We start from the raw sequence: 144,179 nt of genomic DNA, 5'->3' as shown, positions 1-144,179 counted from the left end.
TTGCTGCGATGACCGATGACAATTCTTTCGGAATGTAGCAGGTGTTTCTTGCATAAGTACTGTGACTTTTGTGGCCAGGTTTGACACTCGTTCTAAATGTGGCATTTTATATATTATTAAATATCGGTGCAATTCAGTCTCTTATGAGCTTTGGCTTATGGTAGATATATCAGGTGTTTTTTTTGGGATCTTGCTTTTATTTGCCTGATGTTACTTTGCTAAATTTTGGCACATCATATGAAATTTCTTAGAATTGTTTTGTAATTATTGCATAATTACCGCGAAAATTCAAATTCTTTTATTAGCTTGGGTTTTGGTTATATCACATATGTGCCTTTTATTTTGGTCTGATTCCATGTCTCATTTACGATAGTGATGTATGCTAATTCTTTTAAATTATTATGTCAAAATTTTCTAAATAGCTTGAACCGGAGAATCTATGTTTTCAAGCTCACGAGATCTCTTCATTTTAAAAAGTAGTCCTCATTCCAAGTAAAAAATTTCTGCAAATTCGTATGCTATCTATTCAATTTGTTACTTGTAGTTTACTTCAGCTTGATGAGATGGAACTCTCAAAGATTTTTTATTGTAGTTGTTTGTCTTGGCTTTATGAGTTCAAACATGGTTGAATTGTTTGGCATACTTGAAGTTCTGGGTTTCTCATACTAGAAGTACTAAATTTATTTTCTTTGTCTGGACTTGAATTATTTGCTGAGGAGGAAAATTAGACACTGAGGATTGGCATACAAGTGGACATTGGCATACATAGGATTGGTGTTCGTGGCAGAATGTCATCCTTTCTTTATAGTTGAATACGCACTCTGTCCCAAGACCCTACTCAGCACCGATGTTTTGAAACTGAAAGATACTATTTGTTTTGGTTTGATACGGTAATTTTTGAATTTTCATTCCAACTTATTTGCATTGATTCATGTTGCGATACACATTTTCTCTTTCATGACTATTCGAAAACATTCAATCTTCTGCTTGAGAAAAACAACAACCTTAATTGAGCAAACATGTTATGTCCCAACTCCCAAGACTGTTTGTAGCACCAATATTTTGAAAGATAGTTTTTTTTTCCCTTTGCTATAAAGATGGAGTTTCGTATTGATTTATATCAAAATAACTTTTATTTTAATCTATAACAAATAGACTTGAGTGTCTTGATGACCCAAAGTTTTTGGATGATGCCTGATGTGAAATCTAGTTGTTGCATTAAAGACTTAAAAGGAATGAATGGTTCCTAAATTGTGCTTTGATAACCTTAGTCCCTAAATGTTATTTTGCAACTAAAAGATGAAGTAATTTTGCAGATGCAAAGTGGAGTGTGCTTGTGTTGGATTAGCTTACTTGTTATGTTTCTGGTAGGTACTTTATATGTCCTTGTAGGCCAAATTGGTATTTGGAGAAGATCCTGAAAGGCACTATTAGCAAAGTTATAAAAGTAGAATGAGATGAGACCTAGTGAAGAAAAGGAAGGATAAATCTAACCTCCTATCTTGTAACAAATTAGCTCGTTTCCTTTCCCTTGATCGGCATAATGAGGTTTGTGAGTGACTTGATTCTCTATTTGAAAGGACGAAGTTCAATTATCATGGTCAACAGGGGAATTCATGTGTAGAAGGTTTGTCTTAGTGGTGAACATGATTGAGATTACATGCTTTGGTTTTGTGTATCAAATATTTTTTTGTTGCTGTATGACGAGACTAGTTTATAATATGCTTTGAATGCTACTTGTTTGTTAATTGACTAATTTACATGATAATTAGACATATGGCAAGTGGTACTTATTGGCATCATTGGCATGTAAGGTTGATTTTGGATTTTGGAAGGGGGTTGTAAGGATTAGCACCTCATACTTTAATTGCTTTATGCTCTGATAAGACTAAATATGAATCATTTCAAGAATGACAAGTGTTGTAGATCATCATAGTAGTATATGGATAGCTGGTTAACAAAACCTTTTGATTTTGAGTCCTTAATAGTATACAAATTTTTTTTGAATAATTATGTAGAAATCATATTTGCATGCTTTGATTTTGAGTCCTTGAGATAGATTATATAGCCCACTCATCTTCTCTCTTTCTATGTTACGTGGCTTAGAGTTTACGCAATACTTGTTTCATTGTTCTGTCAGGTTCTTTTTCTTCAAGAAAAGAATGAAACACGCATTGTCGTTTCTTGATCGAACTTTTACGAATCAACGTTGGATCCTTCAATCATCTGCAACATCTAAGTTTTGATCAAGAAAATGAAACATATTCCTTTTACGTTTGCTACGGTAATTTTTTAATTTTCATTCCACATATTTTCTCATTCTTGAATATTCAAGAACATTCTGCTTGAGAAAAATAAACCTTAATTGAGTAAACATGTGCTAGTAATTTTGGGATTTTCATTCTAAATATTGTGTACGGTTGATACATGTTGTGATACTGATTTTTTTATTCTTGATAATTCATGTTAGAAAAAAAAACTTAATTGAGTAAACATGTTGTCTCCCAAAACCCTATTTGGTGCACAAATATTTTGAAAGACAATATTTTGATAGTTACGAGTTTTGCACATTTTTGGAATTTTCATTCTAACATATTTGTCCCGTATTGTTTATAATCAATATTTATTAGGAACGATGATGGGATGCCAATTCTCTCATTCTTGATCATTCAATTTCAAGTTTTTTCAATCTTCTGCTTGAAATAAATTGAACTTTCAATTTTCTAAATCAAAATTTAACAGGGAATACAAAACCCTGATCACTTTGAGATGGAATCTTTTTTCATTAATTGAAAAGGGGTGGAGTATATGGCCCTAGTAACCCCCCAAATCTGTCGTCGGAATCGATGGATATACTTTGTTTTTTAAATTTTCTAAGGGATGGATGTCTCAATGGCCTTCGAGTAAAATGCATTTTGAACTCTTTATTCATAATGCAAAAGTTGGATGATGGCCCTCAATGCAATTTTCATATGAAATTGTAATCATATGATTTAAGGGGTGGTATCTATTGTCCTTTTATGACCCTAATTGTGAAACTGTCGCCGAGTTGAAATACTTTTTTCATTATCTATGAAGGGTGGTGTGGTATACTGGAGCCCACTATGGCCCAAAAAAGTTGGATGATGCCTTAATGCCAAAACTAGTTTTTGCCCAAAATGCAATTTTAATATGAAATTTTATTCATAATTAAAGGTTTGGATGGTATCTATTGTGCTTTGATGACCGTAGTCCCTAAATGCAACTTTGCAACAACAATATGAAGTGATTTTGCAAATGCAAAATGCAGTGTGACTTGAGTGTCTTGTTGACCCAAAGTTTTTGGATGACGCCTGATGTGAAATCTAGTTGTTGCCTTAAAGACAAAAAGGAATGAATGGTATCTATTGTGCTTTGATAACCTTATTCCCTAAATGTAATCTTGCAACTAAAAGATGAAGTAATTTTGCAAATGCAAAGTGCAGTGTGCTTGTGTTGGATTAACTTACTTATTATGTTTCTGGTAGGTACTTTATATGTCCTTGTAGGCCCAATTGGTATTTGGAGAAGATCCTGAAAGGCAAAGTAGAATGAGATGAGACATAGTGAAGAAAGGAAAGGATAACTCTAACCTCCTATCTTCTAACAACTTAGCTTGTTTCCTTTCCCTTAATCTGCATAATCAGGTTTGTGTTTGCAGCTTTTAGAAGGGGGTTATAAGAATTAACACCTCATACTTTAATTGCTTTATGCTCTGATAATACTAGAAACGAATCATTCCAAGAATGACAAGTTGTTTAGATCATTATAAAAGTATATGGATAGTTAGTTAACAAAATCAGAGGTGATGATGCAAGATGGCTTAGAATTTCAAGACCTAAACCTTCAGATTTTGTGTCCTTTAGTATACAAACATTTTCTGCATAATTATGTAGAAATCATATTTAAATGAGTGTTAGCAATCTTGGTATCCAACAGATCAATTGGAGATGAAATAAGGTCGTAGTGGTACATACTTTACCTTAAAATAAACTGATAATACTAACTAAAACTAGTATATGCGTATTTGAGGCTTCATTAAAAAAGGAATGAATGGTATCTATTGTGCTTTGATGACCCCAAAATTCAATTTTGCAACTAAAATATGAAATGATTTTGCAAATGCAAAGTGGAGTGTGCTTGTGTTTGATTAGCTTACTGATAAGGTTTCCAGTAGTTACCTTTTGTATGTCCTTGTAGTCCCAATGGTCCAAGGTCCACTTAGAGTCATTCGAAGAGGAAAATTTGAGAAGCGGGTGAGTTAGTTACGAGGAGAGGGAGTTGAATTTGTTATATAGGTCGGATAATAGAATTATGGGGTATATTTGAAAACTTGGTGCTAACTTTTCCAATTGGGGATGGACATGAGGAATTACCCTATTTGTTATATATTGTTGGAGGGTCATGGGCAGCATCAAATTCTCAGTGGGATCACAAAGGGAGGTTATTTCCAGAAAGCATTATATGGTGGACAATGTATAAGTCATTTCAAAAATTACAAGTGGTTTAGATAGTTGGGTTATGCTCTTGGACCAATTAGGACTTAGAATTTCAAGACCTAAACCCTCCAATTTGATCTCATTTAGTATGCAATATCTTCTGCATAATTATGCAGAAATCATACTTAAATATCAAACTTGTGTGAGTAGGTAGTTGTCTTCAGTTTGTTGTTATAACATATTTAAATACCAAAAAAAAGTTGTACAACAAATCTCATTGGCAACAAGAGGGTTGAGTCTAATGAAATGAGTTAGAGTTTAACAACATAACGAATCAAAATTCAAATATTAACTAAGAGAGATATCAACATTCCACATTCAATATCTGACAGCTCGACTATAATTAGCTACTGAGAAATGAACCTATGGAAACAAAACAAAAAAACTTGAAGAAAAGTTGGGCCTTCTATGAAAAACTTCGTAGAAAAATTGCTAAAGGACCAAACTTTAGTGGAAGTTATGTTAAGTGGATAATTAAATTGTGTGGTAATTTAGTAGTTAGATTTACACAATTTAGTAGATTAAGTATTAGGATAATTTACAAGCTAATTTACTATGAAATTGATGAGAATTAGGTTCCCTTTAACTTTCTCTCAATTGCTTAAATTGATGCATCTTGAACTCATATTTAGTGATCAATTATTTTCCCCTTTGTGCTGTTATGTATGGCCTAAATATGATCCTTAATGCATGTAAATTGATTGGAACTGGATAGGTTAGCTAGGATTAATTTTGTCCTGTTTACGATAAAATTTTAGTAAGTAGCTAGATACAAGTTAGTCAAAGATTAATCCCCTAAATGTTAATGCATGTGTTAAGATATGTTTATGGTTTTAATCTACCGTTTATAAATGACATTTTCTCTGCCCTGGAACTGTTAAAATGAGTCTTAGTGAGTAAGGAGTAAGGACTAATTTTGAGAAATTCTGTTTTTTCTGCAAACTGAGTTGTGTCCTGTCAAATTCGCTACGCGAGATTGAACTCGCTAAACGAATCTGCCCTGTTTTGAAAATTTCTATCTATTACCCAAGACACATATTTTAAGGTTCCAGTGCAATCCTTTACTAAAAATGTAGATTAAATTCATGTGCAATCTGACATATAAGAATTAAGTATTAACGTAGGAATGGAATTTGGAAGTTTAGCCTAAGATATACCAATTAGGATTGGGTAGAGCAATAACATAGACCTCCCTCTTAGATTAATTAAATACTTAGTTACAACTACAAGTAGGGTAAATAGCCGAATTGCGGTTCATTTTCCTTGGGCATGCTGCAGTGTTAAATTTTTTAGGGAGAGTGTCGCCCATTTGGCGCAGAGAATATCCGGTTTACGCAAAAAAAAAAAAAAAAATTAGCGAGTGTCCCATTTATTTTATTATTATCTTTTAACTTTTATTGAGTCATTAACTTTTATTGAAATGCCTTTAATTCCATATGTAAAAATACGTATTAATATGCGTCTATCTCATAATAATCGTCGTATTTGACTATTTAAAGTCTTTAAAGAGTGCGTAAGGGGATTAGTCTCTGCAATTGGAAATATAGTGACAATTTTTATGGGACAAAATTTGGTCACAAATGTGACAATTAATATGTGACGAAAGGAGTTCACTAACTAAAACTAGTATATGCATATTTGAGGTTTCATTAAAAAAGGCATGAATGGTATCTATTGTGCTTTGATGACCCTATTCCCTAGATGCAATTTTGTAACTAAAATATGAAATGATTTTGCAAATGCAAAGTGGAGTGTGCTTGTGTTTGAAAATCTGACATGGTATCAGAGCCTATCCTAGATCTATTGTTGGGCTTCCCGCATCGTCCACGCTTCAGGCCCATTGGGCCTGAGCGTGAGGGGGTGTGTTGGATATTCTGCCTTCATTGCGGTCCGCCCCCATCTGCCTAATTGCGGCATTTGAGTTGCCTTCATTGCAGCCTCCAACACCTTCATTGTGTTGGGTGTGAAGGGGTGGATTTAGTCCCACATTGCTAAGAGATATGGCCTGTGTAGCGTTTATATAGCTTTGGCAACCCTCACCTTATAAGCCGGTTTTGTAAGGATGAGTTAGGTCCAATACTCATTTCTAAGAGATTAGCTTACTAATAAGGTTTCCGGTAGGTACCTTGTATGTCCTTGTAGTCCCAATTGTCCAAGGTCCACTTAAGAGTCATTCAAATAGGGCGAGGGGATAAGTTATGAGAAGAGAGGGGGTTGAATTTGTTATATAGGGCGGATAATAGAATTATGTGGTATATCTGAGTAATATATCTAGTTGGTTTAAGCAATATGAATTTTACTATAAATATCTACTTGTAAATATGAATGCAGAGACTCAGAATCCAAAATTTAAATGCAAATGTTTGATACACAAACATTAAATGCAGTGCACCTGGATTGAACACAACCATTAATTACTATACACAGCATGGGAATTGAACTGTAAATGTGTTTAGTACTCGGTGTTACCTTCTCCAATTTAGTACTCACTGCTGTATTGGGCAGTATCAAATTCTCAATGGGATCACAAAGGGAGGTTATTTCTAGAAAGCATTATATGGTGGACAGTGTATCTGTCAATATTTTTGACTGCAGACTTATTATGAAAGTCTAATATTCTGATTAATCTTTTTCTTTTTGTTGACTTATTATGAAAATCGGATAAAATGATGGTGCGTATCAATCAGATAGCCTTAGATTTGTGTTGATAATTGTAAATGCAAGTCTTGGATTTAGTAATTGGATTTAGTATTTGTTGTGATGACCTTTCTTTTTGGACAATCTTTAGTATGACATTTTCTTGCAATTGTACTGTGACTTTATGGCTATGCTAGACACTCCTTATTGCATGATTATTGGGAAATTCTACTTTCTTTTATTAGCTTGGGTTTCACCTCTCAAATTTATGATAGAGGTGTATGCTAATTTTTTAAAATCACAATGTTTAAATTGTCTGCATAGATAGGAATGTGATTCTACTGTCTTTTAGTGTAGCTCAATTTTCTCTTTGATTATTTGTGGACACAAGGATAGATTCAAAGTTTACAAAGACCATATTTTGTTCGTAAATTCTTATATAGAGAGAAGCTTTGTTCAACAGCAGTGCACTGTTGTAATATAGATTCAACAGCATTGCACTGCTGTAATATAGAGAAGCTGTGTATTTCCAAGGGCTTTTTTTTGAAGTTGACCTGTTCAACCACATTTGTGTTGTCCATATATTGTTGAATGTATGCTCTAAATTTCAATTTTTCTTGAGATGATTGTTCTTGTCATAACTATCAAATGGTTGAAAAGATTGTTCTTGTCGAGCCTACAAGTGGTAACACCGGATAGGATGGTTCATTCATAAACTTTTTTATATAGTTATAGAGACTATACGATCTTATGCTAGTCTTGAGAGAAAAATGATACTATCAACATTCATAAAAGCATTGTGGTACTATATAGTTATTGTGCTCTATTGTTGTATGCATAATGCATTCAAGACTAGAAGTTAAGCTAGTATTCTGCTCTAGTTTGATTAGAATTGATGTAATGGTTTTAGCACAATTTTTAGTTCCATACATCAGCTTTACCAGATTTGACTTTCTACTCAATCTTGTTGCAGAGAGAAAAATATTAGTGTTATGGAGTAGATTTTGGGCTGACCCAATCCCAATACCACCTCCTTCTATATAAGCCTCACATTGTCACTTATTAAGGTATGTCTCATTCTAAACCTCTCACCCAACTTAATCATATATTGACTTCAGCGTGGAGTATAATGTTACTTTTTAATGGAAGTACACGAGCCTTATTACAAATACTTGCAGATTATACCGGTAAGTAAAAATAGTTACAAATTTCACTTGTAAGTATAAATATCTTTTGGTTTATGCTGTGATAAGTCTAAATATGAGTCATTTCAAAAATTACAAGTGGTTTAGGTAGTTGGGTTATGCTCTTGGAACAATTAGGACTTAGAATTTCAAGACCTAATAAACCCTCCAATTTGATCTCATTTAGTATGCAATATCTTCTGCATAATTATGCAGAAATCATACTTAAATATCAAACTTGTGTGAGTAGGTAGTTGTCTTTAGTTTGTTGTTATAACATATTTAAATACCGAAAAAAAAGTTGTACAACAAATCTCATTGGCAACAAGAGGGTTGAGTCTAACGAAATGAGTTAGACTTTAACAACATAACGAATCAAAATTCAAATATTAACCAAGAGAGATATCCACATTCCACATTCAATGTCTGACACCTCGACTATAATTAGCTACTGAGAAATGAACCTATGGAAACAAAACAAGAAAACTTGGGCCTTCTATGAAAAACTTCGTAGAAAATTGCTAAAGGACCAAACTTTAGTGGAAGTTATGTTAAGGGGATAATTAAATCGTGTGGTAATTTAGTTAGATTCACACATTTTAAGTGTGAATAATTGAAGAATTTGGTGTTCAAATTCTAACTCTTATAATAATATCCATGATAGCTATTAATTGAAGATTTATCATTACTTGAGGTGAGTTCCTTTAGATAGACAACCTACCCATATTTATGTTCCCTTCATTTCTATGTCTAGGTTGGGATTTGGATGGATTAAGTATTAGGATTAGGATAATTTACATGCTAATTTACTATGAACTCATATTTAGTGATCAATTACTTTCCCCTTTGTGCTGTTATGTATGGCCTAAAAATGATCCTTAATGCATGTAAATTGATTGGAAGTTGGAACTGGATAGGTTAGCTAGGATTAATTTTGTCCGGTTTATGATAAAATTTTAGTAAGTAGCTAGATACAAGTTAGTCAAAGATTAATGCCCTAAATGTTAATGCATGTGTTAGATATGTTTATGGTTTTAATCTACTGTTTATAAATGACATTTTCTCTGCCCTGGAACTGTTAAAATGAGTCTTAGTGAGTAAGGACTGATTTTGAGAAATTCTGTTTTTTCTGCAAACTGGGTTTTGTCCTGTCAAATTCGCTAAGCGAGATTGAACTCGCTAAACGAATCTACCCTATTTTGAAAATTTCTATTTATTACTCAAGACACATATTTTAAGGTTCCAGTGCAATCCTTTACTAAAAATGTAGATTAAATTCATGTGCAATCTGGCATATTGGATATAAAAAATTGGAAACAATGAAGGCTAATATTGATCCCAGTTATAGGAATTAATGGTAAGAACTCGAATACTTAAATATTAAAGTATTAATGTAGGAATGGAATTTGGAAGTTTAGCCTAAGATATACCAAGTAGGATTAGGTATAGCAATAACATAGACCTCCCTCTTAGTTACAAGTAGAGTAAATAGCCCAATTTTGCGGTTCATTTTCCTTGGGCATGCTGCAGTATTAAAAATTTTAGTGACTCTAAATGTAGCTACTAAGATCATCCACAATGGAGCACTCCAACTTTGAGTACTTAAATGGGTCCCACATTGACACATCACTAATTTATTATTTTTTAATAATAGTACCTAATAGGTACTCAACCCCTCCAATGGAGCACTTCTTAAAAAGTTCTAAAATGAGTCCCATCAATAATTTCACATTATTACAAATAACTTATTATTTAATTATATATTTTATAATATAAATTGATTGAATGATTACAAAATTAGTATGTACTATTTTTTTTTATAATTCGAAAAATAATTAAAATTCAAAATTTAATTTAAAATAATATTGCCAAATTTTAAGAATTAGATAATTAAAAAAATAATTTAAAATAACATTACATAATTTTAAAAACAATTAATTTTGTTGATCATCATGCCCAAAACGTTGCCAAATATGCTCGACAAGATCATGTTGAAGTTGAAGATGAGTTCGCCTATCTTGAATTTGTGCTCTTCTTGACAAGTGTAGCCCATTATGGATAAATACCATCGGCTAAATAATACCCCATATTATATTAGGTTCTATTTACCGAATATTGCACCAACGTCTATATGGTTGACATTAAATTTTTTTAGAGGCATGCCAATTCAAAAATTATGCTTTTGTGATGTACAAAAATAAAATTGTGTTTTTGTACCATTAATTCAAATTGAATATAGAAAATAAAGTGGGCTCATGAAAATAATATTTTAATGAAAAATAAGGTGGGTCCAAGAGGAGAGAGAGGGTTCTTATTTTAGAAGTAGTACCTAATAGGTACTCAAATGGGTGGTACTCCAATGGTAGTACCTAATAAGTATCATAAGTACCTAATAGGTACTACACCATTGGAGATGGTCTAATATGTGATAGAAGGAGTTCATTTTTTATTTTTTTATATCAAATATTCTAGTGACTCTAAATGTAGCTAGTAATTAATGTCTTTAGTATAGCAACTAATTAGAGAAGTGGAAAATTTACAGAATTGTTTATTTTCTTTACAAAGGAAAGACTATATTAGATTGTCCCGTTTTATTTTATTACTTTCTCTATTTTTTTTAAGTTTCGTTTTAGAAGAATTATTTTGTTCCTATTTAACTGTTGTTTTGATAATTTAAAGTTATAATTTGTCAATTATACTCTTATTCTCTCGATATACTTCACATTTTTCATAAAATTAATCCATTTTTTCTCAATAACTACATTTCTTTTTTCAAAGGAAAATGTTATTTAGTAAGAATTTTTTTATGCAAGAAAGAGAAGAATTTGTATTTAACACTTACAAATTATAATCACTTTCTCTCAAGAATTTTTAGCCAATTTTGTATTGGTCAAATTCCCTAATTTTGTGGATTCTTCTCTTTCTTGTGTAAATATTTCTTACTACATAGCAATATATTTTTTTCAAAATGAGGGTAGAATAGGGAAGAAAAAAAAACTCCAACGACCCAGTATCTTGGTTAAAGAGTTTTATGTTAAAATGACACTTAAAAAGGAACATAGGGAATAATGGGCCTGTTTGTTATAGATTTTCTTAAAATAGATTCTTATAGTGTTAAATAATTTCGTGTAAAAAATATCTGACGGCTATGGTAAAATGGCAGGTCTCGCGACGATTGAGAGTTACCCTTTCAATTATGAGCGAAAATGTGAGAAGAGAGAAAAAGTTGAACATGGACTCTTGTGGACATCTGTTGTACTTGCTATCATTGCCATCTCTTGGACCAAGCGTTGATTGGGCATGATCGCTGCAGTGAAAATCGGTGGTACCATTGCCGACAAAATAATAAAGGTTGTGAATTGTCTGTCATCTAAGTTATCTGTTGTCTAGCTGACGATTTTGTTTGACAAGCATGTTACTCAAGGACGAGCAACAGTTTAAGTGTGGGGTTGTGATGACAGCCAATTATATGATGTTTTGAGTAGTAGATTAGAGTAGTTTTATAGTAATTAAAGATCAAAAGCAAGCAAATATCGGGAACAATGAAGACACAAGGACCAGAAGCAAGAAAAGTGGAAAAAACAGCAAAAAAGGGTAAAAAAATGGAATAAAGCAGCACACCATCGTACCCATGCTGAGTTTGGGCGTGGCGCGATGAGAAACGGATAAAATTGAAGAAAATCTGCTGAAAATCTTTACCATCGTGGCACTATGGCTTGTCATCGTGGCACAATGATGACTTGAAAAATATGCAGAAAATCTTGAAAAATCTTCCATCGCACCACGATAGGATCCATCGTGGCCACGATGAGGCGAAAATACACGCCATCGTGGCCACGATGGGTGCGCAGAAAAAGTTCAAATCCAGCTGTAAAACTATAAATAGAGCCTTCGTCCTTCACAATTATTCATTCCACTTCATTCCAAAATATTCAACACTTTGAATATTCACTATAGAGTAGGATAACTCTAAGGAGGAGGCAAGGAGGCCAAGAAACTTCAAGGCCAATAAAGTTCTTTTCTTTTTGTCTTTATAATTGATGACAATTTTCGCAAGTGTACGAAATCGTGCAAGTAATATATTTAAAACGGTAAGACCGAGTGTCGAACTCAAGGACTGCGTTATACTGTCGAACTGTATTTTTTGAACTTAATTGAACAAAATGTTTCAATTTGATTGGTTGCAATAGCAATAATAATAATAACAATGAAAATTACTTTGTATTTGATAATAATAAAAATGTCAGGGATGAGTATCCTTTGGGTTCTAACTCTATATTATTAATTTGATCCTAATATTGAATTCATTCAAGATGTTGTTACCAATTTCCTAGATTGTTTAATTCTAATCTCTTAGTGATTAAACCTTTATTCTTAAGATAACCCCTAATCTCTTAGTGAATTTAAAATTAAGAATAAGCATATGAATATCAGAAATTATAATGATTTCAAGGGTTTGCATCCATCTCTAGACTACAAAGGCAAGAATATGTAATCTCAAGCATTCACAAATTCCACTCTCGTTTCAAATCGTGAATCGTAAATCAATTTAAAAGTGATCAAGTAATAAAAAGCATTAAGAACGGAGATTACATAAACAACATACTTAAATTCATTCAAATAGATAGTATCAAATCATAACATAGAGTTTTCATCCAAATTCAACTCATCCCTAACAATAGAGGATTTAGTTACTCATGAAGAATTACAAAGAATCAAGAAAAGTGAAAGAATTACACATAAGATTGATGTTGAGAAGCTTCAACTCCAATGATTGTTGTTGAACGGCGGCTCCTCTCAACCCTAGCAAAGTGTTTCTCTCAATTCTATGTAAAAATCTCTGAACCCTAATAAAATATGACTTTTGGGCTTATATAGACTTCAAAAACGCAGGATCTGCGCCTGGGTGTAGCAGAGCTGCGCCTGGGCGTGGCTGACGTGGCAAGTGAAAATCAGAGCTACGCCTGGGCGTGGCAGAGTGGCGCCTGGGCGTGATAAGTCAGTGTTGAACCATGTTGAAGTGAGCAGAACTGCGCCTAGGCGTGGCAGAGTGGCGCCTGGGAGTGACAAGTCAGTGGCTGATTTGATTAATTTTTTCCAAACTTCTTACTTGAATCACTAACTCTCATAGTTGACTTCCCGAAACTCCTTGGACACTATTTCACTTCAAATACTAAGAGTGCACCTGATAACACACAAAAATATAATAATACTCCAAGAATTGTTTGGTTAGGGAAAAATCAACACAAATCAAACTATTTTCTCTAGTTATTGGATGAACTAAATTTCTACACAAAAGTGATTAAAATTGGAATAAACTAAGAAAATTATAATTAAAATAAAGTCTAAAACTGATTGAAAAATTAAATAAAAATGATGAACAATCAATAATTTATTTTTCCTAGGTTAGGTGGAGTCGATAAACTCCCTTACGAATGCTTGGTTGTAATATTTATTTTATTTATATTATATGAATTCAGTTATTTCTACTTGAAACTCTTTTGATTGTTTGGTTTTAGTTATTTTAATATTGATCACGTTAGAATAAAATCTAATGACCTAGTGGATATCGCATAAGAAACTGAAATTCTGGCACACTAGTGTTAAGATGTTGTACTCAAAGCTTCACCACTATAATACACTTTTAATGCGTGAATCTATGATCCAACATCCAACCGCGCATACAAAAGGAATAATAAACTAAACAAACTGAAAGTAAATTAACACAGTAATTTGTTAACCCAGTTCAGCATAAGCCTACTCTGGGGGATACCAATCCAGGAGTGAATCCACTATGATAGTATTAGTTTGAAGCCCTCAATAAACTTCCCGTTTATGACTCCTCACCTAATCACCACCCGTGCTATATTCTACCTAAGACACACCTAGGTATGAGAACCTCCGCTCACCTCCTCTTGACCACAGCCACTGTGATCGTACACTTCTAGATTTAATAGGTGAAGACACACTTCATAAAACACTCACACCACTTCCGTGCTTAAAAGCTTTGGAATGGTATACACACACTATCTCCTTGCTTAGAAGCTCCAGAGATATTACAATGCACAGACACACAGTTCCTAGTCTAGTGGAAAATCAACACAAGACTTAGAACACAATAGACACAATACTAAAACCTAAACTCACGCTTTGTAAGACTCAAATCTAGTTTCAGTGATCTGAACAATAGTGTCAACATCCTTTAAATAACCTACACTAGCACAGGATAGGTCTTCAATTAGGCTTCAATAGCACAGCATGATTAAAGGTTCCTTCATGGAATAATCTTCAATTAAAATGTTTTGTTTCCTTAGCTGGAAGATCTGATTGGTAAACAAAACTGGGTCACGAGATCCATTATTAATTATTCATGATGCCGCTCCTTATCACATACGCATATTTATTATGGATTCCATATTTAGAATTTAGACGCGAGATCTCAACATACACAGGCTCGGCCTACTGGATGTGGTAATGTATCAGATTAGAACTTCAGAGGCATGCAACAACGGAATGACAAGCACAAGTAGCCTCACAGGAATTTGCCAATAGAGAGTATAAGATTCTCATAAAAGAAACACTGGGGAAAAATAAATTCCCTCAAGAATAAGTTCTCAGGAACAGATGATGCTTCAACATGCAGTAGCACATTGTGTGCTTAGCAGAAAAATATTGCTCCCCCTCAATATTAGAAGCGAGCACCAAGTTCATCTTACTCCCCCTTAATACATGCATAGGATTATTCAGATGATCCAGCATCTGATGGCACATCATAGCTCAGCATCTATTATGGCATAATAACTACTCCCCCTTTTTAGCCACAAAATAGACAAAATGGGAACTGCATAAAAAAATATCCAAAAGCAGTGCGGATAGTAGCAAAACAGAAAGTGCAGACAAAATATTACAAATCATGCACACTAGGTGCTAAATTCAGGGCTCAGCCCACAGACATTCAAAACAAAAATCCAGACAAACACTAAAGAAACATCAGAATTACACAGAAGCACTTGGGGAGGAATCACTTTCTTCTCCTTCAGCATCTGAGTCAGCTTCTTCTTCACCACTAGTACCATCATCACCTGCATCAGCTGCTTGAGCTGCAGCCTCTTCAACCCTGAGAGCATGTATCATCCTTTCAAACTGCAACTTCTTTTCATCTAGCTCCTTACAGTTTGCTTCCAGCATAGCAATCATCTCCTTCCTTGTCATAGGAGTGTCAGCAGCAGCATTTGATGGTCCAACAATATCTGGAGCATGCTGTTTACTGTACAGCTTCTGATGAATGGCCAGAGGAGTTGCCCTTTTCTTAGCAGTCTCACCCTCATGCCTTATATTAGGATGTTGGGACAAGATGATGTCACAGATCAGAGTTGGAAATGCAATGGGTTGCTTGGTGACAGAAGTCTTAGCATGCTGCACAACTTGATTGAAGATATATTGACCAGCATTAAATTTAGTACCAGTACCAATCATATAAATGAGCTTACCCAGATTTGTAGCAATATCAGAAGCATGTGTAGTAGGAACCCAGTTGACAGATGTTATACGATTCAAAATGGCATACTTTTGGGTCAGCTTGACTGCAGGTACCTTCTCCTTCTTTGGCCAGGTTTTCACTTTTTCAGCTGTGATAGTCTTGCAGACCACATTGTCAGATACCTCTATGTCAGGATGAGGATCATCAGCATTACCCAGCACCTTATTGATCACACTTGGAGAGAATGTCACACATTTTCCTCGAACATATACCTTCTGAAATTCTTTGTCCAAGGGATTGTCACAACCTATAGGAATGTTGACAACAAACTCCCTAACCAGCTTCTCATAGCAAGAGCCTAAGCCCCACACAGTTTTGATCAATCCAACATCATTGATCAAGCTCACAATCTCTTCACACTCTAGAATATCCTTGCCTAGTTCCCTCTCTAAAGCCAATCTTCTTCTGCATATTATTCCCCATCGTTGAGCATAAGATGGAAGATGAAATGAAACATTGTCACAAGGGAAGTCTTCAGTGTCAGGAGCAGCAGCTTGAGGCATGGCCTTCTTAGCAGACATAGCCTTCTTAGCAGGAGGCTTGATGCTTGAGTCATCCTTTTCAGCTTCAAAATCAGAGTCACTTGATGGTGCACTCTTCCTTTTCAGCACACCCTTTTTCTTCTCAGGAGGAGGTATAGACTTGCTCCAACTTTTCTTAGGACCATACTTGACAGGCTTCAGAGTAGTGTCCTTTGTTTTCTTGGTGACAACAGGGGTAGTGGTAACAGCAGGTGCAGGTGTAGTAGTCCTGCTTCTCAGTCTTCTCCCAATTCCTTTCTGAGTAGGTGGTTGCAGATCTTCTTCAGAGGGGACTTCATCAACATCCACTATGTTCTGTTCTTCATTTGTGGTTTTCTCAGAATCCTCACCAGCTTCATTCTCTGGCTCAGAATCATCCACATGTTCAGGAGTACTTTCTTTGTTTACTTCCTCTTCAGTGGAAGCTTCAGTATTAGATCCACTGTCAAACGACCCAGTGGCAGTGTCAGCATGTGGGCTGTAACACCCTAACCCATACTACCCTTAAAAACGTAATTTTAAAAACTTTTTAACAAGTGTAAAGGCAGAGTGCCACGCAGTAATTAAAACACAACCATACACACAGAGTGTCATGAAATTTAACATGAAAAGCAACAGCGGATTCAAATCAAACCAAGCATGCATATATGTACATATATATATATACATAAGCCATATTCATCCCTAAGGATGTCACTTATACAAGAACTAGCATATCAAAAAAGGTAACACCGATATACGATGAAAGCCAAGCGAAATCCCTGACTCGATGTTACATTACCAGAGCATTTACTATTTACAAACTCTAGTCAAAAGCTAGTACTAAGAGGAGTAATCTATGCTAAGTCTCCTCACCAAAAGGTACTTCAACACCACGCTAGAACAGCAGTCTAAACGTCGGCACAATCCTCAGCCTGAATATCTGAACCCCCAAAGGTCCAGCAAATAACACAAAGCAGAGAGTTAGAAAACATAATCGCATATCATACGAGTATAAGAAAGGTCTTACACTTTCGAACTACATCATACATATTCTAACTCACGTCAAAACATCGCACCAAACAGTTATCAATTAATAAAGTTTAGCACAGTTCAACCAGATAATGTCACATACCATTTATCAAATATATGCGCATTTACCCTAATGTATCTAATGCCAATCATTCTATGTCATGCCATCCCTAGACACGACTAATGCATGTGGTACCAATTGCCTTTTACCCCTCATGGATAAGTTAAACAGTTTTACATCTTGCCGGATTGTTCGGAACTTACCAAACCTTCATATCCCTCATGGATAAGTTAAACAGTTTTATATCCTGCTGGATAGCAGCTCTAGATCTTATGGATTCATCTAATCCGATCCTCGGCTTCCTTATGGACTCAAAAATCCATTTAAATCTATTGGAACCCTAGTTTCCAATTCAACATATATATACATGAATGCATGTATGTTTACACATATCATCAATATGATATTTCTCTAGCTCGAAGCTACTCTTTTATGAATGCGGGAACACAATCCTAACACATTCACTTAACATTGCAAATTAATGCCAAAACATAACATTGCTCACATTAAGCTACAACTTATTGCATACACGTTTATCAATCATATAACGATTAACAATAAGCATTAACAACATCAACATGTATCAACAAACATGTAAGGATACCCTTAAACCATGTTACAAGTGCCTAATTGCACTTAAAACAATTATCAAAAAGTTGCTGTCACAGTGCTATTCGCTGAGCGAATCCGTAGCGAACCCGTAGCGAACACGTAGCGAACACGTAGCGAACACGTAGCGAACACGTTCGCTGTAGCGAACAGGTAGCGAACTACATCAGAGGGTTACAGGTACATGGCGAACAGATAGCGAACCCGTAGCGAACTTATTCGCTAAGCGAATCCGTAGCGAATCCGTAGCGAACTTATTCGCTAAGCGAATCCGTAGCGAATCCGTAGCGAACTACACCAGAAATATCTGTTCTTGAGTTATCTAAGGCGGTTTAACCTCAAATCAACTCAAAAATTCATCCAAACATGTTATAAATTCATATAAACAGCCATTTCAAACATATATGGTATCAAGGAACATTAATCATCCCTTCCAAACATCCAAATACCTCTAACAATCAAAATCAAGCCAATTTCTTGGGTTTTAAGTAACTTTCATAAACTTAACAAAAATGATCCAAACACATACATATTTGTCATGGAATCAAGCTAGTGATTAACACATACAAAGTGATGATGAAGAACATCACACTCACATACATAAGCTTAAATCAAAAGTCTAAAAGAAATTGAGTGGGAGAGTTCGGGAACGGAGACATAGACAATCTCCCCTCTCCTTGCCACTCAAGAATCATGAATTCTAATCTCTTACCTTAAGCAAAGATGATGATCCAAGCCTTCTCTTGCTCAAGCTTTCTCTCTTGATCAAACCCTAGCTTAGCTCTATGGTTTTGCTCTTGCTCTACTCACTCAAAACTCAAAGAAATGAATTGTAATACTATTCATATGTTTGACTTGCTACTTATACTACTTCCCATGGTCATGAACCAAGCCCAATTGGCTTAGGCCCATTACCTCTCACGCCCATAAGCCCAAAACAATGGTTCTCGCGTCTAATAACTTACGTTCGGCTAAATAATTATTCGTCGCCCACTAAAATAATAAAAGCCATTTAATAAATAAAAATACATTTATTAAAATATACGAATACGAAAAATGGGTCGTTACAATCCTACCCCCCTTAAAAGAATTTCGCCCTCGAAATTACCTAGAAACAGATCGGGATAAGAATCTCTCATCTTGCTTTCCAACTCCCACGTCGCATTCTCACCAGCCGGTCCTCCCCACACGACTTTCACGGATGCAATCTCTTTGTTTCTCAACCTCTTCACTTCTCTTCCTTCGATTCTCAAAGGCACAGTCTCGATGGTCAAGTCATCCCTCACTTGAACATCGTCCGATTCAATCACGTGTGTCGGATCAGACACATACTTGCGCAACTGTGATACATGGAAAACATCGTGCAAATTCGCCAACGATGGCGGTAATGCAATCCTATACGCGACTTTCCCAACTCGCTTCAAAATCTCAAACGGTCCAATAAACCTCGATGTCAACTTCCTTGACTTCAACGCACGTCCTACTCCAGTAGTCGATGTAACTCGTAGGAATACATGATCCCCTTCTTGGAATTCAATGTCCTTCCTCCTCTTATCATGGTAACTCTTCTGTCGACTCTGAGACACTTTCATCTTCTCGCGAATCATCCGAATCTTCTCTGTTGTTTCTTGTACAATCTCTGGTCCAAGAATTGCACCTTCTCCAGTTTCATACCAACACAGAGGTGTCCTACACCTTCTCCCATACAAAGCCTCAAACGGTGCCATTCCGATACTAGAATGGTAACTGTTGTTGTATGTAAACTCTACCAATGGCAAACAAGAATCCCAATTCACGTTTTGCTCCAAAACACAAGCCCTCAACAAATCCTCTAAGGATTGTATCGTCCTCTCCGACTGACCATCTGTCTGAGGATGATAAGCTGAACTCAACCTCAACTTCGTTCCTAAAGCTTCTTGCAAGCTTTCCCAAAATCTGGAAGTAAATCTCGGATCTCTATCCGAAATAATACTTGTTGGAATACCATGTAGCTTCACAATCTGCTCCACATAAATCTCGGCCAACTTAGGCACCAAAGTACCTTTCCTGATAGCAATGAAGTGAGCACACTTCGTCAGACGATCTACCACTACCCAAATCACCTCGTTACTTTTCTTGGTCTTCGGTAAACCTCCCACAAAATCCATTGCAATGCTATCCCATTTCCATTCGGGTATAAACATTGGTTGCAACAAACCAAACGGCTTCTGATGTTCAATTTTCGATTTCTGACAAGTTAAGCAGGAATAAACAAATTCAGAAATTTGCCTCTTCATTCCCGGCCACCAAAATAACTTCCTCAAATCCTGATACATCTTGGTTACTCCAGGATGAATACTCAAACCACTTCTGTGACCTTCTTCCATGATCATTCTTTTCAATTCGGGTACATCCGGTACACAAACTCTTCCGTGAAATCTCATGACTCCACCTTCGTCAATCTTGATATTGGTCTCCTTACCTTCATTGATGAGTACCATCTTCTCCATCAATTTCTTATCCGATTTCTGACGTTCTTTAATATCTTCAAGAAAAGGATTCGTCAATCTTAACATCCCAAGCTTCACACTTGAAGAAGTAACCTCACACACAAGACTCAAGTCTCGGAATTCTTCAATCAACTCCAACTCTTTCACCATCAATGATGACATATGCAAAGTTTTCCTACTTAATGCATCGGCCACCACATTGGCTTTTCCGGGGTGATAACTCAATTCAAAATCGTAGTCCTTTAAGAATTCGAGCCATCTTCGTTGCCTCATATTCAACTCCCTCTGGTCGAATAAGTATTTCAGACTCTTGTGATCACTAAACACTTCAAACCTCGATCCATACAAGTAGTGTCTCCACACTTTCAAAGCAAACACCACTGCGGCTAACTCCAAATCATGCGTTGGATAGTTCCTCTCGTGAACCTTCAGTTGCCTTGAAGCATATGCTACCACATTACCCCCTTGCATAAGCACTCCACCAAGTCCTAACTTCGAAGCATCGCAATACACGACGAACGACTCTTTGGCATCAGGTAAAATCAACACGGGTGCAGTAGTCAATCTTCTCTTGAGCTCTTGGAAACTCTTCTCACAAATACCATCCCAAACAAACGCTTGATCTTTCCTCGTCAACTTGGTTAACGGCAAAGCCAACTTCGAAAAACCTTCGATGAATCTTCTATAATAACCGGCCAAACCAAGGAAACTTCTAATCTCTGAAACAGATTCCGGCGTTCCCCACTGTGACACAGCGTCAACCTTCGCAGGATCTACCGCGATTCCTCCACTTGAAATTATATGCCCTAGGAAACTCACCTCTTTCATCCAAAATTCACACTTCGACAACTTGGCATACAACTTCTTCTCCTTCAAGACTTGCAAAGCAATCCTCAAGTGCTCTTCGTGCTCTTCCTCGGATTTTGAGTAAATCAAAATGTCGTCGATGAACACCACCACGAATCTATCCAAAAATGAATGGAAAATTCGGTTCATATACTCCATGAAAACTCCAGGTGCATTGGTCACACCAAACGGCATAACTGAATACTCGTAGTGCCCATACCTCGTCCTAAATGCAGTCTTAGGTATGTCTTCCGTCTTCACTCTAATTTGATGGTATCCAGATCTCAAATCGATCTTACTAAACACACAAGCTCCAACTAGTTGATCCATCAAATCATCTATCCTCGGAAGTGGATATTTATTCTTGATCGTCACTTTGTTCAACTGACGATAGTCTATACATAATCTCATGCTTCCATCTTTCTTCTTCACAAGCAATACCGGCGCTCCCCATGGCGAAACACTCGGTCGAACAAACCTCTTCTCAAGCAGCTCTTCAAGTTGCTTCTTCAACTCATTCAACTCTGACGCTGACATTCGATACGGCGCCATCGATATCGGACTAGTTCCAGGTACTAGGTCGATAGAAAACTCTACCTCTCGCTTTGGAGGCACGTCAGATATGTCATCCGGAAACACATCTGGGAATTCACAAACGATCGGTAACTCTTCTATCTTAACTCCTCCTTCGAGTTTCAATGATGCAAACATCATGAACATCTCGGCATGTTCTTTCAACGCTTCCGATACTTCCTTCCGCTCATCAAATGCAGGTTCTCCTCCGGCTTCGGAAAAACAACGGCCTTCTCACGACAGTTGATATGAATCCGGTTGAAGATTAACCAATTCATACCAAAAATTACATCCATACCACTAAGTGGAATACACACTAAATCCATACCAAAGTGCTTATCAAAAATGGTTACGGGGCAATTACGACATACTTGTCGGGTAATCACTGAACCATTAGCAGGAGTTTCTATTTCCATCCTACCCATCATATCCGTTAAAGGAATACTAAGACGCTTCGCACAATCCAAAGAAATAAAAGAATGCGTCGCTCCCGTATCTATAATCGCAATTAAAGGAGTGTCATAGATGAAACACGTACCTCTAATGAGATTGTCCTCAAGGCTAGCATCCTCTCCACTCAAAGCAAACACCTTGCCCATCACCTTCTTGGGCTTCTTGCAGATTATACTCTTGTGGCCCTCCTCACCACAGTTGAAACAAAACACTCTTGTCCTACACACTTCAGTTTTGTGGCCTAACTTCCCACAATTCAAACACTTGTCCAATTTCTTCTGGCAATCATACGACATATGACCCCGCTCTCCACATTTGTAACAACTTCCATTCACCGGCTTCCTACCACCACTTGTATTACCCCTACCGCGGTTATCATAGGGTTTTCCGCGCTCTTGCCCTTTCCCTTTTCGGTCGTTCACAGCTTTATAGTAGTTCACCTTTGCCCTACCATCTTCATCACAAATCCTACTCTTGTTCACAAGGGTTGCAAAATCCCTTATCTGCGAAAATCCAATCATATGCTTAATGTCTGGACGTAGACCACTTTCAAACTTCACACACTTGTCGTCCTCCGCTTCCAAAGTGTTGTAATGCGGACTAAACGCACACAAAGTCTCAAACTTGACGGCATAGTCAGCTACCGTCATATTCCCCTGTTTCAACTCCATGAATTCCACCACTTTCTTATTCTTCACATCAACAGGAAAATACTTAACCAAAAATTCTCTTTTAAACATTGCCCATGGTATAGCCATACCACCGGGTCCTAGCCTCAACTTGGCATTCTTCCACCACACGTTCGCTTCCTCGCGCAACACATATGTTCCAAGGGTTGTCTTCCCTTCCTCGGAACAATCCATTGCTTCAAAAATTATTTCAAGTTCCTCCAGCCACTTGTGAGCTCCATCCGGGTTGTAACCTCCGGTAAATGTTGGCGGTTTCTGCTTCATGAACCTTTCCAACCTCATCTCTACCTCTCTTCCAGGTTGATGATCTCTAACCACTATGTTGGTGAGTGCGGCCAAAGCCTCCGCAATCTGAGCATTCGTTCTCGCAGCAGCCATGATTCCTGAACGAATCACAACTAGACGTTAGAAAGTACTAACAGTGTTCCCTACACATGCTCATACGGGGAAAAGAAAAGTCCTAATTGGTTCACACGAACCGACCTGCTCTGATACCACTATTGTAACACCCTAACCCATACTACCCTTAAAAACGTAATTTTAAAAACTTTTTAACAAGTGTAAAGGCAGAGTGCCACGCAGTAATTAAAACACAGCCATACACACAGAGTGTCATGAAATTTAACATGAAAAGCAACAGCGGATTCAAATCAAACCAAGCATGCATATATGTACATATATATATATATACATAAGCCATATTCATCCCTAAGGATGTCACTTATACAAGAACTAGCATATCAAAAAAGGTAACACCGATATACGATGAAAGCCAAGCGAAATCCCTGACTCGATGTTACATTACCAGAGCATTTACTATTTACAAACTCTAGTCAAAAGCTAGTACTAAGAGGAGTAATCTATGCTAAGTCTCCTCACCAAAAGGTACTTCAACACCACGCTAGAACAGCAGTCTAAACGTCGGCACAATCCTCAGCCTGAATATCTGAACCCCCAAAGGTCCAGCAAATAACACAAAGCAGAGAGTTAGAAAACATAATCGCATATCATACGAGTATAAGAAAGGTCTTACACTTTCGAACTACATCATACATATTCTAACTCACGTCAAAACATCGCACCAAACAGTTATCAATTAATAAAGTTTAGCACAGTTCAACCAGATAATGTCACATACCATTTATCAAATATATGCGCATTTACCCTAATGTATCTAATGCCAATCATTCTATGTCATGCCATCCCTAGACACGACTAATGCATGTGGTACCAATTGCCTTTTACCCCTCATGGATAAGTTAAACAGTTTTACATCTTGCCGGATTGTTCGGAACTTACCAAACCTTCATATCCCTCATGGATAAGTTAAACAGTTTTATATCCTGCTGGATAGCAGCTCTAGATCTTATGGATTCATCTAATCCGATCCTCGGCTTCCTTATGGACTCAAAAATCCATTTAAATCTATTGGAACCCTAGTTTCCAATTCAACATATATATACATGAATGCATGTATGTTTACACATATCATCAATATGATATTTCTCTAGCTCGAAGCTACTCTTTTATGAATGCGGGAACACAATCCTAACACATTCACTTAACATTGCAAATTAATGCCAAAACATAACATTGCTCACATTAAGCTACAACTTATTGCATACACGTTTATCAATCATATAACGATTAACAATAAGCATTAACAACATCAACATGTATCAACAAACATGTAAGGATACCCTTAAACCATGTTACAAGTGCCTAATTGCACTTAAAACAATTATCAAAAAGTTGCTGTCACAGTGCTATTCGCTGAGCGAATCCGTAGCGAACCCGTAGCGAACACGTAGCGAACACGTAGCGAACACGTAGCGAACACGTTCGCTGTAGCGAACAGGTAGCGAACTACATCAGAGGGTTACAGGTACATGGCGAACAGATAGCGAACCCGTAGCGAACTTATTCGCTAAGCGAATCCGTAGCGAATCCGTAGCGAACTTATTCGCTAAGCGAATCCGTAGCGAATCCGTAGCGAACTACACCAGAAATATCTGTTCTTGAGTTATCTAAGGCGGTTTAACCTCAAATCAACTCAAAAATTCATCCAAACATGTTATAAATTCATATAAACAGCCATTTCAAACATATATGGTATCAAGGAACATTAATCATCCCTTCCAAACATCCAAATACCTCTAACAATCAAAATCAAGCCAATTTCTTGGGTTTTAAGTAACTTTCATAAACTTAACAAAAATGATCCAAACACATACATATTTGTCATGGAATCAAGCTAGTGATTAACACATACAAAGTGATGATGAAGAACATCACACTCACATACATAAGCTTAAATCAAAAGTCTAAAAGAAATTGAGTGGGAGAGTTCGGGAACGGAGACATAGACAATCTCCCCTCTCCTTGCCACTCAAGAATCATGAATTCTAATCTCTTACCTTAAGCAAAGATGATGATCCAAGCCTTCTCTTGCTCAAGCTTTCTCTCTTGATCAAACCCTAGCTTAGCTCTATGGTTTTGCTCTTGCTCTACTCACTCAAAACTCAAAGAAATGAATTGTAATACTATTCATATGTTTGACTTGCTACTTATACTACTTCCCATGGTCATGAACCAAGCCCAATTGGCTTAGGCCCATTACCTCTCACGCCCATAAGCCCAAAACAATGGTTCTCGCGTCTAATAACTTACGTTCGGCTAAATAATTATTCGTCGCCCACTAAAATAATAAAAGCCATTTAATAAATAAAAATACATTTATTAAAATATACGAATACGAAAAATGGGTCGTTACATGGGCTAGAACCTCCTTTGGATGCTTCAACATTCTTCTCAGCATCAGTTGGTATAGAGGGTGGCTCAACACCAGTTGGCGCATCGGTTACAACAGCCTTTTCTTGAGGTTTTTCAGCAACATCAGTTATGACATTCGTGTGAACTGTCATATTCTCAGGACCACTAGGATTATTGGTCACAAAAACATTCTCAGCAACATTTTGGGTTTTTCCTAGGGTTTCAACAGAAATAGGGTTTTCCTTTGCAGAAAGGGTTTCTTGATTCACCTTTTCAGAAGCAGACTTAACACTTTCTTCATTAGCTTTATTAGACGATTCAACATTCGCATTTTTGCCGGAGGCAACATCATGCGATTCCACATTCGCCGTTTCAGAAGGATTCTTACTCAAGTATAGATCAGACATACTCAAACCCCTTTTTACTGGAGATTGGGGTTTCTTCTTCTTAGACTTAACAGTATCAGACTTAATAGAAATTGAAGGAGACGATTCACTTACTTTCTTAGTGGATTTTGCAGATTTCTTCTTCTTAGAACTAGTTGCAGGGATACTTGATATGGGCATCGCATCGACCACAATAGTTGCTTCCTCCTTCTTCGATTTGGATCTTGTTTTCACAGTATCAGTGATTTTGTTTTTGATCTGAGCAGAACCGGAAGATTGAGACATTTTCTCAGAGAATTTGTTGAAGTTTTCGAAGTTTTTGATGATTTGAGATGATGATTTGAGATTGCAGATCGCAGCAAGTAGTTTAGAGGAAGTTGAAGGTTTTGAAAAGGAATAATGATGATATGAGAGTTGATATGTAATTGAGAAGTTATGGAAAGTATTTTTTGTCTTTCGTTGATTTACGTGCGCCAATAGTTGAAATTTGGAGAACAAAACGGTTGCGCGCACATAATGCCTTAACTGCTATAATTCCTCATGTAGGCAAATTCCCAATTTGCCCCTAAGCCTTTCAAATTGATGAGCATCTAATGCTTTAGTAAAGATATCAGCTACCTGTTCTTCAGTTGCAACATGCTCCAACTTCACAATATTTTCCTCTACTAAATCCCTGATGAAGTGATGACGAATGTCAATATGCTTTGTTCTACTGTGTTGTATTGGATTTTTTGAAATATTTATGGCGCTCAAGTTGTCACAGTACAATGTTAGAGCATCCTATTCAACATTGTATTCCTTAAGCATCTGCTTCATCCACAATAGTTGAGAGCAACTGCTCCCAGCTGCAATATACTCAGCCTCTGCAGTGGATAGAGAAACACAGTTTTGTTTCTTGCTAAACCATGAGATAAGATTCTCTCCTAGGTAAAAACATCCACCAGAGGTGCTTTTTCTGTCATCAACACATCCAGCCCAGTCTGCATCACAATATCCCATCAACCTAGCATTGTTGGTGTGGGAATACATTATTCCATAATCAGAAGTTCCATTGACATACTTCAAAATCCTTTTTACTTGTGCAAGATGGCTCATTTTTGGCTCAGCTTGGTACCTTGCACATACACCAACATCAAAGGTGATGTCAGGTCTGCTTGCTGTGAGGTATAGTAGGCTTCCTATCATGCTTCTGTACAGGCTTTGGTCTACATCTACACCTTTCTCATCCTTGGTTAATTTCAGATGTGTGGCAGCAGGTGTTCTTTTGTGAGCAGCATTTTCCATGCAAAATTTCTTTATGATATTTTTAGCATACTTGCTTTGAGACACAAATATTGTGTCTTCCATCTGTTTTACCTGTAATCCAAGAAAATAGGTTAGTTCACCTACCAAGCTCATCTCAAATTCAGACTGCATCTGTCTCACAAAATGTTGGACCATCGGTTCCGCCATCCCTCCAAAAACTATGTCATCAACATATATTTGTGCTATCAACAAGTTTTCATTCATTTCTTTGACAAACAAGGTCTTGTCATTTCCACCTTTCTTGTATCCTTGGTTGATCAAGAATTCAGTCAGTCTCTCATACCAAGCCCTTGGTGCTTGTTTCAAGCCATACAGTGCCTTTTTCAGTTTGTAGACATGATCCGGATGATTTGGATCTGTGAAACCTTTGGGCTGTTCAACAAACACTTCTTCATGAAGATACCCATTTAAAAAAGCGTTCTTGACATCCATTTGGTAGAGTTTGAGTTTGAGGATGCAAGCTACACCAAGAAGTAGCCTTATGGATTCTAGTCTTGCTACAGGGGCAAAGGTCTCATCAAAGTCGATTCCCTCCACCTGAGTGTAGCCTTGAGCTACCAGTCTTGCCTTATTCCTTGTTACTGTGCCCTTCTCATCAGATTTATTCTTGTATATCCATTTAGTACCTATGACATTTACTCCATGTGGTCTTGGAATAAGATCCCAGACTTCATTTCTCTTGAATTGATTCAATTCTTCTTGCATTGCTCCAATCCAGAACTCATCAGTAAGAGCCTCTTTTATGTTCTTAGGCTCAAATTTTGATACAAAGCAAGTGTTTGAGATAGCATCAATTTTTCTTCTGGTAGCAATGCCCTGGTCTGGATCACTTATGATTAGATCTTTAGGGTGATTCTTCTGTGTCCTAATAGATGGTGCTTTTACTGGGGCAGGTACAGAGTTTTGATCAGATTCCTCACCTTTTAATTCAGACTTTTCACTTTGTGTCATCTCATCAGAATTGTCAGGAGATGGTTCAACATCTGTTTCCACATCCTGTGTTTGAGTGGATGGTGCATCATCAATTACAACATTGATCGTTTCCATAATGACTTTGGTTTTTGAGTTATAGACCCTGTAGGCTCTGCTATTCAAAGAGTATCCCAGAAATATACCTTCTTCACTCTTAGGATCAAGCTTTCGTCTTGGTTCTCTGTCAGCAAGAATGTAGCATTTACTCCCAAAAATGTGAAAGTGTTTCACAGTTGGCTTTCTTCCCTTCCATAATTCATATAAGGTTGCAGATGTTCCCTTTTTAAGAGTTACACGGTTGTGTATGTAGCATGCTGTACTCATGGCCTCTGCCCAGAATTGATATGGAAGACCCTTGGCATGAAGCATTACCCTAGCAGACTCTTGAATGGTTCTATTCTTTCTCTCTACTACACCATTTTATTGTGGTGTTATGGGGGCAGAGAATTCATGTTGGATACCTTCTGCTGCACAGAAATCATAGAATTTACTGTTCTCAAATTCCTTTCCATGATCGCTTCTGACCCTTATGATGACAGACTCCTTTTCTCTTTGAAGTTGTACACATAAGTTTCTAAATGTTTCAAAACTATCTGATTTTTCTCTAAGGAAGTCTATCCATGTAAATCTAGAGAAATCATCTACCATAACAAAAGCATACCTTTTTCCTCCAAGACTTTCAGTCTGCATAGGTCCCATCAAATCCATATGTAACAATTCAAGAGTTCTGGTAGTAGTTTGATGTTGAAGCCTTGGGTGTGCCACCTTGGTTTGTTTGCCTATCTGACATTCTCCACATATTGTTCCTTCGTCTATCTTTAGTTTGGGTAATCCTCTGATTGCTTCTTCAGCTATGGCCTTTTTCATTCCTCTCAGATGTAGATGACCCAACTTTTGATGTCAGAGTTTGACTTCATCATTTTTGCTTATGAGACAAGTAGACATATAATTTCCTTCTTCAGATACCCACAAGTAACAATTGGCTTTGGACCTTACTCCCTTCATTATCAATCTTCCTTCTCCATCTGTAACAAGACATTCTGATTGTGTGAAGTTCACCTTCATGCCTTGGTCACACAATTGACTGATGCTAATCAAATTGGCTGTAAGTCCTTTTACTAACAGAACATTGTCTAAGTTTGGTAGCCCATTGTCAATTAGGTTCCCAATTCCTTTTATTTCTCCCTTAGCTCCATCTCCAAATGTTACAAAACTTGTGGCATAGGATCTTAGATTGGCTAGATATCCTTCCACTCTAGTCATGTGTCTAGAGCATCCACTGTCAAAATACCAATCTTGTCTAGATGATGCCCGCAGAGATGTATGAGCTATCAGGCTTACACCATCTTCCTTCTTCTTCCATTCTTTCTTGACATTCACGTTCTCAGATTTGGATTCAAGTGACCGTGAATTCTGTGGATAGCCATACAGCTTGTAGCAGTAAGGTCTGATGTGCCCTTTCCTACCACAGTAATGACACCTCCAATTCCTTCTTTTAGTCCTAGATCTTGACCAGTTGTATCGATGGTGAGGCTGATGTTGAGGCATCGAGTTAGTCTGGACATGCTGCTTGGGTTTCAACCATGTGTCAGTTCCCTGATGTGTGGGAGGATGAGGAGGTAGTAACCCACCACTAACAGGAAAAGTTTTATCAATGGGGGTAGTGATTGTAGCTTTGTTGTAACCCATTTCTTGATCCACTATCTCATAGTCAAATCCAATAGGTTTCTTACCTGCACTTTGTTTTAACAGCATGGCTTGAAACTTTTCTTCTCCTGAAGCAAAGACTCTAACTTGTTTTCTAGCATGCTCCAAGTCTTCATTCAGCTTTTCAATCTCTTTATTGAGAGTCTTAATTATATCCAGACATTCATTCTTCTCAGCCTGTAGTTGGCAATTCGCCTTCTTTTGTTTTTCCAAGGCTTTGCAGAATTCATTGCTCCTGATGAATAGGTCCTTGTAGGTAGCTAGTAGTTCTTCATAGGATGTTTCATCACATGATTCAGCATCAGATTCACAGACACCTGTCAATGCATTGACAAGTTTAGCAGATTCACCTTCATCTTCTTCTTCTGAATCATCCTCATCTGTCCAAGTAACAGCAAGACTCTTCTTCTTCAGGAAAGTAGGGCATTCAGATTTGATATGACCAAATCCTTCGCACTCATGACACTGAACTCCTCTAGATGAAGTACTTTTGTCATCACTTCTGGTCCTCCTTTGACTAGGTAGGTTTGTTGAAATCAGATTTGGTGCTTGGACCATTGAACTTATTGTTGAAGTCAGATTTGGTGCTTGGACCATTGAATTTATTTCTTTTGTCCATCCTCTTCATGATACGGTTGAACTGTCTCCCAAGTAACACCATTGCTTCAGATAAGCTTTCATCACTCTTCATCTCTATCTCTTCATCTTCTGCAGTATTAGAAGTAAAAGCCAAACTTTTGTTTTTCTTCTCTTTTCTTTGGTTTATGCTCATCTCATATGTTTGAAGTGAGCCTATTAGTTCATCCACCTGAATGTTGGCCAGATCCTGAGATTCTTCTATTGTTGTTACTTTCATGTCAAACCTCTTAGGTAGAGATCTGAGGATTTTGCTCACCAGCTTTTCATCTGATATGGGTTCTCCCAAAGCATCAAATGAGTTTGCAAATTCTAAAATATTCATGTGAAAGTCATGAATATTCTCTTCTTCCTTCATACTCAAATTTTCAAAGTTTGTACGAAGCATCTGAAGTTTGGACAGCTTTACCTTGTTGGTTCCTTCATGTGCTTTCCTGAGTATTTCCCACGCCTGTATGGCCACAGTGCATCGTTTAACAAGTCTGAACATGTTGATGTCCACCCCATTGAATATGGCATTTAAGGCTTTTGAGTTTCCCAGAGCTAAGTCATCCTCGTCTTTAGAATAGTCTTTTGTAGGCTTGATTTCACTGGTTACTTTTCCATCCTTATCAATGACCACTAGGGGTTCCCATCCATTTTCTACAGCTTTCCATGTTCTGCTATCAATGGATTTAAGAAAAACCATCATCTTAGCTTTCCAGTAGTCATAGTTCTCAGGCCCAGTTAGCAGTGGTGGTTTAGAAACCGTTCCTCCTTCCTTGTCCATCTCACCAGAAATTTCCGTCCCTGAAGCTCACCCTGAGTTTCGAGCAGGGTGCCTGCTCTGATACCAATTGAAATTCTGGCACACTAGTGTTAAGATGTTGTACTCAAAGCTTCACCACTATAATACACTTTTAATGCGTGAATCTATGATCCAACATCCAACCGCGCATACAAAAGGAATAATAAACTAAACAAACTGAAAGTAAATTAACACAGTAATTTGTTAACTCAGTTCAGCATAAGCCTACTCTGGGGGATACCAATCCAGGAGTGAATCCACTATGATAGTATTAGTTTGAAGCCCTCAATAAACTTCCCGTTTATGACTCCTCACCTAATCACCACCCGTGCTATATTCTACCTAAGACACACCTAGGTATGAGAACCTCCGCTCACCTCCTCTTGACCACAGCCACTGTGATCGTACACTTCTAGATTTAATAGGTGAAGACACACTTCATAAAACACTCACACCACTTCCGTGCTTAAAAGCTTTGGAATGGTATACACACACTATCTCCTTGCTTAGAAGCTCCAGAGATATTACAATGCACAGACACACAGTTCCTAGTCTAGTGGAAAATCAACACAAGACTTAGAACACAATAGACACAATACTAAAACCTAAACTCACGCTTTGTAAGACTCAAATCTAGTTTCAGTGATCTGAACAATGGTGTCAACATCCTTTAAATAACCTACACTAGCACAGGATAGGTCTTCAATTAGGCTTCAATAGCACAGCATGATTAAAGGTTCCTTCATGGAATAATCTTCAATTAAAATGTTTTGTTTCCTTAGCTGGAAGATCTGATTGGTAAACAAAACTGGGTCACGAGATCCATTATTAATTATTCATGATGTCGCTCCTTATCACATACGCATATTTATTATGGATTCCATATTTAGAATTTAGACGCGAGATCTCAACATACACAGACCCGGCCTACTGGATGTGGTATCCAATGTTGAAGCATTGTACCGAACATCTTGCTTATACTGGATGGTGGAAGCGTGTAGTTCCACATCAGACAGGATCACATGTTTTAGCAAAATGATGCCAACCATACAACACCAACAGAAACGAAGTTAGTAATCCCGAACGAATGACAGCTTGCTAAGCTAACATGAGACTATTATGTTCAGTATCTGAGGTCTTAGTATAGGATTAAAACAGAACGATAATTTCTACCTTGCAGAGTATGCCTCTGGGTAGGTGACTAGTTCTAGGTAACGTGACAACTTATAATTTTGGGGTCACCAGGGTGATGAGACCTACGTCTTGACAAAAAAGTGGAGTACTGGATAATGGTGTCTAAATAAAGTAAGGTAACCTTTAGCTAGGCTCTGTAGAGCGTGTAATAGGAATAGGCACAGATGAATACGTCACACCTATTCTCAATATAATCTAAATCCTAGGGGAGGGAAATAATTGAGCAACCAAGCAGGAGTAAGGGAGTGATCCGACTACACTTAACCACCCCGTGTGGTCACACACACACCATTTACTTTTCAGTTATTTATTTTCTGTCATTAAAATTCCTGCATTTTACTAAAGTACCCGCAAAGATACCTTCTAAACAAACAAAACGAAGGCAACTATCCATATTCCTAAGCGAAACTAGTAACCTTGACACAATCTCTGTGGAGAACGATACTCTTATCACTTTATTACTTGGTAGTGATATCTGTGCACTTGCAGAACCACCGTCAAATTATTTATTTAAATATGTTAATGTGAAATAGGCTTTTAAACAGGCTAATAGACCACATAAGCTTTCAAAAGGCCAGACTTAGGTCTAAAAGATAAGCCTATGATAGGCCACAGTCCAGGCTCATGCCTTTAATTTTTTGACAGACCAGACTCAGGCTTGACAAAGCCTAGCTCGGCCTAGCCTATTTCCACCTCTAGTTACAACAATCTCATAAATTTTTAAAATGTACCTATAATATTTACATTTTAATAAAGTCAATAAGTTCTCCTGTGAGCGTAGTTCAATTGACAGAGACATTACATTATATATGCAGGGGGTCGGGGTTCGGGGTTCGAATCACAGTCATCTCACTTATCTATCTTAAGGGTGAAATTTCTAGTCACTAGGCTATTTGATAAAAGGAAAAAAAAATCAACAAGTTAAGAAGATTATAATCTTAAATTGATGTATGAGAGAGGTCTTGAGTTTCTTTTATTGATGTATGAGCTTATTTATAAAAGATGTAGGTTCTTAGTGATGTAGAGAGGTACAAATACTATATTATAAAATAAATATTAAATTGATTTTCAAAAGTACATAACATTTTTATTTTATTTTATTTTCGAACTCTCCCTTGAAATGACCATGCAGTGAATTTGTAGCCCTTAGATTGAAAAATTAAAAATTAAAAAAATTTAGATATGAAGTTTTAAGGGTGAGTATGATGACTGCTCCCTCTTGAGTGAAAAACACACTGGAGGCATTTCTTTTCCGTTTGCATGTGTTGTTTTGAGGTGATTACATTTTTCACTTTTTATTTGTAAGTATATGGCATAAGTAGAATCTTGACTTATTTTTACTTTTGTTTCATGTGATCTTCATTGTCAGTTGAATGATCATATCATATGGTAAAGTTGTTTTTGGGTATAGTGATTTATGATTTTTAGAAATGTTTGTTCATAAAATGTATGGAGTAATTTTTTGTGTATTTATTTATTTTTTTTTTATTACAAGAGAGTCTAGGTATGAGTAAAAAAAAAATACCGCCTAACAACAAGCGGAGTGGAAGAACTCATGAGATTCGCTACAAAAATAGCACTAATATGGGTAGGACATTGCTTATAACTAGGGTTGTCAAAATGGGTCGGGCTACCGGGCCGGCTGATCGGACGCGACAACGTGACTGCAAGTATACAGTCGTGTCGTGTAGTTTTAAAAGATATCGAACCCAAAGGACCAATAATCGACCTACCGTATTCTAGTGTTGCTTTGTAAATCTAAGGCTAATGATTAAAAGGGTTTTGAATAATTGAAATAACTAAAATAAGAGAAATAAATATTTTTTAGATTTTTAATATGTAAATAAAATATTGCTAGGACGTGCTATTAGTTGCTTCAGAGGGTTCAATACTTAATTCGCGCTAGACAAACTGATTAAATTTTCGAAACTATATTGATTTAAAATTACTACCACATCTAATTGTCGTATTTTAATAAAATCGATGCTCCAGGCGAAAGCCGTTCTCACTTCCAGCTCTCACAACTCTCATCATGAAATTAATAAAATACTTTACAAAGTAGTTGCATTACTTCTAGATATTTAGTGGTGTAAACAATTAAGTTTTCGAATTATATTGGTTTAAAAACACTAATCTCAGCTATCGTGAATCTTGACTAATGTTGTAGATTATAAAGGTGGTGCTTAACTCTCGTCCTCACACCCGCTAATAAAATACTCTTTGAAAAACAATATAATTTAATTAACTCTAATCCCAACTCTCGTTGCGAATTAGATTTAATGTTCAGTTTTTACTATCTAGTAGAAATCTCACGCTCTCGCTCTATTGATTTTTACTTTAATTAATTCTCACTCTCGTGACGAATTAAAATCAATGTTTAATTAAAAACTGCTTAAGAAAATAAAACCGTTGTCAGTTTTCAAGAATTATATTTAATTTAAAAACACTAATCTCAGCTCTCGCAAATCTTGACTAGCGTTATACTTAGATAAAATAAATACTCAGCTCTCACGCGCTCACTTACCTATATAAGTACCTTTGAAAATCAATATAAAACTCATTAATCCTAAATAGCTCTCGCGGACTTTAGAACTAACGGTCAGTTTTAACTATCCGACCCTAAACCTCAACTCTCGTCAATGTTGGTTTATTGCCTTTAAAACAATCCTCACTCTCGTGACGAATTATTTGAAAACGAATTTATTTAAAACTGGTGGTTGAAAACTATTAAGCACGAATCAACTACCGAACCCCTATTAGCTACTAACTACACATCCTAGCAACGCTAAATTTAGCTAGACATAACTAAAACTAAAGACATAAAATAAATAAATAAAAATAAAGACATTAAATAAAAACAGAAAAATAAAATAAATAAAATAAGCATAAAAATAAAGAAAAGAAAATAAAATAAAGAACCTGAATTAATAAAGGAAATCTTGAGTACGGACACCGACAGCGCAACAGCAGGAAATAAAAATATTAAACTAAGAGAAGAAATCAAGAATTAAATCTTAGTCTCAATTCTCTTCCTCAACTGTTACCAGTTGGTGTCTCTAGAAAGTGGAGAAAAGGGACCTATTTATACTAAATTACAAGAGACAAAAGAGCAAATCTGTCCGATGTGGGACTTAAGGAAAAGTAGCGCGTTGCCGTTGGATCAACTGGACGTCCATGATGAAAGGGAGTGGCGAGGGCCACTTTGGTGCATGTGGCGGTTGCCACTTTTGGTTGGCTGGCGAGCAGCACTTGTTTCCTTGTGGCAGGCGCCACTTTGGGCTTCTTGGTGACCGTCAAGTGTGTTTGGTGGGCTGCACATGTGTGGCCCAATTGGCTGCACATGTGTGGTCCTTTTTGTCCATTTTTGCTCCTTTTCGGTCTGTTTTCGCTCCTTTCTTCAACTCGTACACTTTTTATCTGTTTATTTAAAATACGAGAAATAAGTAACGATTCATAATATAAAACTTCGAAATCGAAATAAAAATAATTAAAATATAATAGTAAATTAACTAAATAAATAGCATATTTTTAGGCGTATCAAACTCCCCTAAACTTGAACCATTGCTTGTCCTCAAGCAATTTAGCTTGCATATAGAAAACATTTGAAATGCGAAGCAACTCACACACACAGACTTAGAGGAAAATAACATCACAAGTACTCATACGTGGTCAGAAATTCAAATCGGCTAAGATTAATTAGTTAGGTTCTTTACACAATTAAGAAGGGTATTTCAACGACACACAAAGTTCTCCCTCTTATACATATCGAATTCGGATCATGCCGTTGTACTAAAATCTAAATCTTCTCCTTTGTTTCATCCTTTTTCATTCTAGACAGTCACATTAAGACCCTTTATCTATGTCACACACATGGTAAGAAAATCGGTTAGCGTCTTTATTCATCTTTTTCAACTCGCAATTAGCTTGATGATACAAATTTTGTATTAGCAATCATATAAATATTTTCCAAGGTTTAACCGTATTACCACAGTATGACCTTATATATATTTTTTCTTTAAGGTTTAACCGTATTACCACAGTATGACCTTAAAAATCTGCTTAGATGATTCGCTTATATTCATCGACAAACTTACTTAATGTGTGACTTTATAGATGGTGTCCGACTGGATAGATAAACTACTAAAGGATTCCACAAATTTAAATCAGGAGATTTTGGCACAATGGTTATTCAAATTGATATCTATACTAGGGAGACTTCTGGGTGTTGGAAAAATACCGATTTTGTTGTGAAATTCCCTAATTTCCTTAACTTAGCCTCTCGTCTTTTCTTAACCTATATACTTTCTAAGTGAGCTATTAGCCTAAGTCTTTGAAAAAATTTTAATTTGGCTCAAGAAAAGGAAAAATTTAGAAAAACCAAAGAAGATACTATAAATTTAATTAATTTTTTTTATTATGCGAAAGGAAATAAAAATTCAAATAACTAAGAATTAAAAGTAAATAGAGATAGTAGAATACTCCCCTAAACTTAAATCCAACAGTGTCCTCACTGTTGCAACTCAAGAGTAGTTTTGGAGCGTAAAACCTGTGGCAACAGCCCTGCATCTTATGTTGGGTTTGCAGAATTTGGTTTTGCTGGGCTTGCATGGATGTCACTTGTTCCATCATCTCCTCTTGTTGTTGATGCATGGCATAGAATAATCCATCGCACTCTTGATTTAGTGCGTTTTGGGCGTGTATCTCATGGAGTACATCATTGATGGAGCTTCGCCTGGATGAGGAGGAACTACCTGCAAAAGTGTTAGAAAAATGTGTAGTGTGTGCAAGTGGAACAATGCTTGCGCCCCCACCAGCAGCAACATTTGGAGAAATGTGCGTGGGAGCTCTATTAGTCACAGGACCATCAGAGATAGTTATAAAAAAATAAAAATAAATAAAAGAAAGCAAAAATTAAACAAGAATTAAAGAAAACTCATGGGTTGCCTCCCATGCAGCGCTTTGTTTAACGTCGGTTAGCTCGACTTTTTAGAAGCTCTAAAGGTGTTTTGAAATTAAATCTCCGATTAAACTCCTAATTAATTTTGGTTTCCATCGCCACTTTTCAACCCATCTTCCATACCCTTCACTCTTTATTTTCTTTTTCTTGTAGGGAAGTTCAGAGATCTGATCGTGTGGTGGTGGTTCTGGATCAATTTTTATTATTAGTTTTTCGGGACTAGGTTTAATTTCTTCATTAGGCACCTCAAAGTCTACTCTCCCCTTTTTAACACTAATGATTTCCCTATTGTCCTCTAAATTTCTCTTGTTATACGGGATTTCATACAAAGGGGCATTAGTGTTTATGTTTTTCAATTCTTCTACATCCCTTTTAGATTGGGATTCTACATTGGCTTCCACAAGCCTTTGGGTGAAAGGGATCGGTGGATTGTAAGGAGGAGGAAGAATGTAAGTTGCTTCCTTCTCTACCTCTTTGACAACCTCCTCTTTAGGTGGTGTCGGTGGAATTTTCGCAATCTCTACTCTTTTCTCATTAGATTTCTCATTGATTTCATTATCACTCTCCTTAAGATTTTTAATTTGACTTTCATTAGTTGTTATGACGTCTACATGACTCTTAGTGAACGATCCTAGAGATGCTTGTGCAAGCAAGGAGATTTGAGTCTCTATTACCTTGTTGAGGGACTCGACCTCAGTGTTTATCTGCATGAAAGCTTCATTCACTTCTTTATTTATGCGAGTTTGTGCTTCCACAAACTCGTCCATCATAAACTTTAGCCTAGAGAGTGTTTGAGTCTCAATGAAATCCTCCATTAATATTTCGAGATTGGAATTATAGTGATCTTGTGGTTCCTCATAATATTGGGGGTGGTGGTCAGAGGAAATATGAGTAATCCATTTTAAAAGTTTAAAATAAAAGTGCCTTAGTCTCTACGGTGCGACATTAGAGTTACGATATCGACTAAATTGGTCCCCGGCAACGGCGCCAAAAACTTGATCGGACGCGACAACGTGACTGCAAGTATACAGTCGTGTCGTGTAGTTTTAAAAGATATCGAACCCAAAGGACCAATAATCGACCTACCGTATTCTAGTGTTGCTTTGTAAATCTAAGGCTAATGATTAAAAGGGTTTTGAATAATTGAAATAACTAAAATAAGAGAAATAAATATTTTTTAGATTTTTAATATGTAAATAAAATATTGCTAGGACGTGCTATTAGTTGCTTCAGAGGGTTCAATACTTAATTCGCGCTAGACAAACTGATTAAATTTTCGAAACTATATTGATTTAAAATTACTACCACATCTAATTGTCGTATTTTAATAAAATCGATGCTCCAGGCGAAAGCCGTTCTCACTTCCAGCTCTCACAACTCTCATCATGAAATTAATAAAATACTTTACAAAGTAGTTGCATTACTTCTAGATATTTAGTGGTGTAAACAATTAAGTTTTCGAATTATATTGGTTTAAAAACACTAATCTCAGCTATCGCGAATCTTGACTAATGTTGTAGATTATAAAGGTGGTGCTTAACTCTCGTCCTCACACCCGCTAATAAAATACTCTTTGAAAAACAATATAATTTAATTAACTCTAATCCCAACTCTCGTTGCGAATTAGATTTAATGTTCAGTTTTTACTATCTAGTAGAAATCTCACGCTCTCGCTCTATTGATTTTTACTTTAATTAATTCTCACTCTCGTGACGAATTAAAATCAATGTTTAATTAAAAACTGCTTAAGAAAATAAAACCGTTGTCAGTTTTCAAGAATTATATTTAATTTAAAAACACTAATCTCAGCTCTCGCAAATCTTGACTAGCGTTATACTTAGATAAAATAAATGCTCAGCTCTCACGCGCTCACTTACCTATATAAGTACCTTTGAAAATCAATATAAAACTCATTAATCCTAAATAGCTCTCGCGGACTTTAGAACTAACGGTCAGTTTTAACTATCCGACCCTAAACCTCAACTCTCGTCAATGTTGGTTTATTGCCTTTAAAACAATCCTCACTCTCGTGACGAATTATTTGAAAACGAATTTATTTAAAACTGGTGGTTAAAAACTATTAAGCACGAATCAACTACCGAACCCCTATTAGCTACTAACTACACATCCTAGCAACGCTAAATTTAGGTAGACATAACTAAAACTAAAGACATAAAATAAATAAATAAAAATAAAGACATTAAATAAAAACAGAAAAATAAAATAAATAAAATAAGCATAAAAATAAAGAAAAGAAAATAAAATAAAGAACCTGAATTAATAAAGGAAATCTTGAGTACGGACACCGACAGCGCAACAGCAGGAAATAAAAATATTAAACTAAGAGAAGAAATCAAGAATTAAATCTTAGTCTCAATTCTCTTCCTCAACTGTTACCAGTTGGTGTCTCTAGAAAGTGGAGAAAAGGGACCTATTTATACTAAATTACAAGAGACAAAAGAGCAAATCTGTCCGATGTGGGACTTAAGGAAAAGTAGCGCGTTGCCGTTGGATCAACTGGACGTCCATGATGAAAGGGAGTGGCGAGGGCCACTTTGGTGCATGTGGCGGTTGCCACTTTTGGTTGGCTGGCGAGCAGCACTTGTTTCCTTGTGGCAGGCGCCACTTTGGGCTTCTTGGTGACCGTCAAGTGTGTTTGGTGGGCTGCACATGTGTGGCCCAATTGGCTGCACATGTGTGGTCCTTTTTGTCCATTTTTGCTCCTTTTCGGTCTGTTTTCGCTCCTTTCTTCAACTCGTACACTTTTTATCTGTTTATTTAAAATACGAGAAATAAGTAACGATTCATAATATAAAACTTCGAAATCGAAATAAAAATAATTAAAATATAATAGTAAATTAACTAAATAAATAGCATATTTTTAGGCGTATCACCGGCCCATTAGGCCTATATATTTTCACGGGTCGGGCTTCATAAATAGCGGACTGGATCTTATCGGACCAGGCTTTTCATGGGCCGTCATGGGCCGGCCCACGGGCTTTTGGGCCGGCCCCTTAAAGAATTTTAAAAAAAATGTTAAAAAAAAAAACAAACTGATATTTTGATTTTGAAACAAACAGATATTTTTTTTTTAAGAAGAAACAAAAAAAAGATATTTTGACCCCTTAAGTTTGTTATTAGTAGGATAATTATCTTTTAAATTTAAAATAAGTTAGTTTTTATCTTTTTTAAATTTATTTTTTTATTGTAAGCTTATTTAAAGGCAAACATATTTAGAGTCAATTCAAGTTATAGTTTATCATAAAATTTTGACTAAACTCAAATGAATCCTCCATTATTTTTTTGAACTAGTCTAATCCTCCATTGTTACAGCAAGCTCATCTTTAGCTAGTTCATCAAGAAACACTCATTTTTTTTAAAAAATTCTGCTTTTGTCAAAAAAAAAAAAACTGCTATAAAATAAAATAAAATTAATGGGCCGGCCCATCGGGCCATGTAGGTTTTTGTTTATCGGGCCGGACATAACGGGCCGGACCATAATGTTAGCGGGCCAGGCCAGATCCTTTAAATGTTCGGCCCCCCCGGGTCGGGCCGGGCCAGACCAGGCCGGCCCATTTGACAGCTCTACTTTTTTTTTTTTGACTAAATTTGACAGCTCTACTTATAACACAATCAAATTGTAACCTTCTTAACAAGTCAAATTGGCGAGCACATTTGCGCAACAATTTGCTTCTTGGTATGAATGCCTAATTATAACAACCCAATTATAACTCAATAACTCCATGATATTTTGCACTATACTCCAACCAGTTGTTGCACCTCCTCTCTTGGCCACAAGATTAGAGACCACCACTTGTAAGTAGTCTATATGTAACTCTACTCGACAGTATCCACACGCCCAAGCTAACTTCAATCCTTCATAGGCTCTCAATAACTCCGCCACATATGCACTACACATCCACAATCCTTTCGAAAAGCCCCGTAGCCAACATCCACCTTCTCCTCTAATGAGACCGCGACATCCAGCCTCACTTCCATCTTTAATCGCATCGTTTGTGTTAATTTTAACCCACCCATTATTTGGAGGCAACCACTTTATATCCAACGTTACACCATTTTGTTAGCAATCCAGCCTCCACTTTTTTTATGAAGGTTTTTAGTAATCCAATCCTGTAAATCTAAAGCAAAGAACTCCAGCCTATGCTGCACATCAACAAAGATTAGACCATACAACAATAGCTAAGGGACAATCACAATGATGGCAATAATGAGAACTCAAGTGCATAGTGTTAAGCCTCTCTCTAATTAACAAGAGATTTACCTTTAAAAATTTGAAAATATCATGATAGGAGGGCGTTTTTTCTCAAAAATCTCATTTTTATAACGTCTGTTACTTAAGTAGCAAATAGAATCTGCTGTTCGCAACTTAAGTAGTGATGTCCGCTACTTAAGCAGTGCATGTTAATATGTTATAAAAAATGAGAATTTTTCATGTTAGGAGGTGTTTTTTTTGCTCAAATTTCTTATTTTTATAACGTCTGCTACTTAAGTAGAATACAAATAAAAATTTTACATTTCATGTAGGGTGTTTTTCCCTCGAAATTTCTCATTTTTATAATGTCCGCTACTTAAGTAGCGGGTGGGTAATGTAAAATCTGTAGCTTAATAACAACACGAGTCACTCTACTGAGTTGACTCAGTCACGTTAATGAGAGTTAGAGAGAGAGGGAGGAGCGCCGTCCCTAGGGCTCACTTAGGGCGGCCGTTTCGGTCACCGCCTTCACCGAAAGAAAGGCACAAACGGGGGGGTGTTTCCATTGATAGTGGAGAGTGGATCGAGGTGAGTCGGCGACGTAGGAAAGAGTCTCGACAGGTTGAAAGAGTGCAGGACAGGAATAGACAGACCATTGAACACCGTCACAGATCGCTTTCTACACCTGGACATGATCCTTTTTGCGATCGATACTATGTTCCCAGCCGTAACGGTTGCAATCACGTTAGATCAGGAAGAAGCAGGTCACGTTACAGAGGATCACGTACGCTCCATCGATCTGGAAACAGCTATATTGCGCGATCCACGTCCTCTTCTCGACTGCATTATGATTCGGCACTTCGACGTTCGAAACCAGAGGTTATGGAGGATACAGGAGGGTGTCGCGATGTCTGTCATCGCGAGTGCAGGGATGCTGTCTGTGTTCGCTTGGAAAATGGCCATGGAAAGAGGATCCTCTCGCGATCTGCGTCCCGTAAGCGTCACGGTTCAGCGTTCGAACGACGGCGAAAAGCCTCTATTGATCAGAGTTTGAGACCGGCGGTTAGGGAGAAGGGAGGAAGGTCTTGCTCTGGCTGTAATAACAATTGTAGGGAGGTGGTAAAAGATCGACGGGATAGAAGCCTTGGAATGGAGCAAGCAGGTTGTGAAAAAGCAAATCCCAATAGTGTTATGCAGGAGAAGGATGTTTTTGTGAAGAAGCAGGAGATAGTGTGTCATACGTTTGACCATAGAAAGGATTTGGTTAGTAACGTTGCCGCGAGTTCCGAGATTAATCATGGGAATGAAGGTGTTGTACGTTCAGAAAATAAGGATGGTGACGGCGGTGTCTCGGGTTCCGCCCTCAAACGGTACGTATCTTTTTATTTCACTAATTTCCCTGCACAAATGTCGAACTTTTATTTGAGGAAGGGTTTCGAAGTTTGTGGGGTACTGGAGGATGTGTATGTTGCAAAAAAAAGAAATAGATACGGTAAACCTTATGGCTTCGTTAAATTTTCTAATGTTAAAAACGTAACAAAATTGCTAAGTGCTCTCAACAATGTTTGGTTTGGATATTTTCGCGTTAATGCTAGTGTAGCCATGTTTGAACGCAAAGATTCCGGGACGGGAAAGAACCAGGACAGGCATAGGGGTGGTTTGGAAAAAGGAAATGAAGTTCAATCGCTGAAAGCGGGAAAGCAAAACTCGGTGAGGCATGTAGAGCCTACAGGATGTGTTGGAAATAATAAGCCACCGAGGCAAATTAATAATTACGCCGGTGTCATTGATTCTAGCGCGGAGAAGGAACGAAGTGTCCCTTTGGAAGGAGTGCAGGTGGGGGAGGTGGTTATCACACTAGGGGCTCGACATAAGGATTTAGACAAAAATATCGACTCTACGAAGGGGGCAGCGAAGCCCTCTGTTAAGGTTGAGAGGCCAGTTGATTCTGCTAAGGAACGTAGAGTCTTGATGCGAAGCTACAAATCGAAGCCCGGTGATGCGGAGTGGGCTCACAAGGGGGTAGTGGCCACGGTCATTAATGGTGAGTCGATTTCAGTCGTGCAGAACAGAATTTTGGACGCGGGTTTTAATGATCTGGCTCTCATTCCAATGGGTGCCGATAAGGTTTTTGTTCGTAGCACTGAGAATGTAGATGTTAAGTCAACGATTAACAATGCTAAGGAGTTCTTCAAACTAGTTTTCTCGAATTGGAATTGCTGGGAAGCGGAGACTTCACCTTACCGGAGAGGTGCTTGGGTCCGTTTGTATGGTGTCCCTATTCATGCTTGGAATGAGCAATTTTTCCAAATGTGCGTTTTTGATAGTGGACGGTTTCTTCGAACGGATAACTGTTCTGTTGATAAGAACAGATTAGACTTCGCGCGGGTCTTAATAGCCACACCCGAACTTGAAATAATAAAACATAGTGTGACTGTTCTGGTGGATGGAATTCAGGTGGAGATTAAGATAGTGGAGGAATGGGGTTATGCTTTGGGAGAGGATCATTGTCTTTTTGATGAGGAGAGCGAGTCAGAGGCATCTCAAGCTGATTTTGGTGAAGGTCAGGCGGACCCGGAGGTCCATCGCAGTGTGGACATGTTAATTGATAAAATTAAGGAAGGACTTGAGGAGGAGGAGGATCTCAGTGAAGTCCAAGGTATGCGGGATGACGAGTTCTTAGATAAGCCTGATGCTATACCAGATTCTGAGAGAGTTGAGACCCCATCAGTTTTGAGGAAAGGTTCTCGGGAAGTGTCCAGAGGTAAGGATGGTCAGGGAGAGGTGTCTTCCCCCTTGGTGGAGGCTCGGGTTAATTCTCCTTTGCGACCGCTTCTTAACAAGCGCACAAATTCATGCCCTCCAGGGGCGAGACGCTCAGTAATCTCAGGGCCTTGGAGCTTGGACTGGTTGCAGGATCAGAATCATGGGGATGTGGGAGTGATCTTTTCAGCAAACAAGAGAAGTAGAAAGGTGCTTCACCAAGGATCAAAACTTAAATTGGTTGGGGAGCAGGACTCGAAGAGAAAGAAAGCAGGAGGGTTGCTTCGTCATCCACTCCATAGCATTAAAAAAGTCGCTAGGATGCCAAGCAATGATCGCCGTGAGGTGTTAAAAGCCTTAAAGAAGAGTGTTCGCCGGCGTAGGGGCGGGGACAGGATTAATCGTTCTTGTACTTTGAGTTGTCAAGCCTCGTCTGGAGATTCATCATCGTCGGGTTCTGTTAATAACGATTGGAAGAACTGGGTGGCCGTTCAAGGCAATGACCAATTGGCGGTGGATGACGTGTGGGGAATAGGGAAAGCTATCGGGGTGAAGTTTAAGGGAGATAACGTGAACATGTTCAGTATTCTCTCTAGGGCAAGCAAAGGAAAGAAGCAGAATTCAGGGATGATGTCTGGGGTGGGGGAGACTCGGATGGATAACGGGTGCTAGTGCTGTGGTCTTCTGGTTGTGAAGGGGTTAAGTGTTTTTTATGAAGATTATTTCTTGGAATATTAGAGGGCTGGGAGGCCTTGAAAAGAGGAAGGATGTGTGTAAGATGGTGGGGGATTTGAAACCTCTTATTCTTTGTATTCAGGAGACGAAGTTGCAAAATCTCGATGTTTTTCTTTGTAAAACTCTTTGGGGAAGCTCTCCTCACGGGTTCTCTTATCGCCCGTCGATTGGGGCGTCTGGAGGGCTTCTAACCTTGTGGGATTCTGATGAGGTGGAGGTTTGGTCAACTGAAAGTCGAGAACACGTTTTGTGGTGTCATGGTCGGTTTTCTAGGACTGGGGAAGAGTTTCATGTGGCGAATGTCTATGCGCCTTGTGATGATGGGGCTAAGCAAGGTTTGTGGGATTATTTCTCGATGCGGCTCGCTTCGTTGGTAGGGCAGAAGGTGTGTGTGTGTGGGGATTTTAACGCGGTCAAACACATTGATGAACGAAGGTCGGTTAGGGATGGACATCGATCCTCGGATCATATCCATTTTAATAGATTTATTGAAGATAACTCTTTGATTGATCTTCCCTTAATTGGACGTAAGTTTACTTGGTTCAAGGGGGACGGTGTTTCGATGAGCCGTCTTGACAGGTTTCTTTTATCTGAGGAGTGGTGTTTGTCTTGGCCTAACTGCAAACAAGTAGCCAAGTTGCGTGGGTTGTCTGACCATTGCCCGCTGGTCTTGTCTGCGAACGAGGAAGATTGGGGACCTCGACCGTCGAGGATGCTAAAGTGTTGGAAGGATATACCTGGTTATAGAGCGTTTGTCAGAGAAAAGTTGAATTCGTTCGAAGTTGAAGGCTGGGGTGGTTACGTGCTTAAGGAAAAATTCAAGTTGATTAAGGTGGCTTTGAGAGATTGGCACACGGCTCATGCTCAAAATCTTCCTAGCCGCATTGATACTTTGAAGGTTAGGCTGTCCACCCTCGATGAGAAGGGGGAGGAAGATGCTCTCTCTGAGGCGGAGTTAGCCGAGCTTCATGGGGTTTCGTATGATATTCATTCGCTGTCCAAGCTGCATGCCAGCATTAGTTGGCAACAATCTCGGTCGTTGTGGCTCAAGGAAGGGGACGCCAATTCCAAGTACTTTCATGCGATTCTGGCAAGTCGTCGTCGCAGGAATGCTTTGTCTATGATTCAGGTTGGTGGTGTTACGTTGGAGGGGGTGACTCCTATTAGGCAGGCGGTGTTTTCGCATTTTGAGTCTCACTTTAAGGCTCCTAATGTGGAGAGGCCGGGGGTTGACAACCTTCAATTTAAGCGATTGAACCAGGTGGAGATTGGAGGTTTAATTAAACCCTTTACGGAGGATGAGGTGAAACAAGCTGTGTGGGACTGTGATAGTTATAAAAGCCTAGGGATGGCAATGGGCGCCCACGGGTGCGGGTTTGAGTGATACCAAACCCACACCCAAAATCAACACCCAAACCCAAACCCAAACCCAAACCTGTTCGGGTGGCAAAATCACACCCACGCCCACACCCATTGGGTTCGGGTTTTTTACACCCAAACCCAAACCCACAACACATTTTGTACTACTTTGCAAATTTAAGCAAAACAAGGTAAATTTAAGCAAAAACAATGGAATTTAAACATATTGTCAATCACTTAGCAAAAACATAGGTTTAAAATTACAAGGGAATTTAAAATTACAAAATAGTCTTTCAAGAAATTAAATTACAACTAAACCAAAATTAAGTTCTTCCAACTTTCAAGCAAAATTCAAACACAATTTTGGTTTGTGGTTTGTGAAAAACCTAATTTTACTTTTACACTTATATATATATGTGGGGGTATTTAGGTAATTTTAACATGTTTCGGGTGGGTGTATGGGTTTCGGGTGTGGGTTTGAGTGATACCAAACCCACACCCATATTTTCGGGTGTCACCCAAACCCAAACCCAAACCCAGTCAATTCGGGTTTCGCCCGTTGACTTGGGTTTGGGTTCGGGTGGGTCTCACGGGTTTGGGTTTTTCTGCCATCCCTATAAAAGCCCGGGTCCTGACGGAATAAATTTCGGTTTCATCAAAGATTTTTGGGCCGAGTTGCGAGGCGACGTTATGCGTTATCTTTCTGACTTTCATCGGAATGGCAGGTTGACTAAAGGTATCAATGCCACTTTCATCGCTTTGATTCCCAAAACAGATAGCCCTCAAAGGTTAAATGACTTTCGGCCTATTTCACTTGTGGGAAGCCTTTATAAAATTCTGGCGAAGGTCTTAGCTAATAGGTTGCGGCAGGTAATTGGCAGTGTAATCTCCGAGTCCCAGACTGCGTTTGTGAAGAACAGACAAATCCTTGATGGTATTCTAATTGCAAACGAGATAGTGGATGAGGCGCGTAAGTCTTCAAAGGATCTGATGTTGTTCAAGGTTGATTTCGAGAAAGCTTATGACTCGGTGGATTGGGGGTATCTAGATGACGTCATGGGGAGAATGTCGTTTCCAACTTTGTGGAGAAAGTGGATTCGTGAGTGTGTTTGCACGGCTACAGCTTCTGTGTTAGTTAATGGTAGTCCGACAGATGAATTCCCTCTTCGGCGAGGTCTTCGGCAGGGTGATCCGCTTTCTCCTTTCCTTTTTCTTTTAGCGGCTGAGGGTCTTAATGTTCTTATGGAAGCGATGGTAGCTCGGAATTTGTTTACGGGATATAGTGTTGGTGGTCAGGATTCGATAGTGGTGTCGCATCTCCAGTTTGCTGACGATACCCTCTTGATGGGAGTTAAAAGTTGGGCAAATGTTCGGGCTCTTCGAGCTGTTTTAGTGCTTTTTGAGACTATGTCGGGTTTGAAAGTGAATTTTCATAAGAGCATGTTGGTTGGTGTTAATATTCCTGATTCCTGGTTAGACGAAGCTGCGTCTGTCCTGTGCTGTAAAGTGGGAAAGATTCCTTTCCTTTACTTGGGTCTTCAGATTGGGGGTGATCCGCGGCGTTTGGTGTTCTGGGAACCAGTGTTGTCTCGTATAAAGAATCGATTGTCCGGGTGGAAAAGTCGCTTCTTGTCGTTTGGTGGTCGTCTGGTTCTGTTAAAGTCTGTCTTAACCTCTTTACCTGTCTATGCGCTTTCTTTCTTCAAAGCTCCCTCAGGTATCATTTCCTCTATTGAATCTCTTTTCATTAATTTTTTTTGGGGGGGGTGTGAGGATTCTAGGAAAATCTCTTGGGTTAGTTGGAAAGCCATTTGTTTGCGTAAGGAGTTTGGAGGTTTGGGGGTTAGACAGTTGCGTGAGTTTAACCTAGCGTTACTGGGTAAGTGGTGTTGGAGGATGTTGGTGGACAGAGAGGGTTTGTGGTTTAGAGTTTTGGTAGCTCGGTATGGGTTGGAGGGTGGTAGACTTTGTGAGGGAGGTAGGCGAGGTTCAGTATGGTGGAGGGAGATAGTGCGTATTAGGGAAGGTGAGGGTGAGTTAGGTGGGAGTTGGTTTTGGGAGCATGTTTCGAGGAGGGTAGGGGACGGTTCAGATACCCTTTTTTGGACCGATCCTTGGTTGGATGGGATCTCGTTGAAGGAACGATTTGGGCGCCTTTTCGCATTGGCTGAGACTAAATCTCGTTCGGTCGCAGAGATGTTTGCTTTAGGTTGGGGGGCAGATGGAGGGGCGTGGGTGTGGCGGAGGAGTTTGAGGGCGTGGGAGGAGGAGATGTTGGGGGAGTGTCAGTCTTTACTTCTTGACATTTCTTTGCAGGATCAGACTTTGGATAGGTGGCAGTGGCGTCCAGATCCTGATACAGGTTATACTGTCGGGGGAGTTTATCAGATTCTGACTCATCAGACCTCAGTTACGGTGCATGATGCGGAAAACCTTTTATGGCATCCCCAGGTTCCGTTGAAGGTTTCTATCTTTGCGTGGCGCTTATTGCGGGACAGGTTGCCCACGAGAGCAAATCTGGCCATTCGTGGTGTTTTGTCTTCTACTGCTGATACCTGTGTTTTTGGTTGTGGAGTGGCTGAGTCGGCCTACCATTTATTTTCGTCATGTAGCATTGCTGGATCTCTTTGGGACTTAGTTTGTGCATGGGTTGGCATTACTCCGGTGGCTTTTACTACTTTACGTGACCATTTTGTCCAGTTTACAGTTTCCGCAGGTGTATCTCGAGCGTGGCGATCCTTTCTGCAGCTTCTTTGGCTAGTTTGTGTTTGGGTGATATGGACAGAGAGAAATCATCGCCTGTTCAAAGGTTCAACAGACACACCTCATCTTTTGTTGGACAAGATCAAGCTTTTCTCCTTTAGGTGGTTGAAGCCGACGAATATCACGTTAGTTTCAAACTACCATAGCTGGTGGTCTAGTCCTTTGTTATGTTTGGGCCTTGTATGATTTGTCTGTGCTTGTATTTGCATTTCCTTGACTTTAGTGTAAATTTTTGTAGTCTACCTTGGTACGTCTTGTGCTGGGAAGACTGTTTGTGTTAATATATTCCATTTTGGCTTCTTCAAAAAAAAAAAAAAGTAGCGGGTGGGTAAAAATGGAAACTTGTAGGGAGTGCGAGAAATCGATAGGGTGACAAAAATAATCTTGTTTCGGACTAACCAAAGACCCACAAAGTTGATAAGCCCAATAGAAAGCAAATAATGATTTCTTCGTCATCACTGAGGTGCATCGTGTCCATACAACTTCGCTCACATCGTATAAATGACACCCCTCTCAAGAACATCGTATTATTACGGTACAACGTCTATAGCGGATGAATTACTCCCTTCACAAGATATCTGTAACTAATTCTAGGGATGGCAATTTGACCCATACCTAGAGGGTACCCGCAAAAATTACCCCACAACGGGTAGGGTAAAAACCCGCATTTTGGGTACGGGCACGGGTATGGGTAATTACCCGCAAAAATGAACGGGTATGGGTGCGGGTACGGGTACCTTAGTACCCACCCCGCCCCATACCCGCATAATATATATTTATTTATTTTATTTATATTATTATATTATAATATATATAAATCAATTTAAAACAATACAACTCTACTAAACTATTACATATTTTTAATAAAATTGTTTATTTATAACATAATATAAAAATAATGTGAATATTTAACATAAATATGAACTTTAACATAAGGTTAGTAATAATTTTGTTTATAAATTTTATTAGTCAATATTAAAATCTTTGAAATTTTTTTAATTCTATTAAAATTATATGATATTTTATAATTGATCAATTTATTTTTAGTAAAAATGTGGGTAACGAGTACGGGTATGAGTACCTAGGTACCCATAGGGTATGAGGACGGGGGCAAAAGTTGTTATCCACGCGGGTATGAAGATGGGTACGGGTATTTTTTCAATCTGCGGGTATGGGGATGGGTACTATAGTACCCTACCCATACCCTACTCATTGTCATCCCTAACTAATTCTACTCATGTAGTGGGAGCCCAAAACAGTTATCCACATCATTCACTATATATCAATGCACAGACTATTAATGCTTAATTTATTTACTGTATTTTATTTTTTTATTTTATTTGCATCACCAGTTAAATCTGGTTCGGGAGTCAATTTTAGTATCAAATGATTCTAGCTCCCTCTCAATTTATTTACTGTATTTTGGTTAAGTAGAGTATACTCAATTCAATTTAATTGTGGCAACTAGTAACATAATATTTAATGGTAACTAGTAACAGTAACACAATACCGTATTATTAATTGCTATAAAAGACAAACATTGAAAATACCCGTTTTTATGTGGTGTATGAGTACTAATCAGAGTCTTTCCAGTTTCCACCAGTAAAACAAAAAAATGTAAAAATTTATTGCATCTGTAGAATTGGAGAAGAACACGCCGAATGTACTATCAGACAAAAATAATCCACTGTAACCTTACCAGCCATAAAAAACAATCAAACGGTCAAAACATCTCCTCCCACAAAGATAAACCATACAGCAGATAAAATCAGATAACAAATCTGATAAACAATCCAATAACAACAACCTCATGCGAAACACCGAATCATTTATTACCCAAACACGCGAAATTCGCACAGTACTTTTTTCGACAGTGCCGCGAGAATGGGAGATCGAAAAAACGTGAAGCGGGAACGTGAAAAGAAAAAAAACGAAAAAAACAAAATGAAAATAAATAGTACGAAAAATTAATCCCGAAAAATTCGGCAATGGCGCTTCACCCTTCAACAACACCTTGATATTGGAGCTATTAATATTATTTGCATCATCATCATCACTTAAACTTTGTTCTTTTCATTTCTCACTCTCTCTTTCCCTTTCTCTCTCTCTCTCTTGAAACCCTAGAAGCAAACCTTTCAGAATTCCTTTTCCGTTGTAAATCTTCAATCTCAAATCTGAAGCGTTTTTTTCATCTTTGATTTTCGTTTTTCGTTAGCATTTTCTTAATCGGTTTGATTTTTTATTTTCGTAATCGTTATTTGCAGTTTCGAATGGTTGCGTCTTCGGAGATTCGCGATTCTGTTGCTAATGTTGACTGTGGTGGTGGTGGTGGTGTTGTTCCGAAGGTTTCCGGGAAGAATGAGGTTAGCTCAACGGTGAAGATAAAGGTGAAATTTAGTGGAAATAAAACCGATTCGACGGAAACTTTACCAATGCAGAATCGAAGATCGAGCTCGAGAATCCAAGCTCAGCTGAAAGAAGCTGAGGAGAAACAGCGTCGCCGGAGAGCTGAAGGTTTAGCTGATGAAGAAAAACCTGTTGAGGTTGAGACTCCGCCGAGGTCGAAAAAGCGCGTTAAGAAAAGTACCGGCGAGGTGACTGTTACGAAAAGTCCAGGCGAGGTGAGTGTGAGTAAGGAAGGTGTTTCCGAGAACAAGACGACGAAGAAGGATGAGGTTGTTTTGGAGAAAGAGACGAAGAAGAAGGAGAAGAAATCTGCATCGTGTGTGAAACGTGAGCTGATGGAAGTTCGTCATCAGAAGATAACGGCGGAGTCGGAAAATGCGGTTGCTGAAAACGCAGCTGGTGGTGCATTAGGTGAGAAGAGCTTAACTGCTAAGGTGAAGGAGACGATTAGGGTATTTAATAAACACTATCTTCATTTGGTTCAGGTTAGTTACTTATCTGCTTTAGGGTTTTCTATTGTTGATATAGGACCTGTTTGGATAAAAGATAAAGTGATTATGATTTGCTATTCTATTCCTATAACAAAAGATAGAATAAACAACTTATGATATAGTTGTGTGTTATTTATCTTTGGAATGTACAGGAGGAGGAAGAGAGGGTTGCTAAAGCGAAAGCAGAAGCTGAGAAAAAATGTGCTGGGAAGAAATCTGCTAAAAAATCTCCCAAGAAGAAATCTACTAAAAATTCTCCGGAGAAAAAATCTCCTAAAAAATCTCCTGAGAAGAAATCAGCTAAGGTAAAACTCTTTGCAGCTGGAGGGAGTGTAGAAGCTGTTGATTTTGTTATTAGTGTTTTTCAATGTCACGCATTATACACTCTTTGCATGCTGAAGATTAAGCCTGAGAAGATGCTTAGTGATTATTATTTTTTTGTTTAAATTAATTGTTTTGCTGAAGTTTATGTTTTAATCTGTGCAGAACAACACTGAACCTAAAGAAAAAAAACATGCAGCCAAGCGACCTGATCTGAAGGCCTTAACAAAGGCAAGTGAAAACTGGCCGGTTTATTTTGAGTTTGGCAGAATCTTGACTATGAGACTCCTGATATTTTTCTAGCTGATGATCTAATATGTGATTTTGCTTTCTTTATATTGTTAGTAGCTTTTGCTAACAGCTAACTTGCTAAGAGTCTACATTCTTCATATTTTTATCTTTAGTTTTTTTAATTTAGCCTTTCTAATAATAATAATAATAATAATAATAATTGATGTATAAATTTTTGTTAGTTATGAGCCATCTCTTTGAAACAATTTAATGGATTATTTTCAGTTCTAAGATACAATATCTAATAAGAACTATGAGTAATGTTGTTTTATTGATAATGTATGCAATATCAAATTTATTTATTTTAATATGATATTTTGTCTTAATTTTATGCCTGTTGGCTGCTTTGGTTACAATTGATATTGGGTGAATGTATTTGTTAATGCTCAATCAAGAAGTTGGCAAAGAAGTATTATTTTGTCAAAATAAGCTTAGCCAAAATCTACGTTTATTTGGTTGTATCTACCCTTGTTTTCTTTTTAACACTGTCTTAATATTGGAGGTATGACAGATGTTGAAGAATAACGAGATACTGTATCCTGAGAAGAGAATTGGCCATATTCCAGGTTGGTAGGTTCATCTTTGCTGCATTTAATTTAATGTTGACATTTTATAATGTAATAGACAAGATATACTTGTTGTCTCTCAACCGTCAACACTGATACTACATCTCTTATAATTAGATTATGTTTCAACAATAATTATTGTTCCATTTATTCTTATATAATGTTTTTTAATTTTCTCTTAATTGAAGGTATTGAGGTTGGCTATCAGTTTTATTCTCGTGCTGAAATGGTTGCAGTTGGTTTTCATAGCCACTGGTTAAACGGTATTGATTATATGGGCCAAAGTTATACCAAAGTGGTAATACAACTTCTCTTTGTCTTGTTTTTACATATTAGTCTAATTTTGAATATAATTACTAACAGGTTTTAGGTTTTTAACTATAATGTTCCTTATAAACCTCCTACTATTTTCCTCTATTCTCTATGGTTGTTGCAGTACAACGACTACCAATTCCCAATTGCTGTGGCCATTGTTTTGTCAGGCATGTATGAGGATGATCTTGATAATGCCGAGGATGTTGTGTACACTGGTCAAGGTGGGCATAATCTGACTGGTGATAAGCGTCAAATGCGAGATCAAAAATTGGAGCGGGGAAATTTAGCACTCAAGGTTTGCATTTTAATTGTAATAGTAATTTCTTTTTTCTTCTTAGTGTTATAATTGATGCTTAGTTATGCTATTTACAACATCAACACTCAGCTTGGTTTTAGAGGGAAAGAAGTGAGAAGAACTAGCTGTGCTGTCACTGGAAGCAACCACTTTTTGTGTCTTCCCCAATTGATTTTGTTAATAGTAGTTAAACACAACATTGTTTTATTCCCATTAACACCCTGCATGACCCTGTGGTCCTGCTCACCACTTGCCTTCCTATCCTCGCCAGCAGCGACTCTCGTCCACACCCTTATGTCTCCCTCCCTGCCCTAGATACCCACTGGTCTGGCTGCGGTTATGAGCCCAAACCAGCTGTGCTCTCACTGGAAGCAACCACTTCTAATATCACAGTCGTCTTCCAGTGCAATGTCTCCAACACTTCATCCCCTGTAAGTGTAACAGTAACCTGTGTAAGGTTTCATAGTTCCTTGGGGTTGTAGAGAAATGAAGGGTAACAAGTGAAATCAATGAAACCAGAGCCCATTCTCCATAGACTCCTTACAATCAAGCTAAGATTGAAAAACTAGTTCGTCCTGTTAGGTGCTATTTCGCTCTTTCCAGTGTTTCTTTCATAAACCAGACAAGGAAGTTTTCCTTTCTCCTGTTTCTTCAGTCCAAATAAGTGCAACCTAGATATCTTAAAAGATTGAAATTATGGATTATCTTTTGTGGAAGATTCATGCCATTGTGGACAATAATGTCTGCAATGCTTGTGCCATTTGTTTACACTTTTAAAGAAAGTGATTTTGAATGTATATAAAAATTGCAATTGCCTTGAGTTTTTTAAGACAATCATTTTTTGTTTTGTTACAATTTCAAAAAACAATTATTATTTTAGAAGGCAATTAAAAAATTATAACTTTTGTTCAGAAGTTACTTTGTTTCTCAAAATAATGTTAAAGACTGTTTTCTAGATTTTATTTCAAACGATCAAGAAATCATCGTTTTGAAACAAATGCCCTCATCAATCATCATCTGAGAGGGTGTCTGCTGTTTAGTTGACGTGTTAAAACATCATGGAATAGAACACAGTTCCATTCTTTCATTTCTTTGATTCTTATTAGAAGCATAACAAAGCATGAGTTAAAACAAGTGGTGCATTTTGGGTTGTACTTGAAGAGATTGTAACAAGATTTATTCTATCTGTGCCAAATGCTACCAACAATTCATAAATTAGATTCTAGAACAAATTTAATCAATCCTTATTCAGTTTAATACACAAGCAGAAATAAGCAGCCAATGAACCTTACTTTTGTATTCTCATATGTATGTTTTAGTAGTACAACTCCTTTATAAACCATTGTACTCTATTTGGTGCACAAAGGCATGTCTAACATGATTTGTGCTCAAGTGTAGAACTGCTCGGAGCAGAGCGTACCAGTTAGGGTGATTCGAGGTCATGACTCTACTAGCAGTTACACTCGGAAAGTGTATACATATGATGGCCTGTACAAGGTGAGCTCTTTGAAAACTTAAAGTATGTTTCCAAATAGTAATGGTAATTGGATTTATACTTTGGCAATTGTATTTGTGAATAAAGACAGATGAAAATATCAAATTTCAATATTTTAAATATGGTTTCTATTGTTGCAATATTTAACAAAATATATGCGCTCTTCGTCTTACACATTTTTTTTACTGTACTTGTTTTGTGTTTATATTTGTAATTTGACACCTCTGTAAAGTGAGTGGGTATACTTTTTAGTTTTAAAGGGTTTGATGAATTGTTGATTGAAAATTGAAGGCCATACTCATGATAATTACATGCACATGTATTATTATTACTCTGTTTCTATTTGGCTTTTTGCACATAGCAATACAACCAATAAATTCTACTATTTTTATACCATTATTTATCTTTTCCTATAATACTCTTAATTATTTATTATTTCATTTCATCTATTTTTCTCTTTAATTAATAATTAAGGGTATTACTGACAACTCAATAATTAATATTGCATTGAACTTTGAAAATGATAAATAAATAAATAAGAAACACATTTTTCTTACAAATGTGACAATTAAAAAAGAACAATTGGATTAAGTTTTTTAACTTCACTCCTTTAATTATCTAATCAAAAACAATAATTCCACACTTTACTTTAAATGTATTGTGCTGGTTTTGCAGGTTGTCAATTATTGGGCGGAGAAGGGAATATCGGGCTTCACTGTTTATAAGTTTCGGCTTAGGAGGATTGATGGACAGCCTACATTAACAACACAACAGGTATATTATAATTTTTCTAGCCCCATCTATGAATTGTTGTGTATTTCAAATGGTGGTTCCTGCTGTGTTTTGTTGTGAAATTTTTTCAAGGTTATATTAGACTTTGTCTTCCCCTCCATATCCTCATTCATATCCACAACAACAAACTATTGGTGGGGTGGTGTTTGGAAATCTAGTGGTCTTGATGTTTAGATTTTGGTTCTCTAGGTTTTGCTAGAGTGGGTATTGGGTGCTGAGAATGATGATGTGGTGGAGTCTTTCAAAGGGGAGGGAGAAGAATAAAGAGAATGAGGGTGTAGTTTAAGAGGAAGAAACTAGGTGTTGTTTTAGGTTCGTCGGGAGCAAGTTCCAAATTTGATATCCCATTCAGCGGCACTAATACTCATTAGAGAACCATAAAGTCAATTTTGTTTTTTAAACTATTTATTTTACAATATTTTTATTAAAAATAAAATTTACTTATATAATAATACTAAAATGGCAATTCTCAGATTAGTTAGTTAGTTCTCAGATTTGGCATGAGATAGATTAGTTAGTTCTCAGATTTGGCATACACATTGCAAATCTCTTTGTCTTGATTTCCAGCGACGGTCATGTTTCACCTGTATAATTTTGGTTGGTTTTGTTTCTTAAGAAGTGTTCTTTGAAAAAATTTAGCATATTTTCCTTTGGTGACAGGTTTATTTCACATGTGGGCGTGTACCTCAGACTGTAGCAGAAATAAGAGGGTAATTAAAAGTAATTCTGTAAATGGAATATTAAACGTGTTATCCAGAATACATTTTCCTTACATCCTTGTTATACTTTGCTTAGGTTGGTATGTGAGGATATCACTGAAGGTCAGGAAGATGTGCCCATCCCAGTTACAAATTTGGTTGATGACTCCCCTGTTCCACCCATAGGCAAGTTGTGCTAATGGTTTTTGTTTGATTCCTCTTTCTTCTTTTTTTTTAAAAAAAATGGGGAGCCTGTATTTTTATACACGCTGGTTCTTTGCTTCATTTAAAAAACTTCAGAGTTCAGGCGTGAGTTATAACTGTTATGTTTAAGTGGTGGATATATATTTACTGTGTTTGCTCATTAACTGTTAGTTTTGATTCTATTCCAACCACTTAAAACTCGCTTAACCTTTTCCTTATACACCCCTCATGTCTTGTAATATTGTTCTTGGTGCATGAATACTATAGCGGGTGATCTAGTTTTTTTAGGATAGACTCTAATACCATATCATATTTTAGACTTGACAGTCCTAGAAAATTACTCTCTTCTATCTCATATATAAGCAACAATTCACTCTTTTTGTTCATTGAATAACTGATGTATCTAGTCTATAGACTAGATACATCAGTTATTCAATGAATCTATAAAGTGAATTATTGCTTATATCAGACTGGAGGGAGTAGTTTGTAAGGTGACATCCACCTTTTGCTTCATAAACTATCCAATGTGGAACTCTTGAACACCCCCTCATTCCTTGGATTAGACATCTAAAGTGTGATCTAGGTGACCTGATTACTGGTGTCTCAACTTATGTAGACTAGACTTGAATACCATCTTAGAATTTAAGTTGAGCCCAAAATGTAAAAGTAAATCTTTTCAGTGTTTCATTACTACCCATTCCTTATATGTATTATCCTTTTTCAACAAATTCATGTTGCGATCATTAACTAATTATACTTTGGGATGATATTTTAATATTATATAGGTTTCAAATATTTAAAGTCTCTGAAGGTTGCAAAAAATGTTAAGATTCCTGCAAATGCCTCTGGGTGCAATTGCAAAGGCATGTGTATTGATCCAAGAACTTGTGAATGTGCAAAGCGCAATGGCTCTGAATTCCCCTATGTATCCAGGGATGGTGGCAGGTTATAAACTCTGTTGAAATGCTTTTTAAATCATGTCTGCTGCAATGTGAAATGCCGTTTAAATCATGTCTGCTTAAATCTATTGACAGATTAATTGAAGCTAAAGATGTTGTGTTTGAATGTGGTCCCAATTGTGGTTGTGATCCTGGTTGTGTGAACCGAACTTCTCAAAGAGGACTTCGATATCGTCTTGAGGTTGTATAATGTATTGATTTTCTTACATATTTTGAATATTGATAATAAATAGATTCTTGATTTTGAGTATTCAATCAAATTATTGCATAGGTTTTCCGTACTGCAAAGAAAGGATGGGCTGTTAGATCTTGGGATTTTATACCTTCTGGTGCACCAATTTGTGAGTACACAGGAGTACTTGGTAGGGCAGATGATGTAGACAGTGTGTTGGAAAACAACTACATTTTTGAGATAGATTGCTTGCAAACAATCAAGGGACTTGGTGTAAGAGAGGTACTGATTTCTATAAAACCTTAAGTAGTTCGATTTTGTCAGATGTTTCATTTCTGTGTTAAGAATTTGCCTTGTCAATCTGGTTATTTTAATTTTGACAGAGGCGGTCACAAAATGTAGCATATGCTGCAAATCTGTTGGACAACTATGATGGCCAAGATTCTGAAGCACCAGAGTTTTGTATTGATGCGGGATCCACTGGAAATATTGCTAGGTTTATAAACCATTGTTGTGAGCCTAATTTGTTTGTACAATGTGTTTTGAGCACACACCATGATTTGCGATTGGCTCGAGTTATGCTGTTTGCTGCTGACAACATTCCCCCTTTACAGGTAACTCATTTTATATAGTCTAATTTATGATTTTTTATCCTTAATCTTTTTGTCCATTGCTCATTTTCTTCCATTTATCTTCTAAAAGAATAGTTTTAGTCCTTTATATTATATATATAAGTTATGCATGAGTTCTTTAGGTCTTACCCAACATTATGTATGTGCTGTAAGGTATAGAAACAAGTCATGTAGTACAAGATATGTTCTAACCTAAGACCAAAAAAACTCATTTGCGAGTTCCAAGGGCGGAACTTCTCCAGGGCAGGGATGTTCCATGGCACCCCTCAAAATTTTATTTTTTTAGTAGATACTAGTCCCACACCCGTGCTATGCACAGGTATTATGTGTTATTTTATATTATAATGTTGAAAAATTATTCGTATAAATTGTAACAATAAGTGTTGTGAAAATGAAAATAATAATAATAATAATAATAATAATAATAATAATAATAATAATAATAATAATAATAATAATAATAATAAAGTGATGTACTTATCACTTCCTCCAACCAATATATTGTCAACAATCCTTCGTCAACCAATTTTTTTATCTTTGAAACCAAACTATTTCCCAAAGTAGCAAGAATCTTATCACATTGGATGATCAAAGTAAAAAAAAAAAAGAAAAAGTCAATAAAAAAAACATCAATAGAGATTTTGTGAAAATGTGAGAAATATATCAAAATAGTACATCACCTTTTCATCAACAAACAACATATTCATAGACGTAACCTCAGTTTGGTTTGTATTTGTCTGTTACATTCCACACATGAACAATTCGAACTTTCAACTTTAGATTTGCTTTTCCAGCTACTATAGCAGACACGTGAGGGTAGATAGGAGCTATGGTTTGAAAGAGTAATTTGTTTTAACTAAAAACTAATCTCAATAGAAATGTAATTAAGTCAATAATGTATACACTCTTCGTATTTTTTTGTGTGACTAAATTATAAACTCTTTGTTGTTTCTATGAAAACGGTTGACATTTAAATGGGATAAATGTTGAAAGAGAATCCAACTATGTTCATCTTCATTGTCACTAAGGAATGTTATAGTAATATAGAAAAGTGTAACATCTTGTGACATCAATTTTTGGATAATTGGAGAGGTATAATTCAATAATAATGTAGAAAACTGTAACATCTTGTGACATCAATTTTTGGATAATTGGAGAAGCATAATTTTTTATTATTTATTATGAGATTGATATAATATAAAAAAAAATAGAGATGAGAATGATATAATGTAACAAAGTGATGTGGCATTATTGTGTGATTTAATTAGATGTAAGTGGATGATGTGGATTAGGGTTAAGATGGATAGTAGGATAACTATCTAGGAATTATATATATAGATATGCAAATTTGTTACTTTACATTAAATGTTACTCCATCCGTCCCAAATTGAGTGATACAGTTGACTGTAGTGCACTATTCACACATTGCTTTGACCATATTTTTTACTAACAAACAAAAATAAATATTAGCTTATAAGATGTTGTTGGATTCATCTCGATGAGTATTTTCAAAATATCAAATTTTCATAATTTTTACTATTATACAATTAAAAATATTAATTACAAATATGGCCCCATCTAAACTTTCTGTCATGATCTGCCACTGGCGAGTTCAATATAAGATGGAAATGTGTTTTCTGCATATGAAAAGAGGTGGCTAGTACTGGTTGTTTGTATTATTATTTTTTGGCAAATGTCTTAAATCTGTTTTTGCTTGCTTGCAGGAGCTGACATATGACTATGGCTATGCCCTTGACAGTGTCTTGGACTCTGATGGGAAGGTAAAGCAAATGGCATGCTATTGTGGAGCTTCCGGCTGCAGGAAGCGGATGTTCTAAATCTCTCGCCCCTTCTGGAGATATGAGTAGTAGGTATATTCTGTCAAGAAAAAAAGTAGTAGGTCCTTCCTTTAACAATTATTAGAGCATCGTTTTGTGTCAATCAACCCAAGGTCCTCCTAAAACTTCAAGTTAATAGTGCTCTTGTTAATACCAGGTTGACTTGCAGTATTTATTGGGCTATAGAAATGAAATTGTAATTTTTCTATGTAAATTCAACAGCCCTGATTTTGAACTGCTCAAGTTTATTATTTGGGTGCAGCAATTGAACAGTACCCAAGGGAAGCAAATCTCATTAGTTAAGCTAGAATATAAGAATTATTACTCCAGTTTGAGTATTCTATAAATTAATTTACATTTACATATAGGCTCTCAGTGATACCAGAGAAGCTAACGGGTTGTGAAATGAGTGAATACCCAAAATCGTCCATGAAATTTGGCACTTCAATCAATTTAATCTGTGTTGAATCCTATTAAAATAGTGATTGATTTTACCAAACGTTGGTCTGTTTGGCCACTGTTAGTTTTATTTTGTTAACGAAATTAGTTGTGCGCCAATGTGTCTATAAACCTTTATGGCCCGTTTGGTGCGCAGGATAGCGTAGTGACAGGATAGGATATAAAACAGGATAAGGATAGGATAGGATAACAGTAGGATAACAGTTATACTCAGTTATCATATCCTATGTTTGGTGCACACAGGATAACAAACATGATAACTATTATATTTTGTTTTTAATACGTATTTTCTCATAATAATATGATAAGATATATAACATATTTAATTGACAAAATTACTCTTGTAAAACAATTGTTATTTTTTTAAAATTATTTTGTAATACTTTGAATTTTATAAATAAAAATATAAATAAGTAATCAAATAACTTTATATAATTTAAAATAAAAATCACGAGAAAATAATCAAGTTTAATTTTTTATATAAATCATGATCAAATAAATAACTCAATAATATATGCATGTTAGATAAGACAAATAAATATATGATATATCTCATACGTAAATAATAAAACTACTATTACAAAAGAATTATATTTAATTTTTTATAAAATTTAAATTAATATCCCTATTTGTCAATTTTTTAATAATCATTTTACTTTAAAATATTGTAATTTTAGTAAAATTTTGATTTTTTAGAATATATAAATTACAAAATTACCCTTGTGAGAAAATCACATATATATTTAAAAATTATTTTATTATTTATATTTTATTAATTTTATTTTATGTATTTTAAAATATATTTTATAAAATAAATCAGTAATTATTTTTTTCTTCTTATCCTATCCTGCTGGTAACCCAGCTCAAATTCAGGATAAAAATTATAACTAGAGAGACAGGATATGATAAGCTTAAGGATTAACTTATCATATCCTGTTGTATCACCAAACACTGGATTGCGACAGGATATGATACAGTTATCCTATCCTGTCTCTTATCATGTGCACCAAACGGGCCCTTGGTGTCATTGATGTCATGGTACACACTACACGGTGAAATACCGACACTTCTCGAGTCAGTCGCTGATTTTAGCATATATATATATATATATATTTGTACAACTAATGAAAAAAAAAGACCAGTTAGATTTTTTTTCTTAATGTGAATTTAAAAGCTATTCCTTCTGTTTTCGTACAAGTGTCTAGTTAGAATGATAACACAAAATTAAGAAAATAGATTTTTGTATCTCATTTTCCTATATCATTCACCAAAAAAAATTTATTTTTTTCACTCTTTTAAATAAATTTATTGTTATTAAAAAAAATTGTTTCTCTTATAACAATCCATTGTTAGTTTCAATGAATCATTATAGGTAATAAACTCTGTTTAAATCTGAATATAATAAGGAAGCAACAAACTTTCCTATCGTAAAAAAAAGGAACAAACTTTCTTTAAAAAAAAAAAAAAACTTTAGTTTTTCAAATATATATAAAAAAATATATTGAAAAAGATAACAATAATTGACAAATTGTATCCTTAAAACACAAATTGGACAATTTATTAGAAATGCTAAATATGATAGAACTAAACACTTATATGAAAATGGAGGGAGTATAAGTTTAAAGTTTGAAATCGTCAAATATCTTTGTGATTTTTATGACTTATATTTTTATATCCAATATATATTAAAAAAAAATTGTGACCCCCAACCTATTTTTTATGGTTCCACCACTAATTGTTGGGTAATGAGAAAAACTCAAAAGATTATTGACATTGGTTCAAAAGCAATCATGGAAATTTTTTGACACAAGTATTAAATACCTAAAGTAATGTCTTTGAGTCATCTTATTTACATGTTGCTCAATATTCATTTTTTCAAACAACGTAAGATTTTAAGTCACTTGCTACTCTAGTCTAAAAAATAAGAGTTGAAAGATGATGAAGACGACTTTATGTGCAATAACAAAAATGTCAAAGATTTAAAATTTGAAAACATTGAGGGTAACGTAGTTTTTATTTCATGCTTGTGTGGTGTGTTTTGATCTGTGGTGTATGTAACACCAACATTTTTCTTCATTGATTTATTGATGAAAATAATAAAAACAAGAAAAGCAACCAACCAATTACATCTCCACCTAATGATGTCAGAGGCATTTGCCAAATCTTTATCGCGAGGCAGTCCATGCCAGCACCAAATTTTAACAATCAATCACCATGCAAAGGATGAGTGAAAGAGGTTGATCAAGAGAGATTCATACACTTTCGAATGATCCAAAGCAGGGACATAAGTAGACCGTTCATGGTTCAGTTCAGACAGAAAACTGAACCAAGTCATATTATATTATCGATTTAGAAGAATTGAACCGAACTGTTATAGTCTTCCTCCGAAGAACTAAATTAATGGTTCAATTAATTGATTCGTAATTTTGAACTGAGCCGAATCGAACCGTTGTGATAAAAAATTTCTAGAACCATATACTATATTTTTTTGGTGAACGGAACTATTGTACCCTTTCTGAATCAAATTTCTTCCTTTACTATTTCTTATATGCACTACAACATCAACACCTCCACCTTTATTATCTTTGTCTGTCATGTCAAATTTCAAACTGGTTTGAGGATGAGGAACCATAACAAACAAATCTCAAACCACATAGTTCTTTTTTTTTTTTTTTTTTTTTTTTAGGATTGAATTTCTCTAATTTTATCAATTTTCTAGAATCCACGTTTGATAAGGTTTTTTTTTTGTTCTTTTTTTCTCTCAGTTGAAATGGAAAAGAGAATCTCTGAAATTGATTTTTTATCTGTCTTTGTTTTGTTTGTGTTGTTTCTCTTTGATTTTTTTTTTAAAAAAAAATGGGAAATGAGCTTAATAGATTTTTGGAAGAATTTTTTTTGAATTTTTCTTTAACATGTGCAGTTTGGTTACTAACAGTTCGGTTTGGTTAACCAAAGTTCAGTTCTGGTTAGAGAACTGTGCTTGAACAATAGGTTCGGTTCACAAACTGCTATAATGATTCAGTTAATTTCGGTTCGGTTGTTTGATTCAGTTCGGAGTTATTTTTGAACACTCCTAGGCACAAGGATGAAAATTCTGAGGTAATGAGAACCAAGTCTAATTCAAAAGTAATGGTTTTTGTCCCCAGTGCCAAGTCATATATGGTGCCCCCGTTCCCGTCGAAACCAGAGGGTTAATATCCAAGAAAAATAGATGTTGCATATGCGCATGAAGATTCAAAGTGCAGCACCAAAAATAAATGTTGCATATGCATACAAGGTATAAGACATGAAATCGCCAAATTTTAACGCAACAATAATTTACACAGAAAATATGCTTTTAAATCTATTATAAGATAAACCAGATGAAAATGGCCATCAGCACAAAAGTAACTTGTCTACCATGTGTTACTTAAACAAACTTAAACAATATCTAAATTCCAAAATCTTCGCTCAAATGATTATGCTAGATTGGTTAATTTTAAGTTTACACCTACAGCAGTTACAGAAACTACATAACTTTCCCAGTTGAAATCCAGGCACATGATGTCTTTCCACAAAAGTTTGAGGGGGAAAAAACTAGAGAAGTCCAATTATAGCAAATTATGCAAGCCCTTGGAAATGAAGGAAATGAAGGAAACCAGAGTCCCATAAGCAAGTTGGAAACTACACTTTGGCGAGGCGAGAATCTCACGGTGGCAGGTGAGCTATGAGTCTGGAACAATTCCAAACATGCTACAAATCTAGGAACTCAATCAACAGTTACATAGCAGGCTCCTCCAAATCATCCTCGGTTTTCTTCCTGTACTTGCGGATCGACTTCTCAGAGGTTTTTTTAGTATCCTCAATGACTTCCTGTTCATCCTCCTCCATTGCACATACATCACTGTTTTCGGTGTCTTCATCTGCCACTATACTAACAGGGAAGGCTTTTTTATTCGCGCCCTCCTTGCCAACATCAATCTTTAGCTTTGACGCTGTTTTGTTCTCTCCCATAGTGACATCACCAGATTTCTTCTTTGGTATAAAGGTAACTGATGGAAGATCATCCAAAGGTTCATCTGTCTGTGATGATGCTTTTGAAGCTTTTATCTGTGCAAGGAAGCTCATGTATGCCTCTTTATTTGCTTTGTCATCCATGTCGGTTGAAGAATCAAATGTATAATGTGTGTATCTTGAAGGATTTCGAATATAATCAGGAACTGCTGAGACAAATTCCTGCAACTTTGATGGCTGGTTTAAAGCTGCATCCTCTTCCATTGAAGAGGTCTTCATGCGAACATCCCTGGTTCCTTCCTTCTCATCACCATCATCAGCAGCATCATCATCATTACCATCTCTATCATCACATTCAGAATCAAACCGAACACGTTTATTGGGCCTAGACTCTGAAGGATTATCTTTACTCTTCAAAATTGATTTTGGGTTAACAGCATCAGCCCCACTACCAGCAATGTCGAGTGTAGATTTCTCAGAGACATGCAAAGTATCAATTGTTTTAGCTGCTTCATCATCTTGCTTCAGCTTAATCCTAGCAGCCATGTGATTAGCTCGTGGGTCTCTCGAAAAACCTCCAAACACACGAGAACTTATCCCAATTCCATCTTCATTTATTTCCCTCATATACAAACGATCCCCTGTGTTCTCTTTGCCAAGAGCCTGTTTGTCATAATGATCTTCCTCATCCTGCATAAAGTGATTCAGTCAAGTTCTTCCTATTTAAATCTCAATCCAAACATAGAGAATTTTAAACTTGCAACAAACAGTAACAACATAAACCACGAAACACAAATTCAAAGCAATCAAAAACCAAAAAGGAATAGGATATATATCTACTACCCTGATTTAGTTCTTTCAAATTTATCATTTCACTTTATTATAGGGTACCGTAAGGGCCCGTTTAGATTAGCTTATTTTTGAGCTTAACTTACTTAAATAAATAAGTTTTTTTATGTATTATTACAAGCTTGTGAAGGTATTTCATGAAAAAAAAAAAAAAAACTTATGAAGATACAATTTTCGTCAGTTAGAACTTATGAATTAACATAAACGCTTATTTATTTGCATAAGCTATGTTTTATAAACTTAAAAATAAGTCAATCCAAACAGGCTGTAAGTGGTTTAAACCACAAAGTCATCAATTTAAATTACAACTAATCACAGTTTTTTTCAATCATCATCAATTAATTTTCTCATCAGCAAGTAATTAATCAGCTATACTACCCTCTAAATTGAAATCTTCGATTTAGACACCACAAATCCATAGTATAGCAACAGTTAAATTGTTGATACAAACACACTTAAACAATATAAAATAATAATCTTTGATGGCTCTAATGAGTTGAGTGAAACTAGTTCAACACCACCACAACAGATACACTCTTCAATTTATTTGTCACAGTAATGTTCCTCTTCTTACACAATGATCAAATTAATAAACTTCAACATATGAAAAAAATTGAATTTAGGTCATCTAATTGATTAAACAAAATTACCCAAATTAAACTTATAGCATAACAATAACAATACTATTGAGTAAAAAAGAATAATAAAAAGATCAATTTTTTAATAATAATAAAGAGGAATGATGATGAATTGGTACCTCAAAATCAAGAGTAGGATCGAGGCCAATAGAAGACCTAATTTCCCACTGTTCATCATTGTAATCGGACGGTTTAGATGGACCAGCGGCGTTTTCATCTTCGTCGAGATCGTTCTCATTCTCAAGCTCAATTTTGACACCGGAAGAAGTTGGGTAGGGTTTTGGTTCGGATTCGGGTTTGGGTTTGGGTTTAGGTTTAGGTCGGTCGTTGTTGTTGATTTCGTCTTCCGAGAGAGACCAAAGAGAAGCAGAAGAAGGTATTGGAAGAGAACCGAAAGCTTTCTCTACTCTCACTCTGAAACTATCTTCCATGGTGTTTTTGATTTTTTGATTTCAAGAATCAGCGAAAGGAATTTAATTTATATGGTTTCTGCAAATTCAAGAGTTAAGAATGCACGAAGGGTATAAGGGTATTATTGGAAACTTGTCTGATAAGTCCAATTCAACTATTGGGCCACTATTGGGCCAAGGCCCATTTCTAGCTGGGTCACCTGATGTTTTCTCTCCCCACCCCCGTGATTCTTTTATACCCCCTGAATTTCCAATTTTACCCTTGCAAAAAACTTCGGTTTATAGAAACCGAAGTTTTTTTTGCCTTGAAAACCGAAATTTACTTTGAATTTGTACTAGAAAAAATTCGGTTTCTGCGAACCGAAGTTTTTTGCAAGGGCAAAATCGGAATATTGGGGGGTATAAAAGAATCACGGGGGGGTGGGGAGAAAAAACATCGGGTCACCTCTTGTCACTGGCTCGTAGGTGGTGGAACCACCACATGTCCACATGGACTCACCCTAGAAGCGTACAGAAGCCGGGACGGTGGACCGTTTTGAACCGTTGGATTGAGAATTTTAGGTAATGTGACTACACTTGTCGAAGAGGGAAATTGCCATAAAGAAGGTTTTAGGACCTCGAAACTTTAACTCTACTTCTATAGAGCCTAATTCAAGGTCTTAGCTGAAATATGCATTGTTCTAAACCCTAAACATCAAACTTATGATGTGTACTTACTTAATCGTTGGACTGTTTGCATGTACATCATCATCTCAAATGCTTGTCAATCGATGGTCGAACTTCAACAACCGATATGATTACTTCTAGTTAGAGATCTCATATCATTTAGAACGATAAATATATAACACACAAAAGAAATATAAATTCCCAGGATCATATTTTACTTTTCAAACAAAAGGAGTACAAATTTTTACCATGACATTTTACTTTTCAATTTTATTATGGAAAATGCTTATTTGCATGGAGAAATGAAAGAAGAAATGCAATAATTCATATGAGTCGTGGATTTATACAACAACCTATCCATGAATTTTGTAAAAGAGAGAGTTATCAGTTTTAACATTTTTTTTAAATGGTTCATATCACAATTCTTGTTTCTCGTTGCTACATGATTCGTACAAAATAGCGTTGTTTCTTTTTTTTTTTCAAGCATAGCATTCTTGTTTTATTAGTTATAGAGACTATTTTATTTACAATTTCATTATTCTTTATTTCGTTCATGTGCGCATCATTGACTTATAGTAAGAAGTAAGAACACGATAATATGCAGGGGACTAGGGGGCGATTTTAAAATTATCCACTTATTCACTTTAAACGATAAAAATAAAATTATAGTCACTACTCACTAGACTATTTACAAAGAAAAATAAAATAAATTATTTTTTTATTTGATTCAATAGTCAAATTTTCAAATATTTAACATAAAAAAAATACTAAATTTTGGTGTTATTACATTTTATTATATTTTAACTTTGTCAAACGCTTAAATTTTTTATTTTTACCATTTTCTGCTTCCCTCCACCCTTCTCCTTCGTTTGATTTTGAAAGCCTTCATAGTTCTCAGACTTAAGAGATTTGAAAATTAAGGTTCATAACTCTATCCATTTAATTATACCAATTTATTTTTGTCCGTCACTTGGTTAAGGACTTGTTCCACAGCCTAGAGAAACTCGGTTTGAGATCCAGCACCCAAAAAAAATAATTTTGATATGTCACCGCTTTTGGTGAAAAAAATATGGATTAAGACTAAAATTTCAAAAGTATGATATTTAGTGACTAACTTTTTTAAATGATTAATTTTTTGAGTGTGATAAAATAAGGAAATTAAATTTATAATATTTTTTCACTAGCAGTATTCGTCCAACTGGATTAACTAATTTGATTCGGGGTCAGTTCTGACATAAAATAGTTCCGACATTTTTTTTCGATTGTAGTTGTTGGGGATCGAACTGTAGTCCTCCCAAATAAATCCAACGCCTTTTCCTTGTGGACTATTATGTGTCAAAATAATCTTAAAAATATCTCTCTAATAATATTTCCGATATGTGTAAAAAAAAAAAATATTTTCAATAGGTCAATGGAATAATTTTCTGAATTAGAATAAAACTATTTTATTGATTGTGTATTAATTAAGGCAATTGTGGGAATAGTAGTACTGATTGATTAAGAAGATAAGATCAAAATCAATTAAGAAGATAAGATCAAAATCAACGAAAATTGAAGTCAATTAGCTATTCAATAATAATCTTTTTTTTTTTGGGCTACAACAATAATAATCTTTCTAATATTGATTTCTTTATTTATAATTTATAGGAAATTTCTATATTTATAATTAAGTATTGATGAGCAAAGAAAAAAGTTTGAATGACGACACGTCATCAAAATGAGTTGAGAGAGTGCCATGTAAGATTATATTTCTTGAGAGGGTGACGCCTATGAAATTGATATGAGAGAAAAACTTTTAAACATACTATAACTAGTATAACTTACCCGTGCATTTGCATGAGTTAATGTTCAATGAAAAATATAAGATCATTTTTGACGCATTAAAAATATGAATTATTAAAATTTTAATATTTTTTATTTTTTAATTATTTGTAAAATTAATTTTATATTTAATGTAATAATTTATTTAAATATGATATATGATAAATGATCGAATTTTGAATATTTAAGAGAGAAATGACGGAATAGAGAGTGATAGTGATACTCGACTCCGCGTTCCCAACTCACATGTTATAACATCATAAAAAAAAATTAAATAATTAAATTCTATATTATTTTGTAGATGAAGGTCAACATACTTTATTTTTATTTTTTTGTTAATATATTATTGTACATTTTATGTTTTATGTAAATCAAGATGTATTTATTATTTTGATAAATTCAATTTCTTTTAGCACATTTTACACTTATTTTGCTATACGAAAAATATAATGAACGAATATACAGATAAACACGGTGAAATGTTTGAATATACAAAAATATATATTCTTTGCTTAATACTTTCATGTAGGTTATTTTTTTTTTATCAATAACCGCCACGTAGTAATATTTTGTTTGGTACAAATCACCATGTATATTTGAATTTGAGTTATTTCCTTTTTAATTTTTAATAAATGCATTAAATACGATTTATAAACAATAATTGAGAAATGATTGAATTTCCAAATTAGCCAAAGGTCAAGTAAAATGTAGGAAATAAATGTTGATTTGGGAAATAATAATTACAATAGATTAAGAGATAAGATCAAAATCAACCAAAATTATGAACATAAACCTTAAGAACGACACGTAAGCAAATGATGTTTGAGAAGATGTCACGTAAATTAAATAAATTTTGGCTAATTAAGAGAATGACATGTAGAAAACTTTCCACGAGAAAAAAACTCTCAAATATATAATATATAGATATCTCCAATTTTTTTTAAACATCCCTGCATTTTAATTTAATCTAAGGACACAATGTATTTATTTGGTGGTTGTTTTTGAGTCTATTTCTTCTAATTAAAAGTTCTCAAGTTTCTCTTGCATAATTTTTATTAAAACTTTAAGATTCTACAATGGTGAACACCTACGTCTTTTTGGAATAGTTTTTTTTAAGAATGAGTTGTCAATTTTATGGATAGGTGTCTCTATGAAACTCAGTCCGATATAATTAATGGTTTGGATTTAAGGAATAAAATAATTGAAATACTCTAATACTCTGTGTGATTGAATTTTAAGGAACAAATCCATGTTTTTCCATAATTGACGGCAAAATCCTATTTTTTTCTCGTTGAAATAAATTAGAGAGCTTTTTTTTTATAGAATTAATGAATAAGAGAATTACTCTTGCCTCTACGTGTCCTCAATATATTATTAAAATGTACTCAAAATAGTGAATATTATCTTTAGGTTCAGTTCATATTAGGATCTTCCTCAATATATTATCTTTCGCTTAAAAATAGCGAATACTTATGTAGAACTAATGATCTAGCGAACTTCTTAATAGATAGCATAATAAGGAATATTATGAAACTTTTACATGATTCTGAAACCAACAAATTAAATGACAAACTCACTACAATAACAATTAAAAATAATATGAAGCAAATTACAAATTATAACAAAACTGTTCTTAATATTGATAACTTTGCAACAAATTCAGAAACACACTATCAACAAAATGACAACAACCCAAAGAGAAAAAAAAATAGAATTTAAAGAAAACTTTTGAAAAAGTCAACCGTGATTCAAAATTGGTGTGAGATGTGTGAGAATCAAGAGCACTATTTATAGCTAAAAATATAAGAGATCAAAATAATTACCCCCAAAATAATTACCCCTTATTTTATGCATGCTGTAAACCTAACAAAGTAATTGTGGATTAATACTCATCAATTTATACAATTGAATTTGAAATTAGAAACAAAATCACACAAATTGAAAGCCACAAATGAACAATAATGTACCATTCAATCACATATTAATTATTTTCGTTTTTTCTTATCTCCATAGGATTATGCCTTATTAATATTATACTATTATAATATTATGATATTATAATATTATAATATGATATTAATTATATTAATTTATTTTATTTTATTTGTTTGAAATGGATACACTTTATGTTATTTACAACATCATTTAAATATTATTGAAAAATAAACATTATTTATAATTTATAGGAAATTTCTATATTTATAATTAAGTATTGATGAGCAAAGAAAAAAGTACAGAATGACGACACGTCATCAAAATGAGTTGAGACAGTACCATGTAAGATTATATTTCTTGAGAGGGTGACGCCTATGAAATTGATATGAGAGAAAAACTCTCAAACATACTATAATATATAGATTTATTCAAAGATAGATATATGAAATGTCAATTTTATTTTATTTTTTTTACTTGGGTGTCTTTATTTTAAAACATTCATACATGACTCATATTAATACATGAACTTATGTTTTTTTTTTGCATCGGGGCCCATGTTATTTTTTATGTAATTTATGTTGGTTTACTTTTTAAATTTACACGGGACTTATTTTTATACTACGTAATTTATAGTGTAGTTTATATTTCTACTCATATATTAATATGATTGTCTATTTTTTTTATTTAAATTTCTATGTGGCCTATATTTCAACTTGTACATCAATACGGGGGCCTATTTTTTATTGTAATTTCTACGGAAACATATGTTTCTACTTATGCATTAGTACGAATGACTTTTTATTTTTTATTTATAATTTCTACATAAATCTTTATTTTTAATCTTATATTAATACGAACACCGATTTATTTTATAATTTTTACGGAATTATATTTTTAGTCATATAATAATAAGGAGACTATTTTTTATTATTTCAACTAGAACCTATATTTCTGCTTAAATATTAATAGGATACTGTTTTCTTTTTGTTATCTATATTGTAGTTTATTATGCTAAAAGTCTTTTTACGAAATCTCAAAATCTTTTCCATATATTCCTATCTCATAGAGAAATTATCTTTCATCAATCTATAAATGCATTTCTTCCCTTCAACCTTTATCATACCAAATTGGTTCAGTGGTGATTGACACTAAATTTGGTAGGGAGGACTACGATTCAATCTCCACAGCTGCATTTGAAAGAGAACTAAAACCACTTGTTGTCAAAACTCTTCCCGAACTCTGGATTAGTAGAGTCCTTTTCTTAAGAATCAATGCGTGAAAAAAATAAAAAATTATTATATCATAAGTTTTTGTAATTAATCAACCAGTTTAATTAATCATGCGGTAGGTCCTGTTTATTTTATTTCTTCCCTTCAACTCCAAACTCCAAACTTAAGCTTACTAATTCAGCATTAACAAAACCAAAACTCAGAACCAACCCAACAAACTCAGTGAAGAAGACGATGATAATGGCCAACACGGTGATGCTCATATTCACCGTTTTGGTATCTGCAATTTTTGTAGCAAAATCAGAGTACATAGATTACAACACAACACACAGAATCATCCCCAACAAAATAAACGTTCACTTGGTTCCTCATTCCCATGATGATGTTGGTTGGCTTAAAACCGTTGATCAGTACTACGTTGGATCCAACAACTCCATTCGGGTAATGTTTTTTCTATGTCTTTCTCTTTTTTTGCTGCAAATTCCATTGTAAAAATAAATGTTTATTTTTTTTTCCTTTTTTGTTTGTGGGTAGGGTGCATGTGTGCAGAACGTGCTTGATTCTGTGATATCTTCACTCTTGGAGGATCAAAATCGAAAATTTATCTATGTTGAAATGGTAATTCTAATACTAAAGTTTTGATTTTTTGCTTTTTCTTTTTTTAAAAAAGACATTTTTAAGGAGTGAGTTTAATTGGGATGCTGTTTTATTTTTTATAGGCATTTTTCCAGAGATGGTGGAGGCAGCAAAGTAAAGCTAAGAAACTTAAAGTCAAAGAACTTGTCAACTCGGGTCAGCTCGAATTCATGTAATCTAACTAACTGCTAGTTTGTATTACATCATTGCTTTTCAAGTTTATGTTTGTAGTTTAACATTACATTAGCTAATGAGTAATGATTGGACTTGGATTGTTAGCTGTCAGAATAGCGCAAACTCACCACAGTTAGTAAGTTAGAACCGTTCGCCCGAGCGCTCGTCATAATTACAAACCGTAGTCAAATCAACCAAAAATGCCACTAAAATTATTGATTTGGCCAAGGTTGTCAGAATCAGGATTTTGCTTTAAATCCAAAGAGGATAGTAAGATCGAAAAATCGTAAATCGCAATCAAAATCGAAGGATTCTACTCAATTAATTTTGTTGAATCGAAAAGGGAAATCAAGATCGCATAATCGAAAATCGCAACCAAAATCGATGGATTCAACTCATATATATATATATATATATATATATATATATATATATATATATATATATTACAAAGTGTAAAATCGGGATTGAAGTCGTAAAATCCATGGATTTTGCCTCAACTGGGCACGGATTTGGGGCTTGGGCGCAACCTGAGCCTACCTTGACCAGCATGATGCCTCCACCTATATATGTTTGATATGCCTTTTCAGATTTGTAGAAAGTGTCATTTTTTCCCTGTAGGACAAGGTTTTTGAAAGTGCTTAAAAGTGGACCTAGAGGACGAATTTTTTCCCAATTTTTCTATGCTCGTTAGGGACATTAAAACAAGCCTAAGCACGAACGCTTCCAAATTGCAGCGAGCGGAATCTATTTTTCAAACTAAAATTTGATTTGAAAAATAGAATCCGAACTATTCCCAAAGATCAAAAATGGAATTTTGGAGGGCTAAGAGCGACATGGAGATCTAAAGCGTAAAATTCCCATTTTACTCAGAAGAGTTATTCTTTTCGCCCTCCCCCAACTGTTCTCAAGCACCCCTTAAATGACCAAAATACCCCCTCGCTATCTAGAAAGCGAGCTGCCTTCCCCAACGTCGCGAGTGGCAATTTTTTTTTTACTCAACCCCAATGTCTGCACCCTTTCCGCCCCCTAGATCAAACAACCACTTAATTTGAAAAAAATCCCATTCGCTACCTAGGGTGCGAACGCGCCCTTCTCTCAGTTCGCTGTCTATGATGCGAACACACTTCCTATATAAGATGAGACGGTTCATATTTTAAGTTGGATAAACTGCGGTTTGGGATGTGAGCCGTCTGATTGTCATTTGATGTTTCTTATTTGCAACTTTGTGGTATTTTGGTGGCAGGAAATCCGTTTCCCTGATTAACGATTATACATGAATTATATGCAAGTTGGTGGCTTTTGAATTTGATTAAAATGTTGTTCTCCGTTTATTTTTGTTTTGGGTTTTGAAGAAATGGTGGTATGTGCATGCATGATGAGGCTACCCCGCATTACATTGACCTGATTGATCAGACCACTCTCGGGCATCAATTCATCAAAGACGAGTTTGGTAAGATTCCAAGAGTTGGTTGGCAGATTGATCCGTTTGGCCATTCTGCAGTTCAGGCTTACTTGCTTGGAGCTGAGGTATGATATGTTCTTGTTTGTTATTATGATTAAACTATGCCGGAAATGTATGCATACTAATTGTCAACATTTCAAACTTGAATGCACTAGATCTGATCACGTGTGAAAGCTATAATATTATTATAAGCGGAGTCATTTGCACAATTGTATTGAATTTGTGGTGTGTCATTATGAATTTCCAAATCCTGTGTGATTTTGTCTTTGCTGCAGCTAGGATTCGATTCACTCTTTTTTGCTAGAATTGATTACCAAGATAGAGCCAAGCGATTAAAGGAGAAAACTCTAGAGGTTGTTTGGCAAGGTTCCAGGTCTCTTGGCTCTTCTTCACAAGTAAGTTTCCTAATGATATTGTGTCCACTAAAAGAAAATACCCTTTTCTTCTTATTATATTCAGTTCTTTGTTGCATGAATCATTCCTGTGGTTAACTTCATTTCAGATTTTTACTGGGATATTTCCCAGGCATTATGATCCTCCAGATGGTTTCACTTTCGAGATAAATGATGTTTCCCAACCTATTCAGGTACGGTTCTTTTATTTTGCAAAAAGTTATTTGATGAATATAGTTAATACTCTATTTCCTCTTCTTCTAAATTCATGTAAAATTATATTGAAGGACGACATTCTACTGTTTGATTATAATGTTGAAGAAAGAGTCAACGACTTTGTATCTGCTGCCTTGGCTCAGGTGAGGTCTGGCTGACTATTGAACATCCATCTTTTGTTAGATCGTCTAATTTTATACTGACAGCTGTATTACACATCAGAGAAACAGGATGCAAGTGATATTCTATTAGTAAACTTGGAATGCTGTGGCATTTAACTGAGAATTTTTATATAAAAATACAAAACAAATACGTTTGGGAAATTTTACAAGATTAAATATTGTTTCTATACCAACTATTTATTTTGGTGTTGTTTAAGATGGAATATTTTTTATTTTTTTTTGTTTATGATGGAACATTAATATCTTATAGATGTTATGGACTACATTGTCGATTTGTTTGTAGGCTAATGTAACTAGGACGAATCACATAATGTGGGAAATGGGAACAGACTTCCGTTATCAATACGCTAATTCATGGTTTAGGCAGATGGATAAGTTTATTCACTATGTCAATCAGGTGCTTTGGTTTGGCTTATTGAATGAGTCTTTCTGGTATATCTCCTTTTGAGTTAAAACTCATGCTTTTTGTGCAATACTGGTATTCTCTCAGGATGGTCGAGTCAATGCATTGTATTCAACACCATCTATCTACACTGATGCAAAATATGCAGCTAATGAGCAGTGGCCACTTAAAACTGATGATTTCTTCCCGTGAGTTTTTCTTGGATATTTTAGGTCTAGATTTATGTTTCAGGTGAGAGGTAAGGTGGAAGAAGGGAAGGAAAACGGAATTTTTTGATTTAAATTAAGTAGAGGGATAATATAGTTGTTGTCTCTCCTACTTCATCTTTAACTCCCAGGCTAGAGAAAGAGATTTCCCTCCCGATAAACATCTAAAGAAGGATGATAGCGATAATAAAGCTATTTATAAGCCTTCACCTACTGGCCTAATCTTTCAGGGGAGTTATTTTTCGATAAAGAGGAAGTTAATCCTCGCATCTCTCACTTACCTTTCCGCCCCTTTACCTAAAAGCTGCTACACATAATTTATAGAGCTCAGTTTTGAATTGAAAACACAATTTTTCAGGTATGCTGATCATCCAAATGCATATTGGACCGGTTATTTTACAAGTAGGCCAGCTTTAAAGGGTTATGTGAGAGTGATGAGTGGTTACTATCAGGTATAATGTTCGACTCTTTTCCTTTATGAGGTAACTTCTTATTATCTGCTTCAGAGCTCTCATTGTTTGGGCAACATTTATTCCGTTTTTCTTGATATTTAGGCAGCAAGGCAATTGGAATCTTTTAAAGGGAGGAATGAGTCAGGACCAAATACTGATGCGTTAGCTGATGCTTTAGCGCTTGCTCAGCACCATGATGCTGTTAGTGGCACAGAAAGACAACATGTTGCTGCTGATTATGCAAAGCGGATCTCAATAGGCTATGCTGAGGTGCATTTTGATAATTTTCTGTTTAACTTCTGATTTCATTTATGTAAGCTGAAGTGGTCTGCAATTTCTTAATTCGCAGGCAGAAGGCTTGGTATCATCTGCACTTGCTTTATTGGTAAATCAAAGATCAAGTTCACATGTGATAAACTCGGCGACAGGCTTCCAGCAGGTGAACTCTAGTCACAGAATAAGTTTCTCTCTTTTTTTTTTTTTAATGAAGTGTGCTTTTCTGTTTCTTTTAGACGATTTCGCTTTATGACAGGCTATTGAGATCTATTATTAATCTTTCACTTCATTTTTCTTTACGAACTAAGGCTTGCTTAGCTACATGATATCAGAGTCCTTAAATCATATCGAGTTTGAGAAAACTGTGATATTATCCTAAATTTGTTATGTGATATCTTGGCAGTGCCCTCTTCTTAATATAAGCTATTGTCCTCCTTCAGAAGCTACCTTGGCTAACGGAAAAAGCTTGGTAGGGATAATATATTATCATTACATCATTTAACCATTCAAAAGTTGCATCACTCTAAAGTATGGTTAAGTATGAATCTTATTAAAATGTTTCTCTCAATTTCGGTGCTGTTTGTAGGTGATTGTTGTTTATAATCCTCTTGCTTGGAAGAGGGAGGAAGTAATTCGAATTCCTGTAGGTATTTTTAATGGTATTTTATTATATTTTTTATTGGGAATATACATGAAAAAATACATTCCATCATCACTTCAAAATCAATAATGAATGCCTTGTTCCAGTCACTTGGTTATCATTGTTCATTCTCTGATTGATTGGAATCTTCGAATCTTGAAAGGTACATATATTCATTGATAGTTGCCAGATATGTTCTTTCCAACTATTTGTTTGCACTGATGGAGCCAAAGATTATTGTGTGCATTAAATAGTTTTAGTGAGATGTTGAAGACGTAAAGATGATGATATAAACATAATAATTGCTCCAGGTTCTGAGATGACATAAATTGAGGGATCCATTGAAGTTAAGGATTTTAGACAAATGGGGGAGAGATATGATAAAAACTTTGAATATTATTAGTATTGATAATAATTGGATACTAGCTTAATATTGAATTGATACAAAACAATAAACACTAATCCATATTTATAAGAACACAAGACTCCTTATCCTAAATAAACAAGGAAATCATGAGAGGGAGATGGCCATTCGTATGCTTGAGTGCATGCAAAACAATAAGTTGCTTGATGATTTATCCATTCTAGATCTGAATGAATTTGATAAGATAATTTATCCATTCCAGATCTGAATGAATTTGATAAGATAAATGAGAAAAATCTGAAAGAGGTTGAGACCAAGATTGTTGAGCTCAATTTATCCATTTAATGTTGTCTTAAAGTTGCTATGGTGATTCTGAATCACCATAAAAATCAAAATCACCATAGCAACTTTAAGACAACATTAAATGGATAAATTGAGCTCAACAATCTTGTTCTCAACCTCTTTCAGATTTTTCTCAATTATTTTATCAAATTCATTCAGATCAGGAATGGATAAATTATCTTATCAAATTCATTCAGATCTGGAATGGATAAATCATCAGGCAACTTATTGTTTTGCATGCACTCAAGCATACGAATGGCCATCTCCTTCTCACGATCCGTAGTAACTTATATGTTTTGTTCTTCCCTCTTATCTCTTAAGTGTATGCACTAATGCATCCACACATTAGATATTGTATTGTGAAAAATTTATTTGATTAAGTTTTCAAGTCTTTATTTATGCTCTTACATGACCAACTTCAGAACATACTTGCCACAGGTTTCAACCAGAGAGGTTTCTGTCAAGGATTCTTCTGGGAAGGAAATTGAATCTCAGCTTCTGCCTCTATCTAATATTACTTTAAGCGTAAGAAAAAAATATGTCAAAGCATATATAGGAACAGCCCCTCCTGGGGAACTCAAATATTTGCTTGCATTTTCGGTATCTGTACCTCCCATTGGTTTCAGCACGTATATAGTATCAAAGCCTAAACAGACAGGTTAGTGATAATAAAGATTAATGCTCTCTGTTAATTTCCAAGATTAGAGCTGAATAAAGCAATAAGTCTGTACAAATAAAGGAAATAAGGTTATGAGTATGTACAAGATGTGAATAAGGGACTAATAATCAACAATAACTTTACACATTCTCTCTTCTACTCTCTGTATTGGTTACGTTGGACTGAAAGATTTTGCTTATTTACTCAAGCTTTTGTGACTTTTCAAATGATAAAGGTCATATTTCAACTATCTCAAAGGAGTTCAGATCAGAAGGAAGTACTAATAATAGCATAGAAGTCGGACAAGGGAATTTAAAGCTACTTTATTCTGCAGATGAAGGAAAGTTGACTCGTTATGTTAACAGCAGAAATCAAGTAAGTTTTCATTATCAATGTATTCGTTTTTCTAAAATTATGTTCCATGATCAGATTTTATCAGAATATGTGATGCTAACAATTTCAAATTTCTTGTCAATTTTGTTTTTTCAAATTTTAATTTGCATTAAGGCATAAAGTTAGTAATGCTGAAGCTTATTGTTTTGTTTTTGGTATGGTTGAAGGTTACATCATCAGTTGAACAATCATACGGTTTCTATTCTGGATACATTGGGGATGCTAAAGATTCTCAGGTAGTCATATGCACACAGAAAATTCATTGTCGAAGTATCTCTTGCTATAATCCAAATATAGTTTTTGATTGCAAACTTTGTTTTTTGATTAAGGCTTCCGGGGCATACGTCTTCCGTCCAAATGGCTCGTTTCCCATTAAATCTGATCAGCAGGTTACAGACTTCTCCTTTCAAAATTTCAACAGCTAATGATAATTTTAGTTTATGACTAATTCTATGTTTATTTCGCGCATTTATCTATGTTCAGGCATCATTAACTGTCCTGCGTGGTCCGATATTGGATGAAGTACATCAACAGCTCAATCCATGGGTATCTCAGGTAAGTTATGGTTCACTTAACCGTGAAATAGTGTTTTCCTTACTGATATAGCAATTTAGCATCACTCTCTTTTTCAGTGGCATCTTCTGGCCCCTCAAGTTTTAGTATAATTTGTTTTTCTTGTGATTTTCTTTTTCTATGGAACTTAAGAATGGAAATCTTGTTTTGCTTTCTTCTTGTACAGATTACGAGGATATATAAGGAAAAGGAGCATGTTGAAGTTGAGTTCACAGTAGGTTATCTTCCTTATCATCTGATTGGCAAAGCAACCGATAGTTTCGGTTATTATATATGGCTCAGAAATTTGACGATTTGCATCTTAATATAGATTGGGCCTATACCTGTGGATGATGGCATTGGGAAAGAAGTTATTACTCAATTTTCAACTACAGTGAAGACCAACAAGACATTCTACACAGATTCTAATGGACGTGACTTTATTAAAAGGGTGTGTTAAATTTATTTGCAGTCCATCTATTATGTACTATTACCGAGAGTTGTCTTAATCTCTAGTTCTGTTCTCTTCTTTTCTTAATGAATTTTCTACATCTATTGAAAAATAAAGTTTTTTATTTGCAGATTCGAGATTTCAGGACTGACTGGGATCTAGAAGTGCACCAACCCATCGCTGGAAACTATTATCCAGTATGTTTCATTTAAATAATGACTCACAATCCACAAAGTCTATTTCCTGTTTATATGTAGTCCTGCTGCAATCTTATGCATGTCTAAGGATTTTTGTTTTTGCTGAGCAAATGAATTTAATTCTCATGGAAAATTTATTCTTTTCATATTTGTTCTAATCACTGAGCTCACTTGTCATATAAATCAAGCTTTTGATATGTTTCAAATAAATATACCATTTTTGTGATTTGGTTCATTTGCCGTATTCTTCAAATGTATATTTAAAAAGCTTAAGGTTACCTATCATTCTTTCAGGTTAATTTAGGAATATATATGCAAGATAGCAGTACGGAACTCTCGGTCTTGGTGGACCGCTCAGTTGGGGGTTCCAGTTTGGTCGATGGTCAAATAGAGCTGATGCTCCACAGGTTGAATCAACTATTGGCTATATTTCTCATTCATCTCTCTGTTTTTTCTCTAGTTGCTATATTTCTCAACTATAGAAAGATAATGAATGAATAATCATAGACATTTCCTGGTTCTATAATTTGGTTTTTTATTGTTCTAGGAGGTTGCTACATGATGATGCAAGAGGTGTTGGAGAGACACTTAATGAAACCGTTTGCATTGCTGATAAATGTGAAGGCTTGACCGTTAAGTATATCTTGCAACAAATATTTTTGCCACTTCTTGCATAATGATTTGTGGTTATTTCCTCCTTATATGAGAAAATTTTGAAGATGTTTGGTGAAGGTTTCCTTTATTTATCTTCATCTTATCAGAGATATGGATGATGTTTATATGCGCAAGACTTATACATCTTTGTTTTATCGATCAAACAACATTTTCTTCCATATAGATCTTGACGTGGTTGCGACTTGCAACATAGATTAAGTTATTAAAAAATGATAAATTTTTGCTCACTAACTCGCTTCTTACTAGTACTTGTTTATCTGGTATTTCCAGATTCAAGGAAAACTGTACCTTAGAATTGACCGTAAAGGTGAAGGTGCTAAATGGCGTCGTACAGTTGGCCAGGAATTATATTCACCATTGCTGTTGGCCTTCACTGAGCAGGTAAGCTTAAGAAGGCTAAATTAAAAAACATGGGAGTTAAGCAGTTAAGCCCTTCATCATAATGCTTATAAAAAACCCCTTCATATTTGCCTTTTTCCACTTGCCTTGCAGGATGCGGATAATCGGTTGCATTTCCAACAACCAACATTTTCTGGCATAGATTCTTCCTACAGTTTACCAAACAACACGGCGCTTCTAACTCTCCAGGTATGCTAGGGAGTGACGTAGGGAGATTGTTTAAATTATTCCTTCACAATCAGAAAACTACACCGCATTGAACTGTAGAAATCTTCAACTGGTATTAGTTCTATGAAAATTAATATGACAGAGTTGGATATAACATACTGTCCAATACATAAAACACAATGCAGAAGAAAATAGAAGAATTGTGTTTTATGATTCCCTCCTAACATTTTACCTCATATTAGCTCTGATTTGTGTGTGTTGTTTTATTATGTTTTTATTTTTATTTTATTTTATTTTTTGCAGGAATTTGGAAATGGAAAAGTACTCTTAAGACTGGCTCACCTTTATGAGGTTGTAAATTGTTATAATTTCGCTGATTTACTAATAATCTTTGGTTCTCTATTAGAGTTAAATTTTCCATGCAAAATGCAAAATAATCTTCAAATGCTTGCCCATCTCATTGTGTAGGACTGCTCTCTTGCAGTCTTAACCATGATCCGAATGATTTTTGTGTGTTGCCGATTTTACTTGCATTTGACGTATGCCATATAATCACAAAAACAGACATGCGTGCATTATGGATGTAACTGTTAGAAATCAATGGTGATTACACTACCGGAAGATATCTTCCTGTAAGATGTACACTACCGGAATATATCTTCCGGTAAGAATTACACTACCAGAAGATATCTTCCGGTTTATAGGGGGGATACTAAGCAAATTTATTCAGGGGAGGGAAAAGAGCAATTACCGAAATCAATAATAGTTTTTCCATGCAACTGAAGAGTTAAGCTTACCCTTGCAAAGAAATTTTATAGTCTAGATACGAATGATTTATGAAATTCCCGCATGCATCAGACGAAGTATATATCAACTATCAAATCAGAAATAAAAAATCAAATATCATATATATTTTCTTGAATTAATGTATGTTCGGTATTTCTACATGAAAGGTTGGAGAGGACAAAGATTATTCGGTAACCGCAAATGTAGAGTTGAAAAAGCTTTTCCCTAACAAGAAGGTAAGAGTAATAACTAACTATTTTTCCAAGCTATTTTTGATACATGTATAGATTCCTTCTAACAACTCAACTTTTTTCAGATAAGTAAAGTGACAGAGATGAGTTTATCTGCTAATCAAGAAAAAGCTGATATGGAAAAGAAGAAATTAGTTTGGAAAGTTGAAGGAGGCTCCAATGAACAATCTAAGGTGGTGAGGGGGAGGACCTGTTGATCCTACAAAGCTTGTTGTTGAACTTGTTCCGATGGAGATTCGGACATTCTTTGTCGACTTTAATCCCCTCCAAACAGTTCATACAGCAGAAAGTCATGTAGCAATGTAACAAATCAATCAAAAGAGAAGCATGTATGTTTTGTTGTTGTAGTGTTGGAAATGATGTTTTTTCCATATTTGATTGTAAAAAAACAATAAGTTGTTTTTTTTTTTTTTTTAAAATATTTTCTTTTTTTTCTTTTTTTTTTTTTTATTTTTTTTTTTTTTTTTTTATTTTTTTTTTTTTTTAATTTTTTTTTTTTTTTTTTTTTAGTTTTTTTCTTTTTTTTTTTTTTTTTTAATTAAATTTTTTTTAATTTAAAGATCTAAAAGAATTTTTTTTTTTTTTTTTTTTTTTTTTTTTAAAAAAATTAATTAAATTTTCTTTTTTTTAACACATTCACAATAAAGAAAAAAAAGATTAAATTAATAATAATTGATGTGATTATTTTATTTTTCTTTAATTTTGTTAACTTTTATATATGTATCTAAATTTATGCATATATTATTTGTGCCTATGTAAAAATGCATATTTTTTGTAGGGTAAAAAAATAGCAATAGTTATGGAATCTAGCAAAAGGAACTAGTTTTATACATAGGGGAACATATTTTATTTTAAAACTTAAAATCCTTGCTGACTAAGCACTAATGTGTATCCTCCAATGTAATTTGTGTGTCAGCAAAAAGAAAAAGAAGTTCCACTTCCACTTATATTTTTTTTAAAAAAAAAATTGACATGGATCTACGGTCCGGGAATGGATTGTCTCCAATGGAGATTTCACTGGATTCTCTCCAGTTTCCATATTAAACCCTATTACCATTTTAATAATTAAAAATGCTTATTGTGAAAAAAAAATGAGTGGATGAGAATCCACATGACAAAAATGTCACACGAGGATACCCTCCCCTACAGTCCACTTGCAGATCCATTTAAAGCTAATTTTATTTTATTTATATGGACTATAGTCAACAGAAATTAACACTAGAAAAATTGAATTTGAGAGCTTAAGAAAAATACATTCTAAAGTCTCAAATCAACACTAATAGCTCAACCTAAGTGGATTACTTATATTTTTTGATAGTTCTAAATGTATTAAGGTTACACGTTTATGAGCAATTTTTCTATTAGTTACTTTAGTTATTAAATATTTTTTTTACTTTGTAGCAATTTTTTTACCTACTAATATAGTTTTTAAAATTATTTTTAAAAAATTTAAAATGTATTTACAATTTAAATATATTCAAGAATTATAATTACATCCTTTTTGTAAAAAAGAAAAAGAATTATAGGTGCGTTTGATTTGCTAAAAAAAAAGGAGTTGAACATGACAACTTTATTTAAAACTATTCGTGAGACTGGACAAACTGGAGGATTAGACAAAAACTAAAATTCTCGTTCCTTACTTAACTACGGTACAACTTTTTGTCCTCTGCACAACTTGTCTAAAATATCAAAATAACTTTTTGTCCATTAATCAATTCTATAAGACAAAATTTATTCAAAACCTTAATCTTATGTCTCGTACCGTGCTGTCTAATAATTATATTTTGAAGATCAAACATATCCATAATGTACATCATATCACATACTATTCAATTAATAAAATTGTGGTTTATCGTGTAACCAAAACAAATTGTGGTTTATCCTTTTGTTTTTCTTTTTAAAAAGTTAAAACTTAAAAAGCAATATCACTTGTATGATATAGTTCTTATCCGGTTATCTAAAAGTATTTTGTCATTTAAAAAGCTATCCAAAAGTATTTAAGTATTGAATTAACAAATATGCAAATGCTTAGTCAGAAAAAAAAATGCAAATGAAAAATGCTTTATAGTGATTACGTCAGAGACACAAAGATCATAGTATTTTTTTTTTTTGGTACATCTCTATTTTTTTTTTGGTACATAAGATCATAGTATTTTAATATCTACTTTAACTACCGAAAATGATATGTCAAAAAAAAAAAAAAAAAAAAAAAAAAAAAAACTACCGAAAAGGAGATTTCCATTGATTTTAATTTTTGGGACCCTTGATTTTTTAATTTTTATAGTACATTGGAAGTGAAGTCATGTTTACTTATCATTTATTTAAGTGTGTTAGATAAGATAAGATTTTACATATCATTAATAATTTATTTACTGATCGGATTATATAATTCATCTCGATAAAAAAAATTACATAATTCATAATTAATGGTAAATTTGAGTTTTGAAAATGTTCAATTTTATAGAATATCAACCTCAAAAAGATATCTGATAATAATTTGGTTTATATAATTTTAGTTATACAATTATAATATTTTTTGTCGTTATAAGTTTTTTATTTTAATTCCATTTTATTTCAGCCGGTAACTAAAAATTTCATTTTAAAGATAAATACGTAGAGTGTTCAAGATTTGAACTTCAACTATTGCATAATATATGCGACGTCCTACCAACTGAAATAAGCTTACAAAGATATCGCTACCATCATCTTATTGAATCATATAACTTGATTATATTAGACCACATACATATTTTTTTTTTATCAAAAGGTGGAAGCAAAGAGCTAACCACCACACAAAATATTATAAAATAAAAGAAGCAAGTACAAATGGAGGGGACCAAACCAAAACTCCATTAAGAAAAGCATAGTCTAAAACTAGGCATTCCTAGTTTATTACTAGACATACAATCACTGATGAACAAAGGTGCAATGTTCCAAGAGATGAAGGATGATAAAGTCAAACCATGATTAGCAATGAGGTCTGCAACTTTGTTGCCCTCCCTATAAATGTGAGTAACAAAAAAATTCATATGATTGGTCATAAACAAAACATTCTGCCATCTGTTTCTTAGAGGCCAAGCAACCAGTTTGGTTGGATTGTTGAAAGCTGCAACTACAAGAGAGGAATCTGTTTCCAACCAAATATTTAACCAATTCTTTTCATAGGCAATTTCAATTGCCCTCATTGCTCCACAAAGTTCTGCAAAGTATGAAGATGCAACTCCTAAAGGTTCAGTAAAAACATAAACAAAATCAGCATTATGATCTCTAAAAACCCCCCACAAGAAGCATTGTCGGGGTTTCCACTAGATGCTCCATCTATATTACATTTGATCCAGTTCAAAAGAGGTGGCTGCCAAATGATTTCTCTAAGGACATGAGTTTTAGGGACGTGGATTGTTATTCTAAACATTTTCAAAAAAGTAAAGTCTCTGATAGAATTTGAAGAAGATTTAGAGGTGTTATTTTCGGTTAGAGCAGTGCTAGCTATGATCAAGGATATGGCAGACCTCCAAGGTATGAATTTATTGTTGAATCAGCTTGATTTCTAACAAACCATAATGTATTGATTAGACCACATATATTGTTAAACTAAAAATAACAGATTTTCAATTTAGAATTTATAAAGATTAAATTAAAAAAAAAAGACTTAGATGAACGAAATCGTTATAATTGCTGGCACTAAAATTAAATTTAAATGCTCCATTTATTCATTTTTATGGTGAATTTTTTAACTAGTAGACTAGTTGATAAATAAAAAAAAATTAAATATAATATAATAAGATGACTATTTTTTCCCAAAAATAATTTATTTTTATAAAATAAAATAAAATAAAGAAACTCACTGATAAATCACAGTTAAGCTTTGTAAACACATGGAAGTGATTATGGTGAGCTTATTGCATCATCACAGTGCATGATCACCAAGTGGAAGTTCCCTTTTTTAATTTTGCAACATAAATTAACAAAAAGAGTCTATTTTTAGCATCTGAAACGTTTTTCCGCTTCTGGGTTGTGAAGAAGCCACTTAACTCGTCATTTTTCAGCACCCAAATGGAGAAAAAATTGATCTTTTTGTTGACCCTTTTGGGAGTACTCTTCTATGGAGGAGAATCTAAGTTTATAGTGTATAATACCTCACAGGGTATAGTCTCTGAGAAGCTCAATGTTCATCTGGTTGCTCATACTCATGATGATGTTGGATGGTTGAAAACTGTTGATCAGTACTATGTTGGTTCTAACAATTCTATTCAGGTTTTATTCACTTTCTTTTCTATTTTGTTATTGAATTATAAAAATATGATAATTAGAAGAGAAAATGATAGTTTAGGGACTAATTTGATAGATTAAAAATAGTTTAGAGACTATTTATTTTTATGTAATTTTATAGTTGTGGGACTGAATAGGAGAGAGTGATAGTTTAGCGATTAAATTGAAGGTTTATTCGAATAATATATGTGTTGATTGGAAATTTATGGAGTTGTGTTATGTTGCAATGTGTAGGGGGCTTGTGTGCAAAATGTGTTGGATTCTATGGTGCATGCTCTATTGGCTGATAAGAACAGGAAATTTATCTATGTGGAGATGGTAAGTTAACTTCTTTTTTTTAACTACTTTATGTATTGCATTGTTCTTTTGACAATCTTTATTGGATCGAAGTGTTACTAATTGTGTGCATAGAAGAAATTATGTAACTGAAAAAGTTGGTCTTTTTTCGGTGTCTAATGTAGTGATGTTACAAGATTCAATTTTCTTTCCATGCCCCTTTCCCTAAGGGGGAGTGTTGATTGTAAAGTACTCCCTCCGGTCTCATATATAAGCAAAGATTCCTTTTTCAGATTCATTGAATAATTGCTGTATCTGGTCCATAATTATTCAATGAATCTGAAAAGGGAATATTTGCTTATATATGAGACCGGAGAGTATTTCTTAACACACTTTCATAGTCACCATAGATATTTTGGACTAATTGAGTTAATCCCAAAATTCAGGGATCGATGTACTTCTTTTCTCTATATATATTTGTACGATTCTTAGTAAATACTACTATATATATTTAGATTCAGTTCTTAGTAAATACTTCTTCTCAAATAGCAGAGGTAACCATGTGTCCATTTTACATGTGAACCGAATGCAGGCCTTTTTTCAGCGATGGTGGAATGATCAAAGTGAAGCTGTTCAGAATATAGTTAAGCAGCTTGTTAGTTCGGGTCAACTAGAGTTCATGTAAATGACATTTCCAAAAAAGATTTCATTATGATTAGAAAAAAGTCATCATTAATGTTTCTGAGAATTATATTTTTTTCTTGTTTAATATTCAGGTATTAATGTTATTTCTTTCATTATTTTTTCCACGTCACAGAAATGGAGCCATGTGTATGCATGACGAGGCAGTAACTCATTATATAGACATGATTGATCAGACCACACTTGGACATCGATTTCTTAAAGAGGAATTTGATGTGACTCCCAGAATCGGTTGGCAAATTGATCCCTTTGGACATTCTGCTGTACAGGCTTACTTATTGGGAGCCGAAGTATGCCATAAATCTTCAACCATAGAATCTTGTGGTTAACATATTTGGAAAAAGAAATGACCATTGAAGTACTATTTTCTATATGGACTATCGATGCAGGTTGGCTTTGATTCACTTTTCTTTGGTAGGATCGATTACCAGGATAGAGATAAACGGAAAAAGGATAAGAGTCTTGAGGTTATCTGGCAGGGTAGCAAGAGCCTTGGCTCATCTGCTCAGGTGACGATCAAGAATTCTTATTTTTTATCTCATATAAAATTTGTATCATTGCCTTTGTTTTTCATCGTGATTGGTGTCTCTTAAACTAAAAGTTTTTTATTTTAATTTTAATTTTCTTGTGTGTGCTTGTTGCCTTTGTGTTCTTCCAGATCTTTGCTGGTGCATTCCCCGAGAACTATGAACCTCCTTCTGGATTTTACTTTGAAGTTAATGATGATTCACAAATAGTTCAAGTAAGTTATATAAACTTGTTAATTTTGCTATGACATGATTATTATTTTTGTTTTCTGGTGCTAAATGTTGACCACTTCTTGCTGAAGGATAACTTGGATTTGTTTGATTACAATGTTCAAGATAGAGTGAATGACTTCGTTGCTGCTGCATTATCACAAGTAAGTTGAGCATGTCTTCAAACTGCTGAAGAATATATATGCTGCTCCCACCTTCCCCCCATTTCCTGCTATAGTATATTCAATACAAAAAATTGTGAAAATGTTATAGACTATTTTCAGTAAAGTCTATTGTAAAAGCTTAAAATATTTTGACTAATGGCTTAAACTGATCATTGAGAAAAAATAGGGAGATCTATTTGGTCTATGCGTAATAAAACATATCAATTTGGTTCTAAATAATTACTAATCTGGCCAAAATAATTCTTGATGATGACTAAAAGGCCCCTAAGAATAATCTTAAGAAAGACTAATGTAGCCAAATTTGACATTTTTGATAATAATACTGGTACATTTTATTTATTAGTATTTTTTTTAATAAAGATCAGTTTTTGATAATATTATAACCATTTCCTTGCCCCCACCAAATAAAAATAATGGTTTTGCCACTGCTTATTAGTTCAAGTTTGAGAAATTTTGGTTATGATATGGTATTAGACGTATCTTTTTAAACTTTGCAAGTGACAATTTACCTCAACCACAATTAAATGGTTCTAGCTTGGAGCTTGAGCAAAAGCTATAATTATACTATTTGAATTTGATGTTGAAGGAGCTTTAACAACTATGCATGACCTCATCTATATTGTTACCTCATATTGTTTTATTTTCAGGCAAACATAACTCGAACAAATCACATAATGTGGACAATGGGAACTGATTTTAAGTATCAATATGCACATACATGGTACCGGCAGTTGGACAAGCTTATTCATTATGTGAACAAGGTAAAAGACAAACTGTAATACTTAACAAAAAAGAATTCATTTGATTGTACTTTGACTCGTGATTTTGGATGGAAAACTTAGGATGGACGTGTCAATGCTCTGTACTCTACGCCATCCATATATACTGACGCAAAATATGCTGCAAATGAGTCATGGCCAATAAAGACTGATGATTTCTTCCCGTGAGTTTAATATGTAACTGTTGCATAATCTGTTTGTGTATTTCTCGATTTTCCTTTTCCGTTTCCGTGTATGATGTTTCTCTCTCATTTGCATGAAAAAAATCCAGTTATTCAGATCGTGCAAATGGTTTCTGGACAGGATACTTTACCAGCAGGCCAGCTTTGAAACGCTATGTCAGATTATTGAGTGGCTATTATTTGGTATGACTTGTATATTTCTAGTTTATTTATATAAGGTAATTAAAGTCTTCTGGTTTTTGGATATTTATTTTATACCGAAAAATTATCAGGCTGCAAGACAACTAGAATATTTTAGAGGGCGAAAGAGTTCAGGGCCAAATACAGATTCATTAGCGGATGCTTTAGCAATTGCTCAACACCACGATGCAGTCACTGGCACAGAAAAGCAGCACGTGGCCAATGATTATGCTAAACGATTGGCAATAGGCTACAAGGAGGTGCAGTTTCAGTTTATCCATATTCAAGTAATTGCGTATATCCATTTGTTGGTATTTCATGCAATGATATTGCCTTTGTGCAGGCAGAGGAACTTGTTTCATCATCACTGGCTTCCTTGGTTGAATCAACATTGCCTACTAGAAGTCAGAATCCAGTTACAAAGTTTCAACAAGTAAAAATTTGATTCTTTTCTGAACTCTGAATGTCTTAATAATATCTTGATATTATCTTAGTATCATAGATTAATTCTTAAGATCAGCTTCCACATTTCTCACTATTCTATAATATAATAGTTACAAGGTGTAGAGGTTTTTGACATTCACAATCTGCTTTTCCTCCCTCGTTTTCATTTACTTTCCAGTGTCCGCTTTTGAACATAACATATTGTCCTGCAACAGAAGTTGAACTGGTTCAAGGAAAGAGTTTGGTAAGAAAAGATTTCTGTCACCATATATTTTGATCTCTTTATCTAAGCATTTTGGTATATATTTAGTTTTTTAATTACATATTCTCACAGCTCTTTCCATGTTTAGGTTATTGTGGTTTATAACTCTCTTGGTTGGAAAAGGAATGAAGTGATTCGAGTTCCTGTGAGTGATATCATTCTAGTATTTCTTGGTTGTCATAATTTGCATAAATAGCCGTGCTTCAAGCATGTGAAACTTATATTTGTAGCTACAAACATTTGCAGGTTATTGATGGCGATGTTACAGTTCATGACTCTAACGGTGTAGAAATAGAATCTCAAATTTTACCTCTGGCTGAGGTATTTGTAAACTTAAGAAACTACTATGTCAAAGCTTATTTGGGTCAAAATCCAACCAAGACACCCAAGTATTGGCTTGCATTTACAGTTTCTGTACCACCATTTGGTTTTAGCACCTACACTGTCTCGACTGCCAAAAAAACAGGTACAAATATAGGTTGCTTTATTATTCATCATACACATGTTTATCTGCTTTCCTTGTTCACAACATGAACATTGTGATAAATGCTTTCTGCTTGTTTTCAGGTTCCACCAGATCATCAGTATATACGCATCAAAGTCATGAAAAGTCTTCAATCGGTCAAGGAAGTTTAAAGCTTACATTTTCTACAGATCAAGAAAAACATACCAGTTATGTTAATGCAAGAAACATGGTGTGTGATGCTTCACTATGAATCATATGATTCCATTTTAGATACTTTGCATGATATTCTTTGTCAGTTTCCCGTCTTACGATGTTGGATAGAAAATTAAAATTTGATTAACACTCTTATTTTTGACATGGAAGGTTGAGGAACAAGTTGAACTGAGTTACCTTTACTATTCAGGATATAACGGAACTGATCAAAAAGATCCACAGGTGGAAATTCTTACTACAGATACCAATATATTTTTACATCTCCATTCCAGGCATCTTACTTTGAATTTAAATTTGTCGTTAATTTTTGTCACAGAATGCCGGGGCCTATATCTTCCGTCCAAACGGTACATATCATATAAACCATGAAAGACAGGTCTGAAATGCTTTCTCAAATATAATATTCTTACAAAGAAATTCCAATTACAACGTTCACTTAAAAATGAAATGATTGGATTTTTAGGCTCCAGTGACTGTTCTGCATGGACCAATAATAGACGAAGTGCATCAACAAATCAATCCATGGATATATCAGGTGCTTTACTTGTTTTAGCTACAAGACTTTCATCTTTAACAGCATCTCATTTACAAACTTCTTTTCGATTTTGCAACAAATTACCATTGCACGATGAATTGAAAAATACGTAATGCAGATTACTAGACAGCATAAAGGAAAGGAACACGTTGAAGTAGAGTTTATTGTAAGTTTTCCAAATTATTCCTTTTATATATTTACATTTGTGTCATTTCATAGTCATTATATGAGAGCTGTCTATGACTGTTTGATGTTTCTTCATCGGGCTGCTTGTATTCATTGCCATGCAATAAACATGAGATATATTTTATGGATTATATATACCGAATGTTGAATCATTTGAACTAATAGTATTTGTCCATATTAGGTTGGTCCTATACCTATTGAAGATGGAGTTGGTAAAGAAGTTGCCACTCGGATTTCAACTACTATGGAAACCAATAAAACTTTCTACACAGATTCTAATGGGCGTGATTTTATCAAAAGGGTAAGCAGCGTAGATTAAATTCATTGAAATAGTGCATTTAATTATTTTAAATCATCTATAATTTCTGACACTAGATACTACCTTGCACTGTGAGTCATTATTAATATTATCATAAATTTCTTATTGGCAAATAAAAGTATCTACAAATTTCAAGGTTTTCATTTTCTTCTGCTTTAGACATAACCTTGTGGATTTCGTCTCTTTGCAGGTACGTGACTACAGAACAGACTGGAACCTGGAAGTGTATCAGCCCGTTGCCGGAAATTATTACCCAGTATGTGAACTTTTATAGAACATTTCAGTTAAATTCATCAGTAGTATTCAAGATCTAGTTTCACTCTTTTCTTGGAGAATGGTTTTTGCTGAAATTGTCATGCCTACAAACTGTTGGTTGTTCTCATATGATAAAATATGCAACTTTCTAATAGCGGATTATCTTATTTTCTTGAGCTCTTTTCTTCTAAACAACCAGTTATATACATTCTTTAGGTTCACAATATAATTTATTTTGTCTTTTCAGATTAATCTCGGGATATACATAATGGATAATAAGACAGAATTCTCAGTTTTGGTGGATAGAGCTATTGGAGGATCCAGCTTACAAGATGGACAAATCGAGTTGATGCTCCACAGGTACATTTTCTTCTTCATGATGTGCTCTAAATAGATTGCAAATTAAGTTATCAAACATACTAAAACTTACAGTTGATTTAATCTCATATTAGCTTAACACTGCCTTTCTTGAAAATGTAGCCCTTTTGGCATTTATGGTGAACTGTTTAAGGATAAAAAAATTGGTGTAATATATCCTTAGATTTTCTTTACTACTGAGTTTTATTTGAAAAGCAGTGTTATTTAATTATTGATATATATAAAGGAATATGTAATTAGTTAAGGTATTTTTCATAATTTTTATTCATATTAATCATGTATAAAAAAGGCAACTCGGTGCTTTAAAGCTTTGGAAAGTTAACCAAATTTCTCCTTTTTTTGTCACCGTGACAATAGGAGATTGCTGCTTGATGATTCGAGAGGTGTAGCAGAGGCCCTAAATGAAACAGACTGTGTTGCTGACAATTGCAGGGGTCTAACTGTAAGAATTTCTCACCGACTTTAAAAACCAAATAGAGGTTATCATTGTTTTTCCTAGAAATTTCATATGTATATGTGGTTATAAATTGTTTCTTGGTCAACTTCATATTACTATCCAATTGGTTAACAATTATGCATGGAAAATATTATTACTTATTTTGGAAGTTTGGAATCTATAACTTGCTGCTTATTTTGCAGGTTCAAGGTAAATATTATTATAGAATAGATCCTTTGGGTGAAGGAGCTAAATGGCGACGTACTTTTGGCCAGGAAATATATTCTCCACTTTTGTTAGCCTTTTCTGAAAAGGTAAAATTCAACACTGGAAAATAAATAGTAGTATTGGAAGTACATGCATGAATTCTGATATATTTACATCGACATCATGTGTGTCACTCACTAAAAGAACAATTTCATTTTGTAGGATGATAAAGAAGACTGGATGAATACCCGTGTAACAACATTTTCAGGATTTGACTCTTCTTACACATTACCAGAAAACATCGTTATTATAACATTACAGGTATTGATATCTCTTACCCTTGCTTAAATATTTGTTTTTGGCCAACATGTAACGATTATTACATGGACAAGACGGTGATGGCATCAAGCATTGCTTTATTTTTGCACACGTGGAAGTGCAATTCTATTTAGCTTGTAACTACGTTTTGGACTTTTTTCAGGAACTTGATGATGGGACAGTTCTCCTTCGATTAGCGCATTTATATGAGGTCTTCATTTTAGTTCTTATTTAGAAGTTCAAATGTGTGCTTTGCTTTGACTTAGTATTAGCTCACGGAGTTCCAACATTGTTGATGAGTTGTGTATTTGCTTTTTGTTTATTTTTCCTCCCTCACTCTCTTGGACAATCAAATTTATGCGCAGATTGAAGAAGACAAGGATCTCTCCGTAATTACAAGCGTGGAGTTGAAAAAGCTCTTCCCAGGAAAGAAGGTAAACAAGGATATTTTTCACAAAAGGATGAAAACTTTCGTAAATGCACTTCTGGTCCCCTATTTTCCCTGATTTAAGATTTTAGTCCTCCATTTCTAAATCCAAAAATATGGTCCCAGTTTTAAAAATTTTAAAACATTTCCCCCCACTAAATTTGAGGCTTAGTTTTGCTGACGTGTCAAGTTAAACAATGAACTAGCAAATACGGGGAATTAAAACCGTGAATCAGTGAAAATAGATGGTTAGTCTTTGCCCACCATAAATTGATCAAAATCCCCCCACCCCACTCCATCCCCCACGTGTCCCCCCTATCTACCAGCAGATATCTCTTGGTAGTGCAAATCTTACCGGGAAATATCTTCCAGTAATGTAAATTTTACCAGTAGATATCTTTCGGTAGTGTGTTTTCCAGTGTGAGCAATTCAGGGGGGCACTGAGCAACCATCGTACCAAAAGTACATTTTACCAAACCTTTTTCAAAATTTGTTATCTCATTTTCTGACTAAAGTGTGCTTTTCCTTGGTATTAGATCAAAGAAGTGAAAGAGAAGAACTTATCTGCAAATCAAGAAAGGATAGAGATGGAGAAGAAAAGACTTGTTTGGAAAGTAGAAGGGTCATCAGGAAATGAAGGTGTTTCAAGAGGAGGTCCAGTTGATCCCAAAGAGCTAACTGTGGAACTTGCTCCAATGCAAATCCGCACTTTTATCATTTACTTTGATCATAGTAGCCATCTTTTTGATGCATTGTAGAGTAAAATCACTTGTTGAATTAAGTACTTACTTTATAACAAGCACATTGTAGAGTAAAATCACTTGTCGAATTTTGTACAAGGTGGATCTTGAAATTGAGAGATTATCGGCTTATTTGCCTAGATGGTGGAAGGATGTGTCTGCCCTCGATTCCGTAGTTAACTTAAAAAAGTGGCTTTTTGAAATCGGCTCATTTGAATTGTTTAGAATTTCAAATCCTTTAAAATTCGATTGTTTCTGGTGCCAATTTGGATGAGTTAATTTAGCTTCTTTTTTTTTTTTAAAAAAAAAATCCTCTAAATTTTCTAATTACTCTATCTAATCACACTTTTACTTTTTTATGTCATTTTCTCTCTTGTTTTAGTTCCCATTACACAAAAAGGATATCCGGTTTACAAAAAAACAAAAAAAAAATATCCACTCATATTATTTTCTTAATATCAAATTATACTCCACCAACCTACCTGGAGATAAACCTATAAAGCTGTTACAAGTAGAAAGAAAATTTAATTTTTATAAACTCTCAAGTCAATTAAGAATTAGATGTGGATTTTTCATTTCTTTTATCAAGGATCGTGTTATTACTTCTTCTAGTTCTTTGGCCTCAAGGGATATTTCAAAAATATAATAGTAACATTGATATAAAACAATGACTTTCTATCTTTTTATTTAATTTTTTTATAATAATTAATTTCTATCTTTTGGTTTTTCTTCATCGAAAATACTGATTTTTTTTTTTGATTAAAACAATACTGATATTATTACATTGTAGATTTTCAACAACATTTTCTGCGGAGAAAAATTAAAAGAATGAATGGATAAGGCAGAATAAAAATATTTAAAACATAGAAAAATAATAGAAAATTTAGAAAGGGCATAAACGTAATTACAAGAATTAAGACCGGTGACGGTAGGACAATATTCGGCAAAGATGCGGCAACGATACCCTGAAAGCCCACCATGCCGCGAAAACAACAATAACAAATTATAATAAAACGCGCTTTTCATATAATCTGTTAAAAGTAGAATTAGAAGAAGCTGATAGATAGATAGATAGCGCAGTGACCAACCCCAAACCCCCCTTTCTTCCAGATATTTCATGTCCATCTTGCCCTCACAAACCCAAGCTACATCTTCATCTTCTTCGATTACCCCAATCCCTAACCCTAATTTACAACATGGAATTTCAGATACTACCTCTTCTTTTTCCCCAAAACTCCACCACGCTCTCGGATCTCTCCAGATCTCCGATTATCCAGGTTCCGTTAAAGCTTTTCTTGTAATTTGGATTTTCTTTTACCGTTTAGTTTAGTATATACAGAATAAATTAATTGTGGTTGTGGCATGGTTGATCCGATTTTGTATTAGAAATGCTGTGTAGGAGTAGGGTTCATCGTTTTTTTTGTGGGTAGAATTTGGGTACTAAATCAATTCTAGTATTGTTTTGTGAATTTATTATTGGTCGTGGTTGATTCGATTAGGTAGTAAAATGGGATGGAATTTTCAATTTATGTGTTTGGATGTTGAATTTTGGGCCCGTTTGGATTGACTCATTTTTGAGTTTATTGCCGTTTGGATGTTGAATTTATTATTTTTGATTCATTTTTGTGCAAATAAGCTTTTATGTATTATTATAAGTTTTTCAAGGTAGTTTATGAGAAAATAGCTTATAAAGATACAATTTTTGTCAGTGAAAACTTGTGAATTAACACAAAAGTTTATTTATTTGCATAAGTTATTCTCATAAGCTCAAAAATAAGCCAAATCCAAACAAGCCCTTTGTAAAGTGATTGATCATTGGGAGTTAACGAGTGTTTTTGTTTTCGAGTTTTTCTTGAATGATTTTTTTTCTTTCTCTGTTTGGTGTTGATTGTTCCAATGAATATTTTGTTGTGGTGTATTTGGCAGGTCCATCAACTCCAGCTGCAGACGATTCTGGCGGACCTTCCGAAAAGGTATTTTAATGGATTATTCCAATGGATTATTGATTTGTCTATTGAATTCTTGTATTTGTTACAATATATATGTCTGATTTGAAATTTGAAATAGGATTGTGTCTGAAATGTCCGTTTTGTAGGAACTATGTCTTAAGTTGATTAAGTAACTTGTTTTCTAGAAGCCTAAGACTAAGACATGTTAGAAGTGTAGAATTGATGTTGATTATGTGTTGTGTGTATCTGTGTTTTACTTTTGTTTTATTTTCTTTTAGGTGACGGAATTAGAGTCTTCAAGTGGTATGAAGGCACCTCAGCGAAACTCTAGAACACATTCTAGGAGTCACTCAGGAAGACGGACAGTTGGATCGCCCCAGTCTGAGGGGAAGCCAACAGTAACAGTTTCTTCTCATAGAAATCAACAGACTACCGGGTCTGTATATTCTCAAGGAAGCACCCCTTTGGCAGGGAGGAAATCTCAGATGGTGAATGGCAATCACTTGCTCAATTTTCAGTATGATCCAATATCACGTTCTCAACAAAGGGGTACTCCCGCTCCCCCTCCAGCAAGAAGGCAGAGGAAGAGAAGACCGTACAATAAAGATCTGTTTTTGCAGGCAAATTTCAAATTCATGGTGCTAGATTCAGGAAACTATTCACCTGAGTCAATGGATCCAGATAAAATGTTGCAGTGGGAAGATATTATATGTGTGACATATTCGACTCCTTTTCCAGTTCAGTGTCCAATTTGTTTGGAGCATCCCCTGTGTCCCCAAATAACCTCATGTGGGCACATTTTCTGTTTCCCATGTATACTACAATACTTGTTGTTGGGTGAAGAGGATCACAAAGGTGATTGCTGGAAAAGGTGTCCGTTGTGCTTTGTGATGATATCTGTCAAGGATTTATATACACTCCACATCACAAATGTCAAACAGTATCAAGTAGGAGATAATATTGAGTTCAGTTTCTTAACAAGGAAGAAGGATTCGTTTACTCTTTCGCATAAAAATAAACAAGAGACTGATAACTCATCATGTAGCCAACGAGATGTATATGACCCCTTTTCTAAGTTCACACTCACGTCAGATGTAGATCTCTCAGTGAGACATGCAATATCAGATCTAGATGGTTGGCTGGCCAGAGCTGATTCAGGTCTTGTTGACGACCTGGAGAAGCTTCCATATGTTAGTGCTGCAATGCAACAATTAAAACAGAGAAAGAAGTATTGGTATGAGCACAAGGCTTGTGACAATGAAAAATCTTCTAACATCATTGATTATACACACCAGATACCATCAATATCTGCAAATGCTGTGGATACTGATGACGAAAGCTGTTCTAATGGATCAAGAACTTCCTCTACTGATTGCCCTGATCAAAGTAAGGTTGTAATGCTGGATAAGTCAGCCGCTGGAGCCTGTCAGGATGAAACTTTGGATGTGGACAAGGTACTAGTAGAGCAGGAACTGAATATGGCTTCTTCGTATGAGGAGAAAAATTGTATTCAAGAGCATTCAAATGGCATTGGAGATGCAAAGGAAAATGATTCGTACAATTTCTATCAGGTAACTGATGGCAATTGATTTTTGTTGAGTCTATCCCATGTTTCTTGCTTTGTATTTTCCTAATTGGATAGAGCAAATATGTTATCATATTCATTATAAACTGATTATATATTATATATTAGGCACTACGTGGAGAAATTTTACATCATGTAAATTGTAATATATAGGTAAAACATACTAAGACAACTATCTGATTTGTCTGTGATGGGCTTGGCTGGGATGTGTAATATAGGTCTAGGAGAGGGAGACCATGAAAAACTATGGGCTAAATTGTTAAGACTTGAAAGTACTTTAGAGATAAATAAACTATCTTTAGACCAAATACATGACAGGATTTTATGGCGTTGATTGATCATGTACCTGGCCACACCTAGTCGTATAAAGCTTGGTTGCTGCTGCTGAAAAATGTATAATTGTTCCCTTGCCATCCTCTTCCTTTCATTAACCTCATTAAGACTACTACAAACTTTTTTAAAAGAAAAGAAAAGGGAGTGTATGTTGAAGAAAGTGGGTTGTAGTATGTTATTAACAGCATTAAATGAAGAATTATGGTTAATTTTGGAGATGATAGAAAATGTGTCTTTGTGATTCTAAAATCAGAAACAACTCAGAAAATGGATTGATGTCTAGGGGCTGAGAATCATAACTTGAGAAGGAACAAGTATTGAACTCAGAGTGAGTCTCTGATTAACTTCATTTATTCATTCAAATGAGTTTAACATGGTAGATGTTTTAACCGAAATAAATGGGTTGGATGCTTTCATGTGATATGTTTCACCAGTGTTGGTAAATGGCAACCATGGTAGCAAGACATGGCAGTTGTGTGACAAAACACCATTGTAAGACATGGCCTGGCAGCTTTTATATGGTGGCTACTATTTCCATGGTTGTTATGTTTGTCCACAGCGGCCATGGCGAAAGCAGCACCACCATTTTAAAAAAGGGAAAAAAGGCAGGCAAAACATATCACACCCATTTTTTAAACCCTGAAAAGCTAATCTCACTGCACAAATCTCTACCATCGCTAACTCACACATCTCTGATGAATGGCTCATATCCATCAAACTCAAACTCCATTTCTATGGCATATCCCTGGCTTTGGTCAACTGTGTTCTCTTTCGCTCCTTTTTTGTTATCTATTTCCCTGTTATCTAAGTCTCATTTCCTTTCTGTTCCTCCTACTTTTTTCTGTATATCTTTCTCCATTCCCTCATCCTAGCCTTTTTCTGTTTTTTTCTCTCTATTCCTCTGTTTTGTAAATTGACTCCCTGCATGATGGCATAGTGATTCCCTCACAGTTGCTACGTGGAATTGCTACTTTTAGTTTTATCAGACAATGCCTGATTGCTGCATGCATAAAGCTTTCAATTTATTTACTGTGTAGGTATGACAATTGATTTGTTACTATGCTTGTGTCTTTTTCAGGCTGCTGATGGTCAACATATAATTCTTCATCCTTTGAACACGAAGTGTTTACTGCACCATTATGGTAGCTATGATAAGCTTCCTCACAGGTTTGTAAAAAATCAAAATATATTTCTCTTATGTGCTGGAATAATGGAAAAATGTGTTGGTTTTTGTGCTTAGGTCTAGTGATTGTCATGTCTTGATTTTAGTTTATACACATACATGTATCTGAGAGCAAGGACTTTTATTCCCATGAGTTTTGTGTACATACAGAGTTAGGTCTGGGTGAAAATGATGAATGACAGGAAAACTAGTATGATTTAACTATATACATGCTAATCAGTTTCTCAAGACTGTACTATTAATTTCAAGATTGTGTTAAACCTTGGCTTTAAACTAAAACGATGGCATTCAATTCAAATGTAAGTTTTTGTGGTTTCTTGTTATCAGAAATTCTTCTAGTACTGGTTGGTTGAAAATATTTTCCGAGAAGTAACGATAATACCCAGTAAGCTTTAACCCACTAGGTGAGTTGGCTACATGAACCAATTTCTGTTGGGTCTCTATCAAAGGCCAAATTTTTACTAGATGTTGCACAAATTTCTATCTTTTTCATAATGTTTGTGTACCTATGGTTGACAATTTGGATAAACATCTACCTTTTGGTAGTGAGCATTAAATGCTTTTTGATTATAATCTACTTCTACTGATTGCAGAATAAGTGGAAGGATTCTACAATTGGAGACAGTTACTCAATCTGAGGCTATGAGGAGGCGGTATCGATTTTTAAGTCATTTTCCGCTAACCACAATATTTCAGGTACTTTTTATAAAGAGTTATTTAATTCTATAATATTTTCTAATGATTTATAACAGATGATTGCTGATTTTCCAGCTTTGTGAAGTTGATTTGAGCGAGATGTTACCTCCTGAAGCACTGGCCCCATTTATGGATGAAATAAAGAATCGTGCAAACCAGAGGAAGCAACTTGCAAAGAAGGTATCATTGTAGGCCAACATATTACACACACACAAAATTGAATTGATTTCAATTTTCACGGAGGTTAATATGATTTTTCATAGCTCTTGGCTTAGTTCTTGCACCCTTAATTCTTGCATATGATTTAGTAGTAGCTTCTTTCATCAGCTTTTTCTTTTTATTATTTTTCTCTTTGTTGTAAGTCTTTGTTTGATGCGCATGTCAAGGAAATTGTGTTAAAGAACTCTTCATGGGATTGGGCCAGGCCAGGGTTTAGGCTTGTGCATTAATTTTAATTCTGGGTTTCTGAATCTGTACCCCAATTCTTGTTAGATTACAGTTGAATCTGGTATCCACATAATTTGGGTTGCTGCACTTTGCCATAATTTTGGAATTGTGTTATATTCTTATTTTGTAGGAACAGAAGGAAAAATTAAAGGCTGAAGCTGCTTCTAATTATGCTCTTTCCATGTCAACCCATTCTCAGTTTATTTCTCGCGATGATCCTCCCACATTCTCCATGGATGACTTTGAAGGTAGTTGATAGAACCTATCTGTAATCTGTTTTCTGGATATTGAAATGAGGAATCTGTGGTCACATCACTAGAAACCTTATTATTGTAGATATAATATGTTGTGTGTGAGAGTTGAGAAAATGAACTAAATCATATGAGCCATAATTGTTTTTGAGTATCACCGATCTACATAATTTCCCTGGGGCATTATGGTTATTTCAGCTGTGGATTCTTCAATTGTTTTACTTTTATTTATTGCAGCTAATGGATATAATATTGTGTATATAATTTTTTAATTTGCTTTTTGTTTAGCTCTGGGAAATTCAGCTTTGTCATCAAGTCCCCCAGTTGTTGGTGAGAAGAAATTGTTCTCAAGTGTTACTAGGCTTGGTTTTGCTGCTGGTCATGATTCTCCATCCTTTCAAACTCAAGAAACTAACAATCTACATAATCGCAATTCATTTGCTGATTCTTCTGGTACAGCAGGTATATGATTCTGCAAATTTTTTTATTTTTTTCTTGCCAAATGTGTTATGCTATATGTGAAGGCTGAAGAATCAAACAGCTTCAAGGGCCTGAACATGTTTTATTTCTTAACTGTTGGAATCCCGTAGGTTTGAGGAATGGGGAGGCACTATCATACTCCAACATCATATCTAGAGCAGAATCTAATGGAAGTTTGAATGCACCTAAGACAAATGATTTGGGAAAGAAGGGAAAGAAACCAAGTCGAGTTCTTTTGTCAACAGCTGGTGGCAGGCGTTATTGATTGTTTGTGTGGAGAAGGTAGAGACTTGTGTGGAGAAATAAATGTTTTCATCAGTACATATATAATCCATGACATTAGCAGAATGTTGCCATGGATCTGTACAATAATGTGCTGTCCCAAGTTGGGAAACAACACATAAATATTAGATACTTGGTCCTCTTTTAAAGACTTGTTTGGGACGGTTCCAAATTGTTTTGTAAAGAGCTTTTGTGAAATTTTCATGCTGTGTGTTGGGGTGAATGTGTTCTTTAAAGATTCATTTCCATTTTTTTCCCTTCCACATAAGCAAGCCCTAATATTTTTTATTGAATGTCATGATGCATCGATGTTGCCAAAACTGCAAACACGAGATATTTGTCATCTAAAGTGTTTGGGGATGATTTTCAAATTTGCATACCAATCTAAACAGTTCAGGTGGTTTTTGATAGGTTATTTGATGTATTTACTAGTCACAGAAATCTATAACATAAAATAGAGATTAATTTCTATTCACAGATAGCTTCAATTATTTAGGTAGAAACTCTTTCTGATTATGGTACATGTTAAGCTATCTAAAAATAGAAATATAGAATTTAATGATACAAAGAATTTAATGTTTAGATTATTGAATACACCACAAGTTCAATAAATTTTTTTCACATTTATCTTTTTAATATGTGTCCTTAAGGGCACAAGTTAATATTCTCACAAGTTCATTTCCATTTCACTATCCTTTTTACTGATTCATTCACAAAATATTCACACAAACCCATTATAAGCTTCTCATCATTATTTGCTGAAAATATTTTTTAACTTATTTTTCTTTTGATAAAATTGCTGAAAATATTTTATGACATACAATATTGCTAGAAATGTTTTGTGTAACGTGACATTAACATCGTATGTATATACAATTTTTTATTCGATTTCGACATCACATACATTTGAAGAAGGAGGGTTCTGGAGGTGTCCGACATCAAAAAATTTAGGGGCACCGATTTTTTTAACTAAGTGCGTGCGTGCGTATGTGTTAAAATAAATAAAATAAAATAATTAATATAACTAAATTTTAAAATAGACTTAAATTTTTATAATCTTGATAGCATTTGACTTATTTTTAAAAAGAGAAAGTGGGATTTTACAAAGTTGGGCTAATCAGTCAAGTATCTCCTTCAATGACGTGAATGCCAATGAATGGCTGGACCTCTTGGTCTGTCAATCTGTGAACCCATGGAGCTCTTGCAGCAAAGTTGGATCCAGGTCCACTATATCTATATTCCCCGTAGTATGCAGTCTTGCATTTACACACAAATACATATATACATTATTAAGTCATTCATTGCATTTGCATAATAATTTGTATAAAGACGTGCAAGGAATACTAACAAGTGGTAGTCTTTGCCCATAGTACCATCCCATCCTTGGGGAAGAACAATATTTTCCATGTTGGTATAAGAGAAGATTACTCTTGAGAATGCATCCCATGGTTTCCCAATATACAATTGACCTTTGCCTATTACACTGCTTTTTGTGATCGAAAATCCAGTTTCACTTAACAAACTTGGACGACTTTGAGCGGTGATATAGCCCACATTTTCGGCTATTGACTTTAGAGTGCAGCCCTTAATCAATAGAATAAAAAACTTAAGCAACAAACAATCATTGATTAAACAACTAACAATCTTTAAATGGAAGAATACCTCATAAAATGACCTCCCATTGTCGAACACGAAGTCAAATACGCCTTGAATATAGCATTCTTTAAATTAGTGAAAGCCTTTTATGATCATACAATGTGTCTTGAAATCCATAAAAGGCGCAATTGTAAAACGCGCTTTTGTTTCCAGAGGTGCGAAGAGCAACGGCTTGATCATTGTTAGATCCAATGCGAGGTGACACCGTGTTCTATTTTATTAACAAATTTAATTTTGTTAGTGATCTTTATCATACTTTTAGCTAGAGGTGGCAAAACGGGCGACCCGCCCCGTTTAGGCCCAACCTGTCTAAAGCCCGTTCAAAAATAGGACGGAGCGGGCCAATTTAAACATTCAAGCTCAAAAGTCAAGTCCGTGTCGTTTACTAACGAGTTGGAGGTTGGCCCGCCAACCTGCCAATTCGTTAGTAAAAAAAAAAATTATTTAATGTCGTGGTTAATTCATCGGATCAATTATCCCCTAATTCATTCTTTTAGATATGATATATTGTTTTTTTTGTGTCAAAAAAATATTGTTTTATGTATTTCTTTTAAAAACAATTTTTCTAAAAATATTGTTTTTAGAAAAATACAATTATTAACTTATTGTGTGCGTGCGAGCATGCATGCGTGTTAAAATAAATAAATTAAACAATCATTATAATTAAATTTTAAAATAGACTTAGACTCTTACGATCTTGTTAGTGAAATTTATTTGAATAATTAAAAGTTATCAGAGATTCCACTGGTGGTGAAAGTAAAAAAAAAAAAAATAGACACCTCGAGGTGAACTGCTATGAGTCCATTTAATTCTAATAAGTGAATAATTTTTTATTTTTTTTAAAAGACAAATTTTATTAAGCAACTCTCAAACAAAAAGTACAAGAGGAGCAAAACAAGAAAAAGGAAAACAGTAGCCGATGAGAACAAAGAAGTCTCCCACCAAACTACACACCCAAAAAAATACAGTTCAAGAAAGCATAACAAAGAAAATACACGCCAGCAGGAAAAAAAAATCACCAAAACTCCAAACAGCAAAATCACAGTACCGACCATTAGAGGATCTAACAACCGCCACCCAAGACAACCAACCAACTTGCACTTAGGGAGATAAACATTCTCCTGGATCTCAAGTCCACTCATAGAACAAACACAGCAACATATTTGTTCTAGGTAAGCTCCATTTCCAACTTAATATTTTGATTTCGTCTATCAAAATAGTTGAATCAACCGAACCATTTGGAAAAATAGGATTATTGCGCGCCTTCCAAATCGACCAAAGGGTTACATGCCGAATCATTAAGAACCCTTGACGGACCTTGTTGTTTTTTGTTGCACCTTTAACCACTTCAAAAAGTACGGACAAATTTGGAGGAATAACAACAACCACCCCGATCCAATGAATGATCGCATACCAAACCAAAATAGCATTCAGACAATGCAAGAAAAGATGGGTAGAGAATTCGACCGTGCCCACACAATCAACACAGTCCCTTGGCGCATCCGGGCTCAATAAATAAGATTACTCCTAGATGAGATCATATCATAGAGCAATTGCCAAGAGAACACAATAATCTTTGAAGGCGTCGGGCTCTCCCATGTTTGATTGAACACCGCAGCCGCCTCAAAGTCCAACCCATCCGAATACCGGACTTCCTTTACAAGGTAATTATAAGACGAATTTTCCAAGAATGTCTCATTCGAATTTGGCAACCACCTCCAAAAATCCTCCGCCGATGACAAACTCACCGGCTCCAATTTTTTTTCTTTCAAAAGATCGAGAAGATCCACCTCCCATTGAAACAACATTCTTCACCAAAGGAAGGACCAATTACAACCGATCCCATCGTTCAAGTAGAACTCCTCCACCAAACTATCCTTTTAGGAAGATAGAGAAAATAGTCACGGGAAGGAAATTGAAAGAGGAGCATTACCAATCCAATTTGATAACCAAAAGTAGGTAGAACTTCCATTACCCACTTTTCGAACCAAGGATTCCACAAGCCAATTCTTGGAGTTCACCACCTTATCTAAATCGCAAATATCCTTCCACCAATTTGATGCCGATGAAGGGACTCTATAATTTGTCCAATTGACGGATTGGACAATATGATTACCATGTTTTGCCACTAGGACCTTCTTCCAAAGGGGCAAACCGGGTTGAAGAAGCCGCCAACACCACTTTGATAAGAGACTAAGATTAACAATTCTAACATCCAGCATACCTAACCCTCCTTGACCTTTTCTCTTTGCAAACCACCGACCACTTCACCCAACTAATCTTTTTTCCTCCTCTCACATCCCCCAAAGAAACTCCCTCTAGATTCTAACCACTTTCTTCCAAACACTTACTGGCATTTTCGTAAAAGAAAGGAAGAAAATTGGGATGGCATTCAACACCAAGTTAATCAAAATAATCCTACCACCAAGACTTATATGTTTGTTTTTCCAAGAATAAAGCAGCTCGCGAAGGTGTTCCATTAAAGGATCCTAAGTGGAGATGCTTCTAGGATTCGCCCCAATTGGAAGACCAAGCTACTTGAATGGAATTGAGCCAAGACTACAATTGAGAAAAGTGCAAGACATCTCCATGAAAGTTGAAGAAACGTTAACTCCCATAAGACCACTTTTCCAAAAGTTTACTTTAAGACCGGATGCCATTTCAAAACCACGAAGAATCGCCTTAAGGGTCCAAAGGTTATTCACCAAAGCCTCCCCAATACATAACATATAGTCTGCATATTCCCTAATAAGTGAATAATAATTAAATTATATCTTGAATCAGACCCAATTTCAATTTGCTAATAAATCCGATCACTATGAAACACGCTATGAAGCCACATTGACGACACACCATAGCAAATTAGATGTTCTTATCAGTGTCATATGAGGACAATCGAACACTGATCCATAAATTTTGTCAGATACATTTTAACAAACTTAAAGAATTTTGTCTCGAAATATGTGAATTCATCCTATAAAATAATAAAATAATAAAATAGTTATAGGATGTTAAATGTACACAATTTCTAACCATAAAAGAACTCCCACCCTCCATCTTAAGAGTGTTACCGGTACACAGTCCTTCTTGTCGTGCCTTCACTACTCCAGTTGTCGATGTAGCCCCACTTTTGATCAATTTTTATTTTTTTTTGTCAAGTAATGACTAAAATTTCATCCTAAAATGAATAAGTGAAGTATACAATAAGATGTCCTTCCCTAGTCACGGTACCTATGAAATTGTATATCATGTTATATTAAAACATTTTTTTTCTTGTTTCAAAAAAAAAAAAAAAACCTTTTTTTTCTTATTTTATGCAAAAAAAAAAAAAAAGAAGAAAAAAAAGCAAGCTGTAACAGCGTGATAGTTGCGCTTCCATTCCATCATCAGAAAGCAAAGTCGAAGTTCAACACATCAGAGCCAAAAACGTCGTCGTTCACTATTCCGTTCCACTATCTTCTACATTTACAACTCTCTCTCTCTCTCTCTCTCTCTCTCTCTCTCTCTCTCTCATAGCACCAATGAGACAACACAAGCAATCACCATCAGCGAGACCGAAGATTCTATATCTGGTGTGTGCCGTTGCATTGTTCTCCCTTCTCCTCTTCTCCATTCAATCCTCTTTCTTCAACGGTAATCACAATTTTCACATTCTCTTAATCCCTTCTTTCTAATTCCTTAATTCTCATTAGTTCTCTTTCAATTTTGCATTTTCAGGTTCATTCTATTCAGATCCTCGCACCTCCGAATCAATTCGCGAATTGTTTCAATTTCAGTCCACTGTTCAGCAATGTGTGGTAAATTTCAGATCTCAATTTTGCTCCACTTTCACATTCTACGTTCTTAATTGTTAATATCATATTATTTTTGGTATGCATAGTGTGTCTGGTTGATTTCTGAGAAACAGAGTGTGATTGTGTGTTTAGGTGATGATTTTGAGTGAAATTGATTTTGTAAAATTGAGTTTGTAAAATTGATTATTAGGTTGCAATTTGAGTTTGATGTGAAGTTTATATGTTAGTTATATAGTAGTAGGAAGAACTGAGCTGTGTTTGGGGTTGAAAACAGGCTAATAGGGGGCTTGGACTCACTGCAGATATTATAGACCACTGCACATTGGTCCTTAAATACCCTGAAGGCACCAACAGCACTTGGGTACGTGCTTTTGTCTCCTAACCTCACCTATTTGATTCAATTTTCAATTAATAGCTAGATGCTGTTTTTTTAAATACATTTTTTTTTTTTTAACTTTTAATTTTTCAATGGTTGCAGTACAATCAGCAGTTTAAAAAATTTGAGCCTTTGGAGTACACATATGATGTGTGTGAGGCAATACTATTATGGGAACAGGTGGATTTCTATGCTTTTTATTTCATATCTTCTTAAGTTATGTGTTTCAGGGTGAATCTGTACTGAATACTACTATGTTGTGATGTTGCAGTATCGTAACATGACCACAGTGTTGACAAGGGAGTATCTTGACGTTCGTCCTGGTGGTTGGTTAGATTATGCTCCATTAAGGATAGCACAACTGTATGGATTTCTAAACCTGACTTCTCCTGTTTGTGTGTCAATTGTATATGCTGTGAGTATTTTTTTTTATGAAGAAAGTGTAGTTACAAGTTTTCTTCTTGTAGAGGGGCAAAGAAGTGCTATAATAAGACACTTTGTGAAGAGCAGCTTGAGATATTATTACCTGCAAAACCCCCCTTTCATCCAAGGCAGTTTCGTACTTGTGCTGTTGTTGGGAATTCTGGGGACCTTCTGAAGACAGAATTTGGGAATGAAATTGATAGTCATGATGCTGTTTTTAGAGACAATGAGGCCCCTGTTAATGAGGTAAATCTTTCTTAGATATCAACTTCAAAATAATTTATTGTTCTAAAACTTAGCTTTCTGTCGAATTGATATTCAGTTACTTTATTGGCATACTGACTGACTGCTAATGCAAGCTCCAGCCATTATTCCTTTTGCTTCTGAGCAAGATGCAAGTAGAGTGATATAGAACAGAAAGTGTATCAATCTGACCTAGTTTGAAATTTTATGCAAAAGCTTACTTTATCTCTATGAATTGTGTAGAAATATGCCAAATACGTTGGTCTTAAGAGGGATTTCCGTCTAGTTGTAAGAGGTTCCGCTCGCAACATGGTTCCTATTCTAAAGGGGTCTGGTAAGTTACTATATATGATAATTTTTAAACGAAAATGTCAAACTTTATTGATAACCAGCGCAGGAAATTCTGAGTCACATTACTTTTATTGAGATTTTATTCACCCTCCCCATTATTTTCAATTGTCTGCTCTATGAAATATAGCCTTATGCCCTTAAATCTCTATATATTGCGAATATGCTATACCCATCTTTTGTTACCTAAGAAATTATTGAGAACTCTATCTTCTCTAATATCTTGCAACACCGTCGATTTATTTAGGTTTTTAATTAATGTTCTTTGATTTTTATCCTGTGTGAATTGTTATGCCTGGTTTTCATGTCCTACAGAAGTTTCGTAAAATATAATTCTGATGTTCTTTTGTTTAACTTCAACATGATTAAAAGTCTCCATTGTTAACACAGTCTCGCAGAATCATTTTAGTTTACTCAGTTACAAACTCAAAGACTCTTGTGGACTAGACCAAAAACAGTCAAACTTGCATGAAATTTCAAGTCTGGCCATGAGTGAACTAATGGGAACGTAATATCTTCTCGGAGTTGCCCAAAACAACATGCCAAATTTCCAAGATAGCCTGAAACACAGTTGAGCGTGGAATTATCTGCTATTCCAATTTCCAAGATAGTTATGGTACAGAACCCAGATCCTGTAGTGAACCCAGTTTTAATCTTGTATCCTATAATTGTGAGCCCAACTTCAAAACGGAATCTAGCTGTCCTGAGTTATTACACCAACCCTGAACTTCAGGTCTATTTTGGGACCCCTGTTCTTATTTCACACGTCCATAAATAAGGGAAGAAGTCTGTAGGAAGCTACCCGAAGATAGGACATTCATTCCTCTAAGGCAACACCTTTCGTTAGCTGCTCAACTACTTGAGCTCATTCGATACCAGACAAGCGCTCATTGGCTACACCCAACATTATGCATATGCTCTGTTGAAAATTTTTCAATTTTGAAATCAACTTCTGCTCTTGCAACCTTTTTTTATTTGACGATTTTGGAAATAATGCGAGACACGCTGGATTCAACTCTCTAACTTAATAAGAAAATCAAGGAGCAAGACTTAGAAGTAGAACCAAAAGACTTTGTTTCCCCTTTCTATCAGATTACTATACTCATTGATCTGAATATCCTGTTCCTAAGAACCTTAGTGATTAATGGGGTTGTTTAAAGCTTCATAATTTATTTTAAACCTTCCATCAGCACTTCAAATGAAAAATGCACTGATATGGTTGATACATTAATTTTGGACTGGGCTTCATAACCACTGGATGCACCCATTTGTTCTTCTGCACAAGGTCTTCAATAGCAGAACTTCACTGTTACTTTGAATCCCGTGATTGGACTTTTTCTACAAAGGCACCATTAGAACCCATATAAATTGTAACGGAAGGTTGATAGATAGAATCGAAAGTAAAGAGCAATTTTGTTAAATATTGAGAACAAGTGAAAGATCTCTCTCTCTCTCTCTCTCTCTCTCTCTCTCTCTCTCTCATGGAACGGTTACAATCATCACTCACTCAAACAATCTAACAGAAAATAGTCACGCATCCCCCTTTTTACACCTTCTAGTATAATAAACTCTCCATATCTTTGGCCCATTAGAATAGTGATGCCTTATTTCCTCATTTGGCATGTGGTCTGTATCACACTCCGCAAATGTTTACAAATCTGAATGACCCCCTCTATCCTTGGATTCTCCTATTTACTTTGTAACAAATTCTCTATAACAAACCAGCTAACTATTCTAATTGTCCATAACTAATGTCTCTTTTTTGTCTTAATAATAATACCACTCCCTGAAATTCAACCTTGTTCTCTTGGTTTTGACCATGAGATGTATGTTTTTGGTGTTTGTGCAACTTGGATATCCTTCTCTACAATTCATGGCTTACAAAACTGTTCTGAGTACTGAAAAATAAGGTTTCTAACCAAAAAATACTGAATGCCCTCTCCCCTTGCTACCCTTCTCAATATAATTTTGTTTCCTCTCTAACAGATTTGCCACCTAAGCACATTGTAACCAATTTTCCATTTAACCCATTTTTTGGTCTAAGGCCCAAACCCGGTATCTAACATACTCATTCTCCAAATCAACGAAACCATGTATAAGTCTTCGTTATCCATCCGATATCACTTCATCACTTGTTGTATCATAGAAGTAATTGTAAATTACTTCCATGGTCAACCTTTCAAGCATAAAACCAAATTGATTATCAGCAACTCTGGGTTCTTTTCTTACTCTGCGCTCAGTTACCCTTTTCCGTAACTTCATAGTATGACTCCTAAGTATAATTCCCTATAATTAGTAAGTAAATTAAAGTAATAACAAAAAACTGTTAGTTTGATGTAACTTACTAGATTATTTTACCTATATTGATGAATATATTATTTGGGTAGCTGGTCTAACTATCTGGCTCAGAGCCTCAGATTTATGGGGATCAACTGGTAGACTGACTCCCTATACCGCGGAACTAAAAATCTAGAATTTCACTCTACATTATGAAATTTTAGTCCTATTTTTTCCTTGTAAGTTGTACCTGCTAGTTTTTTACGTGTATTAAATGAGTAGATCAATTTGTTTTGTTTCTTACAGATGATGAGGTACTCATAATCAAAAGTCTGACACACAGAGAAATCAATACAGTTATAAAGGTGAGAATCAATTCTTTGATAGCTATTTACTTGATGTTTTTGGTATATAAACATGATACAGATGGTAGCCATTATATACTCACAAGAATGAGTTTGTTCACATTCTTTTGCACTTCCTTTTTTTGCAGACTCTACCAAATCCAGTCTATCTGTTTCAAGGTATTGTACTACGTCGAGGTGCCAAAGGAACTGGAATGAAATCTATTGAATTAGCGCTGTCTATGTGTGATATTGTTGATATATATGGTTTCACTGTTGATCCTGGATACACTGAGTGGTGGGTTTCTTTATTTAGATATTGATTTATTTCACATATAATTGGTCTATGATGGTGCCCTTTTTCAGTACGTTCTTGGTGTCTGAGCCCTTGAATAAATTGCTTTGTTGCTACTTAAATTCTTCAACATTTTTGGGGGGTACACAGAGGGCTGCAATATTGATTGCGCAGTACATGTTTTATATTTCTATCTTCCTTACTTATTATAATTTTCCCCCCCTTATAGGACAAGATACTTCTCTGCTCCTAGGAAAGGACACAATCCACTTCAAGGAAGAGCATACTACCAACTTCTAGAATGTCTTGGGGTATTTGCATGATAAATTTCCACATAGAATATCCTTTATTTTTATTTTTATTTTTATTTTTATTTTTTTAATGTTTTTGACATTAGGTTTTATTGTCAGGTAATCAGGATTCACTCCCCCATGAGATCCATGAGGAGGCAAGACTGGTCAGATGTGCCAAGTAGAGAAATGATAAGCCAAGCACATGCAGCAGCTTGGCACTTGAGAAAGAGTTCAGCTGATAAGGGTGGTAGTAAAGGACAGTTTGGCAATTGTAAGGTCTGGGGGAATGTCGACCCAGACAAAAGTGGACCTATCTCAGGATCACCAGACATGAGTGATGTCAGGAAGTATTCAAATTATAAAAAATGGGAAGTCATGCCTTTGAAAAGTTTGAGGAAAGAAGCACAGCTTCACTATAAGCAGATGGAAGGGGTCTCTCAATATAAAATGGATGGCAATAAGTTGGATGATCTAGTGTGTGTGAGACACTCCTTAAAATCTGCGGTGTAAATGGTGTTTTGCAGTCTATATATTTATTTGCTCATCATACCCAACCGTCTTCTAAACGAAATCTGGGATGACATTAGCTTCTGAGAGTTGCTAACTTATAGCTCCTCAATAGTTCTTCTGTTTCATGGCATATTGCGGTTAACAGAGCATAGAAAGAACCATGGCTCCCTCAAGGGAAAATGTGCAAGTCAACATGTATAATTTAATTGATCCGCGTGATTTATATTTCAAGGTGATCCATGGTAGAGATCTAGAAATCACAATATAGGAATTCTGACAACAGAAGTTTGTTGTACCTCTATTCAAGTTTATATGGACAGGCTTAGTCAGTAGTATGATAGTTGTCTATCTATTATAATGTATTGATTGGCTGAGGAAAGAAGCAACTGGGGAAAACGTTTTTCTTTTATGTGATGATGATCAACAAAGCCTATAAAGGAGAAAAGTGAGAGTCAAACATTTTGTAAACTGGTTTTCACGAGTTTTAATGGTTAATGGTATTTTTTAGCTAAGCTATTTTGCTTTGTTCATGCCTTTTCTCTTTTGGAATATTTTCATGCTACTGCCTGCTGTGTTGTTTTTTTTTCCATGAAACATGGTACTTTATCCTTTTGCTGAATTTATTCAACTTATACTGAAATATTATTAAATCGCAATTGCATGTTTCAAAGATCTTTTCAGAGATTATTGGTTGCAGTAAGAATATTATTAAGTTGAGTAATTTGGACGTCTATTTTCTATTGGTTTGGAGTAGGAATATTATCTTTTTTTTTTTTTTTTTTTTTTAAGGTTTTGGAGTAGGAATATTATCACTAGGTAGAAATGTGTAGATAATATATATCACTGTTTGGCTCACAGCTGGCTGTACTAAATGCTCTCATGGATAAGAATAGAAAAATCAACATGGCAATGGTATTGATATAGTGATTGAAAAAGTCCAAAAGTTTCACAATTATATTGTGAGCCAAGACAATCTCCCAAAGACAAAAGGGCAACCTTATCTTGAACAACAAATATCTCATCCATTAGTTATAGGTGTCCTATTCCTATTCTATAAGTTCGAACCAAACTTCCTCACAAGATTAACTGAACTCAATAGGTCACTAACAATACCCTTCAAAATGCAGACAGCTCTAACCTTTGCAACCACTACCTTTGTGCCTTTGACAACATCAAAGAGTGTCTCACCTCTTACAACTAGTTTCCCTACCAAATTGATTGCCTCACCCTCACGTGGCTCTCCACCTCGTTACACTGCAATCAAAGTTGCAAAAGACAACTCTGAACCTTCAACAGTCAATTACAACTCTGCATTCTCGTAAGCCTTCATTCTCTATCACCTTCATTTTCATTTTTAGATCAAGTTTTTTCCAGGATTGTAGATACTTGAAAGTGTTTGTTATATCCGTAAAACATTAGAAAGTACAGATCATGCTCATTATTTATAAGCAAAATAATAGTATTAGTAAGTAAGCCATTATGTTTAGTTTCTATAGTACGTACGATTCAAACTCTAGACCTAGTGCTTGAAACTCCTTGAGTGTGTGTTTTCTTAGCTCAGCAGCTGAAATGGATCCGGATCCTCTCTCGCCATCTCTCTCTTATGTTTTTCATCATGTGCCGATTTCAACCGTTCATCCACTAATTAATATCATTTACATCATGTGGTAAATGGATGAGAATTGAGATTGCAGCAGCACCATTCTGCCGTCGGAGAGAATCTAGACCCAACTGAAATACCTATTTGCGACAAACACTTTTTTTTTCCTCATAGATTCCCTCTACTCGAGGTGGTCCTATTTGAGACATGATATTAAATATAGGTACATCTTCCGGCTATAATTCGAATTTATGTTGTGGGAGTCTAACTCCTTCCGTTAGACCAAACCATGTTCATGCGACAAATAGTACTTTATTTGTATTGGTAGGTACTAAAGATTAAATATAAACATAAAAGAAATGCATGATACAATTAAGAACATTCATACATAGTGTGTTTAATAGAATTGTATTTCAGTAATGAATCAATAATTTAGTTTTGAGCTTGTTCAAAAAAAATAATTTAGTTTTGAAATCACAAGTACCATACAACTTGAATTTGTTCAATAAAGATTAATAAAAAAAATGATTTCTAGACTAGAACTAAGATTCATTAATCACATATTCTTTTGGGTCAATCAAATTTATTTCCAAAATTACCCTAGAGAGATGAATATGATCAAAATTTTCAGTGTAGAAATTATTTTAGAATTTTGTTTCAGGACTAAATTTTGGAGAATCACATGTTTTTTGCCATAACATTTGTTTGTGTTGTTCTTAGAGTGTTTCCAGCTGAGGCATGTGAAACAGTTGGAGGAGATGCCTGTTTAGCAGACATGTATCCTGAAGTGAAGCTGCAACCTGAAGCAAAGAAGGACACACCAAAAGCTGCAACTTCAGAGAACACTGAGAGAGAGTATCTTGAATATAGTGACCCTAAAACGTAAGATTTCACTATAGTACAATTTTTTAATTACTACTTTCATTAAATAAATAGCTTCACTATGGAATGTTGAAATATGAAATCAGTATTATAGGTAATAAAAATGGATTATGTGTTTTTCAGGGTTTTCCAAGCAGAGGCTTGTGATGATCTTGGAGGAGCTTTCTGTGAGCCTGATTATCAAAAGGGTGTCTACTAGAAGAAATGGAAAAACCCTCTTACTGTTATGAATATTGAGCACTATGTTGTAGCTTTGAATGTACATACATAATAATGAGTTGTGTTATTTAAATGTGAAAATACACATTTTATGTAACATTGTATCATGTGTCTCTTACTTTTTTTATTTTAGAATTTATACAAGTTTTTTTAATCGTCCTCCACCAAAGTTTAATCTCTTTATAGGATGTTGTTGATCCGCTTAACTAAAGAGTTTACAAGAGGTTACAAAAGTGTAAGAACATCCAACATTTAGAAAATCAAATCAAAATCCTAAACAACATAATGAATTTAACCACCACATTCAAATTATAATTAAAACTTTTCTTTTTAATCTTCAACTACCACCACGATAATCGTTTTAAGAATCTTTATAAGCAAAAATCCTACTGTTTCTTTCCTTCTTGAGAATCCAACAACAAGTTAACCAAACCACTTGTAAACCAGATCAAACTTCTTTACGAAAAATATAAGCATTACTAAATTGCGAAGTGTGATCACCAACAACATTTGATAACAGACCATACACATCCAACCAATTGAGAATTTTATTTCAGAGAAAATGAGAAAAATTGCAAACATAAAACAAATGGTTGGAAGTTTCAATGACTCCACCACCAACCTGCACATAATATCGAATCCAAATGAGTCATTCCTCGAAGAAGCACATTATCTTTTGTTGGAAGCCTATTGTTTAATAACCTCCAAGCAAAAGTTTCAGGAGTGCAATTTTGTTCCATATAATGTCTTTATGGGGAGCCACCGCTAACGGAACGATGTGAGTTAATAATAGATGATTAGCTCTGCTGACCAAGTAACCTGTATTAGGATCAGACAACCACCTCAACCGATCTGATGTAGCGCCCTGCAAGAAAATAAGATCCAAAGCAGCACAACATGCCATATGCATCTCCTCCTCCCAGACAAATTAAAGAGACACACTCATCATCTTCACCCCTCTTCCCCCACTCCCCACCCCCATATATATACATATCTTCCAACCGAAATATTTTTATCACTCAATAACTCAAACAGTCTACTAAATTTAATGTTAAGAGGTTCATCAAACCACATTCCTACTTAAGTTAACATCAAACCACCACCCAACACTCAAACCAACCTCTTCTCTAACTTCACAACATCCTTCCACCAACTTGACACATTCCTCCCTCCACCCCTAACCCGCGCATCATCTACGCCATATTTTGCAACCAAAACCTTATACCACAACCCCTCTTTCTCAACCAACAACCTCCAACTCCACTTCCCTTAACGAGCTAAATTAAATTCTCTAACCTTTCGGACCCTCAATCAGCCAACCTCCTTATTTAGACAAATTTTGTCCCATTTCACTCGGTTTATACCTACTTGAAGAATGAAAAAATTTGAAAACATTTCTATTCACTAATGATCGGCAATATTTGGCACATGACCAAGTAGTAACATAACATGAAAATTCATAAGTAAGCAGTTATTTTTTTTGTCAAGTAGTCTAGTTATTTTTAAGCATGTTAAATAGTAAATTTTTGTTAAATTTTATGGAAATGTGTAAAGTTAATACATTAGGAATTGAAATATTTTACTTTTTAAATATATTATATCCATAGAGTGCTTAAAGAATGTCTCAGATACTCGTTAACCAAAGATTAATTTAATTTTTGTCAAGTACTCTAGTGGCTATACTCACATGTTTAAATGCGGAGAAATGTGGAATGCAGGGTTCGAACCTTGACCACTCCAATAATGTCTCTAATAGCTGTCATTTGAGCTACACTTATGAGACAAATTAATTTAAAATTTTAATTTTAAATCAAATTTCCATTTTTATTTATTTAACTCATTTTAGAGCTATGTTGCCCGGGTGCGGGTACGGTACCGGTACCCGGTACCGGTACCGGGTACGTTATTTTTAGAAAAACTAAGGTACAGGTACGTCCCTATAATTTTTAAAAAAATATAATTATATATATCAAATAATAGAGTTATATTATTAAAACAAATAATTAAACATAAAAAATATCACACCACACTTTAAATGTAATTTAAATTGTTCGAAACAACAAAATATGAAATTAAAAACTAATTAGCTCAAAAAAAGTCAATTATTTCTCTCTTCATCATCACTAAAAAGAGTGACCTCTAGTTAGGTTCATCGTGAGAAAGACTAGCAATTTCAAGAATATCAACTATATATTAAATAAATCTCATTCATCTCTACGAATATCCCACATTTTTGTTGCACTTTAATTATAAGTATTAATATTTCTCTTTCTTGAGAGAAGACGAAGATTGGTATGAATAAAAACTAGATCTTCATCTCTCTTTGAATTGAGTCTATTCCTTTTCAATGAATGAGTGAATAATTTCGATGGCTACTTTGTTATTGTTTTTTTAGCAATAGTTGCTACTTTTATATTATAAACAAATAAAAAAACGTAAATCTTCCTATAAAAAAACTACTAATAAAAGAAAAAGGAGAAAAAAAACCATGTTTTTTTGGATTGGTGTACCACGCGCGTACCACAGGTGTACCACGCGTGTACCCATTGCAAAAAACAAAAACAAAAACAAAAAATAGGTACGGCGTCGGTGCGTACCGGGGAAGTACCATACGTGTACCGGTACCCAGTACGTATCCAGTACCGATACTCAGTCTAAAATGGAGTACCCATGCAACATAGTTTTAGAGCCATTCCATAAAAAAAAAAAAAAAAAAAAAAAAAACTCATTTTAGAGCCAAAAACCTGTTTTATGGTAAACTCGCGTTTGAAGTCGTTTGACGCAGAACCAAAAGAGCACTTAATCTCATGAATTACATTAAACCATGTACGAGGAAATTCAACAATCTTGTCACATTAACTGCTCCAAAACCTCACCTTCACGTCGATGCTTCCATCATCAAGACAGGTTTCGATCCCAATACATACCGTTCCAATTTCCTTGTCAGCACTCTTCTCCAACGCGGGGATTTGAAAGGTGCTCGCAAATTGTTCGATGAAATGCCTCACAAGAACATATTCTCCACTAACACCATAATCACGGGTTATATCAAATCTGGCAATCTTTCTGAAGCTAAAACCTTGTTTGATTCCATGTTTGAACGTAATGCTGTTACGTGGACAATGTTGATTGGTGGCTATGCTCAAAATAATCGATTTCGTGAGGCTTTTGGCCTTTTTGTTGAAATGGGTAGGCATGGGATTGATCTGGATCATGTTACTTTGGCCACTTTGTTGTCTGGGTTCACTGAGTTTGATTCTGTTAATGAAGTTAGACAGGTTCATGTTCATGTTGTTAAATTGGGATATGATTCGACGCTTGTGGTTTCTAACTCGTTGCTTGATTCTTATTGTAAGACTCACAATCTTGAATTAGCTTGTCGCTTGTTCAATGATATACCTGAGAGAGATTCTGTTACTTTTAATGCCTTGTTGACGGGATACTCAAAAGAAGGGTTTAATCATGAAGCTATTAACCTATTTTTTAAGATGCAGGAAGTCGGGTATAGGCCAACCGAGTTTACTTTTGCTGCAATTTTAACAGCAGGTATACAGTTGGATGATATAGAATTCGGACAACAAGTTCACGGTTTTGTAGTGAAGTGTAATTTTGTTTGGAATGTGTTTGTGGCTAATGCATTGCTTGATTTTTACTCGAAGCATGACCGTCTTGTTGAAACAAGGAAGCTATTTTATGAGATGCCGGAAGTGGATGGTATTTCTTACAATGTACTTGTCACGTGTTATGCGTGGAATGGAAGAGTGAAAGAATCTCTTCAATTATTCAGGGAATTACAGTTCACTGGATTTGACAGGAGACAATTCCCATTTTCTACCTTGTTGAGCATAGCTGCAATTTCTTTGAACTTGGATATGGGTAGACAAATTCATTCCCAGACTATTGTGACGGATGCGATTTCAGAAATCCTCGTAGGGAATTCAGTGGTTGACATGTATGCTAAATGTGGTAAATTTGGGGACGCAAATAGGGTCTTTGCAGATCTGGCTCATCAAAGTTCAGTGCCATGGACAGCCATGATCTCGGCTTATGTCCAGAAGGGGCTTCATGAAGATGGTCTAAAGCTATTCATTGAGATGCAAAGAGCTAAAATCGTTGCTGATGCAGCCACTTATGCCAGCATTGTAAGAGCATGTGCAAGTTTAGCCTCATTGACGCTAGGAAAGCAGTTACACTCACATATAATTGGATCGGGATACATTTCAAATGTATTTTCTGGGAGTGCACTAGTTGACATGTATGCAAAATGTGGATCCATAAAAGATGCACTTCAAATGTTTCAAGAGATGCCCATAAGAAATTCAGTCTCCTGGAATGCACTGATTTCAGCTTATGCACAAAATGGAGATGGTGACCGTACCCTTAGATTGTTTGAAGAAATGGTTCGTTCGGGTTTGCAGCCAGATTCTGTTAGCCTCCTTAGCGTTCTGTGTGCTTGCAGTCACTGTGGTCTAGTTGAAGAAGGCTTACAGTACTTCCACTCCATGACAAAAATTTATAAACTTGTTCCTAAGAAAGAGCATTATGCATCGGTAGTTGATATGTTATGTCGTGGTGGAAGATTTGACGAGGCAGAGAAATTGATGGCTCAAATGCCTTTTGAACCTGATGAAATAATGTGGTCATCTATTCTCAATTCATGCAGAATCCATAAAAATCAAGAGTTGGCAAAGAAAGCAGCAGAACAACTATTCAATATGAAGGTACTTAGAGATGCTGCTCCATATGTTAGCATGTCCAATATCTATGCAGAAGCTGGTGAATGGGACAATGTAGTGAAGGTGAAGAAAGCCATGAGAGACAGAGGAGTAAAGAAAGTCACTGCTTATAGTTGGGTCGAAATCAAGCACAAAACTCATGTTTTCACAGCCAATGACAAGTCTCATCCACAAATGAGAGATATAATGAAGAAGCTTGACGAGTTGGAAGAGAAAATGGTGAAACAGGGGTATAAACCAGACTCAAGTTGTTCCCTTCACAATGTGGATGAGGAAGTGAAAGTAGAATCTCTCAAATATCACAGTGAACGCATTGCCATTGCCTTTGCACTAATTACCACCCCAAAAGGTTCACCTATATTGGTAATGAAGAACCTGAGAGCTTGTACTGATTGTCACGCCGCCATCAAGGTGATCTCCAAGATCGTTGATCGAGAAATCACAGTCAGGGATTCAAGTAGGTTCCATCATTTCAAGGATGGGTTTTGCTCGTGTAGAGACTACTGGTAGCCTGGCTTTGTTCAATCCTTAAAACCATTAAATGAGAGGTAATCCATAGAAAGTAGAGTTTCCAAGGCTAAGCCACTTTTTTACTATCATTATAACTCAAGTTGTCTCACTCTTGTACCATTCTTCCAAAGACCCATAAAAAATATATTTTTTGTTTTTTTACATGTAATCAATCCTCAAACAAATTGATTAAGAGCGAATCGTAGAAAGTATTGTAAGGCAACGAAAAGTTGCTGTTCAAAATTGGTGGTATACTTGCAGCAAATTATATATCAAACCTGAAGTATTTAATAAATATCAACCAGTTCACTATTTAAATTCGTGTTATCCAATTTTGTTCCTGTCTGGTTTTTATTCAACCATTCTAATAAACTGATAAAAAAAAAAATGACATTCTGAACTGATGTTATCCAATTTTATGCCTGCATGATATGATCTTTAAATAACGATTCATATTTATTTGTAACTGGCTACGGAAAATGAACTGTACTTTTTCCCATTTTCAACTGCATCAAATTTTGGTCAGTGCCAAAATCCCTTGCGCTTCGGCATTGGGCTGCTTAGTTCTTGTGACCTTTTAGAAAATTGAGTTAGGGACAGTGCTGCTAGCTGTTTTGTTGGAGCAGTTCCACTTTCAAGCAACTGTACTAAAGAAGTTATAATTCCAGTTTCAGCCGCACGCTTTTGCCATTCCAATTTTGTTGGAACTGTAAGATGACATAAGGCACCAACAGAATTCTCTACCAGCTTAATCTTTTGGAGATCTTTGTCCTTCCCTTCTTGGATACAATTACAAATGATTGGCAACGCCCCAGCATCCAAAAGCCACTGAGTGATCTGTTCAATTTTCGGAAGATAGCGTATTGTTCCCATAGCAGAAACAATTTCCTCTTCATCAGATGAAGATTTTAGGATCTTGAGTAAAGTCTCAACACACTTCTGATTCACATGCAGCAGTACCGTGGCTTCATCACGGCTTTCAACCATGCAAGAAAACAGCTTCACAGCACTTGCACGAAGATTTATGCTTTCATTCTCAAACAACTTGACCAATACTAGAACCGATGGGCACTGAAAATATATAAGTAGACTATTTTATACATTGGCAAAAATAAATAGTTTTGGTGCTTAACTATTTTAGACATGCCTGCTTTGACTATATTGAATGACTACTTATAGAGACTAGTGTTTCAGAAGAAAAATAATTTTCATCTGCTGTATGGACGTTTAGTTCAAGCTAGATGCGTACCTTTCTTAGCTTATTCCTGATATCTGAAGATGACGGCGACTGACACAGGGCATAGAATGTCTGGATAATATATTGTTGCACATCAGGCATTGTGTAGCTAACCAGAGAAAAGGTTAAAAACGATCTTCATCGGATTCTAACAATGAAACTAGTGTCTGTGTATCCTGAGAGATGGTAGTTGCAGCAAGTTGCATAATTATGGGAGCTACATGTTCAGACAAACTTGAGGAAGGAAGGCTGTGCTGGAAAAGAATGCCAAATAATAGGCATGCTTGCACCTTGTCAAATCATTTCGAGTCCATTTTTCTTTAAGCTAGATAGATTCTGAAGAGCTTTAAGGGCAACCAATTTCATCTGGACATCGTTATTTGAGACCAAGTGAAGAAGAGGAGCCTGAATGCCACTGTCAAACAAGATCTCCTTATTGTGGTCTGTTGACTCCATTTCTGCTAACATCTTCACCATAATCATCTTCACATCATCTGGTGCTGCATAAATATAAAAGTTATAGTAAAGGCTTGTTCCTCACATCATCCTTTTTTTTTTATAACAGACATGTGCATTAATTATAGTGTCCATTTGTAAATGACATTGATGCAGTTCCTCAAATAATTTATTTAAACAGTTAATTGAAACTCTCAAAAACTGTAGATTAGAACAACATGGTTCCTAAACAAAAAGGTTTCTCACTAGTGCAGTTAAGAAGGTTTCTCCTCATCATTGCATAATCACTGAAAATTAAAAAGCAGCAACCAATCACTGACTCAAAATTTAAGGTTCGAGATAAACCTGTGGAGAGACACTGCAATAAATGCCTGAAATAATTTGCCCTTGCCATTTGTATAACATTCTGATCATAGCATGAAAGCCCTGTCTGGCAGCTTGACTCTCGTCACTGCTAGGCATAGTCACCAATAGTAGTATGCAACCTTGAACTTTTCCAATGTATTCTCTTAACAAATCATATTTGGATAGTTCCAGCAGTAATGCCACAACCAACTTCCTTTCCCCCAAACGACGCCCGAGAAAATGGACAATAGAGTCGATTGCATTATCTACTTTTGCAATTCTTTCCTGAAAAATTTTCAGTGTTAGGCGAAAATATCTATGAAATTACTCATAGTTATGAAGCGTATTTGCATGTCTAATTACAGGGTATATTAGACAGAATAAGGGGTTTAGAGATTAGACCAAAATTATAGATGAGTTTGATGAGAATACCTAAATTCATATTAGCTAGTGTTTTCTCTAATGTAAAAATAATGATATCAGATTTAGTATACAAAGTGCATTTAACAAATGTTTTAGTGATGCATTTATGATACAGAATAAAATTTTGCATTAGCCCTGTCTGTAAATGTTTGAAGGATTGACTTAGGCCTGATTATTGAATGAAGAGAGGAGCCTCCGTCTTTTACAGATTAAATTTAGTTCCTATATCAGGTCTGTTCTTGAATGTAAGTTAAACCGTTCGAAATCTCTTTTTTAAAACATTATTCACTATGTTTAGGTTTTAGCCAATGTGGAAAATTAGATATATCTTCATTTTATTGAAACATGAATAATAACTGTAATCGATCAATAAACCTTTAGAAAGACAAATTTTAAACATACCAAGCTGCTACACCACACTTTATTTCTCATTTTCAATTTCACTTTTAAACTCTTCAAGCTCTTTCTTTAATGTTGACCGCTCTTTTGTAATCCCAAGAGCATCTGCAATGAGAAGCAGCAAATCATTTGCATAGGAGCAGTCAAAATTCTTTTCCTGTATCCCTAACTCAATTCTTTTCCTGTATCCCTAACTCAATTTTCTCTAATATCTCTTCTTCTGATACGGCTGCCTTAAACTCAGCGGCCTGCATATTGTCACGCAACCTTTTGATTTCTTCAGTTATTCCGGCAGAAAGGCCTGATGTAGCCAAAGGAAGAAGACCAATTATTGCCCTGCTGATCTTACTTGTTTTGTGTTTAAGCGCTTAGCAACAGTTCTGCAGTTCACTAGGAGATATACCTTGCTCTTCTTGCTACATTCTTGAACCAGTTTCTTTGCATATTTGATTTCACGATTCAGAATCTCAATGGCGTTGTTGAATGTCTCGGAATCACTGACCTTTTCTTTCCTCAATTGTTTTAAAATAGGTGCAATTATTTGTAAGTAATCTCCAAGTTCCTTAAAACTACGTACCCTTCTTCACAAGGACATCGTCTGAAACAAATACAAACTCGGAAACAGTGTTTGTAATTTGAGAAATAGCTTCCAAAGCAGTATCGGAAGTGAATGAATCGAGAGCCATCCGATTGCGATGATATGACACAATGAATCTAGAAAATAAAATCCCTTCTTCTCCCATGAAACAAAAACAACAAATAATGTTGGTAAGATGATCACAGAAGTTTGTTCTTGCAACTTGTGATTAAGGAATGCTTCCATAGCAGTTAGTTACAGTTCAATTTGAAATATCTACATGAAAACCATTTCCTATGGATATTATGTAGGGCACTAACTAAACTAAGGATTAAATCCACGTGATAATCATAATTTAATTTACTTTAAAGTCTACATTTGATTTGTAATTATATGGTAGACACGTATTGAGAGAGAGAGAGAGAGAGAGAGAGAGAGAGAGAGAGAGCTGGGGTGGAGGCACGGGAAATGGAAGCATGGAAAAATAGATAGGGAGAAAGGGAGAAGAAGAAACAAGGTGGCGCGCGCAAGTGAGAGAGCGGAAAAACTGAACAAAGTTAAGTTATTCTGTTTGAGTAGAAAGAAAGAATGAAGTTAATAATATTGAATGGATAGTGTTAACGACTGAATCTCCATGATATGAAGGAAGACGAAGATTCCTTCCTTCCATTTTTCTTAGTCCAAACCAAACTCTATTTTCCTTTTACTATTGCTTTGACCATAATCTCCTCTTCTAAAATCTCAGACTATAGAGTTGTTTGATAATGTTAAGTAAAAGCATAAAAGCAACAACTCATATCACAAAAGAACTTGCATTAGAGCATCTTATATAGTTGTTTAAACATACGGGTTGGTGTTGGAGCATAAAAGCAAAAACTATAAAATTATTTTTCAGAAACCCATAATTCTCCATGAGAAAAAAACAAATGGCAATACATAGTAGAAACTAAAACCATTTCATACAGGGTGTTACATTTTTTTATTGTTGAATTCAAACTTGAAGCTAGCCATAAAACAGAAACAAACCCTTACAAATTCAAGCAAAGGTGTGTGTGTCATCGCAATTTTACTCCTGTCTGGTTTTTATCAAACCATTCTATCACATTCTAAATTGATGTCATGTTATCCAAAATTATATTCCTACATGAAAAGATCTTCAATTAACAACCTCTATAGCAGAATTTGAACCACTATTGTTCCTCTATACGCAACCGCTATTGTTATAACGGCTAAAATGGCCCTATAACACTACTCCCTCCCGTTTTAACTATAAGCAAATATTGAATAACTAATGTATCAGGTTTTTCATACAAATCTTACATAGCATAATTTTCTGCTATAACAATCAACTATTTTCTGTTATGCATGATTGACAACACTAATCCCCAAAATGCAATTGTTTGATCATATAGTACTATAAGATAATCAACCTAAAAACCTAATGATTAAAACCTAGAAACATAAAACCAACAATTCATCATAGTCACAAACAGAACATATATTATTCTCTCAAGACTATAGTAATAATTTAAACATAATGATAATTGGAGTATATAAAATCTAACAAATTATAAAATCTCCTTTCAATATCCCCAAAATTCTCCAAAACAAAATGCAACACATAATAAAAATTCAATTTCATCAAAATAAAAATTAAAAACCCTCTATTTCTTAACTAAATCATCAGGAACCATTCTAAGTTGCTTTCTCTTCTTCGACTTAGCAATTTTCTTCAGCGTTTTAGGGTTAGAAATTATCTGCAACTTAGTCCCAGATCTCAAAATATTCTCTTTCTTCTTCTTCTCTCTTTCTTCTTTCTTCTTCCTTTTCTCAACCTTATTCAACCGAATCTCTTCTTTCAACTCATTAATCCTCTCCTTATACGCCATTTTGATCTTCTTCTCTCTTTCCCTTTCTTCAAACGTTGTTCCCTTTCTGCTCACATGAAGTGCCGAAGCACGACGAGTGCGAACCTGCTTCCACTTTCTTCCGGAGACTTTACCGGCGATTACTCCGTCGTAAGTCGGTGCTCCAAACGACGGTTTGTTTGGATCTGATGCTGATGGAAGAGCTGATCTTTTTGCTGGTGGAGGTGCGGTTTCGTCGGTTTCCATGGTGTCGGGTTCTTCCATCTTTGCATCTTCGATTGCTTGTGCTTGTTCGCGTTTGCGTTTGTAGGTTTTGCCGCCGAAACCTTCATCGAGGCGGCGAAAATCGATTGTGCAAGCCATTGTTGTTAGAGAAGAAGATGTAAAACCCTAATGCGTTGTTTAGGGTTTATATATGATTTGGATTTGGATTGTCGCTATTTGATTTGACGAATATAACCTTCTCTTCAGTCATTTTTAATTTTTTATACAGATTTATTTATTTATTTATGTAGGGATGTAGAAATCAAAGAAATGTATCCAAAAGTTAAATACAAAATTGATTTTATTGTTTCTGTATTTTTTTTTTTGGGGATTTATTTTTTCTGTATTTTAAACTTAATTAAATACGTTAAAAGTGGTTTTTTCCTTCATAATGTGGGACAAAAAGTGAGTTTTTTTTTTCTTTCTCTCTTTATAATTTGGAATAGAAGGAGTATATTCGACATCTATTATTTTGAGTATTGTATTATGATATTGATATTTGGCCAGATACATGTCCAGAGCTAAGTTAAGCTCAAGATAAACTGAAATAAGCCCACATAAAAGGGATGTGTTTGGAAAAGATGTCTTGAGACCAGGGAGAAAATGTGGGTGACAGCCGGCAACCACGATGATTGATAAGACAAGGAAGAAGTCCACAATTGTATTTGTTGCTAATGTCATTTTTTTTTTCTACGTGCTTCATTTTATGTGTGAAAAAAAGTAAATGTTTCTATTACCTAATTATATTGCTTGTTATAATTTTGAAAGATGGATGAAATAGAAATATATATTATAAAGAATAGAGAAAACGAGAAATCGTGGTGATATTGAAAAATAATATCCAATGCAAAAGAAACCCCGAGTTTAGCCTGGGAGGAATGTAAAGTTTAGTATGAGCAAGTATGCAATTTTGAGTGAAACAACAGGAATGGATCCCCTTTAGTGGAAATTCCACCGCACACTCTCGTGTTTTGATCTAAACCATTAAAACCCATCTTTCTCTTTAACTTTTTTATCTTTCTATTTTTTTGAACTGTTGTGATTTCACAGGACAAAAATGTCACTCGAGGGAATCCATTCCCCTAACAACTAGTAAACAATTTGCTTTTTTTGTTCTATTTCTTTTAAGGGTGTTTTTAGTTTTTGCAGGTTGTGGGCTACTAGTGGTCCATATAGATTAGCTCATATTTTAAACGGGTTTGATAGGGCCAGCTAAAAAGCCCTTGAAAATTTTGGAATAGAATTTTAAGGCTCATGCCCTACATTTTTACGAGATTAGAGGGTCGGTACCTCTACCTTTTTTCAGGCAATCCAATCTATTAAGAAGTACATCTTTTCTTCTTTTAGACAAGTCTAGTAGGCAAGAGAATTGTTATAGCAAGCATGACATATGATGTTTTCTCTTTAGGCCTCCCACGAATCTTTCATACCCCATAAAATTCCATTTTGCCCTTCGAAATTGTGAAAATTTTGAGTCAGCAAATTCGTTTACCTAAAATGTCAGTTAGGTGGTATAAAAGATACGTGGGAGGCCTGAAAAGAACACATCTAGATATATTTGTTTACCATTGGTAGGTGTGAGATGAATGGAGAGAAGAACATTCACAACTGCAAGGTTAAGTTAATGTTTGGGCAATGGTAAACACTCGTGGATGCATCTACAATATTAAAAGTATTGTTTGATAATTTGGGGTACTTAGATTATTAACTCAAGCTAATACCTACTGTCGTTGATTATTTTCACAAAGGCCAAAATGATTTACAGAATTTGGTGCCGTGTTGAATGAATGTAAACGTCTTTTTAGTTTGTATTTTGAAAATTCTAATGCTGAGTTTAATAAAAGACAAGCAAATGAGACAGCTCATATTATTGCGAGGGTAGCCACATCTTTAGCTAGCTCTAATATTTTTATTAATGTACCGACATGTATCAATCATATTATTATGAATGAAATGCTATAAGCATTTTAAGTAAAAAAAAGAAAAAAGAAGATGTTGACATAAAAATAGTTAATGCCCCTCTTTTTGCTTGTATAATATTTTTGAGGTATGTTATTCAAACATCATATTTTATTGACAAAAATACGACAACGTAGCTCATCCACTCTATACACGCACATCGAGACAACTCAAAAAATTATTAAAAATGTCAAATAGTACATGTTATCGTATTTTTGTTTGTTACTTGAAGTCTACATAATATTTCTCAATATTTTTGTGGTCTTCATTACAAGCAAAAAAGAAGTCTGGATCACTTGAATTTTTTTTTCCGAATAGTTCATCATTAAATTAATATAAAAGAATACATTTTTATGTACAAAAAAAAATACATTTTTTGCATTAGTAAGCATGCAACTATATATTTTGATAATAGCATGCCACTAGATTTTAATTTTATTTGTAAACGTACAACAAGAAATATTAGTATAGTCACAAACGCAACAAATCATATTTCAGAATAACCATTGACAGATAAAATTGAAGTAGCAAATTTTTTCCAAAAAAAAAATGGTTTGAATTTTGAAGCTTTTAAAAATATCTTTGAATAATATATTAGTTTGTGAATTATTATGTTAAACATGTTAAACCTATATAAGATAATAATTATTTTACTTTAAAATATTGTCATTTTAGTAAAATTTTGATTTTTTAGATTATTTAAATTACAAAATTATCCTTATGAGAAAATTACATATATATTTAAAAATTAATTATTTTATTATTTATATTTTAATAATTTTCATTTTTTTATTTTAAAATATATTTTATAGAATAAATCAGTAATTTTTTTTCTTATCCTATCATGTTGGAAACCAACTCAAATTCAGGATAAATTTTTTAACTAGGGAGACATGATAGCATAAGCTTCAGGATTAACTTATCATATTCTGCTGTGTCACCAAACACTGGATTGAGTCAGGATATGATACAATTATCCTATCATGTGCACTAAACGAGATAAGATTATATTATCCTAAGAAAATTTAAAATTTTGTCTAATAGAGATTAAAAAATAAAATTGTTGGATGAAAATATGTGATTCTTTTATAGGATAAAAATTCATTAATTATATAAGGATGAACAAAATTTAATCTTAAAAAATAGATCACCTAATTAAAAAAAAGATTACACTGTATAATTTGAATTTATTTATTTATTTATTTTTAATACACCGGACAGCTATTAATTGATGACCTAGTTAATTACTTAGCTGGTTAATTGACAGCCAGGTTGCGTGATCTTCACGTTTATTACTGTAACGGTAATAAAAAAAAAATCTATAAATACAATCTCACACAACACAAAGGATTACTAAATCAAGAACGCTCTCTCTCTCTTTATTTCTTCATTCATTGCATTGCAAAGTGAGTGAGTCTTCTTTCTCTCTTTTGCAATCGATCGATCATCGCTAGCTCTCTCTCTGTTCCCTCGATCAATCGCTCTCTCTGTATTCCCTCGATCATCGCTCTCTTTTGCTTCATTCATTAATTCGTTGATTCTGTGAGTGAAATCAACATGAATCGTGTTAGGGGTTTGAATGCTTCTGCTGGTTTCATGCTACCTGGCTCCATGCTTGACAGTATTTTTGTTGTTGATTCCTTTGTCGGTGCCGCGGGTAGTCGTCGTCGCAACAACAACAACAACAGGAGGCTCTCTTCACCACCAACAGCAACAACAACAAGGGACATAGGAGGAGTCAATCATCGTCCACATGTTCCTCCTCCTTCCTTCAACGTTCTTAATGGAACAATGGCAGATGATTTTGTTATTGTCTTTGATACTTATGTTGGTCGCAACAATGCGCTGCTGCATACAACACCTTTTCCTCCTCATCCCATCAATGTTACAACAAAATTAGATAACGATTCAGAAGCAACATGTTCCATATGTCTTTGCGAGCTCTCTAACGATTCATCGGCTGTTCAGATTAGTTGTTCGCATGTTTTTCACAGAGATTGTATCGAAAAGTGGATCACCGTGAAAAGGACATGTCCTCTCTGTAGAATAATTGTTTAGTTGTTAGTTAGTTAGAATAATTGTTTAGTTGTTAGTTTATGATCGAACACATATGTGTGTCTCTTGTTTGTGTGTTCTTCTCGTTTAAAGAAACATTTTGTACCAATTTATATCCAATTATTGGAATGACTTAAGCGTTTTACCTGACTTTTTATCAAAAAAATTTGTACTTTGTTTAGTTCAATCATCATATTTTTAATTTTTCTTGTATTGTTTTTACTTTTGAATGGATCAAGATTTATTAATAAATTAAACAACATAATGGGTGCCCTCTTTTTTATTGTTTTCTCAATTCAATAGATGAATAATGTGTAATTAATTTGGCATAATGTGTATCAACTAATGATCATATGCTGTCAAGGGTGTAGCTAAAAGCCGCCCTTCAAAACTGTCTTTGTTGGTGTGGAAAATTTTTCAGAACAAAGTTGTCGCGACAAAAGACAATCTCATGAGAATAGGATTGATTGGTCAGAATTACCGTTTGGGTTGTGCGAGCGAGTGTGGAGGGGAAGAATAGGTTTGTCGTTCTTTTCTGTAAGAAATGGAGGCACTGCAGCAGAAGCATAGGTTCATTTTATGTTGAGGTGACTGGAGCATCAGGCTGTCATTGACATTAATATGTCCATAAAGGCGGATGAGGTGTTGGCTGGTTACATATAAGGGTGAAATGTCGTGTTTCTCCTTTAATGGTGTCTCACAATTGCAGGCTTATTTTGTGATTAAACATTTACAGATAGTCGGATAGACATTTTATTGCATATATTTGTGCGCCTTGGTACTCAAAGTCAAAATCCTTGCTCTTGCCATCATCGGTGTTGAAGAAATTGGCACTTTTCCTTTTTCATCTCAAAATTTGTGGCCTCTCGTGGCTTGGACCAGGTTCCTGAAGTGCACATATGCCTATTATCTTGGTCAGACTCGGGCACTCGGCTTCTTGTGTATAAATGGATAGTTGAATGAGTTGTATCAGTTATATTTGGATCTGTATTTTATGTTTGTTGGTAGCAAGGATTAAGTGGTAGATGCTTCATAGTATATTGAACTTAGACTTATTTTGTTCTTGTTTTCATGAATTGGGGGATGCTTAGTTTTAATGTAACTATATGCAACTTTGTTAATTATTTTTTCATTTTGAGGCAACTTTGTTAAGTGTTATCCCTATTTGTGTTTGGAAAGTATATGTGCCATTCAGTTTCAGAAATTACAATTAGAAAAATTGATCATCATCAATAGAAAATTTGAACTTTTGTGTACCAGTTGTGTCCCTTTTCATGTTTAGCTGAATGAAACTGTCAGCTAGGTTTACAATTAGAAAAATTGATCATCATCATATATATACTAGTATTTTTTTTTACGAAATGCATGACACAGTAACATAATCGATAAAAGAACTTGAAATTTCATTGACAATTCCTTAAATGCATACAAATGAATGGAAGAAAGCAGACCTACTTAGAACGCAGAGAACCGTCGTCGGTTTCAGTAATACTTGGATTTCTAAGAATAAGCCACCCTATATACAAGCTCATCGACAAGTATTTATAGACTACAACAAGAATAATTGCTATCCTAGGTACATCTCTGCCACACGTATATGATAGATACACTATTTACAACAGCTGCTCTTCAACAAATAACAACACTATCAGTCGAATGCTCGTCTTTAACAACGCATCATGTTTGTCGAAATCTTTTGCTTTCTGATTGTGCAGTATTACTTCTTTAAAACTTCCCCCCTCTGCTTCAAACATCTAAACCTTAATTTTCAACAAATCCAAATTTGTCCATCCAACATATCCCCACTCAGCTACTTCCATAGTTGTTTGCAAAAGCTGTTCCAAAACCTTCCCAATTGTCTTTCAACTTCTGCTGCTTTGATAGGGCAATATCATATAAAGGTTTAGAATTATTTATCATGGACATCAGCTCTTTGGTATCAGTTATCATATTCTTAGCCTCATCTGTCACTTTCTTCTTTTCACCTTCACATCTTTCCATGCTCTCCTTCAACTTAGTTTTTTCCAACTCAATATTTTTCTTTTGCTCAACAAGAATTCGAATTTTTTCATCAACCTTTTCACCCTCTTCGTCAAGATGCTTGGCTTTATCCCCAAACTGAATCTTTTCTTTCTGCAATGATTCCATCTGTTTATTACCATCTCTTACTAGCTGCATAAACTTTTGTCTTTGTTGCAAAGCATTGAAGTGATCCTCAACCACTTTTTGAGTCATGACAAAGTCTTCGAAAAGGTTTTTAATAGAGTATCATCTTCTGAACAAGCTTCACAACATTATGAGAAACTTTTTCAGGGAAGCTTGTCCGATGCATTCCAAAGACGCATATAATTGTTGTTGTAGTTCTACGTCACAGAGAATGGACTTAAGTGATTTATTCAACAGGCACTCAAGCTTATGCAAAGCTTTACTTAAAGCAACATTGCTTGTAGAACAAGTTTCTTTTGGTGAAGAATTTGAACTTCCCATTAAGATGCTTTCAAGTTCAGCAAAAGGGTCTTCATCTGATCCATCTTCAAGAGCAATAAATTGTCCATTAGGTTTTTCTTCCGAACACTCGGTCTCTTCAAAATTGCTACGCTGATGATAGTTGTTTTCTGTTGCAACTGACTCTACAAGTTGTAGATGCAATCCAGCACGACATTCAGTTTGACTCGCTTCTTCATTTCCGTTGCTTTTTAACTGCACAATGTAACAATCATATTCACAATAACGATCTACCTTCAAAAACATAATGAAGCTGAACTAGTACAGAATAATTTATTTTCATCATAACTTGCAGAAAAAACATTGAATTCCTAGTCTTTTTAAGTCTACATCATTTGTTTAATCCTGACTCCTATATATCTAGTTTCTTGATTTTACTATTTACTTATAGTTTGCATCTTCATTCCCTTATTTTCCTTTGTTTCTGACCTGAACAATCTAATCATCAATATTCGAAAATGAAATGATGCTAAAATGCAAGTGTAATATGTTTGTATTTTCTGACACTTCCATGTAAAACGACCAAGTTTGTCAGCATAAAAGTTGCAACATACAACTTATGTGGAGTTTGCAGCATTTCCCTCGTCATTTGTTCCAGCATTTCTATTACAGCATCAACAATGGGGTCCTTCCTCTATTTAGGCACCCCTATTGTGGTGTCAGAAGGGTGTCACATTAAGGACCTTCTCTCTTCATTTTTCGCATCCGCACTTAATAAAAAATTTTAAATGAATGAGTATTGTTGAAATGTAATGATATAGAGTTATTGGTAGGGACTCATTTAGTAAAATACTTTGGACATTCTGAGTTGAAACATCGAATGTTTATTAGGTACTGTTAAAGTAAAAAATTATAAATAAGTGATGTGTACTGTACCTGCGAATTCGACTTAGACACTAAAATGGGAGGAGTTCCATTGTGGATTATCATGCTCTTAGTTTCCTCTCTGGTAGATCCCATGCTCTTTTCCATGTTAAAAATGTGGCTTTCACTCTCATTGTCTTCTTCAACTAATTTGTGTTTAACCCCTGCAGATTTAGGTTATGTGAGTGAGCAAAGATGAAACATTAATGGGAGGAAGATAAGTTCAATAAATTAGAATGATTAACATGATTAGCGTTATGAGTCCTACGTTGAGTAGATAGATAAATAAAACTCAATATGGTCCTTACGGAAGTTTAATATGGAACTTAACCGTGTTTTCTATCACCGGATTTCTTTTGACTCATGTGTCGTTTTTGATTAGGTATCTGTTCCGTCTTATGGTTGGAGGCTTCATTTTCCTTCTTTAATCCCTCTTCAATTCCATTTGCTTATCCAAATCCAAGTCCAATTCTGGCAAAATACTCTCCAATTCTTCAACGCTCACTAGTTGTACCCCACACTCTTTAATAATGATACCAATTGAACCATCAACTTCCTCCGTACTGTTTCTAACGAAGAACTCATAACAAATCTTTGGTTCATAAAATTTGAGAATGCTGTCACAAATGAATGGATCATACCACACATAAGTGTGATGATCGTTCAGGTCTGTAACATCGATATTTAGCCATGTAATCTTTATACCTGCTTGTCCCAAGTTGCATTGACATGTGTTTGGCATTTCCATCCAAATTCAAGCTGTTACTGAATGAAATGTGTTTGGCATTTCCCATAATCTTTGATGCTAAAGTTTTTAAATTTGAAATTGAAACCGGTGATGTGCAGTTAACAACATATAACTGTTTGATGAGAGATGGAAGCTTTGGTAAGCACCGAAGCTCCCTACAATTCACCAAAGACAGAATTTCCAGCTCTTGAAGCTGATTTATGCTTTCAGGCAACATCTTCACATTGCTCCCATCAAGGTGTAATTCCTTTAATTTTGATAGGACGCTGAGGTTGTCGGGGAGTTCAAACAGGTTTAGAAAATCCTTCATATGTAGTATTTTTATGGAATGCAAGCCATCAAACAGGTCATGTAGCTGTTGTTTCTCAACCATTAGTCTACTGCCAGAAATCTTCAGCTCGGTAATAGATCTCACACTAGATAACTCTTTTTGAACATGTTTGAGTCTTAAATTCTCCAGATTAAGTCGTTTAGGTTTGTGGAGACGCCCAATTGATAGGTCCTGTGTTTGGATTCCTGTACTGCTTAAATCCAAGTTCTCAATTAAATCCGATGATACTGAATCTTTGGAAATGAGGAACTTGATCCCCAAGAGAACTACGAGGATCTCTCGCAAAGGGCAGTCACTTCACTTATGCAGGAGGCGTTCCACTGGCACTTAACTTTTGGCTTTACATCCTCGTAGTATTTGCCTCATGTTCAAAGACTTTGGAACTGTGGAATTTGATCCTCGTAGTTCCATTAAAGGCTGCTAGGCTAAAAAGCTCTAATGATTCTGAATGTTTCCATGGCTTAACCTCATGTATCATATCAACTCTATCGTTCAACAGTTGTCTATCTCTTGTAGTTATAACGAGTCTACTATCGTTACTTAGGTCACCGTAATCCCTACATAAATATTCAAACTGATCTAAACTGTCCACATTATCAAGTACAATGAAAACTTTTCTACTTCTCAGCCTCCTCATATGGAAATCCCTAACCAGACACATCTTTAGAAAAGTTCTGTTAGGTTCTTAGTAGCAATAGGTGACCTTATACCAATCCTGTCTAAGTTTCTGAAATGTACCAGTGTCAAACACTCATACGACATGTGTCAGACGCTCCATTTCAGCATCTGACACTCATACAACATGGCTTGAACATAACTCTAACACCTAGCTGACAATTTTATTTAGCTAAACATGAAAAGAGACACAACACAACTGGTACACAAAATTTCAATTTTTCTAATGATGATGACAAATTAGGGGATGAAAGACCTTAAATTGATTAGTTCATTTTTAGCAGTAGAAGGAGGGATTGAAATTGAAGGTGAAAGACATAGTTCAATAGCTGTTAAAGTGTATACCTTAGATGCACCCTGTGAAATCATTTGAACAGTGACACCAAGAGTGCGAAGAACTTGAAAGGCCTGTAATAAAATGCCAGTCAATAAAAAGAGCAAAGCATCAACTTAATACAAAAGAATCATAATCATGCAAGTTGATGTCAATCAACCCACCCATGCTTGAAAAATGCCATTTTTTTTATCAATGCATAGAATTGCCTTTTAAAGAAAAATGCATAGAATTTTTATTCATATGCGGATTTTGACAATGCCCCGAGGCTCCCAAGGAAGAAAAGGCACCACCGAAAAAAATGATATCCCCATGATAAAAAGCAAAAGGGAGGGACAGAAGGTCCGGATAGTGATATTATAGCATCTTTAAGCATTAAAATATATTTTCTTTTAATAATAAATTGTAGATAAATATTCAAATAGAGATAATGCAATACAAAACCTTCTCCAGTATTAGTGACGACATCTGAACGTTTCCAATGAGAGAGATTATGGATCTATTCTTTAGGAGATTCACCACAGAAATTTTTTCCAGCTCTTCAACAACATAGTCAAGTTCCTGGAAAGAGATAAAAAATGACAGCCGATTAGAATTATGCAAGGGTTTAATTGAGCATGCATTTGGTTCTTTTTAGAGTAAAAAATATGTGACGTCAAGCTGATAGATGTTATCTGTTGGAACAAAGAGCACAATATTATCTGAATTGAAAATAAAAATTTTTGAGTCCCACTTCGGTACTAGAACATACTAGTGTGTATAGTATGTATTTGGAAAATAATTAAATTAAGTCTTATTTATTTATTTAATTCATTATTAATTTGGTAAACATCACGTGGAGAATGCAAAATGAAGTAGTCAAAGCTCTTGAGTTCTGGTACCATATATCTAGCATTGTTAGTTGTTGCTTGATAGGGTAATATATTGGTTTAAGGGTTAAGCCTTTATAATGATTTATAACTGCTAACTGCCGCCACAAAAATAGAAAAAAAAAATACATAATTGAGCAAATAGAAGTCGGTGGTATTTGTGTGAGCATTTGAAACCTATGTCCTTCATAAGGTTAGTAAGAATTATGTCATTCAAAGATACTCTTGTCACATACTATTATTACTCTTAACCCGTTGGAAAATCAAATCAAGTAGTATGTTGAAAAGTATAGAGTACATATGGTCAGGTATTTTTCTTCTTCCGTTTTTGGAATATTATTAGTCGAAATGATCTTAATGAATCATATGATGCTAGTTTTTCTGTACACTCATTCCATGCCAAGTTTTATTTAAGCTCTAAGATTATTATGAGATGATCCGAATACTAGTGATGCAGTAACTAATGCATATTTACCTGCAATTGTTTTTACATCTTAAAAGAATTAAGAAACTCTTTGAATTTTATTTGGTTAAGATTCTTTACGGTGTTGTTATAACTAACTAGAATGATTTTTGCAAATTAGATAGATTTGCAATAATTTTTGTTCCTAATAGTTTAGGGAAGAATTAAAGTTATGTGGTGAGTACAGTTCCTTCAAATTTAAGAATGGTCATAGCGCCATATTCCCTATGATTTGAATGATCTTAGTTACCATATAAGAATGGTCTCGGTATCATATTAGAACGGTCATAGCACCGTATTAGAATGGACTTAAAACCATAGCGCAATGGTTTTTAGTACCATATTTGAGGGTGTAATTCTTGCCCAATATCTACAGTGCAGTATTTATCGGTATCAGTAGAACTGGACTGTTTTATCCTGGGGACTTCGTGGTTGATCGTCTGCCTTGCACAATTTTGGGCAGTGCCGCGAAACGTCTTAAAGAGAGCGTATCGACCCGCGACTCAATCCAGTAATCTCTTCGGTGGCTAAAAATTATTTTTAACGATTTTGAACCTCGGAAACAACATTATCTTATGTGGGCCATCATCAGGGAAATAATAACAATAACCAAACACAACCCCATTAGACCGGAGAGACTACTTCAATCAGAGGACGCCATTCCACCAATGTTAAATACGTGTTCAATCTATTCTCACTACCAATTGAGTTAGTGGGAATGGATTGAAAACGTACTTAAAAATGTGTAATAGTTTAATAGTGTTGTATTTTTTAAAAATTGATATACATATATTATTATATGATAATATAAATAAAATAAATAAATATATACTATATGGGTATGGGGCGAGGTGGGTACTAAGGTACCCGTACCTATAACATCCCAAGTTAAATATCTAGAATATAACAGGTTTGTACATAATTAATACTTGGTACATTAAATTTACAATTCCTGACATAATTAAAATGGCACACATAGGTGCTATAACATAAGTATAAAGTCATATACAGTACATGCCATGATCAAAATACATGATAGAAGTACAAAAAAAGCATCTAAACATAATTCATCCAGCTGCAACAGCTACTCCATAGCCTGCTTACCATGTGATTTCTGCTTATCTGAAAAAAATTAATAAGCGTGGGATGAGACTACTAAGCCTCAGTGAGTTCTACTACCCAACTAACGGTGACTACACCGGTGTACCTGAATGTCAGTCCATAGCATAATTTTCATAACATAATTCATAACATAGCATAAAATCATAAATGTGTATCACAATTTATCATCTTGTTCATTTTAACATAACTAAGACACTCTGAGGTGAGCCATTCTCAGAGGCCTGACATATCCGTCGTCGATGATTATACGCATCGGCACGGCATGAAGCTCACAATTATAACATGATTGGATTCATCGAATCCCATAACGTGGTACAAAAGTATCCACCATGATTGACTGACTAACTAAACTGTCCTGAGTTTTTATCCTGCCCATGATTCCCTTCCGGGGCATAACTAACATATTCTAATTTCTTGATTATCGTATACTTAACGTGTAATTAACATTGTAATTATGTATTTTACTTGTAGTAGTCACATAAAATAGCTAGAAGGCTTAGGGATTCAAAAAGAGTGAGATTGTTGTGTTTAAAAAAATTCTGCAGGTACTGACCTGCTACTTTGTTTTCATATTTTTCACCAAATTTTTGCAGCAACTCTCACCACAATCCTTTTTCCTACTAGCCATGAATATTACAGCATATAATACATATTTAAAATGGAGAGAAGCTTTGGGATTAAGCTCCTCTCATACACAATTTGATCCTAAACTTATGTTGGCATACAAAGTTCATAATTTGGGGCAATTAACTAACTAAACTTAAGAACCCACCTAATAAATGGAGCTTAATCCTAGCCTTGAAACTTGGTTACAGATCTGAAATGAGAGCTTCAGCTCCCTCTTGAGCTTTGGCCTTCAATTCCACTGCCTAAATCACCACATAAAAACAAATAAGCCCCATTTCATTACATGTATGTAAAGGTCATAATTTGGGTCTTTAGAGAATGAATGAACAGTGCACGAATCCAAGAGATTGAAATTGAATTTGGAACACATGAACTTACCACTAGTGAGATTGGAGCTTGAGGAATTTAAAACACTACATACATGTGAGTTTTATGAGGAAGTTTAGAGAGATTGAGATGGTTGGGTGTTGTTGTTTTGTTAAACGAGAGAGATGAGATGAGAGAAGGGAGTATTCTGATTATGCAGGAAAAGAAAAATGAAAGTGAACTAAGGGGTTTGGTACTTTAGTAATAGCGTGGGGTCCACTATAGGTTATCTCATTGGTTACACTTGGTCTTTGTTTTCTAGTATTTGGTCATGTCATAATATGATACTCATAATATCTCTAATTGATACATAATACTCATAAAGAAAATGAGGATGTTACAACTTACCCTCCTTAAAGAAATTTCGTCCGCGAAATTTAAAATTTACCTGAGAAAAGATAAGAATAGTTTTTCATCATTTCGGATTCTAACTCCCAAGTGAACTCGCCATCCGGTGACTGAGCCCATTGGACCTTAACTATTGGAATTGTCTTGTTCCGAAGAGTCTTAGCATCACGGTCTACAATGCGAACGGGGTTGGGCTGATACGTTAAATCTGGTTTCAAGTCTATGGTTTCCAATTCTACTGGCTGGAACGGATCTGGAATGAATTTCCTGAGTTGAGACACATGGAATACATCATGCATCCCTGACATAGATGGAGGCAATGCTAACTGATAGGCCACAGGACCGACACGCCTAAGGATCTGATATGGTCCAATGTACCTTGGACAAAGCTTCTTAGTTTTGAAAACACCGCGCAAACCCAATTTAGGCGTTACGCGTAAGAAAACATGGTCACCCTCATTGAACTCTAAAGGTCTCCTTCTGTGATCAGCATAACTCTTTTGTCTACTCTGAGCAATTTTCATATTCTCCTTGACTGATTTGATCTTCAAAGTAGTCTCTTGAATAATGTCCGGTCCTAACAGTCCTTTATCACCTACTTCCGTCCAACACAACGGTGTCCGGCATTTTCTTCCATAAAGAGCTTCATATGGTGCCATTCCGATACTAGCATGATAACTGTTGTTGTATGCAAACTCAATGAGATGCAAATGTTTACTCCAAGTACCACCGTCCTCTAAAACACAAGCTCGGAGCATATCTTCCAAGGTCTGAATTGTTCTTTCCGATTGACCATCTGTCTGAGGATGATACGAAGTACTCATCTTAAGTCGTGTCCCCAATGCTCTTTGGAAAGCATGCCAAAAGTGTGAAGTGAAGATGGGATCTCTATCTGATACAATACTGAGTGGCACACCATGCAGCTTCACAATTTCCTCTATGAAAAGTTCTGCATACTGTGGAGCCTTATAGGTTGATTTCACTGCAATGAAGTGGGCTGACTTCGTTAAACGATCCACAATTACCCAAATTGAATCTTGTCCCTTTTGATTGCGGGGTAGTCCGCTCACAAAATCCATAGTAATGTGTTCCCACTTCCATTTGGGTATCTCTAAAGGTTGCAATGGACCGGCTGGTTTTTGGTGTTCAATCTTAACTTGTTGACATACGATACATCTTGACACAAACTCCGCAATTTCTGCCTTCATGTTTGGCCACCAGTAATTCTTCCTCAAATCATGATACATTTTGGTGGAACCGGGGTGAATTGAAAATCCGCTCTTATGTGCTTCTTCTAAAATTAATCTCTTTAATTCAACATCATTAGGCACACAAATTCTTCCTTCAAACTGAATTATACCGTCTTCAGATACGGTGAACTCTGGTTTACCAATTCTATTTTGCAAGTTCATATCAAACGCTTGTGCACGGCCTATCATAGATCGTAGATCACATGATAACTCAATTCTATTCAGCCTAACTCCATTCTTCTGGTAAGTGACATTCAAATCAAGGTCTCTAAATTTCTCGTATAATCCACACCGATGCATTAATAACTCTGACGCATATAGTGCCTTTCTACTCAAAGCATCAGCTACCACATTTGCTTTTCCCGGGTGATAGTTCAATTCAAAATCAAAGTCCTTCAAGTATTCCATCCACCTTCGTTGTCTCATATTTAATTCTTTTTGATCAAACAAATATCTCAAACTCTTGTGGTCGCTGTACAAGTCAAACTGCACACCATACAAATGATGTCTCCAAATTTTCAATGCGAAAATAATGGCTGCAAGTTCCAGGTCATGGGTGGGGTAATTCTCTTCATGTGGTTTCAACTGTCTTGATGCATACGCCACTACTGCACCATCTTGCATAAGCACGCATCCCAGTCCTTTATTTGAAGCATCACAGTACACGACGTACTTCTTGTTTGGATCTGGAATAACTAACACCGGTGCACTAGTCAATTTCTTTTTCAACATGTTGAAACTTTGTTCACATGCTGCATCCCAATCAAACGAAACTCCTTTTCTAGTTAGATGTGTTAAGGGCAACGCCATTTCCGAAAATCCCAAAATGAATCTTCGGTAATAACCTGCCAAGCCTAGAAAACTTCTAACTTCTGAAACATTTCTAGGTCTTTCCCAATTAAGCACTGCTTCCACTTTCGACTGATCCACTGACACACCTCCTTGAGATATGACATGGCCTAGGAATTTAACTTCCGTAAGCCAAAATTCACATTTACTGAACTTAGCATAAAGTTGCTTCTCTCTTAGAATTTCTAGAACTATCCTTAGATGTTCAGCATGCTCCTGAGAATTTCTCGAATAGATTAGAATATCATCGATGAAGATTACGACAAACTTGTCAAGATAAGGTTGGAAAATCCGATTCATATAGTCCATAAACACTGCTGGTGCGTTGGTCAAACCAAATGGCATGACTAGGAACTCGTAATGGCCATAACGGGTCCTGAAGGCAGTCTTTGACACATCAGAAGTCTTGATGCGAATTTGATGATATCCAGATCTAAGGTCAATTTTTGAAAAGATAGTGGCTCCTCTGAGTTGATCTAGCAAATCATCAATACGGGGTAAAGGATATTTGTTCTTAATCGTGACTTTATTGAGCTGGCGGTAATCAATGCACAACCGCATAGTGCCGTCTTTCTTCTTGACTAACAGAACCGGTGCACCCCACGGTGAAACACTAGGGCGAATGAAGTGTTTTTGAAGCAGTTCTTCTAACTGAGATTTTAACTCTCTGAGCTCTAAAGGAGACATTCTATAAGGTGCAATAGAGATAGGCTGAGATCCTGGAACAAGATCAATGGAGAATTCAATTTCTCTTTCCGGTGGTAAACTAGTTACTTCTTCCGGAAATACATCTAAGTATTCATTGACAATAGGAATGTCGCTGGGACGTAAGTTAGGTTCTGGATTCATTGTGAACATGATACTAAAGCATTTATTCTCGGCAAAGAGATACTGAATCATCTGATGAGTGTTCTGCAGCAGAGCAGTAAGGGCTCTACTCTCTGCAGTGATGTCAATGGGGACATAAAGATTTTTCTCGGCACAACCGATGTACACAGTATTGGCAGAAAGCCAATCCATGCCTAAAACTATATCCATATCCTTAATAGGCAGACAAATTAGATCAACATAATAAATTTTCCCAGAAACGTTGACAGGACAGTTCTGACACACCCGCTTGGATGTAACTTTGCCACCAGTAGCGACAACGACAGTCATTGGAGGAATTAAGGAAGTTGACGGTAATCCTAACCGTATAACGCAATCAACAGCAATAAAAGAATTTGTGGCTCCACAATCAAACAACACAAAAACTTCGGACTGATCCAGCAAACATATATCAGTAATTAAGGCATTATTAGTTTTTGCGTTCTTACCATCAAGTGAATACACCCTTCCTTTGCTCTTGGTAGTCCCGCTGGCATCTCCTTGCTTTTGCAGTTTAGGACAATCACTCCTGTAATGTCCCGGCTGCTTACAATAAAAGCACACATCTTTTCCTTTCATGCATTCTCCGCTGTGAGGAATACCACAATCTGGACACTTCCTTGGAGATCGAGGAGAGTAATTCTGTTTGTTCTTACTTGGGGAACTCTTTGGCTTCAGATGCATGTTATACTTTTCAGAATCCTTCTTCTTTTGGGCAATCTCACCCCTTTCCCTTCT

At 35.3% G+C, this 144,179-nt stretch overlaps 10 protein-coding genes, 1 long non-coding RNA gene and 2 pseudogenes across 12 annotated transcripts in view; 9 read left to right on the top strand and 4 right to left on the bottom strand.

The window, feature by feature from the left end:
- LOC123888182 overlaps positions 1 to 4,085 on the top strand; it is a 10,533-nt gene extending 6,448 nt beyond the window's left edge. The window contains exons 5-9 of the long non-coding RNA XR_006802001.1: positions 1 to 78; positions 729 to 890; positions 1,317 to 1,627; positions 2,141 to 2,284; positions 3,507 to 4,085. The exon at positions 1 to 78 is cut by the window's left edge and continues 947 nt beyond it. This is a non-coding gene — a long non-coding RNA (uncharacterized LOC123888182). The remainder of the gene's footprint in view (positions 79 to 728; positions 891 to 1,316; positions 1,628 to 2,140; positions 2,285 to 3,506) is intronic.
- Positions 4,086 to 51,286: 47,201 nt separating this feature from the next.
- On the top strand, positions 51,287 to 61,515 carry LOC123888181 (histone-lysine N-methyltransferase, H3 lysine-9 specific SUVH4-like). Its single transcript, XM_045937141.1, has 16 exons — positions 51,287 to 51,833; positions 51,944 to 52,570; positions 52,729 to 52,881; positions 53,063 to 53,128; positions 53,700 to 53,754; positions 53,943 to 54,052; positions 54,191 to 54,364; positions 55,763 to 55,861; positions 56,535 to 56,633; positions 57,312 to 57,361; positions 57,447 to 57,535; positions 58,339 to 58,498; positions 58,588 to 58,693; positions 58,784 to 58,966; positions 59,068 to 59,298; positions 61,041 to 61,515. Exons 2-16 carry the CDS (start codon positions 51,950 to 51,952, stop codon positions 61,152 to 61,154), a joined length of 2,310 nt encoding a protein of 769 aa, XP_045793097.1. The 5' UTR covers positions 51,287 to 51,833; positions 51,944 to 51,949; the 3' UTR covers positions 61,155 to 61,515.
- Positions 61,516 to 64,893: 3,378 nt separating this feature from the next.
- On the bottom strand, positions 64,894 to 67,618 carry LOC123888180 (clumping factor B-like). The gene is made up of 2 exons (XM_045937140.1): positions 67,213 to 67,618; positions 64,894 to 66,296 (listed from the first exon to the last, which is right to left on the bottom strand). The coding sequence occupies exons 1-2, from the start codon at positions 67,522 to 67,524 to the stop codon at positions 65,373 to 65,375; spliced, it is 1,236 nt and encodes a 411-aa protein (XP_045793096.1). The 5' UTR covers positions 67,525 to 67,618; the 3' UTR covers positions 64,894 to 65,372.
- A 5,653-nt stretch (positions 67,619 to 73,271) lies between these two features.
- On the top strand, positions 73,272 to 83,829 carry LOC123888179 (alpha-mannosidase At3g26720-like). The gene is given in 30 exon segments (XM_045937139.1): positions 73,272 to 73,595; positions 73,689 to 73,772; positions 73,874 to 73,962; positions 75,320 to 75,494; positions 75,705 to 75,824; positions 75,932 to 76,015; positions 76,109 to 76,180; positions 76,503 to 76,616; positions 76,710 to 76,810; positions 77,187 to 77,280; positions 77,383 to 77,550; positions 77,630 to 77,719; positions 77,960 to 78,025; positions 78,143 to 78,199; positions 79,341 to 79,560; positions 79,796 to 79,935; positions 80,121 to 80,189; positions 80,283 to 80,342; positions 80,437 to 80,508; positions 80,693 to 80,740; positions 80,837 to 80,956; positions 81,088 to 81,153; positions 81,448 to 81,560; positions 81,701 to 81,785; positions 82,099 to 82,209; positions 82,321 to 82,416; positions 82,699 to 82,746; positions 83,349 to 83,417; positions 83,498 to 83,614; positions 83,616 to 83,829. Coding segments are annotated over 30 exon segments (3,078 nt in total). The 5' UTR covers positions 73,272 to 73,388; the 3' UTR covers positions 83,739 to 83,829.
- A 3,414-nt stretch (positions 83,830 to 87,243) lies between these two features.
- Positions 87,244 to 96,078, top strand: LOC123888177 (probable alpha-mannosidase At5g13980). Its single transcript, XM_045937138.1, has 29 exons — positions 87,244 to 87,686; positions 87,936 to 88,019; positions 88,570 to 88,658; positions 88,795 to 88,969; positions 89,069 to 89,188; positions 89,338 to 89,421; positions 89,509 to 89,580; positions 90,249 to 90,362; positions 90,444 to 90,544; positions 90,652 to 90,745; positions 90,835 to 91,002; positions 91,086 to 91,175; positions 91,365 to 91,430; positions 91,537 to 91,593; positions 91,695 to 91,914; positions 92,016 to 92,143; positions 92,278 to 92,349; positions 92,444 to 92,503; positions 92,591 to 92,662; positions 92,781 to 92,828; positions 93,030 to 93,149; positions 93,358 to 93,423; positions 93,670 to 93,782; positions 94,158 to 94,242; positions 94,440 to 94,550; positions 94,666 to 94,764; positions 94,925 to 94,972; positions 95,127 to 95,195; positions 95,725 to 96,078. The coding sequence occupies exons 1-29, from the start codon at positions 87,486 to 87,488 to the stop codon at positions 95,944 to 95,946; spliced, it is 3,048 nt and encodes a 1,015-aa protein (XP_045793094.1). The 5' UTR covers positions 87,244 to 87,485; the 3' UTR covers positions 95,947 to 96,078.
- A 782-nt stretch (positions 96,079 to 96,860) lies between these two features.
- LOC123888176 (RING finger protein 10) lies at positions 96,861 to 103,376 on the top strand. The gene is made up of 9 exons (XM_045937137.1): positions 96,861 to 97,205; positions 97,855 to 97,901; positions 98,156 to 99,448; positions 100,874 to 100,962; positions 101,572 to 101,674; positions 101,750 to 101,854; positions 102,252 to 102,369; positions 102,661 to 102,834; positions 102,963 to 103,376. Exons 1-9 carry the CDS (start codon positions 97,046 to 97,048, stop codon positions 103,115 to 103,117), a joined length of 2,244 nt encoding a protein of 747 aa, XP_045793093.1. The 5' UTR covers positions 96,861 to 97,045; the 3' UTR covers positions 103,118 to 103,376.
- A 4,737-nt stretch (positions 103,377 to 108,113) lies between these two features.
- On the top strand, positions 108,114 to 114,205 carry LOC123888174 (sialyltransferase-like protein 1). Of its 2 annotated transcripts, none has more exons than XM_045937135.1 (11): positions 108,114 to 108,423; positions 108,508 to 108,587; positions 108,887 to 108,945; positions 109,063 to 109,140; positions 109,232 to 109,323; positions 109,428 to 109,629; positions 109,870 to 109,960; positions 112,558 to 112,616; positions 112,745 to 112,893; positions 113,120 to 113,201; positions 113,301 to 114,205. In XM_045937135.1, exons 2-11 carry the CDS (start codon positions 108,581 to 108,583, stop codon positions 113,691 to 113,693), a joined length of 1,212 nt encoding a protein of 403 aa, XP_045793091.1. In that variant the 5' UTR covers positions 108,114 to 108,423; positions 108,508 to 108,580; the 3' UTR covers positions 113,694 to 114,205. The 2 variants fall into 2 exon arrangements, with proteins under 2 accessions (XP_045793091.1, XP_045793090.1); XM_045937134.1 differs by having other exon boundaries at positions 108,859 to 108,945.
- A 357-nt stretch (positions 114,206 to 114,562) lies between these two features.
- LOC123888175 (light-regulated protein 1, chloroplastic) lies at positions 114,563 to 116,491 on the top strand. The gene is made up of 3 exons (XM_045937136.1): positions 114,563 to 115,011; positions 116,014 to 116,175; positions 116,299 to 116,491. Exons 1-3 carry the CDS (start codon positions 114,815 to 114,817, stop codon positions 116,372 to 116,374), a joined length of 435 nt encoding a protein of 144 aa, XP_045793092.1. The 5' UTR covers positions 114,563 to 114,814; the 3' UTR covers positions 116,375 to 116,491.
- A 2,397-nt stretch (positions 116,492 to 118,888) lies between these two features.
- LOC123888173 (putative pentatricopeptide repeat-containing protein At2g01510) lies at positions 118,889 to 122,118 on the top strand. The gene has a single exon (XM_045937133.1). The coding sequence runs from the start codon at positions 119,202 to 119,204 to the stop codon at positions 121,638 to 121,640; it is 2,439 nt and encodes an 812-aa protein (XP_045793089.1). The 5' UTR covers positions 118,889 to 119,201; the 3' UTR covers positions 121,641 to 122,118.
- A 44-nt stretch (positions 122,119 to 122,162) lies between these two features.
- Positions 122,163 to 125,186, bottom strand: LOC123891691 (annotated as a pseudogene).
- A 1,371-nt stretch (positions 125,187 to 126,557) lies between these two features.
- Positions 126,558 to 127,341, bottom strand: LOC123888172 (protein PXR1). The gene has a single exon (XM_045937132.1). It carries the CDS (start codon positions 127,306 to 127,308, stop codon positions 126,742 to 126,744), a length of 567 nt encoding a protein of 188 aa, XP_045793088.1. The 5' UTR covers positions 127,309 to 127,341; the 3' UTR covers positions 126,558 to 126,741.
- Positions 127,342 to 130,552: 3,211 nt separating this feature from the next.
- On the top strand, positions 130,553 to 131,400 carry LOC123888171 (E3 ubiquitin-protein ligase RZF1-like). The gene is made up of 2 exons (XM_045937130.1): positions 130,553 to 130,603; positions 130,642 to 131,400. Exon 2 carries the CDS (start codon positions 130,726 to 130,728, stop codon positions 131,224 to 131,226), a length of 501 nt encoding a protein of 166 aa, XP_045793086.1. The 5' UTR covers positions 130,553 to 130,603; positions 130,642 to 130,725; the 3' UTR covers positions 131,227 to 131,400.
- Positions 131,401 to 132,602: 1,202 nt separating this feature from the next.
- LOC123891690 lies at positions 132,603 to 138,224 on the bottom strand (annotated as a pseudogene).
- Between the last annotated feature and the right edge of the window lie 5,955 nt (positions 138,225 to 144,179).

The sequence above is a fragment of the Trifolium pratense genome, linkage group LG6 (assembly GCF_020283565.1).
Source record: "Trifolium pratense cultivar HEN17-A07 linkage group LG6, ARS_RC_1.1, whole genome shotgun sequence".
Lineage (NCBI taxonomy): Eukaryota > Viridiplantae > Streptophyta > Magnoliopsida > Fabales > Fabaceae > Trifolium > Trifolium pratense.
This window is presented reverse-complemented; position numbering and strand designations above follow the sequence as displayed.

Bases quoted from the DNA above. Each gene is read 5' to 3' on its own strand.
- LOC123888175 (XM_045937136.1), top strand. From the start codon at position 114,815: ATGCAGACAGCTCTAACCTTTGCAACCACTACCTTTGTGCCTTTGACA. The intron at 115,012-116,013 runs GTAAGCCTTCAT...TGTTGTTCTTAG, and splicing joins AATTACAACTCTGCATTCTC to AGTGTTTCCAGCTGAGGCAT. The intron at 116,176-116,298 runs GTAAGATTTCAC...TGTGTTTTTCAG, and splicing joins GAATATAGTGACCCTAAAAC to GGTTTTCCAAGCAGAGGCTT.
- LOC123888173 (XM_045937133.1), top strand. From the start codon at position 119,202: ATGAATTACATTAAACCATGTACGAGGAAATTCAACAATCTTGTCACA.
- LOC123888180 (XM_045937140.1), bottom strand. From the start codon at position 67,524: ATGGAAGATAGTTTCAGAGTGAGAGTAGAGAAAGCTTTCGGTTCTCTT. The intron at 66,297-67,212 runs GTACCAATTCAT...CACTTTATGCAG, and splicing joins ATCCTACTCTTGATTTTGAG to GATGAGGAAGATCATTATGA.
- LOC123888172 (XM_045937132.1), bottom strand. From the start codon at position 127,308: ATGGCTTGCACAATCGATTTTCGCCGCCTCGATGAAGGTTTCGGCGGC.
- LOC123888177 (XM_045937138.1), top strand. From the start codon at position 87,486: ATGGAGAAAAAATTGATCTTTTTGTTGACCCTTTTGGGAGTACTCTTC. The intron at 92,350-92,443 runs GTGGAAATTCTT...TTTTTGTCACAG, and splicing joins CTGATCAAAAAGATCCACAG to AATGCCGGGGCCTATATCTT. The intron at 93,783-94,157 runs GTACATTTTCTT...CCGTGACAATAG, and splicing joins ATCGAGTTGATGCTCCACAG to GAGATTGCTGCTTGATGATT.
- LOC123888176 (XM_045937137.1), top strand. From the start codon at position 97,046: ATGTCCATCTTGCCCTCACAAACCCAAGCTACATCTTCATCTTCTTCG. The intron at 97,902-98,155 runs GTATTTTAATGG...ATTTTCTTTTAG, and splicing joins CTGGCGGACCTTCCGAAAAG to GTGACGGAATTAGAGTCTTC. The intron at 101,675-101,749 runs GTACTTTTTATA...CTGATTTTCCAG, and splicing joins CGCTAACCACAATATTTCAG to CTTTGTGAAGTTGATTTGAG.
- LOC123888171 (XM_045937130.1), top strand. From the start codon at position 130,726: ATGAATCGTGTTAGGGGTTTGAATGCTTCTGCTGGTTTCATGCTACCT.
- LOC123888174 (XM_045937134.1), top strand. From the start codon at position 108,312: ATGAGACAACACAAGCAATCACCATCAGCGAGACCGAAGATTCTATAT. The intron at 109,141-109,231 runs GTGGATTTCTAT...GTGATGTTGCAG, and splicing joins CAATACTATTATGGGAACAG to TATCGTAACATGACCACAGT. The intron at 113,202-113,300 runs GTATTTGCATGA...TTTTATTGTCAG, and splicing joins AACTTCTAGAATGTCTTGGG to GTAATCAGGATTCACTCCCC.
- LOC123888181 (XM_045937141.1), top strand. From the start codon at position 51,950: ATGGTTGCGTCTTCGGAGATTCGCGATTCTGTTGCTAATGTTGACTGT. The intron at 57,362-57,446 runs GTAATTAAAAGT...TACTTTGCTTAG, and splicing joins ACTGTAGCAGAAATAAGAGG to GTTGGTATGTGAGGATATCA. The intron at 58,499-58,587 runs GTTATAAACTCT...ATCTATTGACAG, and splicing joins GTATCCAGGGATGGTGGCAG to ATTAATTGAAGCTAAAGATG.